Below are 143862 nucleotides of genomic sequence, written 5' to 3' on the forward strand. Positions count from 1 at the left end.
TTTTCTGAGCATAGATCAAATAAATAATAATAAATAAATAAAATAAAATAAAAAGCAAAATTCATAAAATATTTTTTTTAAATCACAATAAAACATTTGGAAAATAAATGCTCATATCTTGAGATTGAAAATGAAAGTAAAAATACTAATCCCAAAAATTGAAAACAATAGATTTCTGGAAAAAAAAAATCAAATATTTTTTTTTTATTGAAATTAAAAATGGGCATTTAGGTCATTTTCTATTAGTTTTCAAGTGAATTATACATTAAGGAATATGTTAACACTACCCAAAAAAAAATATGATGATTTTGTAATTTTATGTCACAAATTATTATTATTATTAGTTATAATTGTAATTAATTATATATTGGTATTATTATTGTTGTTGTTGTTATTATTATGTTTGTATTATTATTATTAGTCATTAATTGTATTATTATTATTATTGTAAAATTATTTAAAGATCGTGAGAAACAATTTGAAAACTGTTATTGTGATTTTGGTTTTTTATTATGAAAAAATCAGGTTGACAATCTGAACCAAACAATGTATCGGATTCGAGAATTAGATTATGGTCCAGAATTAAATACTAGAATTTGAATCAAACATCCCCTTAGTCTTCAATTGTGGATTAATCTATTTGAACCCAAGCATAATAAAAGATGGATTGATAAAAGTATTCTAAGGTATTCTACATGGGATTAAGCCAAGGTTCAAGATGAGGTTAGATAGATTAAAACTTAATTTATAAGATTGAGATTGAAAATAATTAATTGAAGGTAAGATTGAGTAGATTATGAAAATATGCATTAGAGATTGAACATATTGAAGATGAACATTTAGGTCTTTTACTATTAGCCTATTGATAAGATTGAGGTCAAGGAAGGCATCTCATTAGTTTTAAAACATAAGGGAAATCTCTAATATTCACCAAAACATGGGGGCATGTCTAAATCACCCATTAAAGAATTAGTGTAATACTAATCAGTGTCGGATCGATCTATTTGCATAGGCCAAAACGACACATTGCACCCACATAAGTGATTTTTGTAAAGAAAAAAAAAAAAAAGAGAAGTAAATTGTATTTTCACCCTTTTATATTGCTTTTGTACACACTACAATCTATCGAACAAAAATTCTTCTTCTTCTCTCTTTATATCCATCTCCTTTTAAGTTTTGGAGAGATCGCATCAATGGAGATTAGATTTCAAGTATATATATATTTTTTTGTGCATTAATCATCAAGGAAAATTGAAAAAATACTATTAAAACCTTCAAAATGATGATTTTAAATTGAAGAATTTGAAGATTTTTTGACAGATATGTTCAATAGATTCAAATCGAATTTATTTTAACAAATTCGACAGATATCAACAAATATTACTAAACAGTTTCAATAGGTACCTACTGAATAAAATTTTCTATTAAATATTACAAAATTAATTCGGTAGATACTAATCAAATTTTACAAAATATATTTGATAGGTACCTACCGAATATAATTTTTTTTTGTGAATAATTTTGACTCGATTAAAATTAAGTAAGATCAAAATTAAAAAATTTAATTGAAAAAAGTGCTAAGAAGTGAATGAGAGGAGAGAGAGAGAGAGATTCATTTGATATCTTAAGTGGGTGAAATTAATATTTTAGAAAAAGAACAGTTATTAGGTGGGTGCAAAAAACTATTTGAAAGTTAATGCGCGTATGGCAAGAAAGTTGGTACAATGCGCCATTTTGGTGTGTGCAAATGGATAGACCCATAAGGGGTCCCACGTGCTGTCAGATGCTGACACGTTGCAACGGTTAATATCTGCTCTAACGACGATGACGAGATTCAACCGTTGGATAGAGTCAATCGTCAGCCATTAATTTCAATTGTAGTTTGAAGATAAGGAAAACAAACTTAGATAAAGACATCTCTATCAAAATTTTGACAAAGACATTTGTAATGTGCTAGTGTGCAATGTATTTCTCGAAATTTTGATAAAGATGTCTTCATCTGAGTGAAGTTCAAATGAAAAGTTTCTGTTACGACTTCGGATATGGAAAACTTTGTAAAGGAAAGGACATCACGTGGGCCCTCTGTCCTTGAAAGATAACCACCTCACATCAGCATTGGCTTAACTACTAACTGCAATACTTATTTTATTTATTTTTTTACGAATTTTAGTTCAATTTCATAAATAATAAATTAAGCGCTTTTATAACCAAATTTGATTGATTTTAAAGCTTTAGAGCTTATCTAAAGGATTTGGGATCGATTACATGATTTTCATTCATTTCACTTTGATCATAAACACATCTTATGCTATGATATTGAAAGTGTGTTTATATCTATTTTTATTATCACAATTTACATTTTTCTAGAGTCATCTTGTTTTTTTTTTATAACGAGAGTATTCAGACTTACGCCCGACTAGGGGGATTGGATGAGTCAGAGTTGGAACCAAGGCATATGGGACCTTCCTTTGGACAAGTGCAATGCTCGCACATCATACATACCAGTTATATGAGGGAACGCCCTCGTGGGTGGCCCCAATGAAATATTGCTCATACTGGGTATCAGACATAATTCAAGGATCCTCTTTTTTAGCTTCTTACCTTTAACTTAATTTTTTAAACTCAACTATTGTAGATATGGGTAATAAAGTCGCCATGTGATGTACACGTGTTGCCTTCGAGGCCACCACATGACATTGTCAGAATCGTTACGTATCACCTTTGCAATTGTCATGTGGTGTTATAAGGAGATCTGACTATAAGACCATTAAGAAAATATCTTTCTCTTCGTCACTATAAAAGGAACATGAAGTTGTCATAGAAAGGAAATCCATTCTCTCAAAAGGGGGCTCTCATTCTCTATTTATAACTTCATGTAATACTTTTAAGGATAGTGGAACGATTCCTGAGATCCAAAAGATGTACTCCGGATTTGGATGAACCCCATGAACAAATCGTGTATTGTCATCTCTTTCTCTTTTCCCTTCTCTTCAATTATCTTTGTACGACTCGTATCGACATAATACTAACACCGAATGATCGTGAAACATAGTTTAGACGATGATGAGACTACCTTAAGTGTCACTCGGCACGTGACTAATATAAAGGCCTTATCCTCCGTGTACATAACCAAAAGTGGGCATCGACAACTATCAAAATCAACCTTTCTTGAATTTGCTAAGATCATCTTAATTAACTTTATCGTAGTTTAATTTCTATTGATGCAGGTAATACTTTTCATTGAATTCATTAACCTTTTTAATTCTATCTTTCCTAAGCTTTAATTTACGCATCTGTCTCAACACTATCACATCTATTGCTCAATTCATTAACATAATGTTTCTTTACTGTAAAAATGTTCAACTCTATAAAGCATAGTTGTAAAAATGTTCTACTCCATAAAGCATAGTTGATTTTAATTATGTTAAAAGAACATTTTTCTTTTAGTTTGATTCATCTGTGTCTCTCATATAACACTCTAGAGGCACAACTATGTTTTAATGATCAAATTTTGATTTTATGGGCAACATGTTCCTTGATCTTTTCATTATCATGTATAAAAGACTTCGAACATCCATTTTTAATAATTTTAATTAAATAGAGGTTTTATACTAATTTTAATTTTATATTATATCCATAATTATAGGTAAGCAAACTTACCGTTTGAGCAAACCCACCAAGCTACGTCAATGTTTTTACCAAAAGAAAAAAAAAAAAAACTTGTGTTATTAATTTTCATGAAATAAATATGAGTTGTGATAATCCGACTATCCCACGTGGCACATTCAGTCGACTCTCCTGACGTGACAACTCAGGGAATAGTAGATCTATATGCCTCGGGATACACATTTTATGGGAAAGTATCATTTTGTATCCTAAGACGTACATATCTATGATTCCCAAAGTTGTCACATCAGGAGAGTCAATCGAGTGTGCCACGTAGGGGTAGTCAGATTATTCCGAATCAATAAATATGGGTCAAATGCTCTTTCACTCTATAAAAATAAATAGTACTTCAACATTACAAATCAATCGAGTTGTCTCGGACAAGATTTAAAGCCATGATTTTGATATGTATCATCTTTTAAATTATGGATTCTAATCTAAATGGATAAGGTCTCTAGATCAAGTCTAGAATATATATAGGTGGGCAAGGACATCAATAGAAGAAATATCTAATCAGTTTATTTGGTCAAAAAATTTATCTAGAAATTTTCTTGAGTTAACTTGAAACAATGATTAATTGTATGAAGTCCACTTTATAGCTAGATAGGCTTAGAACCAATATTCTGCCTATCAATGGAGACTTAACTTTTTATTCAAGTTCTTTGTCACCATCTCCAACTTTCTTTCTTCACGTTTTCAAATCTAATTACCTTACCTATTGAAATTTTTTAACGCCGTAGTTTGTTGGAAAAATTACTTTAAAGGACCTTAACAGAGAAATTTTTTTTCTAATTTGTTCCCAAGTTTTAGGATTTTTCTTAATAATTCATTTAGTAAAATTTTCTTTCTAATCAGTTCCTGAACCCCATTCATTATATTTCTCATGTTTGAATGCCCTAACCATTAGATCTCGATATTTTCATCCCAACAAATTGAATTTCTGACATCCCAATTGAATTTTCGGAGACTCCATTTTATTGAAAAAGATTTAAGAAGGAAGAAGAAGTCATTTTCAAACTTTTTGAAAATATAGGTAAAAAACTAAGATTTAAAAAAAAATTCTTAGTTTTTGATTGAAAACTGATAAAGGATGGGTCTTTTCGTTTGAAATCATCTGAATAAGTCATTATTTCGATTTTTTAGTCAAAAAACGAGGATGGATGAGTTTTACCAATGTCAATTTCATCACTTTTATTGTCGAGTTTGACATTTTTTTTAAAATTGTTGAATTCAATAATAGAAAATGTCTTACTTGATAATAAATAAAAGTGGTGAGCTCAACAATAAAAATGTTGACTTTGACAATAAATAAAAATTGACGCACTCATGCTAATGAGGGATCATTAATTTTTTTTAATTTTTTTATTAAATGATTTATTCAGAAATCGCCCAAAACTTAGAGACTATTTAGAAAGAAATTCCTCTGTCAAGGTCCTTTAAGTAAAATTTCCCTATTTTGTTTGTTACGTTTAACTTCAATTATGCTTGAAAGAGGTATTGAAGTAGAATAAAAGCAACATGTTTTTCTAATGTTTGCTTTTACGAAAAAGCTCTACTTTTATCAAACTTTTAAGTTACCATTTGCAAATTATTTATTCCAAGCTTTTTTACGGTAGGAATTATCAACACGTCAAAAAAAGTTGTAAATTTGTTTTTTTCTTTGTACAAAGAGTTTGATGTTGTCCCCCTTAAAATGCCTCGTGAGACACTTAATTGGACTCACTAACCCTCTAATAATATTTAGTGGACTTATATTCAAAGAGTCAAATTTATTGGCGACTTACCGTTATTAGGTCTAATAATTTTTCACGATTGAATTTTATTCATCTATTTAATCTTTTTTTGGTAATGTGTACAATATATCTCGTCTCGTCTTATTCACGAACAATACTGAGATGACTCGAACGAGTCATCTTGTACTCTCAAATGAGATAAAAGATTTTTTAGATCTTTAAAGAAGCTTTGGATTTTTATTTCGTCGAAATTTGATTCATTTTGTTCTAATAATTTAGGGTCCAAAATAAGAATTGTACAATCCACTAATGTATTATAAAGTATGTAAATTATATATTTTAAACTTTGTTTCCTAATAGGATGCATTACGTACATCTATTATTTTTTAAGTATTAGTTTCTTATCCAAATCAGAATCTTATGGATTTGATTCCAAACCAATCTGTTAACAGCCCTTCCATGAGAGATTCCTTTGAAAATGTTTGGATGATTTAAGACATGCCCCTCCACATTGTGACGAATATTTGAGATACCCTGTGTTTTCAAAATGTTGATATATATATCCCTTGACCTCAGTCTATCTTGAAAGATATAAAAAAATGACCTAACATTTTCGTCTTTTAACCTCTTGTTAAAAATCTTTGATTTTTCTCTTAGAAGTAATATGAAATCTTCAAGTCTTGAGCATATCTTCAGTCCCTCTTGTTAAACCTCTTTTATAAAAGCCTTGACATCTCTACCTAAAAATCCATCATATTTCAAAGTTGAGGGGTTGGTTTTTTGTGCAAGATATTGATGATGATAAGGTTTTCAATAGATCACATAATCCCTGAAATTTGAATCGTTTTAATAACTTTAATATGGATTTCCAATGATGTTTCGACCTATCTGATCGATTCTTGATTAACCATGTCCTGATTTGAAAAAAAAAAAGAAGAAGTTAAAAAGCATATAAATTATATTATATATTTCACTTAAATCATAAGGTTTACTTAAGGGTGTGTTTGATTGCTTGAAAAATCAAAATTCATGAAAAAATGAATGGGATGGAAAATTTGAATTTATTGTTTGATGTTACTTTGAAAAAATAAGCGAGATAGAGAGAGAGAAAGAGAGTGACCAACGATTACGACGACGGTGGTGATGATGATGTTGGTATTGAGTGTGACAGTGACTATTGTGGTAATGGTGGTGGTGGGAAAGAAGAAGAGATGAGTTAGAATATAATATGAGTGAGAAAGTAAAATCTAATTTTTGTTGGACTTTTGGATATAAGTGAAAAATGACTTTTAATTAAAAAATACAATCAAACACATAAAAAATGTCATTTTTCATGAAAATTGATTTTCTATCATATTCTTCATATGTAGTCAAACATAGATTGGCTTTGGTCAGATCTAATTTGACCTGATTTGATTGTTATTAGATTGGATTTGGATCTTAATATTAACATCCGATAGAACCCAATCCAACAAGAGTTCAATATTCTGATATGATCGTATCATATTGATCCCAAATTGACCTCACTATGATCCGGATTCCCGACCCATTCCATTGACAACCCTAAAAGTAGAAGACAATGATGTTTAGATCATTGTCCATTAGTCTTCCAAGTAGAATAAGGTCAAGGATACATCATGGTGAAAACACATGGGTATATCAAATATTTACCAAAAGTAGAGGGTTTGTCTAAATCTGCAAAATTTAATGTCAAATTTAATTCCATTAATGACATATTTATGATGAAAATAAAAAAAATTTCTAAATTCCAATTTTGAAAATTTGTTTGTATATGGTTTGCAGAGTCAAACCCTCCATTTGGATTGGAAGATAGAAACAGATTGAAATCCACCTGGTTTCTGTAGCCCACTGGAAAGGTTAGAAAAATGGCCCCTGGTTTTCATTCCCAAACCAAATCCCCCTAATTTCTCCCATTTAAAACCCAACTCCATCACTATCACACCATCACCATCAGCAGCAAAGCAATCTCTTTCTTTCTCTCTCGACCCCAACCCAACATTAATAAACAAAAAAAGCTCACTAATTTATCTTAATCCCGACAGAATTCCATCTCAAGTGAACTGTTTTTGTTGATATCTTCGATACCCATCTCATAATTCTTCATTTTTTAGGTTTATTGTGATACCCATATCGAATTATCTGCGTTTTTTCGGGGAATTTGGATTAGGGTTTTGTCTTGATGAGGATTGAGGCTAGTTTGATTGAGCAGAAAGGGAAGGAATTCTGCGACTTACCGAAGGTGAAGACGAATAACAAGTCGAAGAAGAATCGAAAACGTCAGAAGAAATCGATGCCGAGCGTTGTTCAGAAGCTTTTCGAGACATGTAAGGAGGTTTTTGCTACTGGTGGAGCTGGGGTTGTTCCGTCTCCCAATGACATTGATCGCTTGCGGAGCATTCTAGGTATTATCTATCTTTGATTCAAACTTGTCGAATTATTCGATAATTGTGATTGATTGGTGGTTTGCCTATCTGGGTATTTCTCAAATTTGCAAATTTGATTTCTTTTGAAGTTTTCGTGGTTGGGTATCACTTGAATTCTGCATAAATTTTATTATTTGATCGTTAATTTCTGTTCAAATATTGTTTTTTCGTGTTTGGGATCACGTTTCTTTTATTGGAGCTTTGTGATTTGAGTTGGGGCTTTGTATTGAAGGTTATTTTGATTAGAGATTGGAACTCTGGAAGTGGAGTTTGCAAATTGGATTGCTTTTGAAGTTGTTCTGATAGGGTATTGTTTGAGTTCTGCATAAATTTCATTACTTGATAATTAAATTTTGTTTTTTCGTGTATAGAATCACATTTCTTATACTGGGACATTGCAAATTAAGTTTGGGGCATGCATTGCTGCTTATTATGGTTTGAGATTGAAACTCTGGGAGTAAGTTTGCAAATCGGATTATTTTTGAAGTTTTCATGATCGGGTTTCGCTTTGGTTCTGCAAAAATTTCATTACATGATATTAAATTCTGTTCAATTTTTTATTTTTATTTTTTTTCAATTTTGAAATCACATTTCTTATATTAAAATTCCGCAAAGAAGGTTATTTTGGTCTGATATTGGAACTCCAGGAGTAGCGTTTTCTCTGATCGGTCCTTAAAAGATATGATTTTTTTTTTTCGACCGAATTCTTGAAGAAGATATTTTTGAACTTCGATCCTCCTTGCTTTTTTAGCATCTAGAGATGTTGATTACTAACCAGTGTGCGATAAATCCACGAGTGAGAAGCAATGTGATGAAGTCTTAAATGTATAAGAATTTTATTTCTTTCCTTGTATCTCAATTCCTTTTGACTTTTACTTGGGTTGCTGGATCTTCCAATTCTCCTGTCTGCTTGAGACCTCAAGTTGGGATCTGATCGTTATCAAGATCACGTTCATAACATGTTGGAACCGCCCATCACCCACTCTAATGTGACAATGCCTTTCTAATGGAAGCTGACATAAGTAACCTCATTCTTATGGTTACACCTAGATTTTTTTGGTGATAATGAGTAATAGTATTGCTCTAGGATTGTTTGATGGTGACGGATTGATGGTTGTGAGATTGCCAAGGAGTGACACTTTGATGCTATCTGAGTCATAGAAAGGGTGAGTGAGAGTGAGACCAATATTACGATCTCTGAGTTCTTTTGCTTGCTAGATGCTTTGGATCGCGTAAGGTATTTTTAGATCCTTTTGTTCTGATAAGTTTGTTGTAAAAAAAAAAAAAAAAACCCATTATGTTATAATCGTTCCTGGAATGAAAAGTGTTAAAAAGATCATGTGGCATATAAGGATGAGCTCACATTCAAAGGCTACCCACTACTAATATATAATACTACATGAATTTTCTATGAGTTGTTTGTCTTCTTTGTTGAAACCATTTATGCTTACAAATGGGACTTGTCATGTGTAGATGACATGAAACCAGCAGATGTTGGCCTGACAGAGGACATGCCATATTTTCGGACGATCGAGACTGAAGGAGCCCCCCCAATAGCGTATCTCCACCTCTATGAATGCAACAGATTCTCGGTATTTCAACTTCTATGGGTGCTTATGGTTAATTTTTCTAAAAGGATAATCGATTTACAATTAATTCAGTTTTGTTTGTCTCTCACAAATCTTTTACATTCATGCAGATTGGGATCTTCTGCTTGCCACCATCTGGTGTGATTTCACTGCATAATCACCCTGGCATGACTGTTTTCAGTAAGCTTTTATTTGGGTCCATGCACATCAAGTCATATGATTGGGTGGTTGATCTACCTCGTAATACAAATGAGAATCTCAATCCCGCGTACTGTAAGTATTTTCCATTTTTTTCCTCCTTTTGTTAGGACTATACCCCATATGATTTCTTAACTGACTTTCAAAGGGCCTTGAGATTTTGAACGATCATGTGGAGGGAGTTCTTCGCATTCAGATTATCTTTGGTATAATTTACCTGTAGATGGCATTCTTAGGGTAAAATGATTTGGCCACGAAAGATGTTGATTGTTAAAATGCAAGGGTTAATTGGGTCATGATGTGAGAAATATTGAGTAATTGGAGTTAAAGATGAAGATGCCGCTAACTATGCACGTGTAGAAGGGGGTTGGTTCTACATGGCTTATCTTGGAGATGAGTCAAGGGATGATCGCCATCACGAAAAATATCCTGATCCTTGCATTTCTAGTCCTTCGAGAAGTGGATTACGTAAGAGTGTCTGGATTACGGACACTTTTGAAGTATTTTACGACAGGAAGGGACTACCATCCTCACATCTTGATTTAGTCAATTGTGGCATTTCTTTATGTCAAATGGTCCATGTAATTGCATATCCCTATCACTTTGGAAACAGAGGAATAAAAATGTGTTTCAGGGAGAGGATAAGACCACTCATTAGGTGATTCTGGATATTTTGTGCTTAATGTTTTTTTTTTTGAAGCAAGTTAAGCAAGTGTTTCGAAGGGGTGTTCTTTGAGGATTGTTTTTTAAGTGGGGTTCGCTTTGCCACGTTTAGCTCGTTTGTGGGCTAGTTGCTTTCTTGAGTTATTTGTTGCTTTATTTATTTATTTTTTTCTTTCTTTTTTAGTTCTGTGCTTTCCTTGTAAAGAGGCCACCTTGGCCTCTCTTTTGTCTCTTTTTTATTAAACAAAATTTATACTTATAAAAAAAATTGCATTTTTTGACTCATCTTTTTAGAAAGAAAATGGAAATCTTGATTCACAATTGGTTTCCGTTAATGCTTGCAGTCCAGCCACCTGGAGTTCGGTTGGCAAAGGTTAAGACTGATTCCGTCTTTACCACACCATGCAACACTTCCATACTTTACCCAGCTTCCGGAGGTAACATGCATTGTTTCACGGCATTGAAGCCATGTGCCGTACTGGATGTGCTGGGCCCACCGTACTCGGATCCTGAAGGCAGACACTGCACGTACTACCGAGACTTTCCGTACACCAGTTTCTCAGGTACAATGTTGCTGCTTAACAAGTGGTTTTTCCTGTTTAAGTACAACCATATATAAAAGGATAAAGAAGAAGAAAAAGAATCTTGATGTCAGCCTTGTTGTGGATGCCTATATAGACTAGCAACCTTTTTCTTAGTGAAGGTAATAGAACAATAGAAAAGAAATCATCCCAACTCATGTTCCAATTTTTCCACCTATACACAGTACTTATCTGTCTCCACCCTTTACATACATGCATGCATGCATATAAGGGTCATTTTGGTAAGAACGACGAAAATTGCAACGCACGGCCTATAATTCTGTCCCTTAGTTTTCAAAATTACAAATAAACCCTTTTAATACACGTGTGTTTGCACATGCCACTTTCTACGCACGGCCTATAATTCTGTCCCTTAGTTTTCAAAATTACAAAAGTATCTTTTTTTACTATGTAATATTTAAAAACCCTTTAATCAATATTTTAAATTACAAATAAACCCTTTTAATACACGTGTTTGCACATGCCACTTTCTAGTATGTATAATTCCAAGTATAACTCTCATTCAGCTCCCGTGACCCCATACTTTGGTGAACTACACTGGCTATTAGCCTTGATTGGTTATTTCAAGTAGTTGGATTTTAGCATTTTTTTTGGGGGGTCTTTGAATATAAATCATCACCGAAATTCAATCCTTATCACTGCAATATGCGATTTTTGGTGTGACGTTGCCAATCCACACACAACCCATCTGATAGATCACCTTATATGTTATCTTTGGATGGTGTTCTTTTCAAGTCAAAGCTTAGACACTATCATATATTGTAATTTCTCCCTACAAATCACTTGAGTAATTTTTATTTATTTATTTTACTTTACAGGTGATGTGGGGTTAGTCCGAGAAGATGAAAGAGAGGTGCATGCATGGCTCGAAGAAATAGAGAAACCGAAGGATTTCATTGTTGTCGGAGCTCCGTACAGAGGCCCAAAAATTATGGAGAACTGATTTGAACATTCATCTTCTTTGGTCTTCCTTTTCCTTTAATGTTTGCTTCATTTTCATGGAGGGGCCCTCTCTCTCTCTCTCTCTCTCTCTCTATAGATTGTGTATACATTCAAAAGAAAAACAAAAGAAAACAAAAATTTTAAGACTCCTCCCTAGTGCTAAAATGAGGATGTTTATTCTCCGCCTTCCAAGGCGTTCTTCGCATCCCACTAGTCCGTCCGAGGTGTCTAGTACAGGGGTTTTTTTTCTTTTTTTCCATTTTGGAATGTTTTGGCGGAATATTCTGATTTCGATTGATACCAGAATGAAACATTGAATGTCTTGGATAGTATCAAAATGTTTCAGTTGAGGGTTAGGCAGACCCCCAGCGAGAATTATAGCCTTGCATAGGGATGCCCATTTGCATCCCCCCTATTTTTCAAAACAAGATTTTGAATTTGGTCTAGCAAAGTTCTGCTGTTCAACTTCATCGCGTTACCTACAATGAAGGAAACATATTTTCCTTCCTAAGAAATAATGGGTATGCTTCTGCATCGACAAAGGTGGAAAAAAAAAGGTTGGTCCTGTTGTAAATTAGACATAAAAGATGTTAAAAGTAAAAGAAAGAAAAATAAAGACGGAGTGTGAAAACGAGGAGGCGAAGTAAGTAATCTAAATTCCAAAAAAGAAAAAAGAAAATAAATTAAACACAATGAATTAAGTTATTCACAAGAGTGCACGTAGACACAGAAGAAGCTTGAAGAAAGAAGCCCAAAGTTCTTAAAAATGACTTGTATACAAAATATTAAATGAATCGATAGTCGATTTTCCAGCAAAATGTGAGACGATGCGAATCCATATCAATCTTTTACATGATACAAAGGAAATATTAAGTTTTGAATAAAAGAAATATCGAACAAACAATAGATAAGAATATGATTGAGATTAAGTTTTGAATAAAAGAAATATCGAACAAACAATAGATAAGAATATGATTGGCCGATTTACTTTTCACTTCTGCTGTACAAAGAGAACACTTGAGAAGGTCCACAATGGAATCTTGTTCAAAGAAACTCTCCACATAAAAGAAAAGAGACTCATGTATAAACACGCGATCCTGATCGTTAAAACAATGAAATAGAACGATTCTCATCCCAATGTTTGTCCCTCCTCACATAAGTAGGGATTCAGATTTAATCTCCCTACAAATCTCGTTGAGTAATTTTAACTTTATTCCTTTTCTCTCATCCCTTTTTAAGAATACCCTTATAATTTTATTGTCTTTTCTCTTTTGCCCCCTTAACATCGAAGAGGATGACTGTGCAGGCAAACTCTAACAGTATTATGTAGAAAAAATGTGTTACAATTCTGACACATAATTACACTCTTAGAACATAACATTTACATTATGTAATCTAACAAATTCTTAATTTACTACCCACCAGTCTCCTAATGAAGTTTCAAACTGACTGAAACATTTTGATGTTAGATGAGAGGAATTTTTTCATCACGGCATTTTAAATTTTATTTCAAATCGATAATCTCGTTTAGTTGAATATCATATTTTGTCTAAGTTCATAACACTTTCGTTCCAGAAGGTCCATTGTAGACCATAAGCTCAAGCATTTTAATTAAGTTGGGATTGACCAGAAGAATTCGTTGCCAAAACACGATACACAAATCAATTGACCTATTGGTTCAACCAATATGTTAGTTGGTTTACATAGGAATTAATTAATTTTTTTTAAAAATGTTTTAATATTAAGGGGTAGATCCTAATAACACGACTCGTTAACTCAGCATGCACTCTCACTCAAGAACTCTTCGTTCGCTCCTATTTTTGATTATAAAATTATTCAATTTCTAGCTTTTGATGATTTTTTGGTCCTCAACATGAACTATTTCCTAGCAGTACTTGAAGTAATTAAGGGACAAATATGTCCTTAATTTATTCATGAAAATACCATTTCATAGACCACCACCAATAACAAGTTAACAATGTTGAATTATTTATTTATTTTATTTTATAGAATAGGACTTTTGGATTAGTAATATTTAGTCCATATTAAACTTTATAGACCCTTCAAAGTTCCAAAGCATGCTTCATCCATGATAGCTATACAATTTATTTTATTCAAATAAATATAATTTTGTTTTAATTACTAGTGGGAAGCTATTTTATTTACAACCTAATATTCGGATCAAAGACTAATCATTTAGTTATGGGTTGCCTTCGAAAGGAAGATCTATCTAATTGACTTTATATTATAATTTTTAGACAACAACTTGTGTATCATTAAGAATTCGTAATGACACCTATATATATTTTAATATCGATTATAATGTCCAATTTTCTTGGAAGTAGGTTGTAACCTTCATTAAGAAATTCTAAGAAAGTGATTTAACATCCTATTCATATTTAATTTTGAACATCGAATACCAAATAACAACTACAAAGAAATAGAACAACACAGAGAACACAACAAGATTTACTTGGTTCAATAATGCCTATATCTACAAATATTGAGATGAGAATGATCCATTAACTCTCATAAAGAAATTATATATAGTCTAGGATTTCCCAGAATACCTCTCCTTGAAACCCTAGTTTCCTTGTTCCTCCGTTTTATTTGTCAAGAACCACATCTTTTGTTATTGAAAGTGTGTTCATATATATACACAATTTCACTATCTCAATCCATATTTTTAATTTAAATCTTTCTTTCAATCTTTTAGATCATTTAACATGAATATTTCTTCTAATAACGATTGTAGTTGGTTCTAGTTGAACATGTTCAAATCATCTCAATCGACTTTCTATTATTTTATTATCTATTGGAACTACACCTAAATTTTGTTGATGATTATACCCAAAATTATCCTTGGATTTAATTTTAAGGTTTGGGGATATTTCCTTATTAATATATATAGGATTGGGATCAATTGATCCCTAAGAATGACTCATGAAAAAAACACATGATCCCTATCCTTTAAATACAAAATCCAATAGTTAAAATTTATGAATATCTTGATAACACAAATCTTAGAGCCCAAAGATAAATCTCAACATTGGATTTTGCATTTGAAGGATTAAGATCATGTGTTTTTTTTCAGGAATCATTCTTAGGAGTCAAGGGATCCTGACCCATATACATGTATAATTAAATTCACATATTTTTAATTACATCTCAACAAATATGAGCATCTCTCTCTCTCTCTCTCTCTCTCTCTCTCTCTATCTCAAGTTTCAATCCTGTGTAAACATTGACGTTTCACTCTTATCTTAATAATTACATTGACTTGCAGGATACTTCATAATTAGCATTATTTCTTTCTTTATTTTATGATTAACAACACAATAAACTTTTTGAGAAGTGGAAGATAAGATTTAGATTACTCGTGATAATGTAGCTAATGTAAACGATGATTATAACATTAATCCAATCATCCTTGAAGGTAGATGGATAAAGTTTTAAATTAATATGTTTTGGTCAATCTCGCCTACGAAAGCTCTTTCTTTCAGTAAGATACCAAATCTTACTTGCAGAGGTTTATAAATCACAAATAAAAATAACCCAAATGTCATGTTTTAGTACTAAATTCAATGCGTGATCAAAAGCATTGACCTAGTTTACTAAAATAAACACAAGTTGGTTTAAATAAAGAAGAATCTAACAAAAGTCTTAAGGTCATGGGTTTTTTAGAAATCTGAGTGACTCTCTTAATCCAATGCATGTGGACCACCATACCCTTGGTTTAGTTGAAAAACTTTCATATATTATTTCTCACTTTATATGAAGTTCTTAATTGTAACCAGTTTTATACGTATTTGATTATATAGTTAGATTACATGATATAATAAGTTCAACAAGTAATTAAAATATATCCTTGAAGACTAAAATATTATTTATAAAGCCTAACAAGTTAGGATAAGTTCAAATCATTGACCTAATAAAGAGGTTGTTAAACCAATTTCGAGGCGATTTGTTACTTAATTGTATGTAAAGTACATTTTGGACCCTTCATCCATAGTCCCATTCAAACTGATTTCAAACAATTTTTATCATCTATGCCTTTATAAATGAAGCTGAATTAAGATAAAATCGATTAAGACGATTTGGTCGTATACAACGAAAACCTATTATAGTTTGAGAGTTTGACAACTATGATGATCATGGAGTTGGTCAAAGTGTGGACCAAATTTTAATTTATCGATCCCAAGACTTGCAATGGGGGCATGTCAGGTGGTTCAAGAGGAGACCCAGAGTGGTGTTGCAATCTAACTTCAGAGAGTATAGGATTTGCACCCATCTTTGTTTCCTGAACAAGTGGATCTATCCAGGTGAGCAATAGTTTGACAAAAAAGTTGAAGGCTCTTCACATGGTACATTACTTAAATGAAGATATGGGGAGACCTGATGACCCTTTCACCTATTTTTTTTGGGCCCTCGTTTGTCTTTCTTGCAGGGCTGCGGGCTACCATATAAAATATTTTATTAATCAACACCACCTTCTCAACCATTTCATATTCACATCATGCTCTTGGGTGATGTGGATCGACAATTTTTTTTTGTTTAAAACTTTTCTAGGCAAGTGAGATTAGTGGTAAGTAATTAATAAGTGAAGGCAGATTTTGAACCTTGACGTGGTATCAATAGTTAGACTTCTACCAACTTAGCAAGATAACAAACCCTAAGAGTCGTCGAAATGATCAAGTTCACGCCTCTAGTGGGTTGAGGGGATTGCATGAGTCCTGAGGATTAGTTGGCTATTCTAAGAGACTTGAATACGTTGACTCAAAAAAAAAGAAAACTAGCAACGTTGCGTCTTTGATGCCTACAACCTTCATTTCTTTTATAGTACAACGAGAGAATAGTAAAATTCATATACTAATTTTTTTTAAAACATATATAAAAATATTATTTTATTATAGTAAATGATCCAATATATCCCACCTTACTTTATTATTAGAATGAGAGAGGAAGAGAGATGAGTATTATTGATGCAAATATTAACTCATGTTTTAGATTACAAAAATGTTCATAACATTACGTTACATTTAAGCTAGTAGGTTTCAAATATGTCTCATAGTTACAAATATTAGTATTTATACAAGCTTAAAACTATTCTTTTAATTATTTTAAAAAATTTAAATAAATACTTTAATTATACTAGAATTTATCCATACCTATAACATGAGCATTTTCTTTGAGGTTAAAATTGTAAAAGAAGAAAGATAATAAAATTGGAGGAATATCATTTGAAGAGAAGGGGAGAGAATAAAGTTGAAGATGGTGAAAAGAAAAGATAATAAAGTGGGTGGTTTGGACCTCACTTCATTATAGTTGAGAAGTGAAAAATTTATGTCGGACAACCATAATTAGAGTGGGATCCAACATTATTTTTTATTATATAAATACATAAAGGGTTGAGATCGGTAAACTTATGGAAGGGAAAGTCATATATAAACATGAAATCTAACAATTGATACAAGATAAATCTCTCAAGAATACATCACATATCCCTAAGATTTATCTCAACTGTTGGATTTCAACGTTTACATGGTCAAGATTGTGAGTGAATATATGTGCTCATTCTCCACGAGTGTACGGATCCTCACCCATATAAAAATAACTTATTGCATCCTATTATATATATAATTGAGAGAAGGGGAGTTTTAATTGTTAGCGTAGATCCAACGTAGATATCAGAGTTTGCTTGTGCTTATTTTCTATGGGGTTAAAGGGGAGTAAAAGATGAAAAATAGTAAAGTTAGAAAGGTATTATTGAAAAAATGGGTAAAAGATGAAATATAGTAAAAATTGAAGGATATTATTAAAAAACGAGGGGATAGAGGAGAGAAAAGACAATAAAATGAGATAGTGTGAAACCTATCCCATTGTAACTGGAGTGGGGCATTTATACCCTACAAAACTGTAAGAGGAGTGGAACCCACCGACGTGCTTTTATTTTATTATTATTTTAAATCTTTAAAAAAGAATGCTCTTTACATGATTTGAAAATATTTATATGATATGGTCGGCATCGAATATGAGAATTATAAGAAAGCTCAAATCTAGTGGTTATAGATTATCAATCAAGATGATTTGCAGTGTTTAGGTCAAACCATGGGTTTGAACAGAATCCATCGAGTTGCTGACCCAAAGGAGAGTTACACATCAGATTTTTGAGATGTGGGCCCTTCACACAGCATGGTCCAAGGCTAATACAATTTTTTTGTTTTTTGGAGAATAATATATTAGTTATATTTTATTGTGGTCTATAGATCATCAATCAACTAGTCTATAGTATATTAGATTTTTCTTTTTAATTTTTTTCTAATCCTTAGTTATTCTACAAATTAATGGGACGAAGTCTATTTTTTCAGTTAAATTTTCTTATTTTTAATAGGTAAGATTGGTTGAGCTGATGAAAACCAATTTTATAAATTCAACGGGGCGAATTCCTCGATCCAAAGACAATGTCAAAAGATCAAAGTTGAAATCAAGTAAATTATTTTCATAAATTTTTGTTTAGGACCGTTATTTAACTTATTTCTAGTCAACTTGTATTTTAGCCATGTTAGTATATCATGATTATCCAAATCGATGAAAAATGGGTTAAAATTAGAAGTTAATAAGCCGTAAATACATATTTATTTATTTTTGTTTTTTTAGGAGAAAATATCATTGATGACCAAATATATATATATATAATATATATATATATATATATATATATATATATAATTAACTCAAAAATACTCTCCAACTATCTTAAAACAATATCCAATTTTGCAAATGCGATTCGCATAGAAAAATAAGGCTGACTCAAATGAGCCTTAATAGGATTGCAACCTTTGAATCAATGGTTTGGATAAAGTCAATATGAGAATAAACATAATATATGCAAGGAAATTGATACTAAAGACTTGATTAATTTGGAGATGATGACGGCAATAATACTTCATGTGAGAACCAGGTCAAGAAATTGGTTGTTTTTTATCGAAGAAACATTAAAGATCTTCTGTATGATAATGCATGAAAAATGGATGAGAAAATGATTTTTCACTAGAAAATGTGAATTTCATTTTTATTGAATTTATTTTTCTTAGAAAATAATTTCCCTTCAATCTTAAGAACCCTAATGGATTTTTTTTAACATTTAAAAAAAAAAAAAAAACTGGATAACTAATTTGTTACCAGATCAGATAAACTCACAAGTAAGGCTTAAACGGGTTGTGTTCAGGTCGGATATGAGTATGTCTATATCCATATTTATATTTGATCCAATTTATTTGATTCGGGTCGATTGGGTTAGATAATGTCAAATCATTCATGATTATTTCAAATAAAATTGTTAAAATATGACCAAACGATGACTTGAACTCAAGACCTCTTCATTTTGAAGAGAAACCTTGACCACTACACATAACTATATATTATTGGTTGGTGAAAAATAACTTGAAAAATATAAAAATACAATTTGAGAAGTTATATACATTCAGATCTTGACAGATATATGGATGAATCCGTATCTGACTTAGGTCAAGAGGCATCAATTTATATCTGAATCATATTTTAATTCAGATAAACTTGACAGAACCAAACCCACTAAATTCGGATCACTCGAATTTCTGATAAAATTTGTTCCATTTTAAGCCCTACGCACAGGTCCCAATATCTTGGATTACAGAAATCACCAAAACATGTATTAATTGCTTACATACTACTTACATCATCCATTGATACAATCAATTGGGACTGAGCGATCTACATCGTGTGATCATTCAAAGCTATTTAATATAATAGATCTTGATCTACAAAGTCAGACAAACCAATATATATATAAATGAGATGTAAACTATATAATATCATTAGCTTCTTTCTAAGAAATGACAAAGAGAGTGTCTTCGTCAAGGGGCACCGAATTTCATTTTTCAATGGATAAGTTTATAATTTAAATAAAAGTTAGGACACATTTGTTTATAGGCACAAAAGTCAAGGGTAGATTTAAATTTTCACAAAGATTAGTGGACCTGATAGATCAGATTAATGGGCCCGTTGTTTAGATGATCTGGACCGTTTATCCAACTCTAATGAGGAGAAAATGAGGAGAATTATCACGTTTGTAAATTGTAACACACATTGTAAAACGGTGCACAGTATTTCAGTGCATCGCTGATGCACAGGATCATTAGAGGTCAATATCAAGGACAACCGTATCCTCCATGTTAAAGACGCGTCTTGACCGGAATCTGACAACGAAAGAAGAGCATTTGGATTCCTCTGACCCACAATTACGATGAGAAGAAACTCCGATAACCCAAAGTTAATGACGGCGGCTGAAATTTGACCCGAAATCATCGGCCATGTGACGTTTAAGTGTTTAGTTTGGTAATGACTAACGACAACTTCAACGGAGGTAGGGTTTGGTGGAGGAGTGGATGGAGGATGTATTTTGTACTTTAGGGAGTTGTGTTGTTAATAAACACCCTATATGTAATCCATGTGGAATAGAAAAAAATATAATATTTTTAACTTTTTATTTTATTTTATTTTATATCCCAATGAAACACACCCTTTGAGATTAGACTAGTTGTTACGATCACATATCGCAACCACCAGAAAGTTTCCTAACGTGCGAGCACACGATCAGAGGGAACAAACCCCTTTCGATAGTTTTAAGACACCTTTTCGAGATGAATATTTTTAGGTTTGCTGATCGACTTATATTTGGTACATTTTTGGATCTAGGCTGCTAAGATCAATTTGATCATTTATTTCTAACCCTTGAATTATGAGCAATTTTGGTTCGAAGCTTTATGATCAATGCTTTAAGTGGGTTCCAAGCCTATGACGAGAAATGCTCAAATCCAATGGCTATGATTTTAAAACATGTCCAAGATGAGGGTTGTGAGGCATCTCTATTTTAGAGGCAATGTAAATCGTCCATCACATTGATTTTTTGAGGTCTAGATGACTTGTCTAATACTTTGAAAATTTTGGGCTAAGTTTATAATACAACCCCTAATAAATTGATAATGTCAAATTTTTATTATAAAATAATAAAAATATATTAATCCAATTTATAATAAAAATTTATTATTACTTAAATAAATATGTATTTATAATTATTTAAACAAATAAGAAAAGGATTGATTTGTAGGAAATGATGATATGACCCGAATGAGTCAAATCAATCATGATGGGTGAGACGAGAAATCGAATTTGAAAACCACGGCTACTAACCAATAATAATAATGATTTTTTTTGTTTTTTGGTTTCAAGTTCTGTCAAAGGATGGTTAAATCGTAATTTTGAAACTCGAAACTTGACTTGACCCCCCAATGCACATTGAGTCAAGTCGACAATTCATCAGCCGACTTGGAAAAATCTAATAGATATATTAAAAGCTTAAAAATAATAATCAACATTTTAAATAAAGATTAATCATTATTTTTTTCCCAGAAAAAAAAAATGTTACATATAGTCGAGTTTCTAATCAGGCTCATTTCTTTTCCAAGTCACTTAGAAATCCTATTTAGTCGAGTCGACGAGTTAGAAAACTATGGCTTAAACATTAATTAGTTACTACTGGATCCCAAATAATGTATTATGCCATGGGGGGTATAATTATAAATGAATCCAACTCCAAATCCTCAAGTTAGATAGCTACCCAACTCCTGTAGTACATGATCCTTGATTGAAAGTTGAAATTAAATCTCTGTCCCTCTCTCTTAAAAGGACAAAAAGGCCAATATGTCTCAAGCGTTGAAGTTGAAGTTTTCCTTTTTAAAGAAAAAAAAGAGGGTTTTGCTTCTTTGAGTAGATTTCAACCGTTGACATTTTTATTTTCTTTCTCATGGGACTGTGTTGTAGTAAGCACTTGGGTTTGAATTGGAATAAATAAGTCTAAAACAGGTGGCTTTCTCTATAAGAAGAGAAGTTCAAGAGAGATATTAGAAGAAAAAAAGAAAAAAAGAAAAAGGAGAGCTTCTTAGCAATGGAGGCTAGAGTTGTAATCAAAGAAGAAAAGAGCATTGAATCTAATGGTGATCATAAGGAGATTGTAGAGATTGGAAAGGTGAAGCTCTTTGTCTTCTTTATTTGTTGTTCTTCCAATAATATATTTTTTATTTTCAAGATTTTATAAGGATTCCCATATTCAAGTTTGGATATTGGATCAAGTTAATGGAATTTATCGAATAAATAAATCAGTTTTTTGTTGTTGAATTGTGGGTTTTCGATCATTTTTTTTCTTCTTTATGTTTCTAGATGTTCATATGTGTTTCAATCTCGTTGAATTTTGAAGGATATTGGATTATGATTGTATCATATTGAAATTTTAATTCATTTGGGTTATTTTGCTTAGATAATATCGAATTTGACCATACCATTCAATCTTCTCGAAGAATTACGATGAATCCCAAGTTGATTTGACTCATCTTGATTCAAATTCTTCTAGAGAGTTTTGAAAAAATTCATTGACATGTTATTGAATTATGTTTGAATAATCGGATTTTTCATGGATTGATCTTTGTTGGTTTAGCTTGGAAATTAAATGGATTTAAAGATTACTAAACAGGTAAAAAGCTGAGGATATACAGTTAATTACATCTAATATTTGGATCATTTCTTCAATAATATTGAACTACATCGATACCATTGATTACTCCTATATTTTTTTTTTCGATGTTTGATAATTTATTGATGATATTGTTTCTTTTTGTTTAATTTTTTATGAGAACTATTTGATCGATTTTCGAGCCTACATAATTGAAATATAGTTTCTTTATCCTAATTATTTAATTAAATAAATTATTTGCAAAATTAGGAACTACGACTAACCCACATTTCATCAATTATATTCTAAATCCATACAAGTTATACCCCTCCCTTACAGGTGATTGATCCAAGCCTTTGACCCAATTGACCCTATAATGGGGATATCTAGGCCAAAAATCATAGTTTATGTTTAGGTTTTGTTTTTCTATATAAAAACCTATTAGGATTGATGCAATCATGATTTTAAAATTTTTCTGAAACAAGAAAATCGAACCAAAATGGGATTTCTTCTTTTCATTCACAGATCTGGGAAAATTTTCAAAATCGTCTGAAATATCAAGATGACTCGTCTGAGTCATCGTGGTATATATTCTTCATGAACTAGACGATCGTTGAAACAAGATTTAAAACTATGGATGTACGTAATATCATCAACGATTTATAAAGTCTTAATCCTATATTAATTTCAATGAAAATACAATAATATGGTTAAGGTTCTAACATATAAAATTCATTTTTTTTCTTTTCTTTTTAATTTGTAATTAGGGTTCTAATTCTTATATTTACACAGATGCCTGCTGTAAGCCCAACTCGAGGATCATCAATGGATACAAACACAAAAGTACAATCACCAACACGAAAAGATCAGGTAAAAATGTCTAAATTCATCTTATTAGTTCATAAAAATAGTCTTCCATTAGCTTTATAACCTTATGTATGATCATTTCTTAGGTTTTAAAATGAAATTTCTCATATATATTGTTGTTTAGGATGATCAGCTCGAATCTGCCAAAGCCGAGATGGGTGAGGTGAGAGAAGAAAACGAAAGATTGAAGACGATCTTAGCTCGAATAGTGAAAGATTATCAGTCTCTCCAAACGCATTTCTTCGACATAGTTCAACAAGAACAAACTAAGAAATCAACAGATATAGCTCCTACCCATCATGAATTAATGGACGAAGAACCTGAACTTGTTTCACTTAGTCTTGGAAGAAATTCAAGTGAGACCAAGAAAGATGAGAAGATTATCAACTCTAGCAAATCTAAAGTAGATGATGAAGAATTCAAAGAAGGATTAGCTCTTGGATTGGATTGCAAATTTGAGGTGTCTAACTTGAGTTCAACGGAAAATGTATCGAACCCAAGCCCCGAAAACAGCTTTGAAGAACGTAAGGAAGAAGAGATGGGTGAGCAATGGCCTCCAAGTAAGATCCTCAAGACAATGAGAAGTGAAGATGATGAAGCTTCACAACAAAACAATGTGAAGAAAGTTAGGGTTTCTGTGAGAGCAAGATGTGATACCCCAACGGTTAGTATCCATCAAACCTATATTATATCTACATACTTGTCTTGCTTTTGTACTTTATAAAGATAGATGACTATTTATTAATTAAGCATACAAATAATTAAAGAGTGCTTCTACTAACACACCAACATTTACTTGTAACACACCAATGTAAGTAGTTTTGGAACGATCGATGTGTTATAAGTACAAAATTGGCGTGCCAATAAAATCTCTCATAAGTAAATCCAAATTGAGATATTTCCCAAAATGTGCACAACTTATGATCAAATTTTGGTTCTAGTATAGTATTCATTTTAATTCTCAAAACATGTTTTTCTAGTGAATTCGTCGTTTTTATGATCAACGAATTTTGATTTGATAAAATTATCAGCAAGATTGTTGATATGGCAAAATCATTGGCATTTTATCAATGAATTCGATGATTATAAAAAGTGACGAATTCACTGGAAAAACATGTTTTGGGAATTAAATTGAACAGTGAATCAGACTCGAAATTTCGTCATATTCAACGTATGAAATGGAGATTCAACCATCTAAATATGCATGGGATGTAAAAGGTTTTATGTTCAAAACGGAGATAATTAACATATATTGCCACACCAACCTTTGTATAATACACCAATTTTGAAATAATATGTAGTGTTTGGTGTGTTATATGTAACCATTCATACCCTAAAGCTCTTGAACTCTATAAGATTGCTTATTTGACTGAGTGATTTCCTAGCTTCTCTAATCTTTCATTCTTTTAGTTTTAGACCTCCCTTTTCATGTGTCTATATCCTTGTTTGGTGTGTTATATGTAATTTCATTACTTGGTTTATTAAAAATGTCTCACCAAAATCTTAATTACTTAGAATTCTAACATTATTAATGAAATTTTTACCTTTTTTAATGCAATTAATTATGTATTTATTTATCTACAGATGAATGATGGATGCCAATGGAGGAAATATGGGCAAAAAATCGCGAAAGGAAATCCATGCCCTCGTGCATACTATCGATGCACCGTTGCCGCTGCATGCCCTGTAAGAAAACAGGTATAATTTTTATTTTATTTTTTGTCAAATTTTAATTATTTCTTAGGCTTCTTGAATTAACTTCACCTTATTATAACATATGGTTCGATGGTTAGTAGTACTAATTAATATCTTTGTTTTTTAATATTAATTTTAGGTTCAAAGATGTGTTGAAGACATGTCCATCTTGATCACCACTTATGAAGGAACCCACAACCACCCACTCCCAATTTCAGCTACAGCCATGGCTTCAACCACCTCTGCCGCCGCGTCTATGCTTGTGTCGGGCTCAACAAGCTCTCGATCATCCCTTATCGCCTCAGGGCTCACCACCACCTCAGCTGATCTTCATGGATTAAACTTCAATCTCACAGATCATAATTCAAGATCAAGACAATTCTATCTACCCAATACTTCAATTTCATCTTCACCTTTGTGTCCAACTATCACTCTTGATCTCACTGCACCCCCATCATCATCATCATCATCATCATTATCTTCATGGACATCATCTCAATTCAATAGATTCCCTTCAAATTTCCCTACTACACAAAGATACTCTTCAACAAATTTCAACTTTTCTTCCACTGATTCCAACACTACACCAACATCTTGGGGCAATGGGTACCCAAATTATGGGACACAATCCTTTAGTAATAAGAACCAAATGGGTGGTTCTTTAAATCTTGCAAGGCAACCTCATGAACATTTCTATCAGCCTTACTTGCAAAAAAACAACCCAATTAGTACACCTCCTCAACAATCTTTGACAGATACTATTTCGGCTGCAACCAAAGCGATAACATCAGACCCAAGTTTCCGATCAGCATTAGCTGCCGCAATCACCTCAATCGTCAATGTTGGTGGTGGGGCCCACGGAAACCAAGGTGGTGGGGTAGAGAATTTTGGACAGAATTTGAAGTGGGGAGAGCCCTTTTCGGCGATTTCTACCTACTCATCAACCACAAATGGGAATGGGTGTGCGTCGAGCTACTTGAACAAATCGTCATCATCGAATACTCAACAAGGGAGCTTAATGTTTCTCCCACCTTCATTGCCATTGTCTTCCACCAAGAGTGCCTCTACTTCGCCAGTTCAAACTAGTGACCATATCAACTAATGGGTGGTTTAAAAATTTGAACGTTGGGAATGATTTTGATATAGTTGGTATCCTTAAAATCCCAATTAATGATGTGTAATGAAGAAAAATGTTCTTGATTAAGATGACATCAAGCAAGAAAATTGCACAAAATGTTAGTTTTTATGACAATTTTAATGTGATATATTTGACCAAATATTGGATGCATGAAGTCATGAGATTAGGATTTCTCTATGATTAGATATATGGTCTACTAGTCTTATCTAGTTGTAGTTGTATCTACGTGTATGATAAAGATGTTTATTTTGTCAAAATGAAAACAGGATTCCAATTCATCAGATTATTAAAATCAAGAATTATGTGTGTTTGATTATATATGAACCCTATGACGTTTGATCGTTGGCTTTTGATATATGGCTAATGGTTCTAATGATTGTTTACAGGCAAACGATCGTAACCATTCATTCCGTTGAATTTTTCTGGACAAATAGAGTGGTGAACGACTATTCAAGATTCAATACTAAGATTCGTTGACCATAGCACGCATTTCTGGTTGATTCAATAAATCAGGCATATAGAGTTTGCAATTCAAGTTGACTAACAAGTTTTAAAACTATGAATATCTTCCCATATTAGAAGAAATATTCAAATTAAAGGTCCTAGAAAAGCAAGAGCATAGTTAGTGATTCTCCATATAATTCACAGCCGATGCACAAATTTCTTGAATAATACAAGAAAAAAGCTTACGCCTTAGAGGAGATGTACACCTTTTATATTAAGAATTGCGTTGAGGAAAAAATTATGAATTTTTATATTACTTTTTCTTTCAGATTTTATTTGATTTGCAAGTATTACACAAATGTAATGTACAAATGTTTTTGTCTCGAAATTACTCCCATTTATCAACATTTCTCTCCATGAGTTGTGTCAATACATGATACAAACGCAACCAATACACCAAAAATAGCTATGAGTTAGTGATGTAGTTCATATCTTTTTTGGTGTCGTAACACCACCACTCTGCGGCCGACATCCTCGACGGACCACTCTATGATAGCTTCCCCTTTTGTACCCTTCTTTCTAGTCTCCCAGGTCGCCTTTCCACCAACACCACCTACGGCGGCCACTGTTTGGCAGTTTTCACTTTGATACCTGTCTTTTTGCCGCCCCAGGTAATCCTTCCCCAAGTTGTCCTTTCAAGGTTCAAATCCGAGCCATGATATTGACTCTACAACCAAATGAAACGAACCCAACAAATACACCAAAAATATGTGCATGTAGCGATCAAGATATTAGAACTGAGGTTGAGAGCCGATTCTTGAAGCGCTCATGCACATGAGGGACAACCAAATTGGTAGACTTCCAGTTGTTAAAGGCTGGAAGAGGAAGATTGTTTGAAACATAAGCAAAACATGCATAAAATTAAACTCACGCCAAACCTTTTTTTTCCTTCCAATTTCAGATATTCTGAGGGCGAAGATTTCTCAACTTGTGGGGTGCATGTGGTAATCATAACCATCAATGTGAAGGTTCCTACACCAAAATCAACCCTGTAACCTCAAGATCTATATATGGAGAGAGAGAGAGAGAGAGAGAAGGGGGGAGGAGGGGGGGGGGGGGGGGGGTTGTTTTCAAGAGCCAATAACATAGCCAAAGTGTTTTGTACTACATGAGTTAAAAGTTTTGGAATGGGCTGATTTTTTGTGAGAATGATCTTTACGGTGAGAAGATCATCCTCACAAAAAATCAGACCATTCTGAAACTTCTAACCCCAGTTTACAAGTGGAAGAATCGTGGACCGTCAATTTTTACCATTAATTTGTAAACAACTTCTGATGCGGTTATAAGTTTCGGAATGGGATGAATTTTTGTTAGGATGATCTCCTCAACTTAGAGATCATCCTCACAAAAAACCAACCCGTTCCGAAACTTTTAGACATTTAGGACTAAATTTGGGCTCCCAATTTTGGTAGTGGATCGCTACCCATATATATATAAACCAAAAAATCTGAAATGGTCAAAGATTTTTAAGGTTCAATCATCAAATTGGGATTGCTATTAACATTAAGAAAATTCTCAGCCAAACATGTGCACCACCTGCTACAGCTAATTGATTGCAGTTTACCTGAATGCTCTTATATTTTCTCTTTCAAATGTTGTCTCAACCAAACATCCCTTTTGGTAGGATGGTTTCTGACATGCCCATGTAAGGGAGGCTCGCAGGTTCAATTCCAATCAAACTAGAATTCCCATGTTTAACAGAACTACACTGTACTGGCTACCTGAAATAACTAAGCATTGGAGTGTCGTTAAATCCCCATTCCAGGAAATCAATCGTTACATCTATCAATAGCTTGAAATTCAAAATTTTAATCGGTTTATGATGCCGAACCTGAGACCATCTGCTTGTTTGCAGTTATTTGTTTTATGTAAACCAACTTTTTCTTACAGGCAGCTCAACATAACGGCTTTCATGAATCGCTTCAACAACACAATAATTAATCTAGGAAAGTTGCTCCATCAATAACATGAACCCTTGATTCCCTTTATATAATCCTTCTTACAAACAAGTTCACTGGGTTCATGTAAGAAACTGGAAAGAAAGACGAGATTGTCGGTATCATTTCATCCACAAATATAATTTCTTGCTTCATCTGTCAGCCCCTTAACCACTTCAACAATCACTTAAGGTCTGTGGTGAAAATTTTTCAAACCAGTGACACTGTATTTGAACCCAACAGTCACATATTAAGATGTGCTTACGAATTTATGTCCAGCAAATCTGTTAAGCAGCAATTGTTTCATTGATATATTATGTACCCATAGTTTTTTGTGACACTTCCATCAAACTACAACCAGGAAATTTCCTTAATCCCCTATTCTTCATTGTTTCTCTAATCCTTTCTACATCCTTCCATCTCCCCTGCCCGGCGTATATACTAGACAGAATCACAAAGGGAGTTGGGTCTCGAGGGTCTAATTCCGAAAGCCTTTCGGCCATCTCTTCCCCCAATTCAGCATCCAAATGACACTTGCAAGCACCAAGTAAAGAAGCGTAAACAGACGTCGAAGGCTCCGCGATTTCTTGAATCAGATCCCAAGCTTCGTCAAGTGACCCGGCTCGACCCAAAAGATCAACCATGCAACCAAAATGTTCCGGAGCTGGATTCACACCATAATGTCTACTCATCATCCTAAAGAGATCCAACCCTTTCTCGACCTTACCAGCATGACTACATGCCGACAATATACTAATGAAAGTAACCGAATTGGGCTGCACTCCCTCTTCTTCCATTAGTTCAAATATTTCGAGTGCAGATTCATTCTCCCCATTTCTTCCATGCCCTGAAATCATCGCATTCCAAATTGCGGGATCATCAGATGTTCTTTCAAACCGATCAAACACTTGACGAGCCCAAGAAGAATACCCACATTTCATGTACATATCAATGAGTGAAGTGGATATGAATTCATCGGCATCAATAGCACTCCTAATTGTGTGGCCATGAATCTCTTTTCCACTTTGGAGAGCAGATAAAACTGAACAAGCCGGTAGAAGGCTTGTGATTGACTTCAAACTTGGGGTTTCGCCTGCTAATTGCATTTTATTGAAGAAAGTGAACGCTTCAATCCCCTTCCCTAGTTGCGCAAACCCACTAATCATCGAATTCCACGAAGCTGAATCGGGCACCAGTCCTTCCGATTCTAACTGTTCGAAAAGCTCAACAGCAGTGTCAGACCGACCATTTAACATCATTCCCGAGATCATCGAATTCCATGTTATTAAGTTCTTAACGCAACCTAGTTCCTTGAAAATCTCATAAGCTAACTCTGAACACCTACATTTAGAGTACATGTCAACAAGTGCCGTTCCCACCATAACGTCATAACCCATCTCATATTTCAATATGAGATTGTGAACTTGCTTACCAAACCGAATATCCAAAAGATCTGAACAAGCAGAAAGAACAGAAACCCACGTCACCGAACTCGGTTTTTCACCCAAAAATCCTCTCATTTCCTTAAACAAATCCAAAACCATATGAGGCAACCCACTCTGTAAAAGCCCCGAGATCAACGCATTGTAGCTAACCACATTCTTATCTGGAATCAATTTAAACACTCTCAAAGCCGAAACCAATTCCCCACAATTCGAATACATAGTGATAAGAGCAGTGGCTACATAAACATCGGTCTCAACACCCAATTTTACTGCGAAACCATGTATTTGCAAGCCATGTTCCACCAATTCACAGGCAGGTAACGCGCTAGCCAGTGTAACAGAATTACATTGGAATCCTCCCAATCCAACATGTTTCAACACCAACAAGGCTTCTCTACAATACCCATTTTGCGATAACCCGGAAATCGTAGAATTTATCGAAGCTAAGTTTCGGTCAGGCATTTTTTCAAACACTTTGAAAGCATCATCTAATAAATGAAGCTTCATGTACACGTCTGTGAGAGCTGTAGCTGTGTAGACATCATTGTGGAAACCTGTTTTGATGACATGGGCATGTACTTGATGACCCATGGGAGCTGCTTTGACCTTTCCAATGGCTTTGAGGAGAAATGGGAAGGTGAAGTTGTGGGGGTGGAAGTTGGTTGCATGGAAGTGAGTGTACAAAGAGAGAGCTTCTCTGTAGAATCCATTTGATACCAGTTTTCTAATGTCACCCTTCATGGGCTGGGCCTGCAATGCTGCATCACCCTAAATTACTAAAGTTTAAGAAGCCGGATTAGGTTGAGCCGACTTTTTTGCCCAACTAATGGCTTTGGGTCCGACCAGAGTTACTTTGATTGCACCCACCTGTATTTGTTTTGAGAGATTCTATTGGCACACCAAATTTTACTTACAAGTTAGAACAGACCAATTCTTTTGAAATAAAACAAGTATGGTCAAATAATTTGGAGACCTAAAATGCCCCTACTTTGACTTTTAATGTTATTATCATCAAGATCATGTTAAAGAAAAAAATAAAAAAAAATGTTTCAAGTTCAATAAGCGGATTGGTCAAAATGGCAATGGTAATTTCGGATCGATAAATGATTAATGCCCGTAAGTCATGAGTTCGATACGCAACATGAGCATTAATTCTTCAAGGGTCACTCGTGAGGGTGCACCCTCACTTCCCTAATGTGTGTGATGTGCAGGTGTTGCATGTCCCCCAAGACTAATTTTTGGACAAGAACATTGTCTATAGACTAGGCAAAACCCATACACGATCCCGATTTGTTGTTTACAAGGATGCCCAATTATTATAAAAAAAATGTGAAAAATATATAAAAATACCATTTGAATTTTTTTACCAACACTTCAAATATACTCTTTTACTTTCAAATTGATGACATACCCTTTAACGAGTCTTAATAGATTATTACCTAAATGCCTTCATATTTAACCTTCAACCAAAATCTATCAATTTTAAGTTTTAAGATTCTCTCTCTTTGATTCTAAAATATAGTTACGGGATATATCATAACTTTGAAAATATTGGGAAATTGAAATATCCACCAAATTCGGGAAGGGGTATGACTAAATCACTCCAACTTCACAAAAAAAAAAAAAAAAAACATAATTTGAAAACCCAACTTTGACATTGATGTCTCAAGTGAATAATCTCGATTTCAACCTTGTTTGAATAAGAGAGTCAATGTGAATCACCCATCAATTTGTCTAGTCTAAAATTCAAGATGACACTTGATGTCTTGAATATATATTTAGATCCATGAAACTAATCAAGTTGATCAGTTAGTTTTAATGACTTTTTACACGAAATAATAAAGTTGCTATTGGCATCATCGTCCATTTAATGATTTTTTCAAATAATTTATTTTTACAATAATATCCTTTCAATTTTACTATCATCCCCCCCTCTTTTTTTTTTTTACATCCTTTTCAATAATAAACCTCTAATTTGATTGTATTTCTTTCTTTTACCCTTTTAATCTCAAAGATGATTAATAATATCTTTTTAATTGTATTATTTTCTCGTTTCTATCATCAAAGAGGATAAATTACACTTTCACCTCTATAATTTAGCATAATTCCATGATTATCCCTTAATGTTTCGGCAGTCGCACATTCACACTTACCTCCCTTATAGTCATCTAATGGTTCACTTACACCATGTCCGTCTAGTTGCCAAACAGTTCAAAAATGAATTTTACATTTCATAAAGATCATTTGATCCTTTTTAAAATATATTTTTTTAAAGAAAAAAATTATTGTGAAAAAATGGGTTTACTTGTAAATGCTTACGCAGGACATTTTTATAATTTTTAAAAATTTAATGTTTGTTTATGATAAAATAAAATAAAATGAGAGTGTAAAATAGTAAAAATAACATCTAAAACATTAACACCGCCTATGAAAGGGGAGGTAAGTGAAAATTTCAAAATTTTAGGGGATCAAAGTAGAATTATGCCAAATTATAGGGGTCAAAGTGTAATTTACCCAAATTAAAAGGTTGTTTAAATTCACTTTAATTGGATGACTCGGACGGGTCAATTCGGTGAGTTTGAAAACTGTAGCTAGAAATCTGGGTTAATAAGTGTCATACGTACATATATACGAAGACCAGAGAGAGTAGAGATAGGTGTAACAGAGACATGGCCGACCAAAACAAGCCAACCAAATCCCTATAAAATCCAAAACCCTAATTCTATCTCGCTTTCTCTATAAATCCTTCTCTGATCTCTCTTTTCGTCTCTCTATCAGTTTCGTAGCTTTAGAAACCCTAGAGTTCACTTACCCAGATCCAGAACCCTTTGAGAAAACCCTAGTTCTTGTATTGAATCTGTAAGTCTTTGAAGGCTTCTTGCCGCATCTGCTTGGTGGTAAGTTATTATGTGGATTGGTTTCTATATAATTTCCTGATTTGTTGTTTACTTCATGTTGATTGATGTGTTTGGATCTTCGTTTATTTTGTTTGGTACGGAAGAAACCCTAATTTAATTTAGTTTTTGTGTAACTTGTGTTCATCTGAGATGGATTGAGGAAGAAACCCTAATTTTAAATTTATTTGGTTGTGATAAAGGTCCTTGCTTTGTAGCAAAAAACTCTAATTCACACGATTTGGTCTTCTCGATCTCCTTCGTTTGTTAATAAAAATCTCTTAATCTATCTAAAAAATAAAAAAAAATCTGGCACTACTTTGAGCTTTGGTGGACAGTATCTTAGATTGATGATACGATGTGGGTTTTTCACATTGAGAACTATAAATCGGTACAAATTAGAGAAATTGAGTGGTGAGGTGATGAGATTTATTCCTTCTTGTCTTCAAATTTTCACGTCTTTAATTTATTTTGACGACAAGTTGGATTGCCATCGTAACACTAATACTGACGTGTTATTTTTATTTTTATAGATCCAAAATGTTGCGATGATGAAAGTTTCAAACTTACCGAAAGCATTTTATATAGATGTGTATGTGCTTGATGTGATGTCGACATGGTAGTTGCCATGTTGATCCTGAGCGGTTAGCTGAGCAACATTTTGATCATGAAAATTTTCATCCTACTATTTTATTCATGATCCTTTTTCATTTAATTTAAATTTCTTGACTTTTTCTAGTGATTCCTCATCTCTCTTTGGAGTAAATATGATAATTAGTGGTGCATCTTAATTGTTTCGTTTCTTCAAAATTGCAAGAGATATGAAGATTTAAGATTTTGGGAGAGTTGCTACTCAAATTTATATGCTTAGTTTGCATTCAGAATTTCATTTCTATTAAAACATTTCAATTACTTTACTTCTGTTAATAGTCTTAGATCCAAAATGTTGCAGTGATGAAAGTTTCAAATTTATTGAAAGCATTTTATATACATATATGCGTGCTTGATGTGATGTCAACATGGTGGTTGCCATGTTGATCCTGAGCGGTTACCTGAGCAACATTTTGGTCATGAATTTTGTTGATCCTCCTATTTAACCAGAGACCCTTTTTCATTTCATTTAAGTTTTTCTTTTCCTGGTGATTCGATTTGGCAGTAAGTAAATAAATTAACGTATAAAAAAATGACAGTAAATTTGATAATTATTGGTGCATCTTACTTAATTATTTCATCTATGGGTTTCTTCACATGAGCAAGAGATATGATGATTTAAGATTTAGCGAGAGCTGAAAGTCAAAAATTATCTAGCCTGCTCATGCAAGAATGGTTGGCCACCAAAGCAAGTAAATCTAGTAACAGACTTTTTTTTTATATCTTTTTTTAATAATTGTTTAGAGGTTGGTTACTTTAATTTGGAGGACAATGAGTATTACCATGTTATTAGGCTTGTTCATTGTAATGGTGACTCATTTTCCTTGCTGACAGTATTACAATATTCTTAGTCCTCTAAGATCTTCTTCATTATGTTTTAACAATTTTGTATATCTGATTTCAACATATCATTTCTATTAATTTCTTACTGCCTAGATGCAAAATGTTAATATGTCATTTTAGTTAAGCTTATTTTTCCTAGCATTTCCCATTCCAGTTTGACAATATTTTTATTATGGATTTGTTGAACATCAAGTAATTGTTTCTTTAGCAAGAGCTGCTGAGGTTTAAGTTTTAACTCTTCAATGTTTTTGTGTATTTTTTTTTAAAGAACTTGAACTGCAACTCTATTGGAGTGATAATCCCGATTTTAGTCAGACCTGGCTTTGTGGCTTAGGCCTTGTTATTAGGTCAATATTTTTTCTTTTCAGTGGGGGAACCATAATATCAGCTGTGAATTTCTTAGCTATCTTTGCATTTGTGAGTTCACTTAGACCGAATCCTAGGATAAAAAACACTCCTGTGACTGTTATAATGAGTCTATTACTAATTAATCTTGTTTAGGAAACATTTTTACCAAGTTTGCTTTGTTTTGGTTGGCCTTCGATGGATATTTTTAGGCGGTGAGGATGTCAACATCTGCAAGGAAGAGGCTAATGAGGGATTTCAAGAGGTTGCAGCATGATCCTCCTGCAGGCATCAGTGGTGCACCCCAAGACAACAATATAATGCTTTGGAATGCTGTTATATTTGGGTAAGTTTAGGGCTGAAAAAGGTTTTGTGTTCTTGTGTAAATATTTTCTTAATGAAATCTTACACTTAACTCCTTTCCCTTCATCTGGTATTCTGGTGTGCTTTTGGTTATGTAACTTATGTGTACTTTGGACTTTTTGTTTTCAAGTTAGTCTCATTGATACCCTTTCTGGTTTTGATTGCAGTCCTGATGACACTCCTTGGGATGGAGGTGAGTCCATTCTTGCACCCAAACATTGATTAAAAGAGTGGATATTAAGCTGCACAGAAGATCAATCATTTCATTTCTCTCTACTTGTGCTTAAGCTATGCATGATATTTTTGGTGGTTTTGTATGGTTTTATTGGTTTTGTCTTATAAACCTTTCAAGAAATTTGAATTCCATTTTGATTGATACTTATCTGGCTATATGCACTTATTGAATAGCTTTATTACTGTTTTGCTGACTTCTGTTCATTCATGAGTAGGTTATTTTATAATATATGACCACCTTTTTTGTTTTGTTTTTTAATTCTCTCTGTTTTTACCTCTTTTTTGAGCACTTCAGGTACGTTTAAGTTGACACTTCAGTTTTCGGAGGATTATCCCAATAAGCCACCAACAGTGCGATTTGTTTCTCGAATGTTCCATCCAAATAGTAAGTTGGGTACACATTAACTAATAAGGATCAGTATTTTTTGTTCCTTGGCTTCTGTTTCACATGTCATCAATGATGTTACCTTTTAAACCAGGTTATTTTGGGTGCCAACTTTTTCTCTTACTTCTGCTACTGCTATATATGGATTAAACAATAGTGGAAAATTGCTGGTTTAAAGGACTAATCTACATATTTGTAACATGTGTGTTCTTTTTAAAACCGTGAACATGTGTATGCATTTCCTCATAAGCCTGGGCTTTACATTTTCTGTGTATATCAGTCAAGGAAATTCTGCAAATGACCAAAAAATATTGGATAAAGGGAGACATGACGGATAGAGAACTTGCTATGTACATTTCAATGTCATAGAATAATTTGAAGGAAAATGTTTCATTATCCTGGTTTTCACTTGGTGGACTGTACAACCTCTTATTTCCCTCTTATCTTCCCTCCCTTGACTTGTTACCTTTATTCTCGTTTTTCTTCCCCCCTTTTCTTGGTGTTGGAAGAGAGATTTTGGTTTAATGTTTAATTCAGATTTTACCAAAGTTTAACCTTGTTTAAACTTTGCCAGTCTATGCAGATGGAAGTATTTGTTTGGACATTCTTCAAAACCAGTGGAGTCCTATTTATGATGTAGCTGCCATTCTTACATCCATTCAGGTATGTTTTGAGTCTCTTCTGTCTATTATCCTAGATGAGTATTGAGTAGGTAATCAGTGTTACCAGTTGGGAGGCCAAAGGTCTACATAAATTGCAGTTTTAGATCGATTTGAGTAGTTAGTGTTGCTTCAGTTTTCTGCACCTATATCTATAAATCTCAAATAATCTATATTTCTTAACTAGCATTCAAAGTTGACATTAGATAAGAGATACCATTGAATAGACTATAAATCGTTTGTCAAACAAGATCGGCATTAACTTAATAAGTTGACGAATTTATTAAATTCTGTTTCCAATTATATTTGTGGTCTGTCTAGTCTACCAACCATGTAGTTATGTTCTCTAAAAGTGATCATTGGCTGATTGTAGTCGTTGCTTTGCGACCCAAATCCAAACTCTCCTGCGAATTCAGAAGCTGCACGAATGTTTAGTGAGAACAAGCGTGAGTACAACAGGAGAGTACGTGACATTGTTGAGCAGAGCTGGACAGCTGACTAACTATCCCCTCCGGTGTGTGTTTGCCTGTGTGGCTCAAGGGTCTGTTCGAGCGAATGGCCACTTGAAACAATTCTATCATAATGCCTTGGTAATTCTCTCTTGCTCACTTGGAGGGAGTGGATGTCCGGACCCTATTTGTTTTGCTATGATTTACTGCATTGCACATTTCCTTGAGAGCTTATATGTATATAGATATTACTTTATCTGTCTGGGAACTTCTCCAACATGTTTTAAATCAAGGGTGTCTATTAATTACTGAGGAATGCTAGTGCAAAATCTAGTATGGCAGACTGACTGGCTGCAAAACCTTCGTCTCTTGAGCCCTACTTGGTATGCTGAAAAATAGTCACAAAGTTGGAGTATAGGCTTAAATCGGCAAGGGAAAACTTCCGGAAAAACGTAAAAAATGGGGGGAAAAAAACATAATGTAAGTTATGAAAATTCATAAAATCAGGTTATTATTATCAAATCCCATATTTCTACATTTATGAATTACTAAATTCTATTATTCATCAAATCCCACAGTTTAAAATAGAGAAAATGTCTAAAATTTTGCCTCTGAAAAAAAGAAAAAAACATTTTAATCGTATGCCAATTTTTTGATTGTGCTGAAAATTATTTGCATTTGAAAATCATTTGCATATGCAAATAATTTTCTGAAATCAATTGTACTGTTGCTTGGTTACACAATGCTAATGATTTGCATTGTAAAAAATCATGGATCACCTAAATTCTCAAGAAATTTCAGCAAGTAATTTGCAGCATAAAAAGTTACCATAAATCATTTGCAAAATCATAATGAATTTTTTATTGCAAAGATCAATCAATCACGAAAAAAAGATTCGCAAGAGGTTTCCAATGGTTACCGAGCAATAGTAAATCATTAATGGCAAAATATTTGCAATGTACATCATTAGCAAAATCAAATGATTTGTAGTGAACCAAGTAGGGCCTTAGTGTTTTCCCAATTTCATTGTCTCTCCTTCATGGTTGAAAAGTCAGAACACTGTAGCACAATATCTATCCAAATAAACATTGTCACAAAGAAATAATTGTGGTTCATTATTAATTTTGCTGTTTGTTTTGGAATTTGGAAAGAAGCATTAATGATTGGGTACATGGTTTGTAACTTTTTGTGGCTATTATAAGATGAAGTTGGAGAGCTACATTGAAACTATGTTCTTAGAGATGATGGTGTGGGACAAAGCCAGTTAATGAGCCAACTTTATTAACAAAAAGTAATTGGAACCTGAAATTGACAATTTTGGATTGTTCTAGTTTAATCATAACCCGTGAATGACCAAGGAATTCTAGAATTCAGTCTGGCTGGCTCGGATACCCCTCGTTATAAAAAATAAAATAATAATAATAGTAATAAATAAATAAATAAATAAATTAAGTAAATTAAATAATTAATTTCCAAGAATAGAAATCTTGTGATGTTTTGAAATTTGTAAGTAGCATTTAGGCTTTGTTTGGCAAGGTAGTGTGTCCACAAGTGCTATAGAAGTAGTTTCATAATAATCACTTTCTACAGCTTCTATCTACATTGGTGATCATATTAAAAGTTTTGGTACTTTTATCCATTAATTTAATATATTTGAAACATTCTAGAGAATGATTTTCAGGTTTTGTGTTTGGTGGGAAACTGAGTGACCAAACCATAATATCAAATTCTAACCAAAGAACAAAATCTATCGTTATAAGGCGGAATCCATACACATATAAAATGACTAATTCTAGCAATGATTCCACAATGGGAAGTAGAAACATCGGTTCCATAAAAATCAAGATTTCAACTCTGTACTCATCACCTTAATGAGGCTCGAGTATCGTTAACCACATTGGAAGTTTTTCAATTTTGACATACTATCCCGCTTTGATCAAATGCGAATGGATAAGGGACTCAAGGAATTGACGTAACACAAGTTATTAGGAAGTTGAACTTATTACGATAATTATTAATAAATATACAAATGTTGCAACATATTGCGTTTCTAACGAGTTTTGAAGGACTAGAAGCAGAACAAGAAGATGATTAAAGTTTAAAATTATCTACTAAGGTTTTCACTGCTAATCATCCATCCGTCTTGAACTTGAACTGAATACTGCAAATTCCAAAGAACATCTTCTATCGATGGGCGCTGACTATAATCTTCGGATAGACAATTGACCGCAATTTCAACAGTGGTTCTTAATGATTGGTAAGCAAACGTTCCATGAATGGAGGGATCAACTGCTGCACATAATTTTGATGGGGCATCGAGGGCGTCGGCTAAGCACTGCTCGAGCTGTGAACCAAAACAAGCACATTCATCGTAAATAACACAAAAAATGTATAAAATCACATATCTTACATCAAAGGGAAGAAAATATTTCTAGTATTAAGGGAAAATAATGTATATATACCTGAAGTCTTTGCAAATTCAATTCACTCTCGGATGTCATCGGTTTACCAATTATAACTTCGAGTAGAACGACACCTAATCGATATACATCTTCTTTTTCACCATTTTCACCACTGCACACGGATGTCGCATGAGACAGAAAGAAAAAAAAAAAACTATGAGCACCAAAACCATGATATTGACACTGCAGTTGTTCGTGTGAGATTAAAAACATAAACTCTTCATTTGAGATATTAAGAACCACTAATCGGCAAAATGGAACATTGAGGCCAATGGGCTGTACAAAGACCGTAGGTCTAACAGTTTGATAATCATCATTTGTTGAAAATCATAAAATGTAGAGACCATGTACCTGCTAAGACGATCGCGTGTTTCTACTCCATTGAACGGGCTTTCTGAACCTACCTAGAAGATTGAAAATGGAAATTAACTAAAAAAATTTTACTTTAAATTCAGACATGAAGAACTCGAAGATGTTTTAAATGAAAAAGCTGAAACTCGAGTTACCCAATTTAATTTAAACTCACTTTAGATGGTATGGGTAAATTATAGCTACAAACTTTTGCGGTGAGATTATCATCCAACAAAATGTTTTCTATCTTTATATCGCTCCCAAAGATGCTTGGTGCAATTCCTTTGTGCAAGAACTGGATTCCTTTTGTGACACCGATAGTCATCGATACCCTTTGTGGCCATTTCAACATATCTCGCTTTTTCCAATCTACAAAAGTAAAGATTGAAAATTACTTTATATTGTGGAATTAATGATTTAGAAACTCGTGGTTTCATTGTTCTCTTTACCACTAAGATGACTTCGTAGAGTCCCATTTGAAACATATTCGAATACAAGAACGATGGTGTTGGTCGCATTCGGGTGGTCCTCATGAGTAACGATGCAGTGTCCAAGAATGCTAACCAAATGCAGATACCTTAACTTTGATATCACTTCCATGTGCTGTAGTAAGCTCTGAGATGAATGTATTTGCTTTAGTTTCAAACATCTCACCATGGCCATGGAGCCGTCCCTAAGACGACCTTTGTAAAGCTGGAAATATCAAAAGCATTAGTTTAGAGTCGAGGAGAATCAGATTTTGAAGGACTTATCGACATGTCAATGTGGGGATTATTCAGTCGATATGTCATATTTGATATCTTAATATTTAAGAAAATATAGGAGTAATCCCAATAGGTGATAAACTAAGGGCAAAATCAATTAAGATGGTGTGGTCATGTTCAAGGAAGGCCGATTACAACTCCAGTAAGGGAAAAAACAATTGAGATGGTTTGGTCATGGATACAAATTAACACACACAAAATTAACAGAATAATTTCCATACCTGACCCTGAGATCCTTCTCCCATCAAATTAGATGGATCGAAATAATTTGTTGCCTTTTCGATCTCCTCCAATGTGAAAACATAATATGGTGGGAGCCCAATTGTTCCTAACCTCATTATCGGAGACACGTTCCCTATCAAAAGGAGAAATTTGGTTTACAAAGCAAATTACAACAAAGGATATAGAAATCTTTTTTTGCAACTTATCAATGATTCACTTCAAGTGAAGGATTGATTAGTCCTTTGCATCATAATAGAAATGAGAATTAAAAAAATTGAGATAATAAGGCTTACTTGCTTCGGTGAGTAGTCTAGGGGAGAGCCGAGTGAAAGCTTTTTGGCTCACGGATTTCTCAAATGTCTTCGTTTCTGCCTTATTTCGTCGCATCCTCGAAAAAATTGCAAAAATTAACAAGCCTGATGCCCCTACGACACCCACAGTAACCCCAGCAACAGCAAATATGATGGCTAAGATGTTGCTTGACCCATTCTTCTGCGCTTTCATTGCAGGCTTAACAGCGAATGCTTCTTCATGGCAGAAAGAATGTGGGTGTTGAGAATTTGAGTCCCCAACAGACAAACAATTCCATGAATAGAGCACAATTTGGTTCGAAGAATTAGATCCTTTGCAGAGAGAAAACTTGCCAATCAAAAGGTTGTGAGAAAGATCGACAAACCCAAGTCCATCACGGCACGATATATTCTTCGGAAGAGCTCCATTTAGCTTATTTCCAGCTAAGTTGAGGTAACGAATAGAGGGTAGAGAAAAGAGAGTAGATGGGATAGGTCCAACAAACCCATTTGAAGAGATGTCTAAGTGCTGCAAACGATCGAAGTTCTTGAGTTTCAAAGGAATTTCAGATCGAAATGTGTTGTTTCTCAGTATAACTCTTACAATCTTACTCCCTAGAGAGGGAAATTCGGGTCCGAGGAGATTGCTTCTCACATCAAATTCTTCTAGAACTGCTAAGCTTTCAAGATTTGGGACAGACCCATTGAACAAATTATCAGCCAAAACAAGACTCCGAAGGTTCGTTAATGAGGTAACGGCCGGAGGGATCTCTCCATAAATGAAATTTGAACTTATATTCAGCACTTCAAGCGTCCAAAACCGATTGATCTTTGTGGGTAATTGACCCCACAATCCCAATGACACGAGCGACAACACCTTCAAATTTGAAAGCTTTGTAAGAACGGTGAAGAACGTGTCGATCAAGAATTTCTCAGACAATGTTTGTGTAGAAATGGAGAAATTCCTTCGAGTTGGATTTGGGCTGAGAGAAGGGGAACTCTTGTTCCCAATGACAGTTAATTCGGTTACATGGTTACCCGAACAGACAATGATGAGTGATGGAGTTGAAGGGAGGTAACAGAAGTTAGTCCAATTAGTCCATCCATTGAAGACAGACGGGTACTCGAGAATCCGTTGGACTTGAAAGAGAATTCGGGTTTCAGATGGTGTTAATTGCCCGAACGACAACGAAAAAAACAGAACGAAAACAAGTATCGGATGAAAGAAACAGAACGAAGATCGAAACTTTTCCATTGTTTAAGATCACAGAACTCAAATACCTCAAAATTCAAATCTAGAATTACTAATTTCACAAGATAGAGGATTGAAACTGTTTATATTCACTGGATATAGAAGGGTTTTTTATGGAATAATTTCGACAAAAAGCACTTCAACTGCAATAACTGCCATTTATGGAGAATGGTTCATGAATCATGACTATGGCTATTGTCAGAAATGTATAAATATCTACTAAAAATGGAAACATTTAGAAGAATTGAATCTAAATGCTTGATAATTTACAGAAAGTTTGAAAAAAAATGTCTAAAAAAATTACTACTAAGGTGGAGCTTAGAAGAGCTGAAGTTTAAGCTGAATTTAAATATAATTATCAGAATTTTTTTTTTTTGCTGAAAATATGAGAATGTTTAAAGAGATCAAAAGTACCTAATAAAAGCAAATGAGTTTGTGAAAGAGATCCAAAGACACACAAGTTTGCAGAGAACTGAAATAAGTTGAGTACATGGAGGTATGTGAGGGAACATGGAGGAATCCTGATTTTGTGGAATCCAAGCTATTATAATAAGTTACTGTTGAGTTATCCAGACCGTTCATCTCTAAAGATAGTTACCGTTGAACATGGTTGACTAGCGGTATGCACGCTTTTGACCACATTAATAAGGTAAAACAAAACTGCGAGTGTCCCAACGAAACCACACGTGCCAAGTGAGTTAAATCACGGGAAGTTCATGTCTGACCAAAATACCCCTGATCAAATAAAAAAATACAAGTGGGGTATGTGTGCTTATTGTAATAGAGGGCTGCAACTTGAGCGGGCCTAACCCGAATCCGATGGGTTGAACCCGACCTTGTGTCAAGTTTCGATATAATTAGCTTGGGTTTGGGCAACAAAAATAAATGTCCTACTTGGATCGGGTTGGGTTCGGGCATGGGCATTGGGCAACCCAATTTACTATTTATACTTATATCAAAGGAAAATGTAGAAGTAACGTTGATGTAGACACTCGAATTTGAGCGGGCCCTCGACGCAAGATGCCCCGAAAACCGAAAAATTGGGATGAGCCCCAAAGTCCAAACCTACAAAACCCATTGCATTTTCCGTCAATAAATGTCTAAGGCTACTCATGTAGCCCATGGACCCAAAAACACGTCACCACTCTCATCCTTAAATCCAACCCAATATAAGTCCGAATCCACCTTTACTCTATACTACCCAACCCAACCTAAATCCATCACCCTAATCCGAATCAACTCAACCCAACACTATTCTATCCAAGCCCACACCCAAACCCAACCTAAGCAAAGCCCATCACATAAAACCCAAATTATTCTCCTAAACCCAATCCAACATAAACCCAATCCATCATAAACCCAATTCAATCTAAACCTAAGCCCAAACATAAAACCCAAACTACTTTCCTAAACCCAACCCAACCAAAGCCCAACTCACTACCCAAAACCCAATCCAAACCATCATCATCACATCAAACCAATCACCAAGAGATGACACATGTCATCATCTCCTCCCACCTCCTCATCTAATCAACTCAACCCATAACCCTACCCTAACCTAACCTATTCCCCATCCTCTCATCATCAACCACCAACATCATAACCCATACCCTACATACCCTAACCTATTCCCCATTCTCTAACACTATCAACCACCCACATCACAACCCATATCTATCCATCACTTTCCCTTAAAACACTCCCACAAAATCACCTCAACCCATACCTCCCATACTCTTCTCTCTAATCATCCAACCACCATCACCAATCAACTAATCTCTTCATCCCTACATTTGCCACATGTCATCATCCCTTCAATCATCTCAAAATTAAACCAATCACTACTCATCTCTCCAAATCAAACACCATACCTCTTCAACCATCTCAACACTCCTTCTCCAAACAACTCCCTTACACCACCATTCCTCCCATCAACCATCACTCATCTCACCCCACCAAACACTCTACCCAAATGGATTTGGATAAGATTCAAACCATTTTGATTAAAACACAACCCATTTCCCTCATTACAAAACTACCCTTATTTCTCCCTCAAATTTCATACCCTTCTTCTCTCAAACCCATGCCATTATCCACTATTCTCATCCTTCACCCTATTATACCCTTAAAATACCTCCCAACCTCTATAAAAACCCCTCCATTCTCCTCTTACAACAACTAATGAAATTTTGATAAAAAATCCTCCAAAAACTACAATTCTCTACTCTACTCTACTCTACTCTCAACACCTCACTCTCAACTCAATCTTCTACAACCTCAAGCAAGTCCAAGTCAACTCAAAAGAAGAACATCAAGAAAAGCTTTGAAGATCAACTCAAGGACAAGGTGGGTTCAACAAAAGGAACACCCCCTCTACATCCCCTCTTCTACTCTCCCTTTTCCCACACATTTGCACACACCACCATGGGTTAAATCACCAAAGGGCCCCTTCTACATAAGGGTGCCCTTAATGATTGAATCCAACATTGAAAGTCCCTCATATTTGAGGGCACACATCGATTTTCTTTCTTTTTCATTTTCATTTTCTTTTTATTTCCAAAAAAAAAATCGAATCCGAGGTTACCACATTACGTGGATGGAGTAGGGTGCCTAACACCTTCCCTACTCCATAAATGGACCCCCTTACCTTGAATCGAGGTTGGACCACGCGCATTATCCGACGAGAGTCATCAAACATACAAATGCATGATTTTTCAAAAAATGTGACATCGGGTGACCATTCACACCCTTTTACCAATTTGAATGGTGGCGACTCCAAAACACCCCAAAGTGGAGGGATGTTTTCGAAAATATTGAAAATCCCGTGTCCATAGTTGAAATTGACATCATTTCAAACATTGCTAACGTGGATGTGTTTATAGAATCATAGATGCTTTTCATCGAGATATGAGTGAGAAGTATTTATGGTTCTGTGCACACCAATGTCCCAAACGATGTCAATTTCAATGTTACTCTAGTATGACTCTATATCAAAATTAATGTGTGATTATTTTCATAAAATAAAATATTTGCTTTGTTATAAAATGCTTTAGTTTATGTATTTTATATATTGACATACAATGTAAATATTTGTTTTGTTGGAAATTAAGACTAACAATAAATGAATTAAGATGGTAACTTTAGTTAGTCATCATTTCATTTTTGATCTTTTTTAAATTTGATTATAATTTTATATATGTAAATTTTGAAACTCAATTTTAGAATAAATAATTGTAAATTTTTAGTTATTTTATATACCACTTATGTTTCCATAATGGGGAATAAAGTAATCAGACCAACTCAAACAACCCAACCAACTTGGGTTTGGATTTAGCATTTCAAGCCTGAGGTAGGGTTGGGCATGGGTATGGGTTGATGTCTGTCAAATTTGGATTGGGCCTGGTTGGGGATCCAATTTAAGGAACTAGAACCAAATTTTATCGGTTTCGGTTAGTTATGATTCTTAAACTAATTGAATCAGAACCGGAACTGTAAAAAAATTTCTCTTTCTTCTTATCTGTTCTAATTCTCAATTAATTTGTTCTAAGATACTTGAATATAATAATTCCAGTTAAAAGGGATCTAAAACCAGTGTCTTCGATTTCGGTTGAATGGGTACCCACTCCGTAATGTCATTGGATGGAAGGGTAGGGCTGTGTCATGGATCAAAGAAATAAACCCGAACTTTGAACCGTTTCAAATTCTATATCTCCAATTCTGGATCAAGGCTTTAGGTTTTGGATGAAGACCCAAACCCATATGATAACTCATCAAATTTTTTTTGGATCACCAAAGTCTTGATTTGACATTTCCGGGGAAAAAATTATGTCAAAGAATAAATCTGAAGTGACTTCAAGAGTGGACCTCATATCGCACACCTTGAGATGAAAGTGTATGAGAGCCATAGTTGCTTTCCTCAAGATACGAATGAAAACACGTCTATGGTTCCTATCCACTTTCACGTCAAGGTGTGCGCGATGTGAACTCCAATCTTAAGATCACTCCAACACGACTCTATGTCAAATTATAAATTTTGTATGGATATATGATTTTTATACTTATGAGAAACCCTTTCCTTACTAATATAGTGAGGAAAAATATAACAAATTTCGAGACTTATTTTTAAGAATCTTGAGTTCTTTTTGACGGTAGATGAGGCTTAGTAAGACTTTTTTCCTCCCATTGTTAGTAAGGCTAGTCGGACTCGTATTCATATTTATTAAACCATATATCATATACGCTATTCCATCCAAATATTGAGATCAGATAAGGATACAATATGGGTTGTAGATCCACCTTGATCCGATCCATTGGCAACACAAGTTATCGAATATCGTGTTTCTTGAATCAGAATGAAAATGAATGGTATCGACATCAGGAAGACAGTCTTCCAGGGCTGACAGTAATACTATACTGCCCTTTAAGCAAAATAGATACTTTTAAGTGCCCAACTTGGATTACTGTCAAAAAGCTTTTGATTCTAATATTTTAATGATGTATTAGAGCTACCTAATCTTGTTTCTTCTCACATTTTATCTGAAGTTCTATATAAGCTTTTTTGTATGCCAGTTCTATATGTTATTCCACATCTATCTATCTACACCATCTATGAAGACAAATGGTGTAAGAATTGAGAAGATTAGAGAGTAGGTGGTAATCTATGATTCAACTGACGTATTGGCAGTAATAATGTTTGTCTTGGGAAGAGTCCGATACATGAAAAATGAGAAGAAATTGCTAGTTTTTGACTCCCAAGAGGTTAGTTTAGCTGTAAAACTACCGACAAGGGTTTGCTCCCGGTCATGTGTGTGAAATTGGGTGACCTTCTCATTAACTCTATTGCATGTTGGACAACTTTTGTTGGATTGGGACTTATGACTTTAGGGACCAATCCCATCCCAAAAGAGTCCCACTTTGAAGTGGGCAGCCCACTTTAAAATTTCAATAGAACCCTCTTTGCAACATGACACTTGGATTTTTATATTTATTTTACGTCCCTATTTTTTATTAATATTTCGGATACCTCCTTGGATATGCCACGTGATTGTTAAGTAATTGTCTTTTATTCTACTTTTGGGAATTATATTACTCTTGTTATATTAGGATTGGATTTTCTTATAGAAGTAGTTTTCTAGTTATGCTAGGATCGTGGTAACCAGCCACTATCCCATTGGATTTAGAGCTCTACTCCACTTTTAATTGGAATCCTAGTAGATCTTTAGTCTTCCCCTTATGTATTTGGGTATAGGGTTGTATTCGTATTAAGTCAATTCTTCTAGGGTTTGAAATAAAAAGGGAGAGGGGTGTATAAGGGTTTCAGGACTTGGGATTAAAATCTTGAGTGGAGCTGATCAGATTCATTTTGGGACTAAAAAAAATCTCTTTAAATATACTCAAGGTAAGTTTGACTCGAATTTTGTTGACTCAATTAAAAACTTACTTAGACATAAAAAAAAAAAAAAAACAATGAGTTAAGCAAGTCAACAAGTTAACTTGCTTGAATCTAGTTTATGTAGAACAAGTTAAGTTGGTATCATAAACAATTTGAAGTCATTAAAGAAGGGATCTAATATTTTTTTTTCAAAATGGCACAAAAACATGCAGAAATGAAGGATAGTTGACAATATGAGGGCCACATGCTTCGGAATCTAGGCCATTAAGGGCCCAACGCTAACCTAATGGTTAAGTTACATGCAAGCATTGGTCCCATTTAAGGGAGGGGTTGGGTTTGGGCTAGATAAGTTGTCAGACCCAAGTACCCAATACAAACCCAAGCCCAGTCCCAAATCTAATCCACTATGGGCCAGACCCGAAGGATCAAATTTATTGCAAGCATTTATCCAAAGAAGATGCATTTGATGTGCCACTTAGAAGTGGGCTACTAGTTCTCTGAAAAAAAAAAGTCCTCGACACAATGGGAAAATTGGTAGGGTGGAAAAACTCATTTTTGGTGTTTGTTGGTTACATTTGGAAAAGATACCAGAAAAAAAAAAGTCAGAACAGAGAGAATGAGAAACACATGAAAATGTGATTTTCCATGAAAAATGTATTTCCCACCTATTTTTCTTACGCAAACAAACACACCCTAAACAAACATCAATCTATTTCATGTTAATCTTTCTCCTACTCAACTAATTCATCAAAATCTACCTTAATAATCATCAAAGCCTTATCTCAAAAATGAAAAAAAGAAAAAAAGAAAAGAAGAAAGAGAGTCTAAATTACCATATTTTCTTTGTCTTCTTGCTTTGTCTCCTCGAGGAGCGGAGGCTCAACTCAAACTAGAAGAAGATAATAAACTAAGAGATTTGCACACCAAAGTTCAAAACTTAAAAGAAAGAAAAGATATTTGAAGATTCTTATTTACCCTTTTCAGCAGTAAATTTCTTTCCCTCATTCCTGTCCTTCGCTTTTGAATTGGCCGACTTATTGTTCAATGATCCCTTGTTCTTGCTTGCAGGAATTTTTTTTCTGATTATTATCCTTCTTAGTTGAGTCTGTAGCAGAAGAAGGGGCTACAAGTTTGATTGAAAAATCGTAAACATCTCTCATTCACTTGGAGACTCATGAACAACTAAACATTATGTATAAAACTACAGACATATGCACCTATGTGCATGTAAAATGGATAGTTGCATACATCTTTACTATTATAATGAGAGAAGGCGGAGTAGAAGTGGTTCGACACCAAATTTTGGATCTCACAAATGCCCCAATCTTTACATTTAAACTTGAAATAATGAAGGTCATTTTGATAAAAAATCAAGAAGATTGCAGCATGCAGCACACGACCTTAGAATCATATTGATTAATTTTCAAAATTACAAACATATCCTTTTTTTTATTATGTAATCTTCGTAACCACCCGTTCATTAATATTTTAAATTACAAGGAAGCCATTCAGATATATGTGCATTGGCACATATAAATATATCATTTTCTTCCAATTCTCCCATTGAAGCAATAACTAGCTGAATACACATGAACATGTACTTGCATTCATATTTACACATGGAAATAAGTTCATATAGGAAGGAAGCCATCGGATTGAGTACTTCACATCCGGATTCTAAAGCAAGTTTGAAGAAGCCAAGTGAAATCAAGTGCTTAACAGAAGATTCGGAGAGCTTAATCTGCGACAGCCATTATGATGCTGAAGACAGAACACTGAACTTCCGTTGGTTCATCAATTTGGAAGCATCAGAAATGGGTGTTCTACTCCTCCCTTGAACATTATTCGACCTTTTTGTTTTAATCTCGGATATTGGAGTTATCATGCTGGTTGGCCTTGGAGGAAGTGGGCTTATAGCAGATTTGGCAGGAATAGAGAGAGCCTTCTTGGTGGTGGCTTGGTGGACTTTTCCTTGCCAGAGAGATCAAGAACGCTCAGACTCTTACTTACATTTGATGCAGACCTTTCCCTAAAAAAAAAAAACATCCGACAGAAATCTGTTAAAACAACATATGCAAAAGAGAGCGAGAATAGAAAAGAAAATGAAAAAAAAAAAAGATGTAATCACACACAGAAACACAAATATATTTTACGTGATTCCCTCAAGATTGAGGCACGCCCACGGATCACATTGATTCCACTATGAAAAGAAAACTTGAAGTTACGAATTACACCCTATCACCAAAAAAGAAAAATAAATATACCCTTAAAAAACATGACTAAGGTTTTACATAATATCAGTGAAATCATGAAAATACCATTGGAAAATTTTCTTTCGGTGCTCCGCCCCTGACTCCCCTAACTGCGAGGCGAGCACTGTGTTAAATGATGAACATTACTCCTTGCTAACCAGTACCATCGGGCTCCACAAACCATAAAAAAATCAATAATCTAGCGTGCTTAAAAAAAAGAAGAATGGTAAGAATTACACGGTCGGTATCTAATGTGTCAGGTGTGAAGAATATGGTATTAATAATCAGAACTTCAAAAATTGCACCCAAATGGTAAGAACACAAGTCTAGTTAGCATCGAAATGTTTAAATGTGAGAGATAAACAAATGAGGGTGATATGTTTCTGCTTGTTTTATACTCAAAATTCTGGACATTTTCAATTTAGCAATTCAACTATTTATTCTTCATTGTGAGCACTAATCAGTAGAATGGATTGCGTTTGCCTTGAAATCCTCAAGTATGTTAATTGTTAAAAGAGGTTAGAAAATGGTATTTTGTGTATTTTTAATAGTATTATAAGAAAAATACTTTCCTTATTAAGTAAGGAAACAAGTTCTTGAATAATGCTGCAGTGACCTCATATCTCACTTTTTGATTTTTTTTTGAAGTTGGGGGTGGGGGTGTTTGAGTTTTTTTCATGTGGTGTTGGATTGCCAATGACTTGGATCGGGTCTAGTCAAAACCTATCGCCCGAAGAATTGGTTACCCTACAATGGATTTGGTCAACTTATTGATTAGCTTTAGTCAACCCTACAATGGATCTGGTCAATTATATTGATCGGGTCCAGGCAAGGTCCAACAGGTGTTGGTTAGGTCCTGGTCTGAGAGCCCTATTATGGCTTGGCCCCATGGGTTTGAGCTAGATAGGGTCCGATAAATCTGGTCTGGTCTGATCCTCACCAATGCTGGCCGATGTCTATTTGGATGGCCGAAAATCTTCCTACAAATTATTAAAATTTGAACAAGTTTTATTTTTCATGGGTTTTGATTGAGAATACAACTCGATCCTTGGCTATAGTACAAGTTTGTTAGGATTTTAATCCAAAAATAGTTTAAGAATAAAAAGATGTATAGAGTTCTATAATTAATTGAAACATGTTAATAGTAGGGCCGGCAACAAGTCAGGTGTGGTCGGGTAAGACTTCTACCGATTCCATACCCAAATTTAGTCACACATACCCATACCTGATTTCTCACCTGAATTTGAGGGTAATATTCAAATTTTTACCCAAAGTTTAGGTGGATAACCACACTCGATTTCTTATCCGGATCTTGGGTCAGTCAAAATTTTACTCACTCTCACCTTTTTTTTTTTTCTTTTACTTTAATAATTTTTTTATTTTATATATATAAAATAAAAAATTCTACATTATCATGTAATTAAATAGATATAGCATATTTTCAAGTTCACCTCGTCGATTGTCTCTGTGAATGGAGAGACTCTAAGCCAAGTCTTTAACTATATTTTTCTCTTTGAGATGGGAAAGATTAGAGAGTAAAGAAGAAAATCTTAATTATTTAGATAATTTTATGTATAGATTATGAAATGACAATTGCCCTTGGATAATCGGGTAGGATATAGCATATATTCATATCCGACCCTACAATTTTTTTGGGTAAATGGATTTCTGGTAGAAAAACATTGCCCATATCCAATTTATGTGAGTTGGATGAGTCAGGTAAGCGGGTATTATCCGACCCATTGCCAACCTAATTAATTAATAGATTATCATCCAGCGAAAATAGATGTACATACCTCTTTATCGTAAAATTAAATCCTCAAGCTGGTTGGAGGGAATCCTTTCTGGAACTTGACACCCAATCTGCAAAAACACAACCAAAGAAAGAGAGAGAGAGAGAGAGATGTACTCGATCATTCCACATGTTTAAAAAGAACTTTTGAGGTTCTTTCCCATCATGAAAACTAGAGTTTGGGTAATCGATGTAAGAAACCACAATCCATAATAACAATTGGAATCTCTATAATAAGATTATAAAAAAAGAAATTCCAATTATTGTTCAAGTCATGAACAAAGTTTGTCTTAGTTTTTCCCTCAATTAAATAGAGCATTCAATGAAGGATTTGTAAACATACTTGAGTGGTTGAAATCCATTATAAAAAAAAAAGGTGAGAGAAACTACAAAAAGAAACTACATACTTGAGTGGTCTAAAATTTGCCCATTTAACTTTATTTTGCATCCATTATTTTGACATAAAAAACTACAAAAAGCCTAGTTCATAGCAAGTAATTCCCGCGACAAGAAATGCATGGTTGGCCGAGATTTTGGATTAGCATTTATGCAAGCGAGAGCCAACATCTGTATAGAAGCAATTTTGACTTCCATCTGTCCATCGGTAGGAGGTGAGAGGCGCGGATCTAATACTTCCTTTAGCATTATTGTTGGATCACTTGAAGCCCATATAAGTGATATAAGTTCCCCCGGATGCTTCCCCATGATTATTTCGATCACTAATACACCAAAGCTATAAACGTCACATTTTTCATTCACAACCATTGTGTTAGCAAGCTCTGCAAAAACAATAAACACGAATTTTTATAGAAATGATGAAGCTAAAATAAAGAAGGATGTTTGATGAAAATAAATGGGTTTGACGAGCTTTGTAAAAGTAATAGAATAGTATGAATAAAACAACTACAAAAGTGATTATGAAAAACATCAGTGATTTGATTGTAAAATATACTATATAATAAAATCACTTATATATGGTTTTTTTTTATTCTTTTTTATCGTGGGTATCCCCATCCTTTGGGTAAGACTAATCCCAATAAAATATGTTTTGATAATAATTGTTTGGTACTGTATCTACTTGATCCAAGATCAAATGATGGACACGCATTCGAAATTCAAAAATAAAAATAAAAATGTAAAAGTAAATTTAAATAACTGCTCTTGAGTAGGTATCTTGTTTGGTAAAAAAAATTCATTACTAAATAGCGGAATCTCCTATATCATAAATATTTCAAAAGTAGGACATGATAATTTTGACCTCTCATTAGGCAGATCCCACCCACCCAACTATATTTATAAATGCGAACAAACCCCCCCCCCCCCCCCATTATTGTGCCTAATCCCACCCACCCAACTATATTTATAAATGCGAACAAACCACGCCCCCCCCGCCCATTATAAATAATGGGAGAATATATTTAAAAATCAATATCCAAAGTTTATCTTTCCATTTTCATTATACCTAATAATTCTAACAATTCTAAAAATTAAAAAATAAAATTACAAATGAGGGAGTTTGTAATAAATAAATAAAACTTACCTGGAGCGACATAGCCATACGTGCCCGCAACTGTAGTCCATAACGATGAATCAGGCTTTAAAAGCCTTGCGGTGCCAAAATCAGAGACAAAAGCCTCAAATTTTGAATCCAATAAAATATTTTTGCTTGATATGTCTCGATGAATGATAGGCGGCGTGCAATCATGATGCATGTAAGATAAAGCATAGGCAACACCTTTGATAATATTCACTCTCTTAATCCAATCTAATTCCATTGCTCTTCCCTGACTACTGAGAATTTTATCTAGGCTTCCCCTCTCCATATATTCGTAAACCAAAAACGTGTGGCGTTTGTGAGAACAGAATCCATAAAGTTTCACAATGTTTCGATGTCGAATTTCTGTTAAAACTCGTATTTCATTCATAAAACTTTTCATATGTTCTAGCTTCTCCTCGTCTTTCTGCGAACCAAGCTCCTTTATAGCTAAAATATGATCGGGTAGCTCTGCCTTGTAAACTCGTCCAGATCCTCCGACCCCAATGCAATATTTGTTGTCAAAATCTTCTGTGGCTTTGATGATGTCTTCGTATACAATCCTTCCATCATAATTCCATATCGAAAATATATCACCACTTCTTGATTCAGATTCAGTTTTCTCTACCCTTCTCAAATTTACTTGTCGGCGACAAAGATAGAAAATACCAATAAGAACGAGAACTAGAGTGCCTAGGATTGAACCAATGATTTCGACTACAAATTTGTGCTCACTTTTTTTAGCACCCATATTTCTAGATCGATTGCAAGGTGGCAAAGAGCCAAATTCACTGCATAAACATTTATTATTATTGAATGCCTCTGGTGGAGCATGTCGAAAAGCTTGGTTATCAGGCAGTGGACCCTCTAACACATTATTCGACAAATCGATGATTGACAAGCTGAACATATTTCTGAAGGACTGAGGAATGGAACCATTGAGCTTATTATAGGAGAGATTCAAGCTTATTAACCTATTTAGATTTCCAAGTTGTGGTGATATCTCCCCATTGAGTGAATTTCGGCTAAGGTCTAATAAGTCTTGTAAGAATATCAAATTACCAATCTGATATGGGATGGGGCCCGTGAAATTGTTTTTGCTCAAACTCAAATATTGTAATTTTGAGCAATTTCCTAATTGCTCCGGAATCTGTCCGCCTAGCTTGTTCATCGAGAGGTCGAGAAACTCTAAATTGGATAGTCTTCCAATTTGAAGTGGTATCTGGCCCGAAAGTTCGTTATCGTTCAGCATTAAATTGAACAAAAAAGACAACCTACTCAATTCCTCCGGTATCTCCCCTACAAGTTCATTCGAAGAAAGGTCGAGATATCTTAATTGAGTTAACTTGCCTAATTCATTTGGTATCCTACCACTTATCCTATTGCCACAAATTACTAGCTTTGTCAAATTCTGGCAGTCCCCCCAATTTGGAGGGAGCATACCAGAAAATCTATTGTAACTCAAATCAATATAAATTAGATTTGGATACAATCCAAGGTCTAATGATAAATTTCCTTCGAGCTGGTTCCTTTCAAGTCGGAGTCGTAATAAGCTTGTGCAATTTCTCAAGCTTTTTGGGATGGGACCTATGAAGTGGTTGTTGCCTGCAGTAAAAGTTTGTAATAGTCCACCTTTACACACTTGGTGTGGTAAGTAGCCTGAGAAGTTATTAGCACACAAATGGAGTACAGATAAAGATGAAAGATTTCCAATTTCTTGAGGTACTGAACCAGATAATTGATTTTCGAAAACACGTAAATCAACTAGATTCGTCAAAGAAGCAATGTTAGGAGGTATTGGTCCTGAGAGAGAATTGTGAGAAATTGATAAACAAGAAAGTTTACTCAAATTACCAAAAGATGGAGGGATGGGACCAGATAATTGGTTTACTGAAAGTACAAGATCGACTAAGTTCGCTAAGAGACCGATGTTAGGAGGAATTAATCCAGATAGAGAATTTTGATCGAGGTTTAGAATTGAGAGCTTGGTCAAGTTAGCAAAAGATGGAGGTATGGGACTAGATAATTGATTTTCAGAGAGGTCTAGCTGAACTAAGTTCCTCAATGCACCGAAGTTAGGCGGGATTGGTCCAGAGAGAGAATTTTTAGTAAGATATAATATGGTAAGCTTGCTAAAATTACCAAAAGACGGAGGGATGGGACCAGATAATCGATTTTCGCAAAGATCAAGATGAGTGAGTTTGGAAAGTGAACCAATGTGTTTGGGAATGGTACCCGTGAGTTCGTTCGAACTTAGATTAAGCCGGACAAGGTTTGGCAACGAAGAGAAATCTAAGTCATCGAGCTTACCTTGTAAGCCCGTCTTCTGAAGGTTTATATCTGTTACGCTTCCGGCTTTGTTGCAAGCTATTCCAAACCACTTGCATGGACTTGACGTAGTATTAGTAATCACCGTGTTAAGATTCTTCGTGGTCGTCCATGAACTCAAAACAACTCGACTTTGGAGACTGGCTTTCCATTTAAGGAGAGCCTCAGATTCTGATTCAAAATTTGCTTCTGTTTTGCAAGAAACCAATAGGAACCATAAAACTAAAAGCACAAGGGAGAAATATCTCTGAATATAGGCCATGGTTGTGGGTCGTGGGTTGTGGGTTGTGATTCTTAAGTGCTATAGCCTATGGCCTTATATATAGTTTGTAAGATTTTAAGTGCTTGTGTGTCATACCTATACTAAAGGAGGTGTAACCATATAAACCATACATTTAAGAGTCCTGATAATATGACTCGTCAGGTGGCATACTCAATCGACCCCCGACATGGGTAAGTTCGGGAATCATAGATCTATACGCCTCGGGATACACATCTCCCTTGGGATACACTTTTTATGGGAAGTGAAATTGTGTATCTCGAGGCATACATATCTACGGTTCCCAAACTTGTCATGTCAAGGAGTTGATTGAATATGCTACCTGGCAAGTTATCACAAGTCTATATTTAAAGGATACATCAAGTTTTGAAGCTAGTTGCCTCAAATCCATTCGAGTCAAATTGACTTGGCCGAGTTTTAAAACCATGATTGAATTGGAAGATTTTAATTCTGATGTTATTTACACCACATTCCACGCGTATTACAAAGACAACGTCGTCTGCATCACAACAGTTCTCCAACTTCATTTTCTGGCAAATAAGTGGTGAAATGGAGGGAGAGAAAAATATTGATATTTAGAGGTGGAAAACAAATATTAATACCCTATACTCAAGGGCATAGCCAAGATTTTCCTGTAGTGGGGGCAAACTATGATTAGTTGTATGATGAAGATGATTGATTTTAGGGAGAAATTAAGAGGTTTTTAAGTTAGTAGTTGAAGAAAATGATATTTAAGTCATTTCTAATAAATATTTGAGAAGCCCTGGTCAATAGGTAATGTCAACAACAAAAATTAAAGAGGTGAGAGAGTGGGGACAAATGGGCATGTAATTAGATGAAAATATAGGGGTGTCTCAAAGTTCTATGGGGTCAAAAATTGGAGGGAGATGAGGGTGTGAGGGCAAATGGGGAGAGAGGTGAGGGAATGTGAATAAATGGGTCATGTAATTAGTTGAAAATATATGGGTTTCTCAAAGTTCTGTGGGGGCAATTGCCCCAACCAGCTCCGCCCCTGCCTATACTACCCCCATGGACTGCCACATGGAACATTCTTTCATGAGAACTTACCCTTAAATATTTGGCTTGTTTTTTTGTCAAAAAATGAACCTGAACCATAACTTCAAGGGCCATAGTTTCTTATTTATAATTTCTACTATTAATCTTTGCATTTGTCCTAAGAAAATGCTACCCTTATCAGTTAAAACTTACAAATCCAAGTATTTCACTACTTAAGTTTCTCAGGACATTCATGGTTTCAAAACTCGTTCGAACCAAGACGTATTGCCAAGTCGTCTTGGTATTGCCCAACAATGAGACCGATGAACAAGTAAATGTATGGGACGAGATTTAAAACGCAATGTTCATTTTTCTCATTGTTGAACATGATGTCTCAAATGTATCGAAAAACTCATCCGAGATGATTCGGTCTCGTTTACAGAAGAGATGAGACGTCAAAACGAGTTTTAAAACCATGAGGACATTAGACACTATTATTCTTCAGAGAGAGAGAGTGAGATACATGGACTTATAGGTTTGAGTTATAAGAGTTATAAGAGTAGAATACTAGTATTCTCATTAGAACAAATAAAAAGATTAAGGAGGATATAGAGTTTGTAAAAAAAGACAATTTTGGTGTTTATTTTACAAAAAAAAAACTCAATTGCCCTTCAGTAACTCTATCAGATTAAACATATATATTCTTGCAACCAAACGTCTCCCTAGGAAGACTTTTAGCATCACCTTCAAGCACGTAACCTGATTCGAATTGTTTGCTCCTGTGTTTGATTTTATTAATAAATCCAACTAAAAGGTGCATTTGATCCCTATACACAAAAAGTTCTATAGTAATTTTGGTGGTGTGGGATCATGACAGAATATAAAGTCATTCAATTGCATCTTGTATTTTCTTTGATGGATCAAAACAGTGCTTCACCATTGGAAACTTTGGGTCAAGCTAATTTGGCCCATTAGATGAACGTGGAAGTTTCATTGTACTCTAATGGGCCCAACTATAATAATTCTAAATTAGCCCATCATGTCGTAGAATCCAAATGTTTTCACTTTTTTCCAATCCATCGATGGGAACAAGATATAAAATTAAAACTTTTGAGTGACCAACCTGCTTCAAATTTTTTAAGAAACCTCATCTTAACATGCCGTGTGACCCTCACGTTTTGATGAAGATTTGAGATAATGCTATATTTTCAAACTCATGTCTTGCTCCTTCGTCTTGGTCTTCTCTTATGGACCCATGAAAAATAACCTACAAAATTTGTTGATTTTTCTTCCTAAACTCTAACATCTTTAACCTCTTTTTTTATATATATTACCGGGTATCCCAATAGACAATGGACCAGCCTTGTATCTGGGCTTTGCCTAGTCCATAGACCATGGTCTTGTCCATGGACTGAGGCATGTGCAACGCCTGCACATCACACGCACCAGGTAAGTGAGGGTACTCCTTCATGGGTGGCGCTTGAGGAATTAATGCTCATGCTAGGTATCGAATTCATGACCTACGGGCATCAACCACTTATTAGTACAAAATTGTCATTGATCCAACCACTCAGGTAAATAATTCATGATGTTAAAAATGCATTTTATAACAATAAATAACAACAATGATAAGGGTATTTATTGTTCATATCCTGATTATAGTTTTTCTTAGTTTTTTTTTTTTTTTTTCATTTGTTAAATAAGACTAAATAAAGGATCTACTAAGGCACTAAAGCACACAAGAGAACGCACTTGAGAGTTGGGAATGGAACTTGTATTGCTCACAAGTCTTGGATGTCTACAAATGTACAAGGCTCCACGCAGCAGCGAGGGACAACCCGCCCATACAGCCAGCGGGGAGGATGGCACTACTGGCAAAGACCGTCTGGCGAAAACGCCGCAGGCGCGAAGTGTGGTAGGCCTGCGCCGGGGGAGCATAGCATAGGGAGGAAAGGGAGCCCGGACGGTGGAAGAGCCAGGGGAGGCCGGGTCATTTGACGGAAATGGAAGGCTTTTTCCGAGCGGCTCATGAATTCTTGGAAAAAGAGGGAGCGAGCCAATGGATCAATGAATAGATAGAGTCAACGGTACGACAGACAGCGCTGCCTACACGCGAATTAGCTTCCGAGGTCGAGCAGTCTCAATGGATCAAAATTCTCTGAACCTTTGTTATTTTAGTATTTTAGTTAGGTTCAAGTTTGATGGGAATAATATTCTATGACTAACAACTCATTTATTTTCAAATCGGTCCAATTACCATCTATTTTTTTTACTAATCCTTTTTATTGGGATGCGTGAGAAGTCAAATGTTTTGGCAATTCCTCATGAGAGAATGAATCAAGAGAATTTTGAATCAGAGCTCTAGGTTTTTGTTCATCCCTTGTCATAATAATTTCTCGGCGTTTGCATCGGTAACTTGGTATATCCACTATGTGACCATTAACTAAAATATGTATGTGGTTGACTAATTGTCAAGCTCTCAATCTCTATCTTGACTAGTATTCGTATCCTCTACCTTTCCTTGAGGATGGCGCTTCCTATTCATATATATATTTCCTCTTCTTGGTGTTGATGTCGTTAATTAGAATTCTAGGACGGAGAAACATGAGTTGGTTTATCTAGCCCAATAATGGAAACCATTAATGTGGGGGCACTACGTGGCTTAAAAGGCTCTATTTTAGAGATAGGGTTGTGTTGCTGAATATTTGTTGAAATCTTTTCCATTATATATTTTGCTCATTCAACTCTGTTTCACGATCCATTATTTGACTTATTCAATTGGACAAAGAAACTACAAAAGAACTTGGTTCATAGTAAGTAATTTTTGTGATACGGAACGCAAGGTTGATTGAGATTGTGGATTAGCATTTATGCAAGCGAGAGCCAATATCAATATAGAAGCAATTTTGTCTTCAATATGTTAATCGGTACGAGGTGAGAGGCGTGGATCTAATACTTCCTTTAACATTATTGTTGGATCAATTGTAAACCATAAAGACGATATAAGATAGTGTGAAAATACGAAATAGCAAAGATAATAAAAATGATATAAAACATAAGGATTTACTTGGTTCGGCAGTGTGACTACATCCTTGGATCAGATCAAGAACTCACTATTTTCTCTTAAGTTTTATAGTTTTAGAGATCTCTATTTACAAATTGGGACTTACTGAAATATGTAAATCTCCCCAAATTAGAAACCTACAAAAATAGAAAATTCTTAAGAAAATATTACACTATTTCCCTTAAGAAAATTATTAATAAATAATTGTCGATCACGTGTTCATGTTGGTTTTGCTACTGAACTTGACTTACATGGAGCATATTTTTATTATGGGCCTGTTATTGAAGCCCATGATCAAAATTTCTGTTTTTTATAATTGGGTATCCTGTAAAACACAGATCGGGCTCATATGTCTGAGGACTAGTCCTATAGCACGTGCAAGGCCCACACATTACACACACCATGTAAGTGAGGGTGTGCCCTCACGGGTGGCTCCTAAGGAATTAATCTTCATGTTGGGTATTGAACTCACGACTTACAGGCATTAACCACTTATCGGCCCAGAATTGCCATTGAGCCAAACCCTCAAGGTTCTCTTACCTCTTTAGCTTAAATTTTCAACTTTTCAATTTCTGATGATTTATAACATTGAATGACAAATGGAGAGTGACATGCGTTTGCAGATTTAGATGTAACTTTCAATCTATTTTAAAATTTTGTGCAACAAATGGGGACACAAAGAATGACATACTAATTATTTTGGAGATTTAGGGGTAATGTTGATCTAATTGCCTATTTTGCTACTATAATATATGCATTTTGAGTGGTTTGAGGAGATCTATCCTACCTTTTTTTTTTTTGTTGTCAATTTCTATTTTTTGAGTTTAGGATTTTTTTTTTCGGTTGTTGCAATTACCATCCAACCTGGCACATGTACAAAAGTTTAACCACATTTTTTGCGGAAAGGCATATAGAGATTCGAAGTCATGACCTAGGGAGCAAATCCAGTCAGTCTTGCCATCTCAACGGGATTTAGGATTTTATATGGCCTAATCATATCTGTAAGCAAAATAATTGAAATTATTTATAATGTTTTGTAATGTTTAGATTGTCATTTGAGCCAAACCTTTGTAATTGTTTGAAGAGTTTCTTTTAATTTTTTAATTGGAGTGTAAAAATAATTTGAGAAGTTGGGGTGTAATAAGTAAAAGTTGAATGCCAATAACAACTCTCTTTTCTTCATAAATCATTTGACCAATCTATGTTTCATTAGTCACACTATTTATTTTCCCATCTTTGATTATTCGAGGATATATTTAAAATTTCATTCGAGATGACTTTTCATTCACACAATTCCTTAGATAAGATTTAGAGAGTAAATTAAATCAATTATGATGGCATAAATCATTGTTTATTTGATTTTCTATGTAAAATTAAGTCAAACCCTTTCCTTACTAACATAGTAAGATTTTAAGCCTTACTAAGAGTTATTTAGTTCAAATGGATTACCCAACAATCCAAAAACTTATATCCAAAAAAATAAAATAAAATAATTCAAAAAATAATTTCTTTTGAGCTTGATACAAGATTTTGAAAATGGGCAGCTACCGAGCTTCCACATAACTCCCAAACTTAAAATTGGAATTTAATGATGAAAAATAACATTTTTTGAATTTTTTTTTTTTTTTAAAGTCCATAGAATTTTGTGCTCTAAAATCATTACTAACTTAGTAAGGCTAGTTGGACTCCAAAATTAATGATAAAATATCTTCTCTAGTCCTATCTAATTTTGTACATGCCATCTGATTTGTCTCTCTATGATTAATTATCTCTTTTTCGAAGTTCTCAATCTATAACTTTTGTTACCTCTAGGGTTAGTAATGGATCAGATCGGACTTGAAATCCGATTCACTTTGATCAGATAAGTTTGGATACGGATCAATGAGATTTCAATAAGAATCAACCTTGTCCCGATCCGATAAGGACCCAATTCAATATGTTCGAAATTGTAAAAATTATATTATATAATATTATTTAAAGAAGGGACGTTAACATTCTCCAACACATTTTTTTTAATAATAAATATTATATTTTTTAGATAATAAATACTTGTGTTTTACACAATAAATACTAAGGGTGTTTATTATTTAGATTTAATGTTTTATTTGTAATAAATGTGACAATTAATGCAAACAAATATTTATTATATAAAAAACAAATACATATTTCTATATTTTTCAATAAAAGACAAAATGGATAGAAGTATTATTAGGAAAAAAATGTGATGGTTAACGATCATCTTAAGATCTTAGACGTTAGCATTCCCCTTATTTAAATATTGTACAACAAATTAGGTTTGGTCTAATCTAGATCCAATTCCATTGTTATTGAATTAGGTTTGGATCTTAATATTGAGATCTAATAAAAGTCAAACTATTAAGAGCCTGATCCGAAACTTATTGAATCTGTATCTAATTTGATCAAATAAAAATTCATTATATCTCAATTTTTTATTTTTATTTTTTCATTTTGTTTTGTTCTCATAACTTGAGACCTCAATCATCCAACTGAGATTGTCAAAAGATTTGTGCATTTTATCAAACAAGTTGTCTTCATGTTCAGCCTTCAAATATCTTCCAAACCAACTAAAACTTGGCCCTCCATTTGTATTTCTTAAATCAAAATCTTTGAAAAGAAGAAGGAGAAGATTTGATCATCTCTAAGTGGTTCAATTCCCAGCTTTTCATCTTTAAATATTTGTTACTAAATCACACTTTATTAGCCATGTTGACTTCAGTCCAATCCATCAAACTAAGCCCATCTCATTTTTAAGTCCTAAATAGAATGAATAAAAAAAAAAAAAAACAAGTGTGAAAAGTTTTCTCCACTATTGCTTATGGATATCACGAGTAAATTCAAAGCCCATTTGTTAAAGATGGGCCCAATCTCCGTGTTATGATCCAAAAGAAGCCACATATGTCTCTAGCCTAAGTGGTTGGGCCCAACTTGATCAATCTTCATATTTTAGCCTTTGAATCTTCCATAATAAAGCTCACCTTGACCTACAGAGGCCCATTTTCTTTTGAAGTCTATTAAAAGTCATTGCCAATGATGGAGCCTATGAAAGAGCTGACATTGAGTTTATTTATTGGTCCATTAGAGACCATTTGATTATCAAATTATATCCAGATTCATGTCTATCATGCTTTAGTCTTGCCTAAATTGATCATGGCCTTTAGTTCTATTTTATTATGGTGTGTACTAATATACTGGATCATTACCTTTGGATTATATCATGTAGTTAAAGTAGTTGTTGACTTATATAACTACTTGTATAAGTTTTTCAATTTAATAGAATCTCACCGATGATCAACAATAATTTGGGGCCCACTTCATGTTAAACACTTATTTCAATCTAGTAGTTATGTTGAGTCGAGAGTTCAACAACAATGCCATCTTTCTAAATTAAGATTCATTTTTTCTATTATTTTTAATCATTTTCATTTCAAATCACTATGAGGTTGATTATTATGTCAGGTCAAAGTCTGAACTTGATGGTCAATTCCAAATCCTACCAGAATAATCTATATCACTTTTTTTTTTTTTTTTTTTTTAATATCACCAAAATCCTTATGCAATGACTTTGGAAGTGGAGACCAAATTCCTTTGCACAACAAAAACATCAAGGCCATGTTTGTTTGTAACGCAAAATTTTTTGTTTACGAGTGATTTACATTTATGAGAATTTTCATCCTTTTGCGATAAAGATACTCGGTGGTTATTAAACGGAAAGTCTCATGAAACTTTCCAGGTACTTGGCTGTCAAATGGAAACGTCAAAAAAAAAAAAAAAGTTCAGTTTCAATGAGATCATTTGGACATTGTATAAAAGTAAATTATGATCTCATGTCAAACGAATCTTGTTGAAATTGAGTATTTTTTTTAAATGTTCTTTGTCAATTGGGATCCTTTTGACATTGTACAAATATAAATTATGATCTCATGTCAAAAGGTGATTTTTTTTTTTTTTTATAAAAAAAATAGTTAATGTAAAACGAATCTTATTGATATTGAGTATATTTTTTAAATGTGCTTTGTCAATGGGATCATTTTTACATGAGATCATAATTTATTTTTATACAGTGTCAAAAGGATTATATTGACACTGATAAAATCCACAAATAATTCTGCAAGTTTTTTGCCGTAGTAGTTTGCGATAATTTTATGTTTTTTTTTCCAAAGAAAAATAAGACAATTCGATGGCGCCCACTTTTCGCAATGATTTGTGTATCTGACTTTTTATAGGGTTTCACGGAACAAACAATCATGGCCCAAATGATCAATAAACGTGTATTATGAGCATTTCAGAAATCTAAGAATATCGACAACTAATTCTCTTTCTTTCTTTTCCCTATTTAGTTTTTAAAAAGAAAATTTGATTATCTAAAGAACTAGTATGTCACCCTTAGGGGGCCAACTGATCAATGAAACTATCAACAAGGAATTGCTCCCTCTGACCTGTGTTCGAAACTAGGTGGTCTCTTGATTTACTCTATTACACCTTAGGAAACTTCTAAGTGTTGGGACAACTGATCCACTAGAGACTAGATTCATCTCATATGTCATGGACCATGCAATATATATTAACTAGTTTATCTCTTCACACAAGATTAGTCGTCGGATGCTAACGTCTAACAACGAGGGATCCGATAGAAACCCTTCTCAACTCCAAAACTATAATTATTATGAAAGAGAAAAAAATATATAATGAGCTGGCTCTTTGCCGAAAGCAGAATAGTAAGTAAATGTAACAATAATGCAAATTAATTGTAATTATGAAGTGATTAAAAGTTATGTTTTCTTCCTTTAAATTGTAATATATAAGGCGATTTTCATTCATTCCATTCTACTAAGGTTCTTTTTCCACAACACATCAGTAATGGATCCCTTCAACCCAAGCTCTCATGTGAGGTACCAGGCATGGCAAGAAGATAGCATGGTATGCAGTCAAGAGCTGAAAGAATTTGTTGAATTCCAAATTGAATTGCGGTTTAGATTCAAGTATCAATGGGTGTTCTTTAGAGATGATGGAGTTCCTGATATCATTCAAGAGATAGAAAAGCCCCCTATCATACAATCATACTTATTAAATTCTACACTTCTAACATCTCCACTTACATCGCCTTCGATCATTTCTGATATGCTCTCTGAAATAAGCATTTCTATGGAAATCAAGGAGGAAATGATATTGTACATCTGTTCCTTCGCACGCACAATGGCTGGGGCGGATTCTAATGTGGGCCGCATGACTTTACCCATGGTTGTTGAGATTGGGGTCACAGAAGTAATACCATACGATGACGAAGAGGAGGAGGTGGTGGAAGATGACGACGATGATCTTGACGAGATCATTATGGACATTGACGACGATGATGATTTGATAGAAGTACCTACGGCCCAATCATCAATTGAGTCATTAAAAAAGGTGAGATTCAATGGTGAGGATTCTTGTGTGGATTGCAGGATTTGTTTAGAAGACTTTTCAGTTGGGTTGGAATTGACATGCATGCCATGCTCTCATCTTTTTCATGAAGAATGTATTATTCAATGGTTGAAGAGGAGAAATACTTGTCCTTTGTGTCGTTTTGTGATGCCAAGCTAAGTTGGTAAATGTATTTTTTAATGACAATAAATGAGGTTAATTTAGGGGAAAAGTATATATATATTTTTAACTTTTCAATAAATGTAAATTGGCCTAATCCAATAGAACCATGGCTTGATGGTAGTTTCATCAATTTGATTAAATTTTATTCCAATTATTGTTCAATTTTTAGAATTGATATATATTTTTGTTGAATCATTATTATTTTTTTAATTCTAAATAATTGTATGTTGAATTCTCATATTTTGTGTAAAACTAGAATTTGCCCATGCCTATGGTACAAACATCCTTTATAAGGTTAAGAAGTAAAAAAGGAAAGATAATATAGTTGCAAAGGTATTATTGAATATAAAAAAAAAGAGGAATGAGAATAAAGTTGAGGGTATTCTTGAAAAGGGTAGGAAGAAAAAACAACAAAGGTAAAAAAAAAATCATTTATAGGTAAATGGGAGTTTAGGTAGACCCCTACCAGGTTAAAACCACGAGAAGATTACAATCTTACATAGACCTTTCCTTGAGCATCCTCCCTAAAATTGATTCCTAACTCAAGACGTAACAAAGGTGGCGATAAAACAATCACATATGTGTTCCTAGTCTTAGAAGTTAAAAATCAGCTGCTCTATTATGTCCTTAAAAAATAAAAACAAGCATAATATTTTGAAAATGACTACTTGCTCTACAAATTTGATTTCTAATCTCTTTCACTCTCCTTGGACAATTAATGACTACTTTTTTTATGGATATAAAATTTTAGACAAAGATATATAGAGCTTTGTAATTTTGAATATTTATGCATAATTTTGTCAATAGACATCATGGGAATAGACATTGTGATATTATGTGCAAAGAGTCATAAAAACCTCTATAAAACAATTTCTTCAAAAAAAGGAAAAATAATGAGAAAAACTAAATAAGATGGAATGGTTAGATGGAGCCTTTCATGATCAAAGTCTTGACTTCAATGATTAAAATCCATTTTATAAGTGTTTCTAGATGTTCCAAGCTATGTAGTAGTTCATGGCCCTAACGTTAATGGGCAAGTCTAGAATTAGACTAAGCTATGTAGAAAAACCTAGTTGTGAATATTTGATATAGGACATGTCACAAAAGATTTAATAGGGCGCTTATACAAAAAGAAAATAACATGAAATAACAAATAACTATATAATAAAACACAATGATGAGGCCCACTTGTGAGGGATAAATGTCTCACCCGATTACAGTGACCCCACTTAATTTTTTTTCGCCTACCCTCTTCAACTATATTGTCTTTACTCTCCTCCCCCTCCCTTACCCTTTTTCAATATTACCCTTCTAACTTTACTAGCTTTCTTCCTTTACCTCTTCAACTTCCAAGATTTTTTAATAATACCCCTCCAATTTTATTATTCTTCTCTTTTACCCCCTTAACCCAAAAGAGGATGTCGTGTTGGGAAAACTCTAATCTATATAATAAAACACAATGATGGGGCCCACTTGTGAGGGATAAACATCTCATCCAACTATAGTACTCCATTTTATTACTTTCCTACTCCCTCTTCAATTTTATTGTCTTTACTCACTTCTTACCCCACCTCCTTCCCTTTTCAATAATACCACTCTAATTGTACTATCTTTCCTCTTTTATGCCTTCAACTCCAAAAGTTTTTTTTTAATAATACCTCTTCTAATTTTATGATTTTTTGTCTTTTACCCCTTAACCCTAAAAAAAGATGTCTATGCCGTAGACGAACTCTAGTTTCAATATAAGATTAAAAGGTTATGCTTGTTAGAAGTCAAGGTGTATGTCAGGCCTCATGTTTGACAACAAATAAGCTCAGTTATGATTGAGTGAGCAAGAAGATTGGCCAAGCAATCAAGATGTGTTGTCTTGATCAGAGGGCTATAATGCTTTCTTACCGGCTCACATTCCAAATTGGATTTTAATTAGGCAAAGTAACCATTTGATGGCTCAAAATCTCTACAAATATTCAGAAGGTGGTCTAAGTGGAAATTTTCTAAGTTAAGGGTTCTAGGAATATTTAGACCTTTTTTTTTTTTTAAGTGGAGCAAGGGATATGTCATCAATGGTATTTTGGTCTTTTTTGCTAAAATGATATAACTTTCATAAATAACTTATTTTGATCTTAAGTCAATGGTTTTTAGACATTATTAGTGGTTTTTTTTAAGTGGATAATGGTCTTGAAAACCCTATAAATGGTTTTGGCATTTCTAAAAAGCATTTCGAGAAGTATAGCTTATAACTGAAAACAAATCAACTGAGAGACGAGTTGACAATTAAGCAAATATGAAATGGGATGTTTATGTATTCATATCTTGATAATCTTGGAATTTCGGTTATAAAACAAAATTCAATGGTATGATACTGTCGTATTGGCCACATGTCTTATTCCTTATATCCTCTTTGAATTAAGATTGTCAGGGTCGGAAGAATATAGTGACATCAATTTTTTACAAATCATTTTACCCCCATGTATGAACAATTAATCACTTTTTTTTTCCCCTTCTATCATTTGATATGTAAAATCTCATACAAAGTGCCTTTATTTATTTATTTATTTACTTACTGTGGCAATTCTTTAGATAAGATTTAGATGGTAAATCAAATCATTTATCATGGCATGAGCCATTATTGATTTAATTTTTTAGATAAAAATAGCGTATAATATATTAATCTTCTCTCATCTGCTTTTGTTTTGCATATGCCATCTTCTTGGTACTAGCAAAATTTTCTTTAACTAATTATATTTCTTATTCTGAGTTGTTAATCAAACGATTTTCTTTATAACAAAGTGAATATTATATTGAAGAATTTGGAATGTGAAAAGTAAGAGGATTTTTTAGGAAAGGAGATAATTTATCCGCAACGCTATCATTAATATTTTAGGTTTTAGATTATTTTGTTGCAAACTCTCGTCTATGTTCTTTTTTATAGGGATGACGTGGTCTTATCCATGTCTCTCTTATTATTATTCTTATTAGTATGATGATGATGATAATGATGATTTTTTTTTTAAGAATTAAGGAATCTGAGCTTCTTAAAGAACCCGACTAATTCTCGAGACATGTGCAATCCCTTAAGAGTAACTCCAACCGGTCTCTAAATCTCTAAATTTTGAGATAGAGATGTTCAACTAACTCCTTTTGGTCTCTAAATCTCTAACAATCCCTCTAAATCACTATTCACGATTCTAAATTTAAGGATATTGGAGAATTTTAGAGTTCGTCTCTAAATTATTATTCATTCTTTTAAATAGTCATTTTATCACTACTATTTTACGTAAATGTCATTTTAACTTCAATTTTTTTATAAAAATATGTTTTAAATTTAATTTTTGTTCCTTACTTATTTTCATTCAATCCCAAATTTAAAAAATGAATAATGGTTTTGAGGGTTAAACTATTGGAGTTCAAATTAGTACGGAGGAGAGCATCTTCTCTAAAGTAAGAGATGATGCCAATTTGTAGTCAAATTTTAGAGACGTGAGTTAGAATTTCTCTAAGGGGGATTCGCACCTCCACTTCCTAAGACGTATTCTTGGCCATCTCACAAAGACCATGGCTCACAAAATGTGGTAGGTCTCCTCAATTTCAAAGATGAAGAGCCTAATCCACCAAATGTTACCTAACTCGGGCTAACCCGATTTTAATAACTCAATCACGGGTTGAGATGGGGTTAATGAGCTCAATCCCGATTGTCGGGTTAAGGGTTCTACAGTTTGGGTTGAGTCTTGGTTTACCCTCCAACCCACCCAAACCGCCCAAGTTGCAGCCCTAGCGTCCACGCTGCTCTTGCCACTGTGAAAAAAATGAATCTAATCCGCATGGAGCATATTTTTCTTATGGGTCTTAAGTCATTATGGGCCCGTTATTGAAGCTCATGATCAAACTCTAAAAATAAAAGCAAGCATACTTTTCATGTATGTTTAGTCTAGCAAAGAAAGAGCCCAACATATGTTCAAGTATTGGATTTCACTATATTGAAAAAAAACAGAATTCGAGGACCATCTCTCTCATCAAAACAATCTCAACCATCGTTCACTTTTTGCTGGAAAAATTATTTAGTGGACCATGTGGGAGGGATTTTTTTCTAATACCCCCTAACTTTTTGAGGGTAACATGTTCACCCAATTATCTAAATGTTACTTTCTAAATCCTCCCCCCCCCCCCCCCCCCCCCCGGCCCCCCTCACCTTAACAAAAATTTTAAAACATCAATCTATATTTCATTAATCACGCTCTACATATTTTCCAATCTTCAATTATTTGAAGATATAAAATTGAATAATGATTTTCTAACTAAAAATTCGTCACTCGGCCAATACTTGACTGACATTTTATGGGCACAGAACCATAAATTTAATGTTTTGTTTGCAATAAGTGATTTGACAATTGATGCAAAAATGTGATGGACAATGTTAATGTCTCTCTTAAGGTCTTGGATGTTAACATTCTCCTTATTTAAATATACGAGGTTTATTTAAATTTTGTACAACAAATTGGATTTGGTCCAATCCGGATCTAATTCAATTGTTATTTAATCAGGTTTTGATCTTAATATGAGATCCAGTAAAAACCGATTTCTTAAGACCCAGATCCAAAACTTATTTGAATCTTCCATAATCAAGCTCACCTTGGCCTATTGAGGCTCATTTTCTTTTGAAGGCTAGTAAAATTCATTGCTAATGATCGAGCCTATGAAGGAGCTAACATTGAGTTTATTTATTGGTTCATTGGAGACCATTTGATTATCAAATTATTTCCAGATTCATATCGTAATAGTTTCAATCTAATCATGAAATTAAGAGCTTTGAAATTATGCAATCAATCATATGTTCCTTCTTCAAATGAATATTTTTAAGTTATATTGTATATTATGGTGTGTACTAATATACTTGATCATTACCTTAGGATTATATCATGAAGTCAGAGTAATTGTTCAATTATATAACTACTTGTATGACATTTCTCTATTTAATAGAATTGATCAATGATAATTTGTGGCTCATTTCATCTCAAACGCTTATCTCAATCCGGTAGTTATGTTGAATTGAAAGTTCAACAATAATACCACCACTCTAAATTAAGATTCATAGGAATCGACCTTGTCCTGATCTGATAAGGACCTGATTCAATATGTTCGAAATTGTAAAAATTATATTATATATCTATTTAAAGGTGGGGCGTTAGCATTCTCCAATACAATTTTTTTTTTTTAATAATATCTCTATCCATTTTGTCTTTTAGTGAAAAATACAATGATATATTATATTTTTTTACATAATAAATACTTGTTTACATAATAAATGTTTTTCTTTTACATAGTAAATGCTAAGGGTATTTATTCTTTAGATTTAATGTTTTATTTGTAATAAATGTGATAATTAATACAAATAAACATTTATTATATAAAAAACAAATATATATCTCTATCTTTTTCACTAAAAGACAAAATGGATAGAGATATTATTAAGAAAAAAAATATGATAGTTAACATTCATCTTAAGATCTTGGACGTTAGCATTCCCCTTATTTAAATGTATGAAGTTTATTTAAATTTTAAACAACAAATTGGGTTTGGTCTGATCCAGATTCAATTCAATTGTTATTGAATTGGGTTTGGATCTTAATATTAAGATCCAATAAAAATCAAATTGTTAAGAGCCCGATCCAAAACTTATTGAATCTGTATCCTATCCTATCCTATCCAATTCTATCCTACTTAATTTGGGTTTCCAAGCATTTACTTAGTGAGCTTTCTAAGTGGTTCAATTCCCAGCCTTTCATCTGTCAATAGATGATACTAAATCACACTTTATTAGCCATGTTGACTTCAGTCCAATCCATCAAACTAAGCCCTTCTCATTTTTAAGGCCCTAAATAAAATGAAAAAAAAAAAAAAGGAACAGTGTGAAAAGTTTTCTCCTCCCCTATTTGCTTATGGGTATCACGAGTAAACCCGAAGCCTATTTGTTAAATATGAGCCCAATCTCCGTTTTATGACCCAAAAGAGGCCACAATTGTCTCTAGCCCAAGTAGTTGGGCCCAACTTGGTCAATCTTCATATTTTAGCCCTTGAATCTTCCATAATCAAGCTCATCTCGGCCTATAGAGGCCCATTTTCTTTTGAAGTCTCGTAAAAGTCATTGCTAATGATGGAGCCTATGAAAGAGCTGACATTGAGTTTATTTATTGGTCCATTAGAGACCATTTGATTATCAAATTATATCCAGATTCATGTCTATCATGTTTTAGTCTTGCCTAAATTGATCATGGCCTTAGTTCTATTGTATTATGGTGTGTACTAATATACTGGATCATTACCTTACGATTATATCATGTAGTTAAAGTAGTTGTTCACTTATATAACTACTTGTATAACTTTTTCTATTTAATAGAATCTCGCTGATGATCAACGATAATTTGGGGCCCACTTCATCATAAACACTTATTTCAATCTAGTAGTTATGTTGAGGCGAAAGTTCAACAATAATACCATCTTTCTAAATTAAGATACATTTTTCTGTTATTTTTAATCATTTTAAGGTCAAAGTCTAAACTTGATGGTCAATTCCAAATTCTACCTATGTAATCTATATAACTTTTTTTTATTTTTTTTTAAATATCACCAAAATCTTTATGCGATGAACTTGGAAGTAGAGACCAAGTTCCTTTGCACAACAAAAACACAAGGCCATGTTTGTTTGTAACGCAGGAAATTTCGTTTGCGGGTGATTTACATTTACGAGAATTTTCATCCTTTTGCAATTAAGATATTTGGTAGTTAATAAGCGGAAAGTCTCATGAAATTTTCTGTGTGCTTGGTTGTCAAATGGAAACGATAAAAAAAAAAAAAGTTCAATTTCAATGGGATCATTTTGACATTGTACAAAAATAAATTATGATCTCATGTTGAACAGATCTTGTTGAAATTGAGTATTTTTTTTAAATATTCTTTATCAATAAGATCCTTTTGACATTGTACAAATATAAATTATGATCTCATGTCGAAAGATGATTTTTTTTATAAAAAAAAAATACTTAATGTCAAACGGATCTTATTGACAGTGAGTATATTTTTTAAATGTTCTTTGTGAATTGAATCATTTTTACATGATATCATAATTTATTTTTGTATAATGTCAAAAAGATTCCATTGGCATTGATAAAATTGACAAATAATTTTGCAAGTTTTTTTGCTGTAGTGGATTGCGATAATTTTATTTTTTTTTCCAGAAAAAAATCAAACTATTCGATGGGGCCCATTTTTTGTAATAGCAACCAAGCACATGCAAAATCTCAAAGCGCTAAATGATTTGTGTATCAAACTTTTTATAGGGTTTCACAGAACAAACATTCATGGCCCAAATGATCAATAAACATGTGCTATGAGCATTTGAGAAACTTGAGAATATAGGCAACTAATTCCCTTTCTTTCTTTTCCCTATTTAGTTTTTATAAAGACAAATTTGATTATCTAAAGAATTAATATGTCACCCCTAGGGGGCCAACTGATCAGTGAAACTACCAACAAGGGTTAGCTACCTCTGGCCTATGTTCAAAATTAGGTGGTCTCTTGATTTACTCTACTACACATTAGGAAACTTTCAAGTGTTGGGGCAAGTGATCCACTATGGACTAGATTCATCTCATATGTTGTGGACTATGCAATATATATTAGCTAGTTTATCTCTTCACACAAGATTAATCGTTTAACGCAAGCGTCCAACAACGAGGGATTTGATAAAAACCCCCTTCTCGAAATCCAAAACTATAATTATTATGAGAGAGAGAGAAATGATATAGTGAGCTGGCTCTTTGCCGAAAGCAGAGTAGTAAGTAATTGTTACATCAATGCAAATTAATTGTATTTAAGAAGTGATTAAAAAGTTATGTTTTCTTCCTTTAAATTGTAAGATATAAGGCAATTTTCATTCATTCCATTCTACTAAGGTTCTTTTTTAGCAACGCATCAGCAATGGAGCCCTTCAACCCAAATTCTCATGTGTGGTACCAAGCATGGCAAGAAGATAGCATGGTATGTAGTCAAGAGCTAAAAGAATTCGTTGAATTTCAGATCGAATTGCGATTTAGATTCAAGTATCAATGGGTGCTCTTTAGATATGATGAAGTTCCTAATGTAATTCAAGAGGTAGAAAAGCCCCCTATCATTCAATCATACTTATTAAATTCTACACTTCTAACATCTTCAACCGAATCGCCTTCGATCATATCTGATATGCTCTCTGGAATAAGCATATCTCCGGAAACTAAGGAGGAAATGATATTGTACATATGTTCCTTCGCACGCACAATGGCTGGGGCGGATTCTAATGTGGGCCGCATGACTTTACCCATGGTTGTTGAGATTTGGTGTACAGAAGTAATACCATACGATGATGAAGCAGAGGAGGTGGTGGAAGATGACGACGATGATCTTGACGAGATCATTATGGACATTGACGATGATGATGATTTGATAGAAGTACCTACGGCCCAATCATCAATTGAGTCATTAAAAAAGGTGAGATTCGATGGTGAGGATTCTTGTGTGGATTGCAGGATATGTTTAGAAAAATTTTCAGTTGGGATGGAATTGACATGCATGCCATGCTCCCATCTTTTTCATGGAGAATGTATTATTCAATGGTTAGAGAGGAGAAATACATGTCCTTTGTGTCGCTTTGTTATGCCAAGCTAAATTGGTAAATGTATTTTTTAATGATAATAAATGAGGTTAATTTAATGGAAAAGTATATGTATTTTTAACTTTTGAATAAATGTAAATTGGCCTAATCCAGTAGAGCTATAGCTTGATGGTAGTTTCATCAATTTGACAAAATTTTGTTCCAATTATTTGTTTAATTTTTAGAATTCATATATATTTTCATTGAATCATGATATATATATATATATAATATATATATATATATATATTTAATTCTAAATAATTGTATACTGAATTCTCCTATTTTGTGAAAACTAGAATTTGTCCATGCCTATGGTACAAACATCCTCTATAAGGTTAAGAAGTAAAAAAAGAAAGATAATATAATTACAAGAGTATTATTGAAAAAAAAAAAAAAAAAGGGAATAAAGTTGAGGGTATTCTTGGAAAGGTTAGAAGAAAAGACAACAAAGGTAAAGAAAAAATTTATTTATAGGTAAATGGCAGTTTAGGTAGACCCCCTACCAGAGAATTAAAACCACAAGAAGATTACAATCTTACATATGCCTTTCCTTGAGCATCTTCCCTAAAATTGATTCCTAACTCAAGACGTAAAAAAAAGTGGAGATAAAACAATCACATATGTGTTTCTAGTCTTTGAATCTTAAAATTAACAACTCTATTACATCCTTGAAAAATGAAAACAAACATAATATTTTGAAAATGGCTACTTGTCCTACAAATTTGATTTCTATTCACTCTCACTCTCCTCGGAAAATTAATGACTATTTTTTTATGGATATAAAATTTGAAACAAAGATATATAGAGCTTTGTAATTTTAAATACTTCTGAATAATTTTGTCAATAGACATCATGGGAAGATACATTGTGATAGTATGTGTAAAGAGTCGTAAAAACCTCTATAAAACAAAATTTTCTTCAGAAAGAGGAAAAATAATTAGAAAAACTAAATAAGAGGGAATGGTTGGACGGAGCCTTCCATGATCAAAGTCTTGACTTCAATGATTAAAATCCATTTTTAAGTATCTCTAGATGGTCCAAGCTATGTATTAGTTCATGGCCCTAAAATTCATAGGCAAGTCCATAATTAAACTAAGTTATGTAGAAAAACCTAGTTGTGAATATTTGATAAAGGACATATTACAAAAGATTTAATGGGGTGCTTATATAAAAATAAATTAACTTGAAATAACAAATATCTATATAATAAAACACGATGATGAGGCCCACTTGTGGGGTATAAATGTCCCACTCGGTTATAGTGATTACACTTTTTTTTTTTTTTGCCTCCCCTCTTCAACTATATTGGCTTTACTCTCCTCCCCCTCCATTACCCTTTTTCAATATTACCCTTCTAACTTTACTCACTTTCTTCCTTCACCTCGTCAACCTCAAAGATTTTTAATAATTCCCCTCCAATTTTATTATTCTTCTCTTTTACCCCCATTTTATTGCTTTCTTACTCTCTTCAACTTTATTGTCTTTACTTACTTCCTCCCCACCTCCTTCCCTTTTTCAATAATACCACTCTAAATTTATTATCTTTCCTCTTTTATGCCTTCAACTCCAAAAGTTTTTTTTTGATAATACCTCCTTTAATTTTATTATTTTTTCTCTTTTATCCCTTAACTCTCAAAAATGATGTTTGTGCCGTAGACAAACTCTAGTTTCAATATAAGATTAAAAGATTATGCTTGTTAGAAGTCAAGATGTATGTCAGGCCTAATGTTTGACGACAAATAAGCTTAGTTATTAGCAGATGGGCAAGAAGATTGGCCAAGCAGTCAAGATGTATTGTCTTGATCAGAGGGCTATAGTGCTTTCTTACAGGTTTACATTCCAAATTGGATTTTAATAAGGCAAAGTAACCATTTGATGGCTCAAAACTCTATAAATATTTGAAAGGTGTTCTAAGTGGAATTTTCTTAGTTAAGGGTTCTAGGAATATTTTGACCTTTTTTTTTTTAGCTGAAGCAAGGGATATATCATCGATGGTATTTTGGTCATTTTTGCTAAAATGAGATAACTTTTATAAATTACTTATTTTGATCTTAAATCAATGTTTTTTAAACATTATTAATAGATTTTTTTTTAAGTGGATAATGGTCTTGAAAACCCTATGAATGGTTTTGGGATTTCTAAAAAGCATTTCGGGAAGTATTGCTTATCAATGAAAACAAGTCAATCGAGAGTCGAGTTGACAATTAAGCAAGCATGAAATGGGATGTTTATGTATTCATATCATGATAATAATTATTGGAATTTCGGTTACAAAACAAAATTCAATGGTATGATACCGTCACATTGGCCGCATGTCTTATTCCTTATATCTTCTTTGAGTTAAGATTGTTGGGTTTGGAAGCATATAGTGACATCAATTTTTTATAGATTATTTTACCCATCTATGATCAATTAATCACATTATGTTTTCCCTTTCTATCATTGGTATCTAAAATCTCATACTAAGTGCCTTTATTTATTTATTTATTGTGACAATTCTTTAGATAAGATTTATATAGTAAATCAAGTCATTTATCATTGCATGAGCCATTATTGATTTAATTTTCTAGATAAAAATAGTGTATAATATATTAATCTTCTCTCATCTGCCATTGTTTTGCATGTGCCATCTTCTTGGTCCTAGCAAAATTTTCTTTAACTAATTATATTTCTTATTCTGAGTTGCTAATCAACAATTTTCTTTATGGCAAAGTGGCTATTATATTGAAGAATTTGGAATGAAAGAAGTAAGAGGATTTTTTAGTTAAGGGGATAATTTATCCGCGATGCTATCATTAATATTTTAGGTTTCAGATTCTTTTGTTGCAAACCCTTGTATCTGTTCTTTTTTATAGGGATGACATGTGGTCCTATGTATGTCTCTCTTATTATTATTATTATTATTATTATTATTATTATTATTACTATTAAGAGATGATGATATTTTTTTTAAGAATCAAGGAATCTAGGCTTCTTGGAAAATCCGTCTAATTCTCGAGGCATGTACAATCCCCTAAGAGCATCTCTAACCGATCTTTAAATCTCTAAATTTTGAGATAGAGATGTTTGACTAAGTCTATTTGGTCTCTAAATCTCTAACAACTCCTCCAAATCACTATTCACGACTGTAAATTTAAGGGCATTGGAGAATTTTAAAGTCACTCTCTAAATTATTATTTATTCTTTTAAATAATCATTTTATCCCTACTATTTTACATAAATGTCAATTTAACTTCAACTTTTTAATAAAAATATGTTTTAAATTTAATTTTTGTTCCTTACTTATTTTCATTCAATCCCAAATTTAAAGAATGAATAGTGATTTTGAGGGATAAGCTGTTGGAGTTCAAATTAGTTCGAAGAAGAGCATCTTTTCTAAAATCAGAGAAGATGGCAATTTGGAGTCAAATTTTAGAGACGTGGGTTAGAATTGCGTACGGGGGATTCACACCTCCATTTCCTAAGACGTGTTCTTGGCTATCTCACAAAGACCATGGCTCACTAACTATGGTAAGTCTCCTTAATTTCGAAGATGAAGAGCATAATCCACCAAATGTTACCTAACTCGGGCCAAACCGATTTTAAAAACTCAATCACGGGTTGAGCTAGGGTTAATGAGCTCAAGTCCGATAGTAGGGTTGAGGGTTCTACAACTTAGGTTGAGTCTGGATTTCCCCTCCAACCCGTCTAAAACACCCAGGTTGCAGTCCTAGTGTCCACGATGCTCTTACCACTGTGAAAAAATGAACCTAATGCGCATGGAGTATATTTTTATTATGGGATATAAGTTATTATGGGTCTGTTATTGAAGCCCTTGATCAAACACTAAAAATAAAAGCAAGCATACTTTTCATGTATATTTAGTCCAGTAAAGAAAGAACCAACATATGTTCAAGTATTGGATTTCACTAAAAAAAAAAAAAAGAATTTGAGGACCATCTCTTTCATCAAAACAATCTCAACCATCTATCACTTTTTGCAGGAAAAATTATTTAATGGATCCTATGGGAGGGATTTCTTTCTAATACCCCCTGACTTTTTTAGGGTAACATGTTAACCCAATTATTGAAATCTTACTTTCTAAATCCCCCCTCACTTTATTAAAAAATTTAAAACACCAATCTACGTTTCATTAATCACGCTTTACATATTTTCCCATCTTCAATTATTTGAGGATATAGAATTGAATAATAATTTTCTAACTAAAAAGTCGCCACTTGATCAATACTCGACTGACATGTTATGGACATGGAACCATATATTTAATGTTTTGTTTGCAATAAATTATTTGACAATTAATGTAAACAAGTATTTATTATATGAAAAATCAACATACCCCTATTTTTTTCACTAAAAGAGAAAATTGGTAGGAATATTATTGAAAAAAAAAATGTGATGGACAATGTTAATGTCCTTCTTAAGGTCTTGGACGTTAACATTCCCTTATTTAAATATATGAATTTTATTTAAATTTTGTACAACAAATGGGGTTTGGTCTATTTCAGATCCAATTCAATTGTAATTTAACCAAGAAAAACCGATTTCTTAAGAGCTAGATCTGAAACTGATTGAATCTGAATCCTATCCTACTATATGAAAATCTATGTATAGCGACGAGATTTAGCGACAATCAAGTTAGATCCATCGGTGTAAAAGAACTATATCGACGAACCAAAAAAGGTACCGTTGGTGTAGAGTGAATTTCTCGTTTTTATTTTTCTTCTTCTTCTATTTTCCAAACGAATTTTTTTTCCTAAGTTTCCATTTTCCTTCAACCAAACTCTCTCGATTTCAAGACTTCAACTAAACTCTCTCGATTTCGATCTTGTACTCTTAATCTCGTCATCTCTCTCGATTTTGATTTTGCATTCTCTCAATCTCTTTATCTCTCTCAATTTTGATTTTGTGTTATCTCAATCTCCTCTGTTGGAGTGATGGATTTGATGTGAAGAGATCAAGCTGATCTTATTTCAATGGGATCATTTTGACATTGTACAAAAATAAATTATGATCTCATGTCTAACGGATCTTGTTGAAATTGAGTATTTTTTTAAATGTTCATTGTAAATGGGATCCTTTTGACATTGTAGAAATATAAATTATGATCTTATGTCAAAAGGTGATTTAAAAAAAATACTTAATGTCAAATGGATCTTATTAACATTGAGTGTATTTTTTCAATGTTCTTTGTCAATGGGATCCTTTTTACATGAGATCATAATTTATTTTTGTATGGTGTCAAAAAGATTCCATTGACACTAATAAAATCCACAAATAATTCTGCAAGTTTTTTTGTTGTAATGGTTTGCGATAATTTTAAATTTTTTTTTTGCATAGAAAAATTAGACAATTCGATGGGATCCACTTTTGGCAATAGCAACCAAGCACACACAAAATCTCAAAGCGTTAAATGATTTGCGTATCCGACATTTTATAGGGTTTCATGGAGCAAACAATTATGGCCCAAATGACCAATAAATGTTTGCTATGAGCATTCGAAAAATCTGAGAATATAGGCAACTAATTCCCTTTTTTTTTTTTCCCTATTTAGTTTTTAGAAAGACAAATTTGATTATCTAAAAAACTAGTATGTGACCCTTAGGGGGCCAACTGATCAACGAAACTACCAACAAAGGTTTCCTCCCTCTGGCCTATGTTTGAAACTATGTGGTCTCTTGATTTACTCAACTGCACATTAGGAAACTTCCAAGTGTTGGGGCAAGTGATCTACTAGGGACTAGATTCATCTTATATGTCATGGACCATGCAATATATATTAGCTAGTTTATCTCTTCATACAAGATTGATCATCTGACGCAAGCGTCCAACAACGAGGGATCCGATAAAAGCCCTTCTCAAAATCCAAAAATATAATTATTATGAGAGAAATAGAGAAAAGATATAGTGAGCTGGCTCTCTGCCCTAAGTAGAGTAGTAAATAAATGTTATAGAAATGCAAATTAATTGTAATTAAGAAGTGATTAAAAGTTATGTTTTCTTCCTTTAAATTGTAATATATAAGGTGATTTTCATTCATTCCATTCTACTAAGGTTTTTTTCAACAACGCATCAACAATAGAGCCCTTCAACCCAAACTCTCATTTGTGGTACCAGGCATGTCAAGAAGATAACATGGTATGTAGTCAATAATTAAAAGAATTCGTTGAATTCCAGATTGAATTGCGGTTTAGATTCAAGTATCAATGAGTGTTCTTTAGAGGTGATGGAGTTCATTATATCATTCAAGAGGTAGAAAAGCTCATATCATATAATCACACTTATTGAATTCCACACTTCTAACATCTCTATCTGCATTGCCTTTGATCATATCTGGTATGCTCTTTTGCATAAGCATCTCTATGGAAATGAATGAGGAAATGATATTGTACATGTAGTATATGACACATATTGAGTGGAATATGTATATAGAGAAAGTAGGAGGATGTCGAAGTGGAAAGAAGATAGTGTTGTGTTCAGAGCAGAGGGAAGAACGCATAACGTACCAAATGAAATGATGGCATCTACTTTTTGGGATGATTTACTATTTTATTAGCATGGATGATTAATAGCTTGGGGTGCGGGGGCAACGCGCTCGCGGTACGATACATGGGTATTATTGAAATTTTTTTAATACCTATTGTACGGTTAGGGTTTACTATAAATTCATATGATGTAATCCTAATTTGACATATAATAAAAATTCAACTCCTCGCTCTTATAGATGTAGCGAACCACGTTAAATTTGTGTGTTCTTATTTCTTTATTATTTTTTCTCTTTTTGTATTATTCATTATAATTGTCGTACGTAGCACAACAATTGGTATCAGAGCTTAAGTCACAATGTCTGAGATTTCTTTTGCAAAAATTCGACATAGTCAAGTTTTATAGATCTGGTAATTTTGGATTATGACAGATGAGGGTAAAGGATTTGCTAATACAGCAGGGTATGTTGAAGGTGTTATGCGGAAGGCAATTAGAATGCATTGACGACATATATGGGAAGGAACTGGAAATGAAGGCTGTGAAAACTATTAGGCTTTGTCTGGCTAATGATGTGATGTATTACGTCATCGATGAGGAATCATCGACGATAGTTTGGTTGAAACTAGAAAGTCGGTATATGTCTAAGTCGTTGACAAACAAGCTTTATCTTAAGCAGAAACTGTACGGTCTTAAGATGTTAGAAGACACAAATCTGAATCAGCATATCAACTTGTTCAAGCAAATCATCAGTGATTTGAAGCGAATTGATTTGAAGTTCGACGATAAAGACAAGGCGTTGATGTTACTGAATTCCTTACCTATTTTTCTTACGTATGAAAAATTGGTTACAACTATGATGTGGGGGAAATAAACTTTTGAATTGGAGGAGATCACAAGTGCCTTATTAGGCTTTAATCTGAGGAAGAAAGTCGGTGATGAGAATTCACAAGGTGAAGGGCTTGTGGTGAGGAGTAATTAGAAATGTAAGAGAAACAAGTCTTGAAACGGATCGAGTAACAATAAAGCTCGATCTAAATCCAAGAAGAGGAAGGACATATAATATTATAAATGTGAGAAAAAATGGACACATAAAATGAGAATGTCCAAAGAAAAAGAAATGGGATACAGAGAATAAAGAGGGTTTATCAAAGTCTGTGAATGTAGTGAAAAAAAGAAGACTCAAAAAATGGTGACGAGGATATGTTTCATGTTTCATCTAGTTCAGATCATTTCACATATTCTTGGATATTGGATTCGACATGCTCTTATCACATGACACCCAATAAAGATTGGTTTAACACCTACAGGTTAGTTAATCCTAGTTCTGTAATGATGGGTAACGATGCTTTATGCAACATTGTTGGAATGAAGAATATCAAAATTAAAATGTTAAATGATGTTATTAGAATGTTGTGTAGTGTTAGACATATACCGGACTTGAGAAAAAATATGATTTCATTGGGCACTTTAGATTGTAATGGGTTTAGTTACAAGTTTGAAAATGAAGTAATGAAGGTGAGTAAATGTGTTATGACAGTGATGAAGGGCAAAAATTAGTAGAAAATATTTATAGACGGTTATGTACCACAGTTGTAAGTGGAGCTGTAGCTGTAGAATCAAAGTCAGATAGCACGATCTTGTGGCATATGCGGTTAGGCCATATGGATGAGTGTGGGATGATGAAACTTCATAAGAAAAACCTATTGAAGGGTATCAAAACATGCAAGTTAGAATTCTACAGGTACTGTGTTTTTGAAAAATAGAATAATGTGCAGTTCAAGGCAGCCACACACAAGACAAAATGAATTCTTGACTATGTTCATATAGATATTTGGGGGCCAGTAAGGGTAGCATCATGGGGAGGTCATATGTATTTCATGATTTTTATTGATGACTACTCATGAAAGGTTTGTGTGTACTTCATGCGACACAAGGTAGAAACGTTTGCTAAGTTCAAGTTGTGAAAAGCTGAAGTAGAAAACAAGATAGAGAGGAAGATCAAATGCCTCAGGTCAAACAATAGCATTGAGTACACAGATTCAAAATTCATGGAATTGTGTGAATATCATGGGATCAAGACACACTTTACAATACCCAAGACACCACAATAGAACGGTGTAGTAGAAATGATAAACGGACCAATAACTAAAAAAACAAGGTGTCTCAGGTTGAATGCAGGATTTGCCAAGAACTTTTGGATAGAAGTAGTGGATATGGCTTTCTTGATTACTAGATTACCTACGGCAACACTGGATAAGAAAGTAGCAGAGGGGGTATAGATAGCGAATGTAATATACTACTTTGGTTTGAGAGTGTTTAAATGTCCAGCCTATGGGCATGTTTCCAGTGAGAAGAGGTCAAAGCTTGATGCAAAATCTAGATAGTATATTTTTGTGGGGTATCAAAAATGGGTGAAAGGCTTCAAGCTCTAGGATCTAAAAGCAAACAAGGTGGTGCTTAGTAGAGATTTGATTTTTGATAAGAAAGTCATGTGGCAGCAAACTCAGGAAGAATAGAAATAGATGCCAGAAAATTGCACCAATAATGAACATGTGGTGCAGGTAGAGCTAAAAAATGCTCAAAATGCAAGGAACTCTAACTCATAGGATCAACAGCATCACAATACATCACATATAGACCTAGACACATTATCAGGCCACCTACTAGGTATGATTTTGAAGATTTGGTTTCTTATGCGCTTATCACTAGTAGCGGGGATCTTACTATTTTTCAGGAGGCATTACATAACCTAGAGAAAAGTAGATGGATGTGTGCTATGGAGGAGAAAATGCAATCTCTACATAAGAACCAAACATAGGAGTTGGTAGAGCTTCTATAGGAGAAAAGGGCGATATAATGCAAATGGGTGTATAAGAAGAAAGAAGTAGTGTCAGAAAAAGAGGGTGAAAAGTTCAAGGCTTATCTAGTAGCAAATGGTCACTCGTAGAAAAAATGGGTTCACTATGATGATGTTTTTTCTCCTGTGGTTAGACACACTTCTATTAGGGTAGTTTTGGGTTTGATAGCAAATTTTGATATGTAATTGGAGCATATAGATGTCAAAACAACGTTTCTCCATGGTGATTTGGAGGAGTAGATTTACATTGTACAACCAGAAGGATTTAGTCAACCTGAACAAGAATACTTGGTTTGTAAATTGAGAAAATCACTTTATGGGTTGAAATAGTCTCCGAGGCAGTGGTACAAGTGATTTGACTCTTATATGATCTGTATTGATTACAAGAGATGTGAGTATGACTGTTATGTTTATCTAAAGAGCCTTAATGATGATTCATTTATTTTTTTGTTACTTTATGTGGATGATATGTTGATTGTTACAAAAAATATGAGTGAGGTCAACAAGTTGAAGACTTTGTTGAGTAGAGAATTTGACATGAAGGATTTGGGAATGGCTAAGAAGATTCTTGGGATGGGGATTCGCAAGGATAGAGCTTCCAGAAGATTATGGTTATCTCAGTGTAGCTATGTTGAAAAAGTGTTGGAAATGTTTAGCATGGATAATGCAAAATCAGTGAGTATACCTTTGTCGGATCATTTTAGATTGTTTATAGCTCAGTGCTCGAAGACAGATGATGAAGTGCAAGACATGTTAAAGATCCTATATGCCAGTACAGTAGGGTATTTGATGTATGTTATGATTTGTACAAGACTAGATTTGGCACAAGTAGTCAATGTGGTGAGCAAGTTTCTATCAAATCCAAGACGATAGCATTGTGATACAGTTAAGTGGATCTTCAGATACTTGAGGGGTACTACAAATTATGGCATCATGTTTAGTAGACAACAATGTGATTCTTCAATTGTGGGATGTGTGGATCAGACTATGCAGGGGATTTGGATGATAGAAGGTCTATCATAGGTTATGTATTCACTTTTATGGGGGGGCCTATTTGTTGGAGGTCCATGGTCCAGTCTCTAATTGTACTAGCTACTACTTAGTCAGAATATATGGCAGTGGTTGAGACTGCCAAGGAAGCCTTATGGTTTACAGGATTGGTCAAGGATTGGGTATTCAACAAGGTGGAGTTTAGTTGCATTGTGATAGTCAGAATGTCATTTATTAGGTAAAAAACCAAGTGTATCATGCAAAGACCAAGTACATAGATGTGAGATTTCATATGATCAGGGAATTAGTTTCTTCTGGTGAACTATTGCTTAAGAAAGTTCACACTTCTAAGAATGCAGCAGACATGTTGACAAAACATGTTACCACAAATAAGTTTAAGCATTGCTTGGACTTGATTAATGTCTTCAGTTGCTAGATGGGAGACATCCCAACCTATTATCCCAAGTGGAGTTCCAGGTTAAGTTTTTTTCTCCTAAGGGGTGGATATTCGTCAAGATAAAGATTGTCGCAATATGTGGCTCATATTGAGTGGAACACGTATATAGAGAAAACAAGGAGATGTCAGAGTAGAGAGAAGGGAGTGTTGCGTTCCGAATAACGACATATGTTTTTTGGGATGATTTACTATTTTATTATCAGGGATGATTAATAGGTAGGGGGTATGGGGGCAACGTCCCTGTGGTATGATACAAGGGTATTATTATAATTTTTCTAATACTTATTGTACGACTAGGGTTTACTATAAATTATGATGTAACTCTAATTTGATATATAGTGAAAATTCAACTCCTTGCTCTTGCAAATGTAGGCACATTGTCGAACCACGTTAAATCTGTGTGTTTTTATTTCTTTCTTATTTTTTTTCCTTTTCGTACTATTCATCATAATTGTTGCACGTAGCACAATAGTACATATGTTTCTTCATAGCACAATGGCTAAGATGGATTCTAATGTGAGTCGTATGACTTTACCTATGGTTGTTGAGGTTTGGTTCATGGAAGTAATACCATAGGATGACGATAAGGAGGAGGTGGTGAAAGATGATGATAATCTTGACGAGATCATTATAGACATTGACGATGATGAGGATTTGATAGAAGTACTTACGACCCAATCATCAATTGAGTCATTAAAAAAGGTGAGATTCGATGGTGAGGATTCTTGTGTGGATTGCAAGATATGTTTAGAAGACTTTTCAATTAGGGTGGAATTGACATGCATGCCATGTTCCCATCTTTTTCTTGGAGAATGTATTATTAAATGGTTAGAGAGGAGAAATTCGTGTCCTTTGTGTCGATTTGTGATGCCAAGCTAAGTTGGTAAATGTATTTTTTAATAATAATAAATGAAGTTAATTTAGGGAAAAAGTATATGTATTTTTAACTTTTGAATAAATGTAAACCAGCCTTACCAAGTAGAACCATGGCTTGATGGTAGTTTCATCAATTTGACAAAATTTTGTTCTAATTATCTGTTCAATTTTAGAATTGATATATTTTCATCGAATCATCATATTTTTTTTAAATTCTAGATTCATTTCAAATGTTGTGGACCATGCAATTAGAGGTGTCAATAGATAGTCGAAATTCGAATTCGAAAAATCAGATATTATTTGAAAATTTCGAATATCGGATTCGAATTCAGATAGTTTTATATATTTGAATCCTTATCGGATACGAATTCAGATAATTAACATTTTGAATCCGATAATATCCGATTCGAAATAATATATAATATATATTATTTTATTTGATTTATTTATTATATACATAGTATAATATATAATAAGTTTTTTTAATAATGAAAAATCAATTGGATAAGGAGAAATTGTGTGTTTTTAATATACAAATTATTCAAAGTTTATTCAGATATTATTTGATATCCAATAAGATAGTCAAATTCGGATTCGGATATTACTATATCTGAACCGATTAGCATCCGTTGAAAGCCATATATATATATTAGTGAGTTTGTCTCTTCACACAAGATTGATTGTCTGACGCAAGTGTCCAACAATGAGGGATCCGATAGAAACCTTTCTTGAAATCCAAAAATATAGTTATTATGAGAGAGAGAAAGAGAAAATATGTAGTGAGCTGGCTCTCTGCCCTAAGTAGAGTAGTAAGTAAATGTTACAATAATGCAAATTAATTGTAATTAAGAAGTGATTAAAAGTTATATTTTTTCTCCTTTAAATTGTAAGATATAAGTTGATTTTCATTCATTCTATTCTGCTCAGGTTCTTTTTCAATAACGCATCAACAATGGAGCCCTTCAACTCAAACTCTTATGTGTGGTACCGTGCATTGCAAGAAGATATCATGGTATGTAGTCAAGAACCAAAATAATTTGTGGAATTCCAGATTGAATTGCGGTTTAGATTCAAGTATCAATGGGTTTTCTTTAGAGATGACAGAGTTCCAAATGTTCTTCAAGAGGTAGAAAATCCCCCTATCATACAATCATACTTACTGAATTCTACACTTCTAACATCTCCATTCACATCACCTTAGATTATATATGATATGCTATCTGAAATGAGCATCTCTACGAAAATCAAGGAGGAAATGATATTGTACATCTATTCCTTCGCACACATAATGGCTAGGGCGGGAATTCTAATTTGGGCTGCATGATTTTACCCATGGTTGTTGAGGTTTGGTTCATGAAAATAATACCATACAATGATGGTGATGAGGAGGTGGTGGAAGATGACGATGATGATCATGAGGAGATCATTACAGACATTGACGGTGATGAGGATTTGATAGAAGTACCTACGACCCAATCATTAATTGAGTCATTAAAAAAGGTTAAATTCGGTGGTGAGAATTCTTGTGTGGATTACAAGATTTATTTAGAAGATTTTTCAATTGGGGTGGAAAAGACATGCATGCCATACTCCCATCTTTTTCATGGAGAATGTATTATTCAATGGTTTGAGAAGAGAAATTCGTGTCTTTTTTTCTTTGTGATGCCAAGCTAAGTTGGTAAATGTATTTTTTAATGACAATAAATAAGGTTAAATTAGGGGGAAAAGTATATGTATTTTTAACTTTTCAATAAATGCAAACTGGTCCAACCTAGTAGAACCATGATTCGACGGTAGTTTCATCAATTTGACAAAATTTTGTTCCAATTATTTGCTCAACTTTTAAAATTGATATATATATATTGAATCATTATATTTTGTAAATTCTAAATAATTGTGTCCTATATTCTCGTATTTTATGTAAAATTAGAGTTTGCCCATGCCCACAACAATGACATCCTCTATAATGTTAAAGAGTAAAAGAGAAAAGATAATATAGTTGGAGGGGTATTATTGAAAAAAATAGAAAAGGGGAAATGAAATAAAATTGGAAGTATTTTTGTAAAGGGTAAGAAGAAAAGAAAAGACAACATATGTATTTATTTATTTATTTTTTGGTAGGTAAATGGAGGTTAGCCCCTACTAGAGAATTAAAACCACAAAAGATTACATTCTTACATAGGCCATGTCTTGAGCATCCTCCTTAACAATGATTCCTAACTCAAGAGGTAACAAAGATGGAAATTAAAAAAAAAAAAAAATCAAATATGTGTTCCTAGTCATGAAAACCAAAAAAATTAGTTGCTCTATTGTATTCTTCGAAAAAAAAAACACATAATATTTTGAAAAAGACTATTTGTCCTCCAAATATGATTTCTAATCACTCCCACTCTCCTCGGACAATTAATGATTATTTTCTTTATGGATATATAATTTGAAACAAAGTAGGAGGGACAATTGTTTTAATATACACTAATGCTGGGGTGACATTAGATTTACTACGATTCTCACATTTTTGATGTGGAGGTGCACACATAACTGTAGATGCTTTTTTACTTGTATCTCAAGGAAACACATTTACGATTATGTGCGCACCCCACGTCATAAATGTGAGAATCCCAGTAAGTCCCAATGTCACCCCAACTCAACTCTTTATTATAGAACTTTATAATTTTAAATACTTTTAAATAATTTTGTCAGTGAAATGACATTGATAATATTGAGACAGTGACATGTGAAAAGCCATAAAAACCTCTACAAAACAAAATTTCCTTCTGAAAGTGGAAAAATAAGGAGAAAAACTACATAAGAGGGAATGGTCGGACAGAGCCTTCGAAAATCAAGGACTTGACTTCTATGATTTAAATCCATGTTTAAGTATATCTAAATGATCCAAACTATAAATTAGGTTCATAACCTTAATATTAATGGGTAAGTCCATAATTAGACACAAGCTATGAAGCAAAACCTAGTTGGGAATATTTGATAAATGGCATATCACAAAAGAATTAATGGAGTGTTTATATAAAAATAAATTAACATGAAATAACAAATATCTATATAATAAAACATAACGGTGAGGCCTACTTGTTGGAGATAAATGTCCCATCCAGCCCACTTTAACGTTAATATCTTTCCCCATTTACCTTTTCAACCCCAAAGATTTTTTAATAGTACCTCTCCAATACCATTATTTTTCTCTTTTACCCCCTTAACCCCAAAATAAGATGTTGCGTCGGGAGAACTTTGGTCTATATAATAAAATACAGTGGTGGGGCCCACTTGTGGAGGACATCTAACTATACTGATCATACTTTATTCCTTTCCTCATCCTTTTTCAAATTTATTATCTTTACTCACCTTCTCCCCCACCCCCTTCCCTTTTTTAATAAATACCTTTCCAACTTTGCTAAATTTCCTCTTTTATACCTTCAACTCCAACTGTTTTTTTAATAATACCTCCTATAATTTTAGTATTTTTTTTCTTTTACCCTTTAACCCCCAAAGAGGATGTGACACAGGCGAACTCTAGTTTTAATATAAGATTAAAAGGTTATGCTTGTTAAAAGTCAAGGTGTATGTCAAGCCTCATGATTGACGACAAATAAGCTCAGTTATGAGCAAGTAGCCTGGAAGATTGGCCAAGCAGTTAAGATGTATCATCTTGATCAGAGGACTACGGTGCTTTCTTATCGGCTCACATTCTAAATTAGATTTTAATTAAGCAAAGTAACCATTTGATGGCTCAAAATCTCTATAAATATTAGAAAGGTGTTCTAAGTGGAAATTTTCTAAGTTAAAGGTTCTAGGAATACTTTGACCTTTTTTTTTCTTTTGTTGAAGTAAGAGATATGCCATTGATGGTATTTTATTCATTTTTTCTAAAATGGGATAACTTTCACAAATTATTATTTTGATCTTAAGTTAATGTTTTTCAAATTTTATTAATAGATTTTTTTTTAAGCATTTCAGGAGGTATTGCTTATCACTGAAAATAAGTTACAATCGAGTGACGAGTTGACAATTAAGCAAGCATGAAATGTGATGTTTATGTATTCATATCATGATAAGAATTCTTGGAATTTTGGTTATAAAAGAAAATTCAATGTTATGATACCATCGTGTTAGCCTCATGTCTAATATCCTTATATCTTCTTTGAATGAAGATTGTCGGGTTCAAAGAAATATAGACATCAATTTTTTTATAAATTATTTTATGCATCTATGATCCATTAATCATACTTAATTTTCTTCTTCTATCATTTGATATCTACAATCTCATGCAAGGTGCCTTTTTTTTTTTCTTAATGAGACAATTCCTTACATAAGATTTAGATAGTAAATCAAATCATTTCTCATGGGATAAGTTATTATTGATTTATTTTTCCATAAGTTTGCATATGTCATTTTCTTGGTATTGGCAAAATTTTCTTTAAGAAATGATATTTTTTTTATTCAGAGTTGTTAATTAACGACTTTCTTTACGACAAAGTAGGTATTATATTAAAGAATTTGGAATGAAAGAAATAATAGCTTTGGTTAGGTAAATGGAGGATTTATCCATAATGTTATCATTAATATTTTAGGTTTCATATTCTTTTGATGCAAACCGTCATATATGTTCTTTTTTTTTTATAGAAATTTATGGTATAAATCCCTCAAGTGGCCCCTACAAGCAACTCCAACCGGTCTCTAAATCTTTAAATTTAGAGATAGAGACATCCAAACATAACTCCAATTGGTCTCTAAATCTTTGATAGCATTTCAAAATTACTATTCACGACTGTAAATTTAAAAACACTAAAGAGTTTTAGAGTCTATCTTTAAATCACTATTCAATCTTTTAAATACCCATTTTATCTTTACTATTTTACGTAAATGTCATTTTGACTTTTTTACTTTTTACAAAAATACGTTTAAATATAATTTTTGTTCCTTATTTATTTTCAATTATTTTTATTCAATCCCAGATTTAGAGAATGAATAATGATTTAGAAGGATAACCAGTTAGAATTCAAATTGGTTTGAAGAAAAGTATCTCCTTTAAAATTAGAGAAGATACCAATTTCAAGTCAAATTTTAAAGACCTGGGTTAGAATTGCTCCAAGGAGGATTTGCACCTCCACTTTCCGAGACGTGTTCTTGGCCATCTCACCAAGACCACGGCTCGTGAAATGTGATAGGTCTCCTCAATTTCTTTATAAAAATTCCCTCTAATTCAAAAGTCTTTTTGAAGGGAAATATAGAAAAGATGTAAACCGTTGGATCAAGCAAGATCTGATATTTATGATTCACCATTTAGGAGAAGTCACCATAACACTACGCTAGCGTGCTCCTCAGGCGCATGTTAGTGGTGCCGACACGCTGTTGGTGTCAGGTGATTTAAAAAAAAAAAAAATTATAATTTAAAGGCTGTCTCATTATGGGAAAAGGGTCCACTTGCTCATCAACGGTTGAGATTATCTAATATGTAGTTCGAGTTGTTAGATAGATATAAAGTCGCTTTAGGTTTTTACCAATTGACTAAACTACCCTCCAACTGATTTTATTATCCACTTCAGTACAGAGTACCCCCACTAGACTGGTCGTAAAACAATTGTGTAGAAGAATAGAAAACAAAGTACTCTGTTATTTCTTGAGAATATAAGGATGTTTTGGTAATTTCAAGTTCCCGAATAAAGAGGTAAAGCAGTTAGCGAGTTAACGTCACAAAAGCACTCATTTGATGAGTTTAATCCCTTGACAAAGCATATTTAATTTATGTAATTTAGACATACCCCGTCCACTGATTATTTAAGATACCTCTATGTTTCCAAGCTGTAATAGCCCCCCTTGACCACTATCTTCTATTATAGATTAATAGAAAATGACATAAAAGCCCTCAACCTCTTATAAAGAAACCCTTCATTTTTATTCCTAAACTAGTCATCTTCGAACTTTTCAACTTTTATGATAATTTGTTTTTAATCTATTCAACTTTCTTTTAAATCCATTGTTTTCAACTTCACTTAAACTTGTTTCAGAAAATACCTTGGATTTCTTATCTAAAATTTTATTTATTTTTGTCTTTCCAATGTTTTTGTCTTATCTCGAGATTTGAAGGTTAAAGTACATTAAGGGTATGTTTGATTGCATGGAAAGTCACTTTCCATGGAATTTGAAATCCATGGAAAATTAGTTATGAAAAATAGGTAGGGTTAGAAAATCAAATTCCATTGTTTGATTTCACTTGGATAAAATCATGGAAAAAATATGAGAAAAAAATAAGAAGAGGAGAAGGAGGATGTGACGACGACGAGGGCGACGGTGGTTGCTACAATGACAATGGTGGAGGCGGTGGCGGCGACGACGGTGGCGACGGTGACGACGACGACGGTGGCGGCGGCGACGATGAAGGTAAGTGAGGAAAATGGGGGGAGAACTTGGTGGTGGTGGTGGTGATGGTGGCGGAGGAGGTGAGGGATGGAGAAGAAGAAAAATAAGAAGAGAGAAAGAGAAGGTGGTCGGAGACGGAACCGACGGCGATGGTGACAACGGCGATGACGATGACGGCAAGGTTAGTGTAATGGTGGTGGTGGTGGTGGTGGTGGTAGTGGTGATGGTAGAGAATAATTGATGATGGAAAACATGGGTGGATTTCATTTTCCCACCCATATGGGTGGGAAAGTGAAATCCATGATTTAGTGGACTTTTTGAATGGGGTGGAAAATGAATTCCATTTCCATGTGCAATCAAACACTTGAAAAATGTCATTTTCCATGGAAATTGATTTTCCACCTTATTTTCCATGTGCAATCAATATACCCTTATGTTTGATTGCATGGAAAGTCACTTTCCATGGAATTTGAAATCCATGGAAAATTAGTTGTGGAAAATAGGTAGGGTTGGAAAATCAAATTCCATTGTTTGATTTCGCATGGATAAAATCATGGAAAAATATAAGAAAAAAGAAAAAGAGGAGAAGGAGGAAGAAGATGATAGGAGGGGAGAGGAAGAAGAAGATGACGAGGAAGAGGGAGGGGGGAGGATGTGGCGACGAAGGTGGCGGCGACGGTGGCGGCCATGACGACGGCGACGGTGGCGGCCACGATGGCGACGAGTACAGTGGTGGCGGCCATGACGGCAACGGCGGCGGTGGCAGCCACGACGACGGTGGTGGCGACGACGGCGATGGTGGCGGCGACGACGGTGACGGAGGCGACGGAGGTAAGTGAGGAAGATGGGAGGGAGAACGTGGTGGTAGTGGTGGCGGATGAGGTGAGGGATGGAGAAGAATGAGAAGAAGAAAGATAGTAGGTGGTCGGAGACGGAGCCGATGGCGACGACGATGGTGATGACGGCGATGACGACGATGACGAGGTTAGTATAATGGTGATGGTGATGGTGGTGGTGGTGGTAGTGGTGGTGGTGGTGGTGGTGGTAGTGGTGGTGATTGTGGTGGTGGTGGTGGTGGTAGTGGTGGTGGTGGTGGTGGTAGGGAAGAATTGGTGATGGAAAATATGGGTGGATTTCATTTTCCCACCCATATGGGTGGGAAAGTGAAATCCATGATTTAGTGGACTTTTTGAATGGGGTGGAAAATGAATTCCATTTCCATGTGCAATCAAACACTTGAAAAATATCATTTTCCATGGAAATTGATTTTCCACCCTATTTTCCATGTGCAATCAAACATACCCTTAAGTCTTAAGATGACTTTGTTTGGAAAGGAAAATTAAGGGATTTTTACTTAAAAATTAAGAGGGGGGTATTTAAGTCATTTCAATATATCCTTAAACGAGACAGAAGCCAAGGGGTATCTCATAAATTTGAAAACATAAGAGGGTATCCTACATATTGACTAAAATGTGGAGGGTATTGTCTGAATCACTCTTAAAGTTTTTTCAAATTTCCTTTTTTGTCCTTTTTTGATAGTTTTTCCTCTATTTCGAGGTTTCTTGCTCAGATCAATAGTGAGTGAGATCGAGCAGAGAAGAGAGAAGAAATAATGGAGCGATCACTCGAGGTACATTTGCATTGTTTCGTTTAGATTTCAAGCCGAAACCCTAATTTCTCTCTCAGTGGTTTAATTTCTTTTTGTTTTTCTGCATTTTGTTTAATATATGTTATTTGTTCAGATCTCTGAACTTTACTGAAATTTTGTGTTGTTTTTTTTTTTTCTGGTATTTGGAGTTTAGGAATTGCAGATTTAGGGTTTCAGAGGACTACATTTATCTGGTAAGTTTCAGATCTATAAGCTTTATGATTATCTTCTTCGATTCATCCATGTTTTTCTCCTATATTTGCTTTCTGTAGTGGGTTTGTGTTGCATCTTGAGCAGTTGATGACGGATTTCTAGCGTTTCGTTTCTAGTTAATTTTTTCGTTCAATTAAGTACTGTGATCTATGTCTAGTTCATGGCGTCGTTGTCTGTGCAGATCGTATTTTTTCTTCCCTTATTTTCGTGGGTTTGAGTTTTGTTTTGGATTCAGATTTAGGTTTTTGTAAGTAAATTTGGTTATTGGGTTTGTGTTGAATAAGGCCTTGTTAATGTTAGGGTTTCTGTTTGGTTGGTCCGTCTTTTTTCAGATTTAGGATGATCTGTGTGTGTCACACACACTGGTACTTTTATTTGATTTGTTTTGGGTTCTTTTGTTTTTTATTTTTTTTATTATTATTATAAATTACACTAACGGGGGACTTCAGTGGAATGGATTCGACAAACTGGTGGTGGACTTTTTTTTTATGTGATTTGTTTTGGGTTCATTTTTTTAATAAATTACACTAATGGGGGACTCTATTTTTTTTTTTTTTTTGGGGGGGGGGTTATAAATTTGGATGTTGTGTTGAGTGCAGCTTGATTTCATGATCATTTCACGTCATTAATTTGGCTTTCTTGTGTACGAAACAGCACAGGGCTTGAAATCCCGGATTCAGTGGTTCTTGATCTTGGCAATCCCACAATGGGGAAATCTCCAGGAAAATGGATCAAGACCATACTTTTTGGGAAGAAAGCATCCAGATCTAATTCGTCTAAAGGAAGATATACTTCGGTAAGCCATAATTGAACCAGTATTTCCATTGAATCTATGTTATCATCATAGCTAAAACTACCACTAATCTCCCCAGATTGTGAATTGGAGGGTAGTGACAGGATTTCCCTGATGTTAAGGACCACTTGTCATTGTCAAGTACTCTTTTTTTTTTTTTTTTCTGGATAATAGTGTCTATTTCTGCAGTATTGTTGAACCAAGCTTATGCATTCAATATGATGTTATCCTACTCTTTGTTATATTACAAGTATGAGTCTCATTCGGCAGCCAATGTCAGGAGCCAAAATTTGTAATATATGGGTTAAATGTTGAGGGACTGTCGTTCCAAGACTTTGTATTTAATTGGAATACTGTTTGTGACGCGTAGGTCCACGCTAGGTGTGTTTTTTCTTTTTGCTTGCGGTTTTTGTTTTCTTGTTGTTTTTCTCTCTTGTTGTTAGGGGGCTATCTCAGCCTCCCCTTTTCTGTTCTTCATTTATATCATTTGTATTTATCAAAAAAAAAAAAAAATGTTCAGGAATGGGTTAAATGAATTTTTGTAAGGATGTTAAGGACCACTTGTCATTGTCAAGTATATAACAAACAAATACTCTGTTTTTTTTTTTTTCTGGATAATTGTTTCTATTTCTGCAGTATGGTTGAACCTAGCTTATGCATTCAATATGATGTTATCCTACTCTTTGTTATATTACAAGTATGAGTCTCGTTCGGCAGCCAATGTCGGGAGCCAAAATTTGTAATATACGGGTTAAATGTTTAGGAATGGGCTGATTTTTTGTAAGGATGATCTCTATGGTGAGGAGATCATTCTCACAAAAAATCAGCCCATTCTGAAACTTCTAACCCCATCAAAAGTGGTTTGCAAAGTTGAAGAATTGTGAGCTGTCGATTTTTACCATTAATTTGTAAACCAATTTTGATGGGGGTTAGAAGTATTAGAATGGGTTGATTTTTTGTGAGGATGATCTCTATGGCGAGGAGACCATCCTCACAAAAAATCAGCCCATTCTGAAACTTCTAACCTCATCAAAAGTGGTTTACAAAGTTGAAGAATTGTGGGCCATCGATTTTTACCATTAATTTGTAAACCAATTTTGATAGGGTTAGAAGTATTAGAATGGGCTGATTTTTGTGAGGATGATCTCCTCACCATAGTAGAGATCATCTTCACAAAAAATCAGCCTAAATTGAAACTTTTAACCCATATAGGACAAATTTTGGCCCCAAATGTTGGCTGCTGAACCTGACCTAACAAGTATTATTATTTGAAGTACTAAATTGTATTTCAATTCTGTTGTGAAGAGAACTACAAATGAGAAAGAAACATGGATTGCTGCTAAGGAACCGACTGCTGATTTTCCCGTGGATCATCCCTCCATTTCAGAACCGACACCTGGTACTGCTGATAGAAATGGTGGGAACTCGGTGTTGGAAGAGGTTCCACGTGATGAGGTGGTTGTACTCTCAGGAAATCAAGATGCAGATAAACAAGGAACCATAGGATCAAGTGCACCGGATGATGTAGAGATAAGCAAGCTTGAACAAGCTGCTACAAAGGCCCAAGCTGCTTTTAGGGGTTATTTGGTAAAATTTTCTTTCTTAGAGTGTCACTTCATTATGAAGGATTTTATTGAGTATTCTGCTATTTTAAGTTTTCAACGCTGTTTGCAGTTATTTTAACTGATAAATACCTGTTTCGATTTTTGCAGTTATTTTAACTGATAAATAGCTGTTTTCTGTTGTCTTCTATGTAACAATGACAAAAAAAATTTATGTTGGTGTCAGATAGAGAAACAGGGTGTCTAACATAGTGCCTTCTAGAAGCCCAAAATTTAGACACATTATATGTAATGCAATATGATATTTTAGATATGAGGCTTTGTTTTAAACTCAAAGTAGGGAATGAATTATATGAGAAGTAAAACAATAGTTTTCTTGATGCCTTACAACTATCAAATACCTTAAAGATGATAAGGGCACGCCTTATATTTAATTAAAGTTGATAAGTGATAAGGACATGACTCGTGACCCAATTATGTTTTCGAAGGCATTCAAGGTAATGCACCTTGGCTTTGAGGCTTTAGTTAAAGTCTATTTTCCCTCAAAAGCTTATGTCTTACTTGAAGAGGAGAGGCATTGAAAAAGATTACTCCTTAGGGGAGGTATATTCCTTTTTGGCATCCTTTGACTATGGGACTGTGTTGTGTCCCCCCCTCCCCCCTCTATTTTTTCCTTCTTCTATTTTGTAGTATCATTGCATAGTAGTCCTTACAAAGTTTTTCCAGTTATACCCTTTAATTTACATAAAAGATTAAAGGTCCTTAACTAACCATATTACATCTTTTTTTGGACCTAGCGTTTACATGTCTTTTTGATTTGCAACTTTTGGCAATCTCTGGCTCTTTTTCCACTGTTTTTTCTGTTTCTTTCCTATTTCTATTTTTCTCCATGCTGAACCTACTATGGTTCTTCTTCTTGTCTTAAAGTGGTGTTGTTTCTTACTGCTTGCAGTGGTCATTACACTCAACTGTTACCTTTTATTGGAGGGATTAAAACCTGGAAGTATGAAACTATAGATGTGGTCTAGTTTTGTTTTGATTTTGATGAGTTTTTTAGTTTGGATTTTCAATGTCAAAATTTGGAATATGAAGTTTATAGTTTTCAGAATTTACATCTGTATATATATGCAGATCAGATTTCTCGTTCTTTTTATGTATATATGTAATTATTTATCATTTAAAAAAAATATATTAACAACCCCTTGCCTCACACCGTAGCTATTAAAAACACGACAGAGATGCAAGGTGTCTTGTGCTAGCCTTTGAAATAAATACATGAACATTTATGATAGTCCCAGAATGCTACTTAGGCCACACTCTTATATGCACCACCATCCTCATTACTGGGCATACAAACATTATCCTGATTAGAGATTTCTAGCCATTGCATGAGCATTTTTCCAGCGTGGGTTTGAAACTCAAGGATGTGCCTGTACATGGAAGTTCATGGTGAAAAAAATCCCAAAATCCAACAGATTAAAATTACCAAACAGGCTGACTTCTGGTGGTTAGGTCCAAGTGGTTGGCCAAACATTTATGAGGTTGCAGGCTCAAAAGAGTTTAAACATTATAATTTATATTTAGTCAAATTTTTATTTTTAAAATGAAAGTAAGAATATGAATACATAAAAATTAAAAGAAAATATTTCCACTTAAATATATTGTTCAATGGTTTAAAACATATAAGCAGATATGTAGTAGGGAAACTATCAAATAACTTTAGCCATGCTTAATAACTTAACAGTGTGTAAAAAATGGAATATATGGCTTTCTTTTAGAAATCAAATTTTTTAATAGATGCATGTGTTGAGATCTGTCTGGATCTTTTGGCACACATATTACTAGTCATATGTTGACTGCAAAAACCATAAAAATGCCAAGTCTTTGTTGTATGGCACACGACTTTGGTTGTATTTAACAACTTAATATTGTTTGTGGATGGAACACATTAACCCTCTTTTAAAAGCATATTTTCCCAAGAAATCGCTCAAATAAAGGATGCCAATGCAATATGCTTGAGTTTCTGTCCAAAGATATCAACATGTTTTGTGTTTGATACACATTGACAGGGAGGAAAACCTTGTTGGTGCTGTGTTGATGTTACATAGATTTTCTCCATGCCTGCTGTTTGTTAGCCACGTGATTTTTCTGTCAATATTTTTTTTTATTATTTCATTTATTTTCTAAAATGATCAGGTGTATTAAAGTTTTAAATACTATTAATTTTGGACTACTTGTGCCGGAAATGGTCCATCCTCATTGTCGGTGCCTTACACGTGGCTCTAGGTGCAAATATCTTATTTGGTGGTGGATTCTATTGGGGGATTTTCTGGGCTAATAATTGAACAAAACAAATCATGTTAACTACTGTGGACTATGAGTTAATATTAGTTGTTTTCACCGACACTATAAGATGATATTCTGTGGGCTATGCATAATGCTCTTTTTTTCCTTTGTCCAATTTGTGGATTTTTTGTTTTTGGTTTTGCTATAGATACACATTTTAATAAATGTTATAACTGCATAATAATGAATGCATAATGTTTATAAAGGCTCGCAGGGCATTTCGGGCCCTTAGAGGCATTATCAGGCTGCAGGCACTTGTTCGTGGGCACCTGGTGAGGAGACAAGCTGTTGCTACTTTACGCTGTATGCAGGGAATTGTAAAGTTGCAGGCTCTAGTTCGTGGTCGAAGAGTCCGACTTTCTGATGCTGGTCTTGAAGTGCACAATAAGTGTGGTCTCAAAAAGCCTTCGGTAATTTCTTGAATGGCCATCCCTTTAGTAGTTTGGTTTTGAACCATAGTTTGTTTGCCCTTATCCATTATGATCATTTCTAAATGTTGAGTTGTTGTAGTTTTCCTTTAGTGGGGCTTTGACTTTCAGTGTCTTCCTTTTTTTGTTTTTAATATTTTGTTTGAGCGGATATTGGCACCCCAAGGTTTACTCATTACACCCATTTCTTAAAATTACTTATCACACTACAATTAAAGATTAAGGCACACTCTTCAAACATTGCAATGGTTTGGCTCAAATTATAGAAAAAAAAAAAAAAAACACATTCAAACAATTTCAGTAGTTGTTTACAATTATGATTAGGCACATATAAAATCCTAAACCCAAAATATAGAAATCTAGCAAAAAAATAGAGAAATTCTATTGGCATCTCAAATCTTACTTATTATCAACCATTCACTTATTTCCTCTATTTGTAATTGGGGTGTAATAAGTAAAAGTTGGGATGCCAATATCAGATCTCTTTCTTTTTCCATATCTTTTCCTTCTTGATGTGTATTTTGAGTGTCTTTCTTGCCGAGTACATAATTTCTTTGGTAAAATGGTTCTGGTCGTTGCTTGCCTCACTTCTATCTAGCTTGTTAATATTGCTTTGTTTTCCAGGATGGCAGGCGTTCGTTTTCTTTTGAAGTACATAGATTTACTCGGGCAGAGAAACTCTCAGCAAACTCTTTTGTTACTAAGGTGAGTTCCATCTCATCTATAGCTTCAGATAGGGTTATCCAAAGGAATATTACTAAATTTCTTTTCCACTTTCTCTGTTGATCTCTCTTTTCCCACTTCTTTTTCTATGGTTTCTGATTGGGCATACAACTAAGCTTGTTTTATTACCTTTTAGCTTCTTAGATCTTCACCTGTTGCGATGCCTCTCCGCCTCCAGTATGGTATAGAGGAACCCGATTCAGCCTGGAATTGGCTTGAACGCTGGACATTCTCCCGTTTCTGGGAACCACTCCCTCGACCAAAGAAGGTTATTGATCCAAAATCACAGACAGGGCAGGCTCGTTTCCGAAGTACTGAAACCGAACCAACTCGGTCAAAGCGTACTTTCCGGAAGGCCCCTCCTGCATACGTTGATAATGGTTTGACACATTCCACAACCGAAACTGAAAAAACTAAACGGAACCCGAGGAAGACTTTGAGTCATCCAGCAGATCCAGTACAGGAGAATGCACAAAATGAGCTTGAAAAGGTTAAGCGAAATTTGAGAAAGGTTTCCAGCTCCACAGGAGAGAATCCTGATCAACAAGAGGTTGAGATCGAGAAGCCAAAGCGTAGTCTGAAAAAGGCGTCTAGCTCTTCAGCTCCCGACACTGTGGACCAAGGCATTTGTGAGTCCGCCGAAAAGATGAATAAAGATATCACCATGCCAACTCAAGAGCCCGATGTTGAAACTAATCCTAAATCATTGGCCGTGACAGCAGATAAATCGGTTGATGTTTCGAATAATGACCGGCCTCTGATTGAGTCACCAACTTTGGAGAGCATTGAAAAAGATAAAAATATCACTGTAGCAAATGAGGAGTCAATATCTAAGGAAGATCAAACTGGCCATGAGAACCAGAAAAGCAGCAAGAGAAGAGCTTCTTTCTCTGCAAAGCAGGAGAATCCGGAAAATGGATTGCAGAACAGTCCAACATTGCCCAGCTACATGGCGGCAACTGAATCTGCAAAGGCGAAGCTGCGTGCACAAGGATCCCCAAGGTTTGGCCAAGATGGGAGTGGGACTGAAAAAAATGGTTTCACAAGGAGGCATTCTCTTCCATCCTCCGTTAATGGAAATTTGAGCTCACTTTCGCCACGGGCAAAAAGACTGGTTCAACCAAGTGGGAAAGGGGTTAAGAACGACAAATCTCTATTGTCTTCTAGAGATGGTAGTGGTAAGGATGCTCAAACCTTCTTTTTGTGGCTTGTTAATTTTTTGGTTGCCTATCTGGTTTTTTTTACTACCAAGAAAATTGAAACAGTTCCTAGTTCTGATACTCATTTTTATGAGTTCTGTTCATCCTGAAAAACTTGGAGATATTTTAGAGTGCTGTGTCTAGAAACTTAGCAAAGAACCCCGTCGTGTAATGTAGTTATAGATTTATATATACTCTATGCAACCCATTTCATTTTATGGCAATAACTACTAACTGTTAATTGATAATCAACAGTAGTTTATTGTCTCTGAAGTCTTGGAACAACTCTTAATTTCTGACTTATTCTACATTGTCTGGTGCTGGTTTCTCAGAGAAGGTTGTTCAAGCAGAATGGCGGAGATGATCTTGCAAAAATAGAACACAAAAAAGAAAGAAAGAGACAAGGGTTTCGAGAAGTTATCTTGAAGGAGGTAAAAAAGTGGCTACTATTCTCTAGTTTTTTGTCTTTTGTTCCTAATGATGTAAACTTGTGTTGTAAAAGCTGAAATTGGGTTTGATAAATAACTGTGTGGTTTGCTTCGGGGGCTTCTCCTTGTCTTCCCCATATTGGGTGTTTTGAGTGCATGTATAGACCTGTAGGCTTTAGTGTATGTCTTGTCGTTTGTTGTTTATTGCATTTTTTATATTTCCTTTTCTTTTTTAAACGAATTGCTAATGTGATAACCTTTAAACATGTGTGAAAACAGTGTTGTATTAAGCTTTGTTGACCATGGATCTGATTAATAACTTTTAGCTTTGGTGTTTGGTTTTTGTTGTCATGCATGTTGTGTTCGATCATTTAAGCTTGTTATACGTACCTAGTTTGATATTCAGATTTGTGGGGTCGAGTTGGAAGGCATCCTACTATTAGGAAACACCCAACAGTCATCTTTGCAGTAAAATTTGATGTGGATAGTCATTGCGGTTTTGGGGTCTTAAGTGATTGCCACATTCACCTTTTTTAATCAGTATCGGTTCCTCGTAATTTCCATCTTTTTAGTTGCAATAGAGCCTTAGATTATCTCATAAGTTTTGTAACTGAGCAACTACTGCTCCAACTTATAATAGAAAAATAATAACAATTATCAAGATACTGGGTTTGAAAATCATTCAATTATAATCTTTTATTTATGACCCAAACAAAGATAAAGTGAACAGCAGATTCAATAAATACGTTTGGCTCATGAGATGCAAAATGCGAAGAGAGATGTTCCACCAGTGAAGGATAGAAGCGCTCCAAGGCTGACGTTATACCCGTTTCCAAGATAGATGCACCCATTGCTCACAGACATGCCACCATACACGGTGGCACCTGTGTCGTAAGACCACAATATGTTACCACTCTTGGCGTCTATCGCGTATATGGCACCTCGAGCATCGACAGAGCCAGCGAAGAGGACACCATTGGCCACAGTAACAGGGCCATTGGATGTGGTGTTCCGTGGGTTTGCAGTCGACCACAAGACTGATCCGGTGCAGGCATCCAAGGCTACCCATGCACCTGCAGTGGTGTTTTTGTTGGAGGGTGTAAGTGTAAAGGTCAAGCGGTTGTTGTTGGCGATGTTGGTGTATACCCTCAATCCATCGGTGGCCGATCCCCATGTCCCTCCTCCTACAGCGCCGCCTGGCCCAGCTTCCTGCACCATCAAGCAAAATATATGAGAACATTTATGTTGGAATGAATGGATGTAAAATGAATCTCTATATAATCGATAGTGAAAGACACATGTTTTGCCATTGCCAACTTACAGTGGACCAGATGGTGTCACCATTGTCACGATCCAAAGCCCATGCATATCCACTTTTCTGCACTGCAGCCACAATATCACGCTTTGTCCCATTAACGACGATACTCAACATCATTGGTGCTTCTCCAAAGTCCGCATCTGGGTTCGGACCAGGTGGGCAGTTTGGGGTCGATAAATTGTAGCATGCAAAAAACCATACATCATATCCTCCTAGCTGTCGATACCATCTGATTGTCCCATGATCCATATCAAAGGCCAGGATTGAATTCTCATGATTATCAGGTTCGATACATTGGTCTTGATGAGTAGGAACCATTTGATTATTCTCTTTCTCTTGGCATTCAAGTATACGACTTGGAGCAGAGTATAAATTCCCCGTAGCAACGTAAACTAGGTTTCTGGTGACATCAATGGAAGGACTACTTCCCCATATAGCTCCTCCTGCGTATTCTCCTCTTTTGCCTCCATTGTCTGGGACAGTGAATGTCTGCCATAGGATGGAGCCTGATCGAATGTCGAGTTTTACTAGGCTACCGCGAAAGGTGCAGCATTTGTCGATGCTTAGGTCTTCTTCCAATGAAGATGTACCAACGTAGAAACCGCTACAAATAAAAATAATAAATAAATATCAATCTAAGTGAGGTATTGCCAAACAAAGCGAATATGAATTATGTGAAAAGGACGGTTTGTAGTACTGGGGAGATATACGAAGAATTTTGATAATATGATTCAGTTTTTGACTAACGCCCTTTTCTCTCTCCTGCCCTTAGTGAAAAAAAGAAAAACTTTCAGATCTGATCACTTTGTGACATTTAAAAACATGATCCGAAGCAATGGAGTTGTAGAGGACAAAATTATATCAACTATAAATTTGGTGCTCTCTGGACGTCCATTTTCAACACCTTGGACTAAACTTGAAAAATAATATCTTTTTAATATATATATATATATATCAGTTAGTACCTGCAAGGGAGGGAACAACCGGACCGCATGTAGCAGCCTAGCTATGGTCTCTGTGCGGCACCCAGGGCCAGTGAGGTATCGCAACCTAATCATGGTTTCTGCTGAGAACTGGCCCACAACTCCAAAGTGCACAGCGACACAACTGTGACAACTTCGAGAGGGAAAAACAGGTTATTGGGGGAAAAAAGCAAGATTGATTGGGCAGCCTCAGTTCATACATATTTTTTGAATATGAATATTTTCATGAAATCTAGACGGCTGTGTTGTTGGACTGTAAATGTGATAATCAATGTAGGCCTAATGACCTTTTCCAAGATTTGAACTTTAAAAAAATAAATATGTGGGCAGTGGGAAAGAGGGAGAAGCTTTCTCTACTGCTGATGTCATTTACACCACATGTCAATCATTTGTTGGGCTGTGGGCAAACACATTAGTTAGCATCAAGGGTGTGTGCCAAAACTGCGTCATATTATTAGCACTCATGTATGAATTATGGAGAGGAATACTTAACTCCTTAAAAAGTATTGAAATTTTTTATTTTTTATATTTTTGGTAAAAGTGTTGAATCTTTACTATTTAATTCGTCTATGATGAAAATTTGAATTAAAATTATTAGTTTTGGAAATCAATTAGTATGAGGTTTGTTGTTTTCCACGAATCCAATATGAACTCTACGATAAACTTGTTTGCTTCGCACCAATTCGTCATGGTCGGAACGAATCTACAATATATATATATATATGGAAAATGTTCGGCACTCTACTATTTGCCCTACGTGTGTTATCCTATATCGGTTAGAAGTTTTGGTGATCTGAGAGGTCAGTTGCATCACCCCTCCTAGTCAGGCCTACGAGAATGAAACTCTTGTAAAAAACAAAAAAAAAACTATATGATATTTTCAATGTTTTTTACAACATCATTGAATGCAATTGGATCTTGTACACTGTAAGATGGATGGCATTTAAACATTCTGAAAAATATTGTAACAAATAATTGTCCCCCAATCCCAACCCATACATATATCTTTATATAATGGGGATCCCTAGGTTTACAAAAATGATCTTATGCGTTCACATACAATCCTGACCGTATAAATGCAAAAGTAAGCTATTGGGTTTGTTTATGAATAAATAAGCTTGTTTTCAATGAGTTGAAAGATTGCGATCCATGTATAAAACCTTTCTATTAATTTATAATATTGTACATTATTTTATTGAGTCCCTATCAATCAATGCATGATTGATCTAGTAATCATCTGATCATATGATAGATTAAACTTTGGATTTGATCCAACTCATTGACATCTTATTTTATGGAAAGACTAATGATTTTTGAACTCAACCTGACAGCCGGACTCAAAAACTCATCGACGTGTCATGCGTAAAGAATCATAGATTCTTTCGCTCGGGAGACACAACTACAGATGGAAAGTCGGATGTGTATCCCAAGGGACAGAATCTACGATTCTTTGGCTATGCCACGTTGGTGAGTTTTTGAGTTCCATGTCAGGTTGAGTCAAAAAATCAGCACTCTTGCGGAAAAAATTGTCATTTGGATCACAATATATCAAAGTCAAAGACTAAGGACTATTATAGTTTACATTAATAAAGGATGTTAATTATATATATATATATACTGAGTTGACTATGACTCACCCATTGTAAGCGGTTCCGGACATGGTGACAACAGATAAGTCATGGCTGTCTAACCGAGTCAACCACACGAGTTTCCCTGTAACTCGTTCCGCAGCAAAAACAACAGCTGGCCCATAAATGCCAATAACAAGCAGATCACCAACAACTGTTGGTGTGGCTCTAGATACACTCACATTTACGTTAGTCACAAACCCCGTTCCGTTTAGCCCTGTTAGCTCTCCTACGCTCTTTTTCCACAATAGAGACCCATCAACACTTCTAACAGCGTAAATATTTCCATTCCAGCTTGGAAAATAAATGGTCCCATCAAATATAGCCGGTGTTGCACTTATATCTTTCCCTGCAAAGAATTTCCACTTCAATTGTAGTTTAGAAACACTTGATGGGCTGATCTTCATTTCTTTCTTGGCATATCTCCTGTTCCACAAATCTCCTCCATGGTTTAACCACTTGAGACGAAAATAAAATTTAAATTATTTCAGATATAGACCATAAGATAGACCAGGAAATTGATCTAAAAAACAAAAATCGCACACAAACAAGAATTAATTTACGTGATTCGATAGTGTGCCAACATCTACAGATCAAATCAAAATCTAATCACACTATATTATTCAAAATTATATCCATAGTGATCTCTAGCAAAACGAGAACGAAGAAAACGATTCTCCCTTCCCCGAAAAAGAAAACCCTCAACAACTTTATACATATATATCCCGAAAATAATCGTCTAGGGAACATTGCCTTAGAACCACTACATGAGCCTAGTGATGAAGCCCTTAGCTTTGGAAAAAGGTCCCCTTTGTTATTGCCTCTTGAACACAAACCCAAACAAAACTACAAGACATCCCGCACAACAATTGCAAATGACAAAATCAATAGGACTTACATTTGAATCTGCACTAGCTTTGATATTTAGTAGACATAGTGCCCAGAGAACAAATAGAAAGAGAAGAAGAAGGTCATGGTTGTTGTAGCTCTTAAAAGGTGCCATTGAAGGTGAAATCCTTCTAAAACTGGGGGAAGTAAGGATGTCTCTTGAGAATTTGTGCACCATATATGATAAACCTTTCTTTATTCTTTACATAAATATTTGATATTTATAATTATTATTAAAGAAAGGATTCCATTGTATTACATATATATATATGGTGAAGTCACATGTTATCCAGATCCCCACAAAAGAAGCATATATAATGCATGTGGGTTCTTGGATTATTTGACTACCAAGAGGTATTATTTGAAGAATTCTTGGGATAAGCTTGAGAATAAAGAAATTCTATTTCTGCATTGAATTCTTAGTTGTGACACCAATTAATTGGAAACGGATCCTCTATAGCACATGGTTCCTGTAGCACCTTGTAGCACAGATCCAACGGATGAGAGAAAGCTATCTTGGAAAAAAATTAACATCTTAGCCTCCTGAGATCATGATTTAAAAATCAAAATCAAGATCAAATTTTTTTCCCTCCAGATCCATGTCTTTGAAAATGAACGGCAATTAAATACTCAATATTTTAAGCGTGGGATCTAAGTGTATGGATGATGTGACGCTCTTTCAACCGATGTATCTGTACTACAAGAGTACATGAAGGTGCTATAGAAACCGTGTCTTATAGAGGATCCACTTCCCAATTAAAAAAATTATGAGTCTTGATAATATGACTTGTCAGGTGACATACTCAATTGACTCCTTGAGGTAGACAGGTTCGGCTGGAACTGTAGATCTGTACACCTCGAGATACGACTCCCTCGGGATACATTTTATATGGGGAAGTGCAATAGTATATCCCAAGGCGTATAGATCTATGGTTCTCAAACTTGTCACAGGGAGTTGATTGAGTATGTGCCACCTGACAAGTCAGATTATTGCAGCTATAATATTATACGTCATACCCAAATTAAATAAGATTTTTTATATTGTCTTTTGTTCCAGAATCCTATAAGAAAACTCTAGTGAATCATCGGACCATCTTTTGTTTCTATTTGGGGTCCAAAAGTGCCAAGCAAAGTCGCATTTTTTACTTGGACGGCGGTTTTAGGAAGGATTCAAACAATGGACTTTCTAATGCGGCGTGGATGGTATGGGGCAAGTTGTTGTGTGTTATGTATGGAAAATGGAGAATCATCGGACCATCTTCTAATCCACTGTAAGTTCTCACATGACATTTGGATTTACTTCTTCAAGTTATATGGGGTTTCAACTTGCTTGCCAAAATCAGTCAATGACGTCTTCATTGGTTGGTCTTCAATTGGTTACTCGTTTAACAGTCCAAAGAGGACGTTGTGGAGTATTACACCCTTTGCGATTTGTTGGGGGGTGTGGCTTGAAAGAAACAGGCGTACCTTCGAGGGGAAACAAAAAGACTGTTCAGATACGATTATGTTTGTCTTGGGTCTTATCTTTTGTTGGTCCAAAGTTTTTAAGGAGTTTAGGGGATTGTATTTTGAGGACTTTTTGTATAGATGGGATGGGATTTGTTGCTCTATGCGTGAGTAATTCTACCTTGTAAGGCCTCACCAAGTTGATCATCTCGACTGACTTGGCTTCCTCATGAATACAATGCTACTTATCAAAAAAAAAAAAAAGAAAACTCTAGTGAAAGATAGGGAAATTCAACCAACTCATTGCTGGAGAAGAATGAAGTTTAAGATGAAGAAATGAGAGTTTTGACTTTATCTTCTAAAAGAAAAAAGAAGAAATAGAGGTGCAATTGTCAAAGAAGAAAATAAAAATTGACCATCTATGTTCTGAGTGTATTATTTGGATTGGAAGATTAGTGGGCCACAAGTAAAATTTGATGTCAAAATAAAAGTTTTATTTGAGAACATAAAAAAGATTTTTAGAAAACCTGCATTGCAACAGCAATAAGAAAGCCTTGTCTCACCAGAAGACTAATAAATCCAAAGTTCAAAAATCACTCTTAACATATTTAGGAGTACCTGACGCCAAGACAAACTTGAGCGTGACATTATTCCCAGATAAGAACGCTTAATTAACAACTAAAGTACATTTGAAAAAATGACTCAACAATCAAAGGCATGACTAGTTCTCTCTTTTTGTTTTTTTTAGAGTCGTAATAAATACATGCGGTTTTGCATACATGACTTACGTAAGGGGTGGAGTCAGGATTTTTGGTCAGCGGGGGCTAAATACTAACGTTGGTACCGATATTCTTGATTTCCTTCTATTCAAATATAGAGTTCATCACAACAAACAATGACTGGCCAATATTCTCTTTTAGAGTGACAAAAGATTCTCACTAATATCATTTTAAATTTAAGAGCTCAATGACCGTCCTTTCTAATTCTGCATTGTGCCTACGTCCACCGATCAAATCAAGAACAATTACTATTTTTTTTGTTTTTTTTTTCAAGTTTTACAGTCCTATTGATCTTTACATATAAAATTGAGAGTTGGTAAAACATTTCTATCTCCCCAAAAATAAAAAAATCCTTAAGAAAATATTACATAATTATTTATTTAGTAACCTTAAAAATTTGGTTAGGGGGTTCTGCCCTGAGCACCTGGGAAGGGGGCAACAGGGCCCATCACCACCTGCACACCCGCAACTCAACGTATCATCGAAAGAATACAAGACATTTACACAACCGCTCGTTTTGAATGGCATCCCCAATTTACAAAACTATCCTCGTAGGCTTGACTTAACACTCAGTGGAGAGCCTGTGAGCACTGTGGCGAAGAAGTCTGAACAAAAAAATTCTCTAGTTACCATACTCTGACCCAAATAGTTTATTAAATTTTAATATGCATGATGTCTTTAAGTTGACATTGTGATTGAGACTTTAGGACACAAGAAAATGACAAGTCTCGATTTATTTCTTTGGATGGGATTCATCATGAATGATGGGCCATATTATAAGATTTATGGGTAAAATATTAACCAGATTGAGAAACTGAAACCACAGTGACATAAGAAGAGGAAAAAAAAGGAAGGAGGGTCGTGTGTCTTAACAAGCTATCTTGCTTTGATATCTCATGTATTACGGGCTATATTGTAAGATTTGGCAGTTTTCACATTAAATTGTAAGATACACCTTGTGGGTCCTTACATGTGTGACTTTGACTTGGATGCATTATAACTCTTAGAACATCCAAGAGCCAAAGTAAAATTCATTATAGCTAACGTACAAAGAAGTCAGATTCATACTACAGTAATAAAGTTTGCATTCTGTATTGGCTCGGTAAGGTTGATTTGGATAAATTGATGAGAGTTATGGAAAAAAAATAAAAAATATAGATTATTATTATTATTATTTTTTGAGGTCTTTTAGCAATTACTCATCATTTCTAACCTTCCTAAAATACCTATTTTGTTCTTGACATTTGAATAGTGAAGAAACAAAATTTTGAATGTGAATAGTTGATTTGATAATTGACTAATCCCTTATTCGGAGAATTTTACCAATATTTTGAAAATATTTGATGAATTTTGTGACTATGGTTCACAGAAAGGACTAAGCTTATTAGCTAGAGTTTCCCCGTCAATCCCACTCTGCTAGGTCATTTTTCTAAGCAAAGGAATGTGGGTTTACACTAAATATGATCGAATAAGTCAACTTGTGTGATCTCCGTGCATTTTGAAAATCATACAAATATAATTGTTTTATTTGTGAAAATCAAATAACAAAGATAGAACTGAACAAAAGATTCAACAAATACAATCCCTTTATTGTTCAATTTGTTTATTCCTAATTAATGAGAAATACAGAATGCGAAAAGTGAGGTTCCACCAGTGAAAGAAGGTGAAAGCCATCCGATACCCACCGTATAACCATTTCCAAGATAAATGCACCCATCACTCACCGACACACCACCATATATGGTGGCACCCGTATCATATGACCACAATATCTTCCCACTTTTGGTGTCCATTGCGAATATGGCACCTCGAGGATCGACAGAGCCAGCAAAGAGGACACCATTAGCAACGGTAACGGTGCCATTAGATGAGGCGTTCAGTGGGTTGGCAGTCGACCACAAGATTCTTCCAGTGGAGGCATCTAATGCTACCCATGCACAAGTAGTAGTATTTTTGTTGGAGGGTTTAAGTGTAAAGGTCAAGCCGCCCCTGTTGGCGATGTTAGTGTATACTCTCAATCCATCAGTGGCCACTCCCCACGTCCCTCCTCCTGTGATGCCTCCTGGTCCAGCTTCCTGCACAGATTCTCTAAAATATAAATCACTAGAAAATCTGTATTGGAAAAGCCTTCCAGCTTCCTTCACAGATTCTCTAAAATATAAATCATTGGAAAATCTGTATTGGTAAAGCCTTCTTGTGTACTTCAAATAGATGATCATGTGTTTCTTTTTACAAAATTATGAAATAATTATATTTAGAGAGTATACTTAATTTTTTATTTTTAATTTTATCTTGATAGTTGAAAAACTAAAAAGTTTGTTCAGATTAATTTTAAAAAGAAGAAAAAATAGTTTTTTAAAAAGTAAAAAAATGTCTATTTTCTATTTTTTAAAAGTTACTTTCTCCTAAAACTACTCTCTTCCAGTACTTTCTACTTTCTAATTTGCATCCCAAGAGGGTCTTAAGACAATTTAGACATACCCTGCTCTACCTTTTCGTTTTAAACATTTTTGTGTTCTACAAGTGCTTGTGGCATCCATTCATGTTTTTAATAACCACAAAGATGTGCATTAGACAATTTTCTTAAGTAAGTGTGAAAAAAATCAAACTAGCAAAGATAACACAATCGTACAAAACACACGGATTTACGTGGTTCGACAGTGTGCTTACGTCCACGAAACAGGACAAGAACAATCACTATTTTTTCATTAGTTTTACAGCTTTAGAGATCTTTATTTATATAACGTAGAGTTATCAAAACATGCAAAACTCACAAAAACAGAAAATCCCTTCAGAAAATATTACATGATTTCCTTTTTCATTGACACTGGCCCATTCACTCCCGTAGCTCTGTGTAGCGCAATAGTATACAAGACATTTACACAACAATTAGTTAGTTCGAAAAGAGTTTTTCATGAAAAATTTCAAGGTAAATTAACTAGTTTCCGCAAAGTTGATGGTTATATGTATTTCTCATCAAATAACTAGATACTCAGTAGTGACAAAAAAAATTGTACTAAGTGGATGAATCAATTGCATGATACCATAAGTACTAAAATAATTAGTGATCGATTAGGTTTGCAAACTTACAATAGACCAGATGATGTTGCCATTATCATGGTCTAAAGTCCATGCAAATCCACGTTTCTGCACTGCAGCCACAATATCACACTTTGTACCATTAACTACTACACTCAACATCATTGGCGCTTCTCCAAAGTCTGCATCTGGGTTCGGTCCTGTCGGGCAGTTCGGTGTTGATAAATTTCTGCATGCAAAAAACCATACATCATATCCCCCTAGTTGTTGATACCATCTGATCGTCCCATGATCCATATCAAAGGCAAGGATTGAATTCTCATGATTATCAGGTTCTATGCATTGGTTTGGATGAGTAGGAACTGTTTGATTATTCTCCTGCTCTTGGCATTGGAGTACACGACGTGGAGCAGAGTATAAATTTCTCGTGGCAACGTAAACAAGATTTCTAGTAACATCGATGGATGGACTACTTCCTCATATAGCTCCCCCGCGTATTCACCTCTTTTGCCACCATTGTTTGGGACAGTGAATGTCTGCCACAATATAGAACCTGATCGAATTTCTAGTTTTACTAGACTACCACGGAAAGTGCAACATTGCTCGATGCTTACGAGTTCTTCTAATGATGATGTGGCGACGTAGAAACCCCTACAAATAATTTGTCAAATTAAGTGAGTTATTGCTAAACGTAGTCACCAAGTTAGGATACAAGACTTAAAATGGCAAGGGAAAGCTTTGGAAAAATAACAAAGAAAGAAACGAGGAAAAAATACAGATTAAAAAAAGAAAAAGAAATGTGAACACTACTCTCTTTATAACTGCCATAAAGAGTGATTGGGATTTAATATCACAATGAATCCTGATGATAACTTATACTTTTATTTTGTCTTTCCTCTTTTCTTTCTTTTCAAGAATACTCTTCCAATTTTATTGTCCATTATATTCTATCCTCCCTTTTAAAGATACCGCTCCATCTTTATTGCCTTTTCTCTTTTGCTCACTTAACCTTAACAATGATACAGGCACATGCAAACTCTTGATATATGATTGATCAAAAACCAATTAGATAGGCTATCAAATAATAGACCCTCTTGTTATCAAATCGTAAAAGATTTGATTGGACAATTTAATCATTTCGATCACACATCAAAATCAGGCGTTTGGGGAGTACTTCTAGTATAGAGATGAGTAGAAAAAAACAAAATCAAATGGGTGTTCTTGAGTAGACTCTGACTCACCCATTGTAAGTGGTTCCGGACATAGTAACTACAGATGAGTCATGGCTGTCTAACCGAGTCGACCAAACAAGTTTCCCTGTAACTGGTTCCACCGCAATAACAACAGCAGGCCCATAAATACCAATAACAAGCAGATCACCAACAACTGTTGGTGTGGCTCTTGACACACTCACATTTACGTTAAACACAAACCCCGTTCCGTTCAGCCCTGTTGGCTCTCCTACGTTTTTTTTTCCACACTAGAGACCCATCAACACTTCTAACAGCGTAAATATTTCCATTCCAGCTTGTATTGCTGGTGTTGCACTTATGTCTTTCCCTGCAAAAAATTTCCATTTCAATTGTAGTTTAGAAACACTTGATGGACCGATCTTCATTTCTTCCTTGGCGTATCTCCTGTTATACAAATCTCCTCCATGGTTTAACCACTTGAGATGAAAAAAAAATGAAATTATTTCTGTAATAGATCACAAGATACATACATGGGTGGTGTTCGGAGGCCTTAAAGTGAGCCAAACATTTTTTTTTTTTTCAATCTATGGGTTAGAAGTTTTGGAATGGGCTGATTTTTTGTGAGGGTGATCTTCTCATCATAAAGATCACCCTCACAAAAAATCAGCCCATTCTGAAACTTCTAATCCCATCAAAAGTGATTTACAAAAATTGGATGGTCTACGATTCTTCAACTTATAAACTAGGGTTAGAAGTTTTGGAATGGGCTGATTTTTTGTGAGGGTGATCTTCTCATCATAAAGATCACCCTCACAAAAAATCAGCCCATTCTGAAACTTCTAATCCCATCAAAAGTGATTTACAAAAATTGGATGGTCTACGATTCTTCAACTTATAAACTAGGGTTAGAAGTTTTGGAATAAGCTGATTTTTGGTGAGGAGGTTCTCTTCATCATAGAGATCATCCTCACAAAAAATCAGTTTATTCCGAAACTTCTAACCCCTATTCTGAAAAATATTTGACTCTCTTTAAACCCTCCAAACACTTCCCTATATATGTTTTGATGGGTAAATTGGACTTGAACCCACAACCTCAAAGTTGTTTTGTAATGTATCACTCAAACCAACTGAGCTATGGGTCTAAGCCCAATATAAGATTAAATTGATGTGGAAAAAGAAAACAACAAATATTAAAAGAATTGTGCCCAAACACAAGGATTTATGTGGCCCGGTGGTGAGTCTACGTCCACGGATAAGATCAAAATCTACACTATACTCTTCAAAGTTACATCCTAGAGATCTCTAGCAAAACGATAACCTTAGAAAAAAACTCCTAAATGACTTTTCCCAAAAGAATACATATACCTCCCCCCAAAAAATCACCAAGGTGTTGCTGCCTCCAAACCCACATAGGTTCACTAGAGAATCCCTCTGCTTCGAAAAAAGGTCCGCTTTGATTTTGCTTCTGGAAGCCCAAGCCCAAAGAAGAACACGGGACTTCCTACAATACAATTGAGAATGAAGAAATCAACACTTACATTTGAACCTGCACTAGCTGTGGTATTTAGTAGACAGAGAGTGCCCAAAGAACAATAAAAAGAAGGAAATCATGGTGGTTGTAGCTCTTAGAAGGTGCCATTGAAGGTGAAATCCTTCTCAAAACGGGGGAAGTATGGATGTCTGTTGGTATAAGTTTATATATAGTACATGTGGTTTCTTGGATTATTTGACCTCGAGGGGTATTATTTGAAGAATTCTTGGATTATTCTTAGGATGCTTCAGACAAAAGAGAATCTATTTCATCATCAAATTTTTAGTTGTGACACCAATTAATAATATTATACGTCACAACAAAATTAAATTAGATTTTTTAGAGCAAGTATCTCTTTTTTAAGAATCCTATAAGAAAACTCTAGGGAAAGATGAGGGAAATTTGACAAACTCTTTGTTGGAGAAGAATGAAGTTTAAGAACGAGTGTTTTGACTTTATCTTATAAAAGAAAAAGAAGAAATAGAGGTGCAATTGTCGAAGAAGAAAATAAAAATTGATCATCTATGTTCTGAGTGGATTATTTGAATTGGAAGATTGGTGGGCCACAAGTAAAAATTGATGTGAAAATAAAAAATTTATTTCGAAAAGAAAAAATTCTAGAAAACCTGTATTGCAAGTTGCAACAACAATAAGAAAGACTTCTTCCCCCATGAGACTGTACTAAATCCCAAGCCTTAGATCAGGCTAACAAAAGTTTTTATTTTTTTCAAATCTAGGGAGCTGAGATCTTATTTGGCCAACATGACAATTCATGGGAGTTTAAGAAACCTTAATTAGTGAGGGTGGGAATTTTGTGACCAGAATTTTTTTTTCTCACAGGATTGGGGATCCACCATTTACATGAGCCCGTGAATATTTTGTGTGAAAATGAAATAACAAAGAGGACAAAATTCGTACAAAACACAAGAATTTATGTGATTTGGCAAGGTGCTTACGTCCACAGATCAAATAAAAAAACCAATCACTATCTTCGTTCAAGTTTTACAATCTTATAGATCTCTATGTAAAAAATCGAGAGTTGCTAAATCCCATTTATCTCCTCCTAAAATAGAAATCCTTAAGAAAATATCACATAATTATATTTTAATAACCCTAAAAATGTGGTCATGGGACTCTGCCTGAGCACCTGTGATGGGGCGTTGCCCTTTGCACTTATTGCCCACAAAATACAAGACATTTACACTACACCGGCGTGTATTGAATGGTTTCGTAGGCTTGAAGTGGCACTCAATGGAGAACCTATGATGAAGACCTCTGTAAGTAAAAAGTCTCTATAGTGATGATAGTTGACAAAAATACTTTATTAAATTTTAATAGGCATGATATTTTTAAGTTGACATTGTGATAGAGACTTTAGGACAACGAAACTAGAAAGTCTCAGATTTACTTTTTGGATAGGATCCATGAATGATTACTTTTCAGTACACAAATACGCGTGGCTGCTGTGCAGAATTTGAATGAAAGTATTATATTATATATATTATCAAACACATAAATTAAGGACACATGGAATATTGTTATGGGAAAAATATTAACCAAATTGGGATACTGAAACCACGGTGACATAAGAAGAGGGAAAAAAAGAAAGGAGGGTCGTGTTATCTTAGGAAGCTATCTTGCCTAGATATCTCATGTATTATGGGGCCACTTTGTAAGATTTGACTGTTTTCACATTAAATTGACAGATACACTTTCTAGGTCCCTTCCAAGTGTGAATTTGACTAGGATCATAGTGACAAAAATATGCTTTTCGAAAAAATCTTTGTTTTTTTAAGAAGATCATGATTAATGGATGGGTTTAAAAAAAAAAAAAAAAAAAAAATTGGCAGATTGTTTTTTATTTTTTTATTTTTTTATTTAATATATAAAATACATATTTTTTTTTTATATTTTAAACATTTTTTTTTTTACTTTTTTAATTTATCCAAAGTTTTTCCAACTTTTTCAGAAACTTTCTCTTGCCGAATTATTTTCGAACCTCGACTTTGTCGCTAGAATTGAATGTATTACAATACTCTGAGGACATCCAAGAGCCAAGACCAAGTAAAATTGATTATTACTAGCATACAAAGAAGACAGATTCACACTCCAATAACAAAGTTCGCGTGATGGTGCAATTCGGTTTTCAGTTAATTTGATTAATTCCTAGAAGTTATGGAAAAATAGAAAAAAAAAATTACAAATATATATGCAAATGATTTTTTTAATCAAAATTCATCATTTTCTAGTTTTTCTAAAAATCCTATTTTGTTCTTGACATTTAAATGGCAAAGATTTTTTTTTTTTTTTTTTTAAGGTGAAGATAAAAATATTATCATATTCTACCATTAATCAATAAATCACCAATTAATTTGTTGATTTGATTGGCTGATCCCTTGTTGGGAGAATTTTACAAACTTTTGAAAAAAATCATAGAATTTTGTGTCAATGATTCACACAAAGGACTAAGCTCATTACCAAGAGTTTTCAGTGTAAGATCAGATGAGTCAACTCAGTCTCAATGGACTTTGAAAATCATACAAATATAATCTTTTTATTGATGATCAAATACACATAGATAAAAGGGAACAAACAGATTCAACAAATACTCTCACCCACCCCCTTATTGTTTAATTTGCTTGCTAATGAGAAATGCAGAATGCGAAAAGCGATGTTCCACCAGTGAAAGAAGGCGAAAATGATCCGATACCAACTGTATAACCATTTCCAAGATAAATGCACCCATTACTCACGGACACGCCACCGTATATGGTGGCACCTGTGTCATATGACCATAATATCTTCCCACTCTTGGCATCCATAGCGAATATGGCGCCTTGAGGATCGACAGAACCAGCGAAGAGGACACCATTAGCCAAGGTAACAGGTCCATTGGACGTCGCGTTATGTGGGTTAGCAGTAGACCACAAGATTCTTCCAGTGGAGGCATCTAATGCCACCCATGCACCAGCAGTTGTGTTTTTGTTAGAGGGTGTAAGTGTGAAGCTCAAGCGGTCGCCGTTGACGATGTTAGTGTATACTCTTAATCCATCAGTGGCCGCTCCCCATGTCCCTCCTCCTGAGATGCTGCCTGGTCCAGCTTCCTACACAGATTCGTTAGTTGTTAGTTACTAAGCTTTGAGGTGAATATATTATTAGAGAGTCACTAAAATTAAATCACTAGAAATTCTGTATTGTTATTCATTTAGATTAATGCTGCAGTGACCTCAGCGGGCAACACACGGGATAAAATGCATCTTTGGACATGTGCACGCCACCACATCAAGGTGTCCCCACTGAGGTCACTCCAGCAGGACTCATTCATTTATTTTTACCAAAATGACTCCATTTTAGACTTCCTGAAAAATTCAAATAGAGGATCATGTTTTATTTATTTATTTATTTTAATAATGAAATAACAATAATTATAATTAGGGTGATTTAGACATGGGCCCTCTGCTTTTTAGTCAATATTAGAGACAACCTGTTGATATTTTCAAAACTGATGACATTCTTAAAAATACCCATGTCTTTAAATTCAAGCCAAAATAATGCTTGATTTTTCTCTTAGAAAATCTGTCATCTTCAAGTAGTTAACTTGCAGGATAAACTATTTGTAATTAAGGGTAAATTACTATTTCATGATCAACTTTTGATGAATTTACGATTCCGGCTCAATGTTCATTTTAATTACCAAAAAGTGAACATGCAATGATTTTGGAGGTTTTAGCATGATTAAAAAAGCGAAATTGTCTCTATAAACCTAAGGAATAGTCACTTTAAAATCGTCGAATTCATTTCCCATTCATGTTTTGGTAATTAAAATGAACAGTGAGCTAGAATCATAAATTCATCAAAAGTTGATCACTTTTTTGTAAATATCTCTTTAATTAATTCAATCTCATTTTTAATTCTTTAAAAAGCCCTTGGATTTTTTATTATTTTTAAAGTTCTTATAATTTTGTGTTCTACAAATGGATTTCTCATTGAATCGATAATCATTATCAACAACAAAAAAATTGTGCTAAGCAGATGAATTGATTGCATGATATCATGTGTACAAAAAAATATTAGTGATTGATTAGGCTTGCAAACTTACAGTAGACCAGATGATGTCGCCATTATCACGGTCTAGAGCCCATGCATACCCACTCTTCTGCACTGCAGCCACAATATCACGCTTTGTCCCATTAACAACAATACTCAACATCATTGGCGCTTCTCCAAAGTCCGCATCTGGGTTTGGTCCAGGTGGGCAGTTTGAGATCGATAAATTGTTGCATGCAAAAAACCATACATCATATCCCCCTAGCTGCCGATACCATTTGATCGTTCCACAATCCATATCAAAGGCCAAGAATGAATTCTCATGATTATCAGGTTCGATACATTGGTCCGGATGGGTAGGAACTGTTTGATTATTCTCTTCCTCTTGGCATTCAAGTACATGACTTGGAGCAGAGTATAAATTCCCTGTGGCAACGTAAACTAGATTTCTAGCAATGTCAATGGATGGACTACTTCCCCATATAGCTCCTCCCGAGTACTCACCTCTTTTGCCACCGTTGTCTGGGACAGTGAATGTCTGCCACAATATTGAACCTGATCGAATGTCTAGTTTTACCATACTACCACGGAAAGTGCAACATTGCTCGATACTCAAGCCTTCTTCTAATGATGATGTGCCAACATAGAAACCCCTACAAATAATTCATCAAATTAAGTGGGCTATTCTAGACATAGTTACCAAGTCACGATTAGGATTCAATTTAAAATGGCAAGAGAAAACTTTAAAAAAGAAATAAAAAAAAGAAAAGAAACTAGAAGATATATCAATATATATACACTACAATACAATTATGAGTCCCTCCCCAACTACAATTTTATAAGGGATAAATGTCCTCTCCAGCTACGATGGAGTTGAGTCCACACTACTCCCACTTAATTTTACTTTTCATCCATTCAATTTTATTGTCTTTCCTTTCCTCTCATTTTTTTTAATAGAGTTGTGATTTTATGATGCTTCTTAATGTGGCATGGGTTAGAAGCATAAATTTTTTTCAAAACTATCCCTCCAATTCTCTAAGATTTTTATTGATACCACTCCAACTTTATTATTTTTTTTATTTTTACTCTTAAAAGTCCAAATATATATATATATATAGTTTAATAATACTCCCTCCTACTTAATTATTTTTTCAGGCCTATATATTTACACATGTATTTAGTGTCTGTCTAATTAATCAGGATATATATGATTGATCCAAAGTCAACAAGATAGGTTATCAAATAATAGACCCTCTTGCTGTCTAATGGAAAAAAAAAAGTGATTGGACCAATTTGTTCAAACTTTATTAAAGTCAAAGGTCAAGTAATTGTTGGTGAATAAAAAACAAATCAAATGGGTTGTATTGATATGACTCTGACTCACCCATTGTAAGCTGTTCCGGACATAGTAACAACAGATGAGTCATGGCTGTCTAACCGAGTCGACCACACGAGTTTCCCTGTAGCTCGTTCCACCGCAATAACAACAGCAGGCCCATAAATACCAATAACAAGCAAATCACCAACAACTGTTGGTGTGGCTCTAGACACACTCACATTTACGTTAACCACAAACCCCGTTCCGTTCAGCCCTGTTAGCTCTCCTACGTTCTTTTTCCACACTAGAGACCCATCAACACTTCTAACAGCGTAAATATTTCCGTTCCAGCTTGGAAAATAAATGGTCCCATCAAATATAGCTGGTGTTGCACTTATGTCTTTTCCTGCAAAGAATTTCCATTTCAATTGTAGTTTAGAAACACTTGATGGACTGATCTTCATTTCTTCCTTGGCGTATCTCCTGTTATACAAATCTCCTCCATGGTTTAACCACTTGAGGTGCAAAAAACATAGAAATTATTTCAATAAGAGATCTATAAACTGTTGAAGATGATCAAAGATAGAAGAGAAAATTAATCGAATTAACTTACATTTGAACCTGCACTAGCTTTGATATTAAGTAGACTTATGAGTGCCAAGAGAACAATAAGAAGAAGATCATGGTTGTTGTTGTAGCTCCTAAAAGGTGCCATTGAAGGTGAAATTTCTTTCTCTAACTTTGGGAAGTAGAATGCTTGTTTATATAATATATATTACAAGCCAACCCTAAAGTAAGACTAGAGAGACAAAATTAATTTATCTTTCTTCTAGAGTCGCACAAGAAAAATCTTGTAAAAATAGGGAGAAGTTTGACAAATTCTTTGGAGAAGAATGATCTCTAAAATGAAGAAAGAACTGTTGTCTTTTTATCTTCTAAAAGAAAAGGAAGAACTAGAGGTGCAATTGTCAAGCAAAGAAGGTAAATTGACCATTTATGTATCTATAATCTATATAAAAATGTCTCTTGCAGTTTATGTAGAGTAACTTTTGTTTTGCAATTACTTCTATTATTATCATCCACTTAATTAATATTTAAATTACAAAAGGATCCTTGTAATACATGTACTTTTGTACATGCCCTTCTAGTGAAAATAAAAGTTCTACTAAGAAATAAGAATAGAGAAATGGTTTGGACGTTAAAATGGATCGGACTCGGATTGGATCGAAGTATTTCTCTATTTAAATCCAAAATTTTCTATCAGGATCCAAATTTGACTCGGATCCTACTAAATAAAATCATATTTGAACCATTTTATTTCACTAAATTGTTTTCGACCCAAAGCAATTTGGGTAGAGTAATTTCATATCTTTTGACAGTTTTTTTTTTTTCCTATAATTTACTTTGCGAATTACCATACTATTCTATTTTACCATTATAATCATTTCATTTATAAGAATTCATATTGCATTAAACCAGATCCGACTTGGAACAAATGATATCAAACCACATTCAATAATAATTAAAAAAAGGCTCAATAGCTATTACCTTCTTATAAACTAATACAATAATGGCTTACCAAACAAGATAGGTAGTGTCGGTAGGACTTCTTTGAATATCTTTCTTTCTATACCTATTACTTTCTTATAAACTAATACAGTTGCAAATACAACATGTTCTTATCTTGTAGGAACCTTATAAAGATAACACTATGGGATACTCTTACATTAATTTTGGTATTCTTCTTCTATATATGATTTGAGAGATAAGCACTATGTGAAAACTGAAAATTTTTACAGGAAAATTCTACGGGTCAAGGCCCATGAATTTTAGAAATCAAAATTCAACAGCTTAGGACCGTCGTAATTTGTCAGATTTTACGAAATTCAATTCATCTTGACCTGCTTTTTATTTTTTCTGATTGCTGTTTTTTTTTTTTTTTGATAAATAGTATTGTATTAATGAAACAAAGCCAAACCTATTTCTTTTAGGTGATCTAATGTATATTAATATAATAAATAATAGTCAACTTACAACCTGATTCTTTTTATTAGTAAGCTGGGGCTATGAAGGGCCTCATGCACCCTTTGTATTGCATGGAGGCTAAAGCTGGAGAAAACAACAAGAAAGGTCCTTTAATAATAAAGAAAAACTAGCTAGATCAAAATACAACGATAAGCTCTGACATTGAGACCCGCTTTTAGTTAGCCAATCTGCGAGTTTCCTTTTTCTTTTTTTCTTTTTGAAAAGTTATTGGATTAAGAACCATGATCGAGACCGAGTGAAACTAAACTCATTGGCAACTTCTTTGATCCCTCTCAATATAGAGATATGCCTCTACAATCCTTCCCAAACCCCATTTAAGCATTGGACAACATACAACGAATTTGCAATAACGACAACTCTATCAAACCCACGCCTTCTAGCTACCTTTAAACCTTGGAGAATTGCCTCTAACTCAATAGAAGTACATCTTTGAAGTTCAATCATGATTTGATGATCTTAATTATTAGGTCTCTTTATTTATTCATTATAGGATGCTGGATCTATTAAATTTTAATTGAACACAGTAGCCTCCGATGTTGAGCCCACCAACAATACTTGTCTCAAGGAAATCTGTTTTTATCGTCATCTCCACCCCTTTTGAGAATAGAAAAGTCAAATTTTATTAGGCATTAATCATGATGTTTGTATATTTGACATTGTGATTGAGACTTTAAAACAATAAAAATAAAGTCTCGATCAGATCCATGAATGGTTACTTTCAGTGTACACATACACGAACGTACTTTGCAAAACTTTTAAAAAAATATTATTTATTAATAAATTGGTTACCAGATTGAGTAAACTGAGTCTGAAAACGTGGTGATGGCTTTGGGTTTACTCTGTAGGTTACAATTAAAAAAGAAAACAAGGGAGAGGTATCTTGTCACCCAATCACGTATTAGCTGCATTCTACTTGCACCCACCATTTGTACTATTTAAAGAACCAAAGTAAAAATATGGTGACATGATCAAATTGATCCCAACAAAAAATACTCCATACCCTCTTAAAATAAGGTTAATTTTTTGCTAAATAGAAAGTTACAATTGTGACTCACTAAGATCCTATTGAATCTACTTGAAAAGACTTGGTAAAAACCTATTGATGATTGGGACATTTGTAAGAATTTACTAAATTCTTTCAAGTAGATTTGATAGGATCCTACCAAATATATTGTGGCAAGTTCGATACTAAGCTACAAATGAAACTTTATTTGATTTTTTTCAGTTTTCGTCATTTCTAACTTGTTTTTGCAAGTTTAAGGACATTGCTTCTTGTAACATGAAATCCTGGTTGAACCCTCATAGTAGTAGTAGTAGAAGAAGAAGATTGATGAATGAAGGAAAAATGGATGTGTTGAGACTAGAGGGATCTCAAAGAGGCCTGAACAACAAATGAGTGTGAAGAGACACATGGTAGGTGCAAGTAGCCCGACTCGACATAACAAGATCGGTTGTTTTTGTGAAAAAAAAAAATAAATCAAATTGCAAAGACAACACAATCATACAAAACACAAGGATTTATGTTGTTCGACAGTGTACCTAAGTACATAGAACAAAACAAGAACAGTCACAATTTTCTCGTAAATTTTACATCTCTAGAGATCTCTATTTATATAATTGAGAGTTGCCAAAATATGTAAGACTCTCTAAAACATAAATTCAAAAAAATAGAAAACTCTTAAAAAAATATTACACGATTGCATAACAATTTTCACATATAAATTGAAAGATACCATAGTCTGTTGGTCCAACAAATCAACCTCATGTCTGGCTTCGACCCGAAAAAAAAAATTTTAATTAGTAAGATTTGAGTACTAAAGAAACTTCTAAAATCATATTATTTTTTCCAAATAAAATATATAGGAATACTAGTCTTAACTCTCCACGTCTCTCATTGAAAAAATTGAGATTTTTTTTCCCTTCCCGATACCTCTTTACATTTTTGGAACACTTTTTGGTCTTCACCTTTAAATTAATAAAATTTGAATTAAAACCTTTGATTTTTGTTTTGAAAATCAGTCATCTTCAATCTCTTGAATAAGATGATACGATCATCATTATTTCAATTGCATTGCTATTATCTTATTCAAGATGATGAAGATAATTGGGTTTGGAATAAAAAATCATGGATTTTTAGATTATTTTTCATTAATTTATTATACAAGTCTAGATCAAAAAGCATGTCATCCATTTAATAATATAAGATGAACATCTTATTTAAGACATGAGAAAGACTATTTAAAAGAAAAACAATGAATATTTTAAATCATTTTTCATTAGTTTATAAGATATGACTCAAGCACGTCAATCATTTGAAAAAAAAACAATAATGAAAATACAAAAGGTTAATTTAAAACCTCAATTTTTCCCACCACACAGGTGTACTCATTTTGAGCAGAGTTACCTCCTAATCAGGAGTGTGGGCCCTAAACCTAATCTAGAAGGATCCCTTATAAATAAAATTTAGTATTTTAAAATCAATTGAGAAAAATCCGCAATTATTCGGGTCAACGACTGGATCACTAGCTCCGTAAAAAGCACGTTTCATTCAACTTTGTTTTAAAGCAGAATTTTAATATTTAATATGTTGTCATTGTTCGTCAGCAGTGATGACATACGGAGAATTTCGTAAATAAATTCTAATGAAATAATCAATTTAAAAGAATGATTATATTTTTATGAAAAAAGGACCAAAAAAATCAATCTATCGATCAAGTTAAAAAAAAATCAATTGAGCTTTTAAAATTTGGAGATATCTTTAAAGTGATACTAAGATTTAAAATTGAGTTGTGCTGGGGTGACACAGAATTTACTGTGATTCTCACAGAATCACAATTCTGATGTGGACAGATAATTTTTACTCGTATCACGAGGAAACACATCTATGGTTATGTGCACATCTCACGTTAGACTTGTGAGAATCACAGCAAATTTCTTGAAGGAAAATGTTGAAATGACAAAAAGAATTTACTAAGATTCTTACAAGCCTAGCGTGGGATGTGCACATAACCATAGATGTGTTTCCTCATGATATGAGTAAAAACCATCTACGGTTATATATGCATATGTCCACGTCAAAATTGAAAGAATCACAGGAAATCCGGTGTCACCCCAACACGACTCTTTCTTGAATATGGTACTTCTTCTTGGGTGATGATGCATATACGATTTTCAATCACATGAGTATGCAAGTAAAGTAAACGTGATTTGGTGCCGACATTTAATAATCCATGACAATGACCGTTTAGGATCATTGGTACTAACTGGATGGAAGAGTCGTATTTAAAGACCATAGGATATATTGTAATGTTCGCATCATGCAATTGCTTTTCTTTATCATTCTTTTTTATTGTAACGTCTAGGGCTAAGTGGAACAATAGTGGGCTTAATCAGAAGTACCATCGGTTGAGAGTAGTCACATACTTTTAAATAGACCTTAGTCTAGGTTTGAGATTCATCACTAGCGGGTCAAAAATTAGCATTTCATATGTATTTTTCGGTCTGATCCTTAAACTATCATATACCCTCGCTTACTATCTCAAGGGGCCCAAGGGAGAAAGACAATTATACATTTGGCCATCAAGCATGTCTCGAAGATTGAGGGAACGACAATATTGATGGTCAATATATATTTCAAAAGGGGCAACAACGATGATCAAAAGCATCACTACTTGTAGCCTAGATAGATAAATAAGTTTGTGCCCGATAGTATGTACTCTTGACCATGATTGATTTATTGCCGAGTATGCATTGATTTCAATAGCATTCAATGCATATAAGAACTATAGGTTAAGGAGATGATATTAACGTAAGCCCTTGATAAGATTGAACGAAGATGAATGAATGGTGATCAGGAAACATAAAAACCTCGATTTGAAATATAAATGATATGGGCCTAGAATTTAGTCTCAACACATGGTCTTGGGTCTCACACTTTCTGGCTCTTGAAATAAGACCCAATTCGTTAGTTGGGTTTGGTGACAAATCCTAGCCCTCAAAAAGATGAACCAGAAACGTGGTTACTACTTGCCAGTTGGGCTATTAATGGATTGGATCATATTAAGATACGATCCAGTAATTCCAGGTCCGGATAAGGATTTGGGTTCCAATAAGAGTCTGATTTGACGACAAGATCAGATCATAAAGTATATTTATGAAATTTATTTTATAAAGTCGGAGTATTTTTTATTTAAGAAAATATATAGAAATTAAATCCAAGTAGGATTCTATCCCACCAATTTTTTTTATTTAAAAAAAAAATAGAAATTAACGCCAGCCAGCCACTATTTTTTTTTAAAATTTAAAAAATAAAAAGAAAGAAAGGCTTTTTCTTTTATTTAAATTTTTTTTTTTCCAATATTAAAAAAAATATAATTTTTATTTAAAAAAAATAAATATAAATTAACTCCTCACATTTTGGTAAGAGTTTAAAATACATTGGGTTACTTACTAAGCCGTTGTCTATATAGAACACAGACCCACGTATTTAATCTCCATCCAAAGCGTAACAGTTCGGTTTTGAGTCTCCCAACAAATCAAAGATGAGATAGAAGAATCCTCTTAATTGGAGAAGTTATAGAATCCTAATTAAAGAAAGCCACGTCTCCTCAAATCCTTATCTATAATTATTTTCATTATCCAATATCCGAAATCTCTCGATATATATCACTACATCCTAGAGACCCCTTGTTCAATCTGGAAAAGAAGAGTCTCTATTTGTCAAAAAAAATGGAGAAGATTTCTTTGGTTTCTTGTTTTATTATTCTCCTTTCTTTTGCTTTCTTTAATGTTTCTGCAACAAGGAAAGAAGTCGGATTCTATGAGATTAAGAAGGGTAATTTCTCAGTGAAATTCACCAACTGGGGTGCAACTATTAATTCTGTTGTTCTTCCCGACAGACAAGGTTTGGCTTTTTTTTTTTCTCCCTTTGTTTTAATAAATAATAATAATATATAATAATGCTAATGGTGTTTTTTGATAATGGGTTTGAATTTTAAATGAAGTGTTTATAGGTTGAGTTAATAAATTATTTTTAACAAATTTTCAGGGAATTTGGCTGATGTTGTTCTTGGGTATGATGAGATTGGACCTTACACGGTGAGATTAATATTCTTATTATTTGTATTATATTTCTTCCTCCATCTAGGGTTTCTTTAAATAATATATATATTTAAATATTTGCCAATTAATTATTTTTTTATTTTATGTAATCGTAATCAACTCATGAGTGGTTGATGTAACTAGATGGACATTCTAATCAAGCTTTTGTGTTTTAAAACTATGTTTTAAATTAATTAACTTCTTAATTTCTTGCAGAATGATACAGTGTACTTTGGTGCCATTGCCGGGCGAGTTGCAAATAGGATTGGTGGTGCTCAATTTACTTTGGATGGAAAAACTTATAAAACATTCGCTAATGAGGGAAATAATACGCTTCATGGTATATTTTCAACTAATTAATTCCTAATTGTCTTTTTTTTTTTTCTTTACAATCATCTTATTTATTAATTTTTTTTTTTTCAAATTTAGGGGGACATAGGGGATTCAGTGACGTGATTTGGACTGTGAAAAGTCATGTAAAAGAGGGGCCAGTTCCTCATATCGTTTTCACCTATCATAGTTTTGATGGTGAACAAGGTAAGCTTGCGATAATAATTGTTATAATTGCTATAATAGTTGTGCAAATCTTTCAAATGCTAGATTCAGTTCCCGTGACCTAAATGGACCAATGATGTTGATTTGTGTCTATTCGTGATAAGGGTTTGGACCCGACCGGGTTGATATGAGGCCAATCTGATCATAGGAGGAACTTTTTTATTATTATTTTGAATTAATCATGATAATAGGAGGAACCTATATATGTGTTACTTATTCGATTGAGTTCTTAAATCTTATTTGATGACCCTAATTGTGTCCGGATTGGATCAAATCCAATTCTATATATATCAAGTCTAAAAATATAATTTTCATATTTTCTCACATATAACCACATTGGATTGAAAATTCCTCCAAATACGGGACCAGTCAATTAAATTGGGGAATCGAATTTTCGGGTATATTTGGAAGATTATACAAATTGTATTTTTGGGTTCTTCCCGGAAACCCAACACTTTCAAGCTCCCTCAAAACCCTATTGAATACGTGTTGATTCCAAACTTTGTTACAATGATATTAAATATATAGCTGAAATGCAACTTGTTGAATGGCTAGTGTATGATCCCATGCCATATGATATTGTGGATTCTAATACAAATATTTTAATGTATTATCATGCAGGATTTCCTGGTGACCTTCATGTAACAGTAACTTACATGTTGATCGGAACGAACAAGTTGACTGTGATCATGAAAGCTAAAGCTCTAAACAAGGCCACTCCAGTGAACCTTGCCCAACACACATACTGGAACCTTGGTGGTCATAACAGTGGTGATATCTTATCGAACCATGTCCAAATCTTCGGCTCTAGCACTACACCCGTGGATGATGACCTTATCCCTACTGGCAAAATTGTTTCGGTGAAGGGAACACCATACGATTTCCTCGAACGCCATACTGTTGGATCAAGGATCGGCCAGCTTCCCCATGGGTATGATGACAACTACGTGCTTGATGGACCCACATTGAAGAAGGTGGCAGTGGTACATGATGATAAATCTGGTAGAATGTTGGAGCTTTGGGCTAATAAGCCAGGATTACAATTTTACACAGGTAACAAACTAAAGGATGTGAAGGGTAAAGATGGAGCGGTTTATGGGCCTCATGCTGGACTTTGTTTGGAGACTCAGGGTTTCCCAGACTCAGTGAATCATCCTAACTTCCCTTCACAGATTGTGAACCCTGGAGAGACTTATCATCATTTTATGGAGTATAGGTTCACAACTATGTAGAGTAGTTTTTAGGTTATTTTTATGTCACAAAGTGGTTAGAGTTTTTCATTTGGTTTTTTAGTTAATAGTTATTAATAGTTAATAGTCTTAGTTTGATTTGATGAATTTGTACAAAAAAAGACATTTATGAAATTTAATTCTATTGAGTTATGGTGATCTGTGTTGATTGTGTTCTTTGATTTCTTCCAAGCTATTCAATGCAAGTTTGCCCTTTTTCAAGGCAAAACCAAGTAACTTACAAATTATATTGGATTGGGGCATTGCTTATAATTGGCTTGGAACTTATAAAGGGGCCTAAATATTAGTTGGGTCAGGATGCATGGTTGGACTCATGGGAAGAAACTCATATGTTCACTCAAATTCTTGACTGTTGACATGTTCTAATCCTATGGTTTTAATCGATGATGATGTGGTAATAGTTATTAGTAGATAAATTTACGGGTTAACGTAAATTTTTACAATTTTATTACAAAAACTCCCTTGAAATTCTAACAACTCTATTCAATCTTACTTTATAAATTTGTGTGGCATCCAAAAATATGATCTGATGGCACTAGGATATAAAGGATTAGATTCTAACTTTTGCAGTTTTCTTACAAAAACTCTCTTGAAATTCTAACAACTCTACTCAATCTTATTTTATAAATTTGTGTGGCATCCAAAAATATAATCTGATGGCACTAGGATATATATAAAGGATTTAATTTTTTCTTTAAATCTGATTTTTCCATAAAATTTAGAAGTCAAGGATGTTGGATTGCTAATTGGATAACTCATGTGGGCCCAACGACCATTAATAAGATTTAATATCTTACTCCAATCTCCCTCCCTCACATGAAAATTACTTTAACCAAGAAAATTACTTTTTTATTCTTTCAAGACTTGTGGAATAATGTGGAGGGACAGGTGTGAGAGAAATAGATCCGTTCTAGTCATGTTGGATAAAACTTGTTTTAAGTTGCCACCTCATCAATTTTTTCAACTGTTGACTTTTTCAAACGTTGATTGATTATTTAAGGTCCTTCATGAGTGTAAAAACAGAAAATAACCCTAGATGTTTGGTAAAGAAGTTATAACAATCCTAAAATATAGTAAATACAGCTACTCAAGATCCTTATCTACAATCTAATTTCATTATTATATTTCTATCCAAAACTATATCTATATATAAGTACCTATAAACTCTTGATCTTCAAAGAGAGTCTCTATCTTTTATTATTTTTATTTTTAAAATGGATAATTTTTTTTTGATTTCTTCTTTTATTTTAGTTTCTCTTGCTTTAGTTAATGTTTCTGCAGTAGGGAAAGAAGTCGGGATTTATGAGATTAAGAAGGGTGATTTCTCAGTGAAATTCACTAACTGGGGTGCAACTATTACCTCTGTTGTTCTTCCCGATAAGAAAGGTTTGGTTTTTTTTTTTCCTTTGTTTTAATAATTAATAAATTATATTAACAATATTATTAATAATATTTTGTGATAAGAGGTTCTAATGTTAAATGGAAGTGTTTATAGGTTTATTTAATATATAATTTTTTATTAAATTTTCAGGGAATTTGGCTGATGTTGTTCTTGGATACGATGGAATTGGACCTTACATGGTGAGATTATTATTATTATTATTAGAGCTCCATCACTTATACTTATTTTTCTTCCTCCATCTAGGGTTTCTTAAAATTTAAAAAAAAAAAAAAAGACGAGATCTAGAAAAACTTGTCACCTCCTTACCTGAATTTTGATCTTTTCATTTTCTTTAATTGCATAAGAAAAGAATGATCGAGGAATGTGGAATACACCAATGCTGCTTTTAAACATAGTTTAATAATGCTTATTAGACTTTAAACTTGGCATACTCAGGCTCGATTTGTTGAAAATCAAGTCAAATCCTAAACAATTAATATTATTATGGGACCAACTAGTTGCACAACATCCACTACCGATTGCACTCCATCACTCAAAATTTTTTCCTTTAAACTTCATTTGGATTATTTTTTTCTTCTTCAACCATGCTTACTAAATTATTGTTAGTTCAATTATTTTTGTTAGAAATACTTTGTTTCATTACAAGCTTATTTACAATTTACACGAGAAGAGAAGACGAACTCACGAGAAGGTGAATAACCCTAAATCTTATTGTTACCGATAATGACATGCAACTAGTAGGTCAAAATAAAGATTGCCAAAAAAAAAATTGTAATTTTTAAGGTTGGTGTGCAACTTGTCGGTCCCTATTATTATTGATATTAAATAATATAAAATTTCATATATATATATATATATATAATTAATTTTTTTATGCAAGAGTCAACTCATGAGCGGTTGATGTAACTTCATCGACGTCCTAATTGAGTTTTTGAGCTTTAAAACTACACTTTCAATTAATTAACTTTTTAATTTCTTGTAGAATGATACGGTGTACTTTGGTGCTATTCCTGGACGAGTTGCAAATAGGATCGGTGGCGCTAGATTTACTTTGGATGGAATAACCTATAAAATAGTCACTAATGAAGGAAATAATACACTTCATGGTATATTTTCGACCAATCACTTATAAATTAATCTTTAATAACATATAAAGTTATTTTTCTTTACAATCATCTTATTAATTAATTATTATTATTATTATTTTCACTTTTAGGGGGACACAGAGGGTTCAGCGATGTGATTTGGACTGTGAAACAACATGTAAAAGAGGGACCAATTCCTCATATTGTATTCACTTATCATAGCTTTGACGGTGAACAAGGTAAGCTTTTAATAATAATCTATACATTATTTGTGCCACTCTTTCAAATGCTAGAGTCAGTTTACCTAACCTAATTGGATCCATGAGGTTGATATGTATACATTCTTGATTAGGGTTTAGATTGAGGTTGGTTTAGGGCCAATCTGACAATAGTACACAACATGAAAAAAAAATGCCATATTGGATGGCTGAAGGCCATCAAATTTTTCATTGTCAAGTATGTTTTTCAACAGGCCGAAATCATCAAATTAACGGAAGATGAGAGAAATTCGACGGCTCTAAGGCTCGAATTAGAGAACACAAAAAATTTCAAGACGGTCATACTCTGTTGAAATTCGATTACTAAAATTTGTGAGTCTTGGCCGTCGAATTTTCTACTGCTAAGAATGGCTAGGACATCCCATTATATATGATTCCATGCCATATGATATTGTGGATTCTAATACAAATACTTCAATGTACTATCATACAGGATTTCCTGGTGACCTTCATGTATCTGTAACATATAAGTTGGTCGGAGTGAACAAGTTGAGCGTGATCATGAAAGCTAAAGCTCTAAACAAGGCCACTCCAGTGAACCTTGCCCAACACACATACTGGAACCTTGGTGGCCATAACAGTGGTGATATTCTATCAAACCATGTTCAACTCTTCGGCTCCAACATAACACCTGTGGATGATGAACTTATCCCCACGGGCCAGATTGTCCCGGTGAAGGGAACACCGTACGATTTCCTCGAACCCCACACTGTTGGATCAAGGATCAATAAGCTTCCTGATGGGTACGATATGAACTATGCACTTGACGGGCCCACATTGAAGAAGGTGGCAGTGGTGCATGATGACAAATCTGGTAGAATGTTGGAGCTTTGGGCTAATAAGCCAGGAGTACAGTTTTACACAGGTAATAAACTAAAGGATGTGAAGGGGAAAGATGGTGCTGTTTATGGACCTCATGCTGGACTTGCTTTAGAGACTCAGGGTTTCCCAGACTCAGTGAATCATCCTAACTTCCCTTCACAGATTGTGAACCCTGGAGAGACTTATCATCATTTTATGTTTTATAGGTTCTCGACTAAGTAGAATGAAGATACATTTAGTTGTTAGGGTATTAGGGTATTTTTAATAGTTAACAATGTTAAACATTAGTTTGATTTGATGAATTTCTTTAACCAAAACATTTATGAAATTTAATTCCAGTGAGTTATGGTTTTTGATTACAAATTTAACTGGACCTAGTTTGATGTGTGCTGATTGTCTTCTTGGATTTTTTTTCTTCATATTCTATGTAAGTGGGCCTATAGCTTGTGCAAGATAACACCAAGTTCACTAAAAAAAATATTGAATTTGATAATTTTTTACAATGGGCTTGGATGTTGGAAATCATTAGTGGGACTAACCATTATATAATATAGAAAAATGCATGGTTGATAATGTAAAAATTATTTGAAGTACTGTTCTAGGACAAATGAATAATGCTGAAGTGACCTCAGGCTGGAACCTCATATCGCACTTCTTGACGTGAAAGTGTATCGGAACCATAGATGTTTTTCATCGAGATAAGAGTGAACAAGTGGTTCTTATACACTTTCATGTCAAGAAGTGCCATATGAGATTCCAGCTTGAGGTCACTCCAGCACGACTCAGGAAAAATTGGTGTGGAAATAATTCTTTTATTCAAACTGATGACATGCCCCTTTAAACACCCCTCTTGGTATGTGTTGGATGTATAGTAGGTTTATTAAGAATATCATATTGGTTCATTGATGAGAGGGAGATCTGGCTTGGATTGAGTCCCATTCTTCCTTGATTGATGAGAGGGAGATATGGTTAGGATTGAATCTCATTCCTTCTCCACTGTTGGCGCATATATGTTGGGTCTTTCCTTCCCTAGACTTAGAATCATGAGTTCCCTCTTGTGGGTGATTTCTAGAATTTGCTTCAGGCTTCAAGATATGTTATAGGCCTTGAAGTTATGAATGAGGTTGATTTTTTGGGAATTGGTATACCAAATGGCAGGTCAAATATTCACACCAATTCCTGCTACAAAGAGAAAACTCTCTGTTACAAATTACACCCACTCTCTGTTACAAATTACACCCATTCATCGTAGGAAGAAAAATGTATGGAAGTGTGTACGAGTTGTTAAGCTGGAACCTCATATTGCACTTCTTGACGTGAAAGTGGAACATAATTAAAACGATATCATAAAACTATAAAAATACCCTTATAATTTTTTTTCGGGGACTTCACCATTAAGAGCTCTATCGGCGAGCACTGTGTTAGATGACGCTGACCAGTACTAGCATGCATTTTAGGCATCATATATGTTATCCTTCAATGCAAAACCAACATCAAGGGGTATGTCATCTGATTCAAAACAAAGGGTATCTCAATTTTTCACCAAAACCTAGAGGTGTTCTTCAAAAATAACAACGCTTAGACAAATGTGGTGATAATATAAGTTTTAAAATTTTACTAATGGTGTGATTTTATTATTAAATGATGATGTGTAGTCATTCTATTGTAAGTTTGGGGGACTAGTACCCATTCTATTCTACATGTCATTCATGAAATCGGGTTTTCTCCACCTCCTCCTCGCATGAGATATTGGAATCGTTGGAGATGAGATGATTGCCCTTTGACATGAAAACAACAACTTTTGGATTTTTAGAGGTGCCCCTAAAAATTGGATGGTCCTTCGAATTTTATGACGTGTCAATATAAATTTTTTTTTATCGAAAATAAAAAAAATTAAGGTTGAATTCCGTGAAAATATTAAAAAAAAAAAAAAAATTATTTGGCCTCAGGCAATTACTTAAGTGGCCTTGTGCTTGAGAAGCCGGCCCTGTTTTTGACTTAGACCATGGAAGATGAACATAAAAAATGATTTAATAATTAGGTGAGAGAGAGATCATAAATGTTGGGCCCTTTCCAACTGCTTGTCTTTAAGTTAAGACATGTGGGGAGTAACTACAGAGGTCCACCACAGTCTACCAGGGTAGACTTAAGACTTGTATTGTTAATCAACAATTTCGATGGCTAATTAGGTTCTTGATCCTCCAGAGGTGAAGTGTAAACCTTTGGAGTATAGGGGAGGTGTTTGATTGCAAGAAAACCTGAAGTCTGATTGAGTTACATAGCTGCAAGTGTAAACCTTTGAACCTTAAAATGTAAAAAAATTTGCATGTTTTTCATGTGCAAATGCATCCCATTAATATATGGATTATAGTTCTTCCTCAATAACTCTGATCCAATTGAGTTGCAAACATGATTTCAAAACTCGGTTTGGTCTCTCATCTTGTTCATAGACGAGATCGAGTTGTCTTAAAAGAGTCAGGTCGTCTTGGACGAGAGAAACCTATAAACTATACAATTATTTCTTCATATATATTTATATGAAAATAATTATAATTTTTTATATATTATAAAATAAGGTAGACTAGAAGATACAAAGACATAAAATTATATTATATAGAAACAAGATTATTTTAATTAAGATATACAAAATCTCTGTTTGACTGACTTATCTCGTGAGATTCCACACAGTTGAGACGCCCCATCTATCTTGCTCATTGACCATACTGATGTGATGACTCGAACAAGATTTGAAACCATGGTTTGAAAATCAACAAACACCTCCCTCAACATGACACAGCCACTTGACACCAATCAAGTTTCAAAAGGGATTCAATCATATAAAAGCCCATAGGTTATAAGCTATATCATTCCAAGAATCAAAACTACAAAACATGGCCTATATTGAGAAATATTTCTCCCTTGCATTGTTAGTTTTTTGGGTTCAGTTAGTTTCTTGCAAAACACAATCAGCATTTGAATCAGAAGCTGAGGCTCTCCTTAAATGGAAAGCTAGTCTACAAAGTCAAGCTGTTCCAAGACCACGTAGAACGACGACATATATGAACACTACCACTACTTCAAGCCCATGCAAGTGGTTTGGCATTGCTTGTAACAAGGCCGGGAGCGTAATTGAAATAAACCTTTCAAATGCAAGCTTGCAAGGTAAGCTCGACGACTTAGATTTCTCTTCATTGCCGAACCTTGTCTATCTTGATCTAAGTGATAACCAACTCATGGGTACCATCCCGACGAGCATTGGTACACTTTCCAAACTCACCCACCTTTATCTTTCTTCGAATAATTTTTCGGGTATCCTTCCACTTTCTTTGTCTAATCTCACAAGGATTACTGTGCTCAATATCGCTAATAACTTCCTAACAGGTGAGTTAGACCCACATATGTTCACCAATTGGAGCACACTCACGAACCTCGAACTCCACCACAACAAAATTAGTGGACTAATCCCTCGTGAAATCGGTTTCCTCACAAGTCTCAAAGAGCTAGCTCTTTCAGATAATCAAATCACTGGCTCAATACCATCAGAAATAGGAAACTTGAAAAATTTGGTCACTCTCAGCTTACGTGATAACTATCTTCTTGGTCACATTCCCCCATTTTTTGGCAATTTTAGCAAGCTAACCACTATAATCCTTCAGGAGAATTATCTTTCTGGATCAATCCCTCCTAACCTCGGTACTTTGAGAAACTTAGTCGATTTGCGTCTTTGTCAAAATCAATTATCAGGACCATTACCTCAAGAAATAGGAAACCTTTCATCTTTATCTGTACTCCATATGAAAGATAACGACTTATCAGGCAACTTACCCCAACAGATATGTAAAACAGGATCGTTAATAAATTTAACTGCAGCCTACAATCACTTCACAGGTCCCATCCCAAAGACCTTGAGAAACTGCACAAACTTATTTCGACTTCGACTTGAGGGGAACCAACTCGAAGGAAATTTATCCGAATCCTTTGGAGTATATCCGAATCTTAACTACATTGATCTGAGTTGCAATAAATTGTATGGTGTGCTCTCACCGAATTGGGGAGAATGTCGGAATTTGACAGCTCTACTAATTCGCCATAACAAGATCAATGGTACAATACCAAAAGAATTAGGTGAGTTAACTCAATTACGGGTTCTCGACCTTTCTTTGAACCAACTTGTTGGAGAGATACCAAAGGAGCTGAGTAGGTTGTCTGTTTTGTTCAATTTGAGCTTGAATGATAACCAACTTTCGGGCCAAATACCATCTGAAATTGGAAGACTCTCCAATTTGGAGTTCCTGGACCTTTCAATGAACAAGCTAGGTGGGCAAATTCCAGAGCAAGTAGGTGATTGCTCGAAATTGCAGTATTTGAGTTTGAGCAAAAATAATTTCACAGGCACCATCCCATATCAGCTTGGCAATCTGAGAGCCTTACAAGAATTACTGGACCTCAGTCGAAATTCTTTCACTGGGGAGATATCAGCACAATTCAGAAATCTTATTATGTTAGTAAAGTTGGATCTCTCCCACAATAAGCTTGCGGGTTCCATTCCTTCTTCTTTAAGAGAAATGGTCAGCTTGTCATCCATAGATTTGTCGCATAACGAGTTAGAGGGTCCTATTCCTGATTGTAAAGCTTTTAACAATGCTTCAGTAGAGGCATTCGCCAGTAATAAAGGTTTATGCAGTGCATTTGGCTCTTTGCCACCCTGTAATCGGTTTAGAAATATGGTTGCTCGAAAAAGTGAAATTAATCTTGTTGGCACCATTGTTGGTTCAGTCCTAGGTGCATTGGTTCTTGTCTTTGTTGGAATTTTCTTTCTTTATCGCCAACGAATGAATTGGAGAAAGGTTACTTCAAACAGTGGTGAGGTATTTTCGATATGCAATAATGCTAGACAGATTTTGTACGAAGACATCATTGAAGCCACTAAAAATTTCGATGATGAGTATTGCATTGGGATAGGAGGACAGGGACGGGTTTACAAGGCTGAGCTACCAACAAGTCATGTAGTAGCTATAAAGAAGCTTTGTTTGCAAGATGACAGAGAGTTTTATTCGACAGAAGATATTAAAAGTTTTACGAATGAGATACAAATTTTAACAGAAATTCGACATCGAAACATTGTGAAACTTTTCGGGTTTTGTTCTCATAAATTGCACACTTTTTTGGTTTATGAATATATGGAAAAGGGTAGCCTAGCTAACATTCTCGGCAGTCAGGAAGGAGCAATGGTATTAGATTGGATTATGAGAGTAAAGATTATCAAAGGTGTTGCCCATGCTTTATCTTACATGCATCATGATTGCACACCGCCGATCATTCATCGAGACATATCAAGCAAAAACATTTTATTGGATTCGAAATTTGAGGCTTGTGTATCTGATTTTGGCATTTCAAGGCTTTTAAAGCCCGATTCATTGTCATCGACAACTGTTGCAGGCACTTATGGATACATCGCTCCAGGCAAATTTCTACTACAAACTCCTTTTTTTTTCTTTTTTTCTTTTTTTCTTTTTTAATATGGTACTCGGTCACTCTTAACAACTAGTCTACATTTTTATTGCAGAGCTTGCTTACACAAGGGTGGTGACTGAAAAATGTGATGTTTATAGCTTTGGCGTTTTAGCGATAGAAGTGATCATGGGAAGGCATCCAAGGGAACTTATAACAACTATATGGTCCGAAAGTGATCCAGGAATACTTTTAAAGGATGTATTTGATCAACGCCTCTCACCTCCTATCGATCGATCTGTTGAAGATGAAATTGCTTTTGTAGTGATGCTGGCTGTTACTTGTGTAAATGTTAATCCACAACTTCGACCAACCATGCGTCAAGTATCAAAGGAATTACTTGCATATGAACTAAGAGTTTCTTAGTGCCTTTGCTCAATTGAATTTTTGCAAATAATGGATTCCGAAATAGAGTTCAATGGGTGAATATTTGTTGAAATCTTTTTTGTTGTAAATGCAATGGACGTCCTTTTCTTGACCATGTAAGAGTAAAGATTTCTACAAATGTTATTTACCATTATGTAAAGTTTTTTAAGATCAAGAATATATTTTTCCAAATATTTTTATGTGATTTTCATACTTGTGTAAATGCTTAACATCATGTAGTTCTATTAGCTTTAATTTTAGGTGAATATTTGAGATAGCTAACACTATGTGAAAACTTAAATTTTTGACTAGAAAATTCGACCGGCCAAAGCTCACAAATTTTAGAAAGCTAATTTTGGGGGCCTATGGCTATTGAAATTTTTTATGATCCCCAAGGCAACAGCTTAGAGCCATCAAATTTCTTCCATCCTTCATTAATTTAACCCTTTCAGTCCATCGAAAAAAAATTTTGACAATGAAATTTTTAATACCTTGGCCGTCAAATATAGGCTTTTTTCACGTTGTGTAAGCATTTCAAATTGATGATAAACACTTTACCATTGTTTTCTAGAAGAGATTTTACATAAAATGATCAACTTAACCTCATCATCAATCTCTCGCCAACATTTTCTAGTTCTCCCCAAAAATTCCTTCAGTCTACAACCTTGAGTTTTGGTGACTAGATATAGTTGATATTAAGGTGTTTGGAATCATAATAATTATAAAAATTCCAAAACTTAAAACTCAAAACTCTTTATTAATTAATATTAGAAATCAATATATATAAGTTGTATCACAAGGTAACATACATGACAAAGTTGCTTTTCTTCAACCATTAAACAATGCAAGCTCAATGAAAGAGAAGCGAGCAAGGAATGCAAATCATTTACAATTCAATCGAAAAAAATCTTCCATATCACACAAATAAAAACCGAGTCTCTATCATCAAACCTTCCTGTCACTAGTGCCTTCATCGATGATATTGTCATTAGTACTGCCCAGAAACCCTCATTGTCGTAGAAATCCATGAATTGCCTTAATCCCATCTAATCGGCTCATTATTGTTGTAAAAATACCAATATACCACACACCCAATCTCGATGACAGAGGATCATATATATCATACGTCCAACAATGGATATTGGCTATCACATGAGATGAAAGAAGAAATGCATGCATTTTATTATGTCTGCTTGGGCTAGCTCTGAAGGGATGTTTGTCCTTCAAAGCAATTATACCATATGATCCATTGCGTGGTGTAGTCAGATGTTAAGTGGCTAGAGTTCACCAAAAATGTATTTACGACGCTAGGAACATCTATTTCATGAAATTTTTTGTAGCAACTCTTCCCTCTTGAGTTGAGTAGCCATAAATACTTGAATCTCAAGTGCAGTTCAATGCAGAATTCAACAAAACTCCTTTTGTTTCTTGGTTACCTACGGTACCATCTTGCAGGAATGCACCACAAAATGCATAACAATTTGGATTGACGGATATTGCTTACTCGTCCTAGAAGTACATGTATAATCTAAGGGGATGAATTTCTTGTAATATTGAGGAAGTTAAAAAGTGCATCAATCTTAGGTGTTTAATGCATATTAATTGATCAATTTATAATCATATATTAAAGAAATCATATGGTTTTCATCCCCAAAACTCTTTATCAATTTCTAAAAAATAAAAAGAATTGCAAGAACCATATACCTGTTTTCGCCGTTGCAACCATGTCCTTCATTATATCCAAACTACTATATCCGAGCATGGCAGCGAGATTATACGCTAAGTAGCCAATAATCATCAAAGTAATTAATGCGTGGATTTCCACTTTGAAATGTTGTGGCTTGTGGAGCCTGATAGTACTGGTCAAAAAGGAGGTACTGTTAATCATTCCATGCGACCTTGCCGGTCGAGCTCGAAGCTGAGGTTTTTATGTGATTCCCTCTACCGGCGAGGACGCGTGTCTTGACTAACAGTACTCATTTTCAGGCTCCACAAACCATAATGAAAAGCATTGGAGATTGAAGTATCTATGGTTAGTCTTCTCAAAAGTAGGAGGAGATGCCACAATTCCTCAAGAGATAGAAGGTCTCTCAAAGCGTTGTTAGTGAAGCCTACCCTCTTCATATCTCACTTCGCAGTCCACTAGATCATACCTCAAATGCTTTTGGAGATACACATCCTTTCAGAGTTCAAAGGGACATGATAGGGTACATCTCTTTTTATTCACCCATAACCCATGCATTTACATTGTTGATACCAATGGGCATGAAAAATGGGACCGTGTCACTAGTATTTTGACGAGACAATCAAATGGGATCCATGGGAATCGATTGGCATCAATGGGATTTTCAAGGCAGCACTAATGAAAAAATCATCTTTCGAGGCATTAAAGAAGGTAAGATTCGATGATGAGGAAACGAGTCTGGGTTGTACGATATGTTTGAAAGAGTTTTCAATGGAATTGGAAGTGAGATGTATGGCTTGCTTCCAACTCTTTCATGGAAAATGCATTATTCAATGGTTGGAGAAGAACAATTTTGTCGCTTTGGGCTGGGATTTTGAGGCTTTGCGGATCAAATACGGCTAAAGGAGAGAAAGATTGTACATGTTGAGAGAAACTTGGAGGGTCATCATCTATTTATGGCACATTTCACATACCTTTTTTACATAAATAGGTTTCTAAATTTTGAAAATTACATGAAAAACCTTTATTTAGAGGGTAAGGTTTAACCACCTCAATGTTTCTAATAAGGAGAGGATGGTAATTTTGTTCATGGTGATAAATTAGGAAAGATTTACTTATATTTATATTACTACCTTATTTGTTAGATTTTCCTCGATGTTTCTAATAAGGAAAGGATGGTAATTTTGTTTGGGGTGATAAATTAGGAAAGATTTACTTATATTTATATTACTACCTTATTTGTTAGATTTCTGATTTTTTTTTTCCTAATTTGTCCCTATTAATTTTTAGAAGAAAAGTAATTCACACCAGACTTTTTACATAGCACAAGATTGGAAATAAAGGCATATCTTCAAGAGATATTTACAAAAAAGTGATAAACTTTTGACGAATTTACGATTGTGGCTCCCTGTTCATATTAATTATCTAAACGTGAACAATAACAAATTCGAAGGTTTTTAAAGTGACTATTTCGCAGGTTTAAAGGGACAATTTCACTTTGAACCGGTGAAATTGTCATTTTAAACCTGTGAAATAATCACATCGTTCTGAATATATATATATAATGAAAACGTGATTGTTCACGTTTTGGTAATTAAAATGAAAAGTGGTCGGAATCGAAAATAACTCATTTTTAACTCACGAAATAGTAATTCACCCTATCTTCAATGGAGGAAGAAATGAAAACAAGTCCTACCCCTTGTTTTGATTGAACCCAATGGTGGACTCGTGGACTCGAATTTTAGTTTGGCCTAGCCAACTTATTTACTATATAGAATTTGAGTTGGCTCGATAATAAAACTCGTTTGAGCTAGGTACTACCGTAAACTCTGAAAAATTAAACAAGTCAACCTGAATTAAAGTAAAGTTAGTCGGAATAAAAATATGTTTAAACATTTAGTAAAGGGAGTGGACCAACTACTTGATTTGATTTTTTTCATGAAAAATGAATTTTCATTTATATAAAAAATCCAACAAAAAATAAATTTTATTTTTCTCACAATACTTATGGAAAAAATGAAATCCACTCCTAAATCAGAATCCTAATCTTCTTCTTATTCTTCACAACCATTACTACCACCACTGTTGACTGTTGTTGTCATCATCTTCATTGTCCCTCTCTTTCTCTCCCTCTCTCTCCACCACTTAATCTGCCCTCCAGGGGCGGAGCCAGGATTTTCTTGTAGTGAGGGCAAACTATGATTAATTATATAATTGAAGAACTTGAATGGTGGGAAAATTATTTATGCTGGAAAATAGGATTGGAGGGAGGTGAGGATCTGGGGGCAAAAATTGGAGGGAGATGAGCGTGTGGGGGCAAATAAGGAGAGAGGTGAAGGAGTGGAGACAAATGGGACATGTAATTAATTGAAAATATAGGGGTGTCTCAAAGTTCTGTGGGGGCAATTGCCCCCTCCAACTCCTTACTAGCTCCGCCCCTGCTGCCCTCCCTCTTTTACTCTTTCTCCCCACTCTTCTAACTTTTTTTCCAGATGAAATCAAATACAAAAAATTTGATTTTTCCACCTTAGCCATTTTTCCTGGATTTCAAATTCAATGGGAACCAAGTTTACTACAATTAAACAAACCCTAGAAGGGAATGAAGGAAAACCTCTGCATAAAACCTAGATATTTGGATTTTAACAAGTTGTTGTAGCACCTCAACTTCTCAATTAGAGAACGATTTCTACCATCAGAGAAGCTCTCGTTTATAATAATGGGAATCATAATGTTGAAATAGGAAACAATATTAAGATCGTACCGATAAATTAGCTTGGCCTAAAGAAATCTGTAGATGAGATACGAAGAAAAGATTGGATAGATGACATAGATCTTAACTTTAAAAAAGGGAAAAAAAATAAAATTATTAGACATTTAATTAGCTTTTTGTATGGTCCAAGTTAACATTTGATTGTGGATTTGACTTTGCAATCGGAATGACATCACCATGCATCCCGAGGTGTAATTGAACGAAAACATGTCTAGTACTCCTATCAGCGTCACAACCAACAAGCTTTGACTGATCAAGAAAAGAAGAAGAAGAAGAAAAAAAAGGAGTGCAATCATATATACTTGTGGAGCAAGGAGGATTTTTACATCATGAAGTGCAATAGATATTAAGTGATCTGCAACTAGGCCATCTCTTCAACATATATACTTATTTGACTTTCATTTTCATGAGTCACCGTAACGATCCCATATAAACTACTAGTGAAAGCAAGCACATGCATCCATGTGGATTACTAAATACGGCTAAAAATATGATCAGTTGTGCTGGCGTGACATAGGATTTACTGCGATTCTCACATTCTGACGTCAAGGTGCGAACATAACCGTAGATGTGTGTGCGCACCTCCACATCAGAATTGTGTTAATTTCAGTAAATCTTGTGTCACCCCTAGCATTAGTGTAAAAATATTTATTTACTCATGTAACTTGTGCTGTTACCACTTACCAGTTCAATTAATAATTACCATTAGTTATTTAAAAAAAAGTTATTATAGCCTATTTATCAAGTTAATTGATTACCACACATATTACTGACATATGGGTTTCATCTTTTAAATGATAAATCTTGGTATTTTGAAGATATTTTCTAACCAGCTTCCCAAATAACTTATTATTATTAGAACCGTGATAATATGACGCTCTCCTCTGACAAATGCCCCTTTATATCGTAGATCATTTGCCTTGGGATACACAAGAAAAAGATTTATGATACTACGTATCCCAAGGCAAATGTTTTACAGTTCTGTGATGGGGGCGTTTGTCACAAGGGGGAGTCATATTATCACAACTCTTATTATTATTATCGTCACTGCTACCTGGATTACGCCTTAAAAAAAAAACTAAAGTCAGATGATTCACTTTCGCAAACTCTATTTGTAGGTCGAAAAGATTTTAAAAGGTTGACACATCTTCTCGTTAAGCCATCTGAGCATTAATTTAGTAGGGTCCATTTTAGAGCCATAATCGATCCGCCATCGTCTACTGAGCCCAAATAACGGTCTTGGGAGGTTGGGGTCACACCAAGTGGGTCCAATTATTAAATGTCCCAAATTTGCCAATGGCCAACCATTGTTCTGAATATGTTACCTGATCCGTGGGTTCATTTGGTTCGTATTTGGGTTTGAGTAGACAGAGACGAGGGTCTT

General features: G+C 34.2%; 13 protein-coding genes and 2 non-coding genes across 30 annotated transcripts; 10 read left to right on the top strand and 5 right to left on the bottom strand.

The window, feature by feature from the left end:
* The first annotated feature begins 7228 nt into the window (after positions 1–7228).
* LOC147394963 (plant cysteine oxidase 2-like) lies at positions 7229–12175 on the top strand. The gene is made up of 5 exons (XM_086454115.1): positions 7229–7822; positions 9317–9435; positions 9543–9705; positions 10638–10856; positions 11714–12175. Exons 1-5 carry the CDS (start codon positions 7600–7602, stop codon positions 11836–11838), a joined length of 849 nt encoding a protein of 282 aa, XP_086310241.1. The 5' UTR covers positions 7229–7599; the 3' UTR covers positions 11839–12175.
* A 9525-nt stretch (positions 12176–21700) lies between these two features.
* LOC147394964 (WRKY transcription factor 72A-like) lies at positions 21701–26291 on the top strand. Its single transcript, XM_086453831.1, has 5 exons — positions 21701–21903; positions 23176–23253; positions 23375–23914; positions 24835–24948; positions 25085–26291. Exons 1-5 carry the CDS (start codon positions 21823–21825, stop codon positions 26045–26047), a joined length of 1776 nt encoding a protein of 591 aa, XP_086309957.1. The 5' UTR covers positions 21701–21822; the 3' UTR covers positions 26048–26291.
* A 532-nt stretch (positions 26292–26823) lies between these two features.
* On the bottom strand, positions 26824–30804 carry LOC147394965 (Pentatricopeptide repeat (PPR) superfamily protein). Of its 2 annotated transcripts, none has more exons than XM_086454653.1 (2): positions 28419–30804; positions 26824–28308 (listed from the first exon to the last, which is right to left on the bottom strand). In XM_086454653.1, the coding sequence occupies exon 1, from the start codon at positions 30708–30710 to the stop codon at positions 28839–28841; it is 1872 nt and encodes a 623-aa protein (XP_086310779.1). In that variant the 5' UTR covers positions 30711–30804; the 3' UTR covers positions 26824–28308; positions 28419–28838. The 2 variants fall into 2 exon arrangements, with proteins under 2 accessions (XP_086310779.1, XP_086310778.1); XM_086454652.1 differs by having other exon boundaries at positions 26826–27559; positions 28152–30804.
* A 1812-nt stretch (positions 30805–32616) lies between these two features.
* Positions 32617–37108, top strand: LOC147394966 (ubiquitin-conjugating enzyme E2 2-like). Its single transcript, XM_086453658.1, has 6 exons — positions 32617–32866; positions 34915–35048; positions 35233–35258; positions 35595–35684; positions 36259–36347; positions 36717–37108. The coding sequence occupies exons 2-6, from the start codon at positions 34924–34926 to the stop codon at positions 36843–36845; spliced, it is 459 nt and encodes a 152-aa protein (XP_086309784.1). The 5' UTR covers positions 32617–32866; positions 34915–34923; the 3' UTR covers positions 36846–37108.
* Positions 33407–33520, top strand: LOC147394967 (small nucleolar RNA snoR128). The gene has a single exon (XR_015181901.1). It is a non-coding gene; the product is annotated as a small nucleolar RNA snoR128 (small nucleolar RNA).
* LOC147394968 (small nucleolar RNA snoR128) lies at positions 33810–33923 on the top strand. The gene has a single exon (XR_015181900.1). It is a non-coding gene; the product is annotated as a small nucleolar RNA snoR128 (small nucleolar RNA).
* Positions 37109–38482: 1374 nt separating the features above from the next.
* LOC147394969 (Leucine-rich repeat protein kinase family protein) lies at positions 38483–42603 on the bottom strand. Its single transcript, XM_086453656.1, has 7 exons — positions 40885–42603; positions 40591–40724; positions 40055–40298; positions 39781–39974; positions 39606–39658; positions 39255–39366; positions 38483–39136 (listed from the first exon to the last, which is right to left on the bottom strand). Exons 1-7 carry the CDS (start codon positions 42134–42136, stop codon positions 38897–38899), a joined length of 2229 nt encoding a protein of 742 aa, XP_086309782.1. The 5' UTR covers positions 42137–42603; the 3' UTR covers positions 38483–38896.
* Positions 42604–48912: 6309 nt separating this feature from the next.
* Positions 48913–55730, bottom strand: LOC147394970 (uncharacterized). Of its 14 annotated transcripts, none has more exons than XM_086453699.1 (6): positions 53110–55730; positions 51977–52348; positions 51574–51640; positions 49844–49887; positions 49679–49760; positions 48913–49554 (listed from the first exon to the last, which is right to left on the bottom strand). In XM_086453699.1, exons 1-2 carry the CDS (start codon positions 55691–55693, stop codon positions 52050–52052), a joined length of 2883 nt encoding a protein of 960 aa, XP_086309825.1. In that variant the 5' UTR covers positions 55694–55730; the 3' UTR covers positions 48913–49554; positions 49679–49760; positions 49844–49887; positions 51574–51640; positions 51977–52049. The 14 variants fall into 14 exon arrangements, with proteins under 14 accessions (XP_086309825.1, XP_086309827.1, XP_086309822.1 ...); XM_086453701.1 differs by having other exon boundaries at positions 49844–49901; XM_086453696.1 differs by having other exon boundaries at positions 49844–49948.
* An 8919-nt stretch (positions 55731–64649) lies between these two features.
* On the top strand, positions 64650–65372 carry LOC147394971 (uncharacterized). The gene has a single exon (XM_086453342.1). The coding sequence runs from the start codon at positions 64650–64652 to the stop codon at positions 65370–65372; it is 723 nt and encodes a 240-aa protein (XP_086309468.1).
* Positions 65373–93613: 28241 nt separating this feature from the next.
* LOC147394972 (protein IQ-DOMAIN 31-like) lies at positions 93614–101790 on the top strand. Of its 2 annotated transcripts, none has more exons than XM_086453523.1 (8): positions 93614–93729; positions 93902–93941; positions 94615–94756; positions 96059–96340; positions 98868–99071; positions 99714–99794; positions 99949–100990; positions 101344–101790. In XM_086453523.1, the coding sequence occupies exons 3-8, from the start codon at positions 94667–94669 to the stop codon at positions 101373–101375; spliced, it is 1731 nt and encodes a 576-aa protein (XP_086309649.1). In that variant the 5' UTR covers positions 93614–93729; positions 93902–93941; positions 94615–94666; the 3' UTR covers positions 101376–101790. The 2 variants fall into 2 exon arrangements, with proteins under 2 accessions (XP_086309649.1, XP_086309650.1); XM_086453524.1 differs by having other exon boundaries at positions 93628–93729; positions 94620–94756.
* Positions 101791–102192: 402 nt separating this feature from the next.
* Positions 102193–106453, bottom strand: LOC147394973 (uncharacterized). Its single transcript, XM_086453343.1, has 4 exons — positions 106267–106453; positions 105378–105826; positions 102761–103361; positions 102193–102648 (listed from the first exon to the last, which is right to left on the bottom strand). The coding sequence occupies exons 1-4, from the start codon at positions 106432–106434 to the stop codon at positions 102193–102195; spliced, it is 1674 nt and encodes a 557-aa protein (XP_086309469.1). The 5' UTR covers positions 106435–106453.
* Positions 106454–116716: 10263 nt separating this feature from the next.
* On the bottom strand, positions 116717–120465 carry LOC147394974 (uncharacterized). The gene is made up of 4 exons (XM_086453049.1): positions 120223–120465; positions 119676–120124; positions 118344–118944; positions 116717–117348 (listed from the first exon to the last, which is right to left on the bottom strand). Exons 1-4 carry the CDS (start codon positions 120322–120324, stop codon positions 116887–116889), a joined length of 1614 nt encoding a protein of 537 aa, XP_086309175.1. The 5' UTR covers positions 120325–120465; the 3' UTR covers positions 116717–116886.
* A 5754-nt stretch (positions 120466–126219) lies between these two features.
* On the top strand, positions 126220–128643 carry LOC147394975 (uncharacterized). Its single transcript, XM_086454091.1, has 5 exons — positions 126220–126558; positions 126703–126752; positions 126972–127095; positions 127185–127292; positions 127932–128643. The coding sequence occupies exons 1-5, from the start codon at positions 126384–126386 to the stop codon at positions 128540–128542; spliced, it is 1068 nt and encodes a 355-aa protein (XP_086310217.1). The 5' UTR covers positions 126220–126383; the 3' UTR covers positions 128543–128643.
* A 1097-nt stretch (positions 128644–129740) lies between these two features.
* On the top strand, positions 129741–132596 carry LOC147394976 (uncharacterized). The gene is made up of 5 exons (XM_086454103.1): positions 129741–129946; positions 130092–130141; positions 130945–131068; positions 131179–131286; positions 131759–132596. The coding sequence occupies exons 1-5, from the start codon at positions 129775–129777 to the stop codon at positions 132367–132369; spliced, it is 1065 nt and encodes a 354-aa protein (XP_086310229.1). The 5' UTR covers positions 129741–129774; the 3' UTR covers positions 132370–132596.
* Positions 132597–134983: 2387 nt separating this feature from the next.
* On the top strand, positions 134984–138129 carry LOC147394977 (uncharacterized). Its single transcript, XM_086453344.1, has 2 exons — positions 134984–137610; positions 137714–138129. Exons 1-2 carry the CDS (start codon positions 135039–135041, stop codon positions 138022–138024), a joined length of 2883 nt encoding a protein of 960 aa, XP_086309470.1. The 5' UTR covers positions 134984–135038; the 3' UTR covers positions 138025–138129.
* The last annotated feature ends 5733 nt before the right edge of the window (positions 138130–143862 follow it).

This window comes from Akebia trifoliata, chromosome 9 (genome assembly GCF_017979445.1).
Source record: "Akebia trifoliata isolate Shusen 1 chromosome 9, ASM1797944v1, whole genome shotgun sequence".
Classification (NCBI taxonomy): domain Eukaryota; kingdom Viridiplantae; phylum Streptophyta; class Magnoliopsida; order Ranunculales; family Lardizabalaceae; genus Akebia; species Akebia trifoliata.

Excerpts from the sequence above, each read along its gene's own strand:
- LOC147394971 (XM_086453342.1), top strand. The coding sequence starts at position 64,650 with ATGGATCCCTTCAACCCAAGCTCTCATGTGAGGTACCAGGCATGGCAA.
- LOC147394965 (XM_086454653.1), bottom strand. The coding sequence starts at position 30,710 with ATGAAGGGTGACATTAGAAAACTGGTATCAAATGGATTCTACAGAGAA.
- LOC147394976 (XM_086454103.1), top strand. The coding sequence starts at position 129,775 with ATGGATAATTTTTTTTTGATTTCTTCTTTTATTTTAGTTTCTCTTGCT. Across the intron at positions 130,142-130,944 it reads ATGGAATTGGACCTTACATG|AATGATACGGTGTACTTTGG; the intron begins GTGAGATTATTA and ends AATTTCTTGTAG. Across the intron at positions 131,069-131,178 it reads AGGAAATAATACACTTCATG|GGGGACACAGAGGGTTCAGC; the intron begins GTATATTTTCGA and ends TTTCACTTTTAG.
- LOC147394963 (XM_086454115.1), top strand. The coding sequence starts at position 7,600 with ATGAGGATTGAGGCTAGTTTGATTGAGCAGAAAGGGAAGGAATTCTGC. Across the intron at positions 9,436-9,542 it reads ATGAATGCAACAGATTCTCG|ATTGGGATCTTCTGCTTGCC; the intron begins GTATTTCAACTT and ends ACATTCATGCAG. Across the intron at positions 9,706-10,637 it reads GAATCTCAATCCCGCGTACT|TCCAGCCACCTGGAGTTCGG; the intron begins GTAAGTATTTTC and ends TAATGCTTGCAG.
- LOC147394970 (XM_086453702.1), bottom strand. The coding sequence starts at position 55,693 with ATGGCCTATATTCAGAGATATTTCTCCCTTGTGCTTTTAGTTTTATGG. Across the intron at positions 52,349-53,109 it reads GTATGGCTATGTCGCTCCAG|AGCTTGCTAACACAATGGTT; the intron begins GTAAGTTTTATT and ends TTGTTTTTGCAG.
- LOC147394969 (XM_086453656.1), bottom strand. The coding sequence starts at position 42,136 with ATGGAAAAGTTTCGATCTTCGTTCTGTTTCTTTCATCCGATACTTGTT. Across the intron at positions 40,725-40,884 it reads TAGACTACTCACCGAAGCAA|GGAACGTGTCTCCGATAATG; the intron begins GTAAGCCTTATT and ends TCCTTTTGATAG. Across the intron at positions 39,137-39,254 it reads TGAATTTGCAAAGACTTCAG|CTCGAGCAGTGCTTAGCCGA; the intron begins GTATATATACAT and ends TTTGGTTCACAG.
- LOC147394964 (XM_086453831.1), top strand. The coding sequence starts at position 21,823 with ATGGAGGCTAGAGTTGTAATCAAAGAAGAAAAGAGCATTGAATCTAAT. Across the intron at positions 21,904-23,175 it reads AGATTGTAGAGATTGGAAAG|ATGCCTGCTGTAAGCCCAAC; the intron begins GTGAAGCTCTTT and ends ATATTTACACAG. Across the intron at positions 24,949-25,084 it reads CATGCCCTGTAAGAAAACAG|GTTCAAAGATGTGTTGAAGA; the intron begins GTATAATTTTTA and ends TATTAATTTTAG.
- LOC147394977 (XM_086453344.1), top strand. The coding sequence starts at position 135,039 with ATGGCCTATATTGAGAAATATTTCTCCCTTGCATTGTTAGTTTTTTGG. Across the intron at positions 137,611-137,713 it reads TTATGGATACATCGCTCCAG|AGCTTGCTTACACAAGGGTG; the intron begins GCAAATTTCTAC and ends TTTTTATTGCAG.
- LOC147394972 (XM_086453523.1), top strand. The coding sequence starts at position 94,667 with ATGGGGAAATCTCCAGGAAAATGGATCAAGACCATACTTTTTGGGAAG. Across the intron at positions 94,757-96,058 it reads CTAAAGGAAGATATACTTCG|AGAACTACAAATGAGAAAGA; the intron begins GTAAGCCATAAT and ends TCTGTTGTGAAG. Across the intron at positions 100,991-101,343 it reads GTCTTCTAGAGATGGTAGTG|AGAAGGTTGTTCAAGCAGAA; the intron begins GTAAGGATGCTC and ends CTGGTTTCTCAG.
- LOC147394966 (XM_086453658.1), top strand. The coding sequence starts at position 34,924 with ATGTCAACATCTGCAAGGAAGAGGCTAATGAGGGATTTCAAGAGGTTG. Across the intron at positions 35,259-35,594 it reads TGACACTCCTTGGGATGGAG|GTACGTTTAAGTTGACACTT; the intron begins GTGAGTCCATTC and ends TGAGCACTTCAG. Across the intron at positions 35,685-36,258 it reads TCGAATGTTCCATCCAAATA|TCTATGCAGATGGAAGTATT; the intron begins GTAAGTTGGGTA and ends AAACTTTGCCAG.
- LOC147394975 (XM_086454091.1), top strand. The coding sequence starts at position 126,384 with ATGGAGAAGATTTCTTTGGTTTCTTGTTTTATTATTCTCCTTTCTTTT. Across the intron at positions 126,559-126,702 it reads TGTTCTTCCCGACAGACAAG|GGAATTTGGCTGATGTTGTT; the intron begins GTTTGGCTTTTT and ends ACAAATTTTCAG. Across the intron at positions 126,753-126,971 it reads ATGAGATTGGACCTTACACG|AATGATACAGTGTACTTTGG; the intron begins GTGAGATTAATA and ends AATTTCTTGCAG.
- LOC147394974 (XM_086453049.1), bottom strand. The coding sequence starts at position 120,324 with ATGGCACCTTTTAGGAGCTACAACAACAACCATGATCTTCTTCTTATT. Across the intron at positions 118,945-119,675 it reads TCCGGAACAGCTTACAATGG|GGGTTTCTATGTTGGCACAT; the intron begins GTGAGTCAGAGT and ends AATTATTTGTAG. Across the intron at positions 117,349-118,343 it reads GCGACATCATCTGGTCTACT|GAAGCTGGACCAGGCAGCAT; the intron begins GTAAGTTTGCAA and ends GAATCTGTGTAG.
- LOC147394973 (XM_086453343.1), bottom strand. The coding sequence starts at position 106,434 with ATGGTGCACAAATTCTCAAGAGACATCCTTACTTCCCCCAGTTTTAGA. Across the intron at positions 103,362-105,377 it reads TCCGGAACCGCTTACAATGG|CGGTTTCTACGTTGGTACAT; the intron begins GTGAGTCATAGT and ends TTTTATTTGTAG. Across the intron at positions 102,649-102,760 it reads GTGACACCATCTGGTCCACT|GAAGCTGGGCCAGGCGGCGC; the intron begins GTAAGTTGGCAA and ends TTGATGGTGCAG.